Here is a 140,801-nt window from a genome sequence, read left to right on the forward strand (position 1 = left end):
GGTCCGGGGGGCAGGCCCGCGCTCGCCCCGCCCGGTGCCCCGAGCTTCGGGGCCTGCGCCCGCCCGGGAGCAATGGCGACGACGCCCAGGCTACCTCGCTGATCCAGCCCCCAGGCAGTGCCCTCACGGGGTGCCGGGTTCCCGCGGGCTGCGGCGGCCTTAGCTCCGATATAGGCGTCCCCGCTCCCTCGCCCGCCCGCCCGCCCGGCGATTCCATCAGCTCCGGCCGCAGCCATTTTGGAGCAAGCGGAGACAAAGAGCCAGTCATTGCTGCCGCCCCCACCAGGCCCCAGCGGCGGTCCCCGCCCGTCTTGTCCTCCGGGTCGTCAGCCTCTGGCCCGTCCGGCAACCTGCACCCCACCATCCCCGCCAGACCAAGGACTCCCGGGCCCCCAGCCCACTAGCCCGCAAACCCCCGGCCGCCCGCCCGCGCCTCGGCTTCTGCCGCTCGCAGCCATTGGCCGCGCCTTTTAGGTGCACCGTACGGCCAATCACGGGACGCCGGGCAGCCGGGCGGGGGGGCGCCGCGGCCAATGGTGAGGCGCCGGGCGGCGGGCGGGGGCGGGCACGCCGCCGCGCCTGCGCACCGCGTTGCCACCGCCCTCCCCCCGCCCGGCCGCCCGCGCCCCCCGCCCGGCCGCCGCCCCCGCCCCGCCCGGCGCGCGCCGCCCCCCGCCCGCCCCCGCGGCCGCCCTCCCGCCCGCCCGCCCGCCCGCCCGGAGCCTCCTCCCCGCCCAGCGCCGGCCGAGCGGCGGCGGCGGCGGGCCGAGGAGGAAAGATGGCGGCGGGCTCGGATCTGCTGGACGAGGTCTTCTTCAACAGCGAGGTGGACGAGAAAGTGGTGAGCGACCTGGTGGGCTCGCTCGAGTCGCAGCTGGCGGCCAGCGCGGCCCACCACCACCACCTCGCGCCCCGCGCGCCCGAGGCGCGGGCCGCGGCCGCCGGCGCGCTCGGGAACCATGTCGGAGCCGGAGCCGTGCCGGCCGAGGGCGCGCCCGCAGCGGCGCCGGAGCCGCCCCCCGCAGGTAGAGCGCGGCGCGGCCTGAGCGCGGGCGGCCGCCGGCCGGGCCCGCGTCCTCACTGCGCCGCCCCGCTTGTCTCCGCAGGGCCCGCCGCGAAGCTGAGCGCGCTCGAGGCCGGCGCGGGCGCCGGGGCCGGAGCCGGAGCGGGCGCCGCGGCCGGGGCCTGCCCGCCGGGGGCAGCGGCCGCGCCCGAGCCCGCCGCCAAGCCTGCCGCCCGCAACGGCCCGCCCGGCGGCCCCGGCGCCGCGCAAACTTTGAATGGGAGCGCCGCGCTGGGGAACTCGCTCCGCGCCGCCGCCGCACCTGCTGTCAGCCTGCTCCACAACGGGCCCGCGCCCGCGCCGCCGCCGCCCAAGCCCGCCGCCGCCACTGTCATCCAGACGCCGCCCTTCCTCGGCGCCCCCGCCGCGCCCGCGCCCCGCGTCCCCTCGCCCCCCGCGGCCCCTGCGCCCGCCGCGCCCCCTGCGCCCCCCGCGCCCGCCGCCGCCGCCCCGCCGCCGCCGCCGCCCGCGGCCGCCAGCCTGGCCCGGCCGCCCGGGCCCCCGGCCGGACCCCCGGCGGCCGCGCAGAACGGGGGCAGCGCCGCGCCCGCGCCCGCCCCCACGCCCGCCCCCGCGCCCGCCCCGGCCCCCGCGCCCGCGCCCGCCCCGGCGCCCGCCGCCAACAGTCAGCCCGGGCCCGCCGCCGCGCCCGCGCAGGTGGCCAAGGCCGACTCGCCCAAGACCGCGCTGCAGCCGGCGCCCCCGCCGCCGCAGACCCTGGCGACCAGCTGCCCGGCCGGCGCGGGGTCCGGCATGATCCTCGGGCCAACTATGCAAGGGGCACTGCCCGCCGCCGCCGCCGCCGGCCTCCCGCCGCCGGCCCCGGGCACCCCCACCGGGCTGCCCAAGGGCTCGGCCAGCGCGGTGACCCAGAGCCTGCCCAGGACGCCCTCGGCCACCACCGGCGGGATCCGGGCCACGCTGACGCCCACGGTCCTCGCCCCACGCTTGCCGCAGCCGCCGCAGAACCCCACCAACATCCAGAACTTCCAGCTGCCCCCAGGTGAGTGGCCGCGCCGCCGAGCGGCTGTGTGTGTGCTCCCCAGCCGGGAGTCCAGGAAGTTGTCTGGCTGGCAGGACGGGGAGGTCATGAGCCCTGCCGGTGCGTCTCTGCCCCGGTCCGGGCCGGTCCCGGGCCTGTATGTGCTCTAGTGTTGCGTGATGTGGCTGCGGGGGCCTCTTAGCTGTGCGGGGCTTGGCTTCTTCTCTCCACTTTGCGTTGGGGAACTTTCTCTGTCGGGACTTCCGCCTAGTGGACCCTCTTCTCTCCTCTTGGCCTTGTGTGTCCCTGCCCGGTGCCCCCACAGTGGAAAGCAGTAGCAGCTGGCGCTCTCGGGACAACTTGCTGGGTTATTCAGTCTGGGCCGGTGACTTCCCCACGCTTGGCTGTTCTCTCCCTGGTTTCTGGGATCAGGCATATGGTTTGTGTCCTCACTGAACTCTTCTGCTCTGTTACTGGGCTGGTCTGTGATTGGTGTCCCCTTCTGGTGGTCTAGGGACCCCCTTTCCCGGTGAGGTCAGGGGGAGTGACGCCCCCTCCGTGAGGCTGGGCAAGCCTGCGTGGAAAGCTTTTGCTCCCCTGCTGACACCAGGATGGCAGAGTTCCCAGGTGAGCTTGTAGGGATCCCGGGGCACACACCCTTCCTGGTCACAGCCCTTGCCTCACGCGGCTCCTGCAGTCGTTTTTCAGCACTTCCCGTAGTGGCCGTGTGGTTCTGCACGGAGTCCTCACTTGGAGGACGCCCGGTTACTTTGATTGTTACCAATGCAGTCAGCGGTGGGCTGGGGCTCCCCGGTCAGTGAGTCCTTTGGAGGTACAGATGGTGTAGGAGGACAGGCAGTGTCTCCAAACCTACACTCCATCTTCTGTCGTCTGGGCAGCTTTTTAAGGCTTTCTAGGTCCCCGTGGCATTAAGTGTGTCCCGCTGCTTTCTTTCGGGCTTCCTGGGCAGAGAGAAACCCTAGCACTGGAGGCTCCCAGTCTCTGCTTCCATCCCTGGCCTCGCCTGCGTGGACGCAGAGCGCTCCTCCCCTGCCGTGTAGTAACATGTGCTGGCGGCAGGAGTAGTGGAAACAGCACCGCCTGTGTGTGCGTCCCCTCGTGCTTTCTGAAGCAGCCGTTGGTCACCTTGAGAGGATTTCAGCGTCTTAGAAGGAAGGTCTTGTTGTCACAGTGCCGTGAGGTTTGGAGCGGTGGCGGCACCTGGCAGGGATCTGATTTCACACCACAGAAGGGAGGAGGCAAGGTTCCAGCCAAGAGTGCTGTTTCGGGGTGGTCGTGAGGGCTACCCTGATCCCAGGAGTAGGTGATGTGAAATAAGTACCTGAGAGGTGCAGGGTGCCTCTTACAACATGCTTTGTTTTTGAGTTTGTAGGAGGTTTTCATTAAAGGTTCTGTTTTGCACATTATGTGTATTTTGACCTTTTAGTGGAAAATATGTTTGATGTCTAGTGACGCTTAAAAAAGAGAAGTCATGGTGGTAACAGGTTATGTAAAACGTCAAAATACTTTTTAGTTACTCGTTAAAGTATCCCCTCAGTGGTCCTCAGCCCCTGCCCCACTCCTGGCCAGGACAGTTCCCTGCATGACGCTTTTGTTCTGAAAACTGTCAGTGAAGTTTGTGAGTCAGTGGAGCTGGTGAGGCTGGCGCTGTGCCCGGGGAGGAGGCCCCCCGGGGCACTCGTGTGATGCCTGTAGGTGTGGCGGTTTGGGGCTGACTGGATCCCCTCGCCTCTGCATAGGTGCAGCCTTCACTGCCTGCCGCCTTCTGGGGGAGGAAGCTGTGGTTCTGAAAGGGCGCCTCTGTCAGCTTTGTCATGATTGACCCTGGACGCACTTTCATCTCCTGTTCTACCGGCGGTGTTAAGGATGTCTGCATGTGACAAGTAGGCGACTCCTTGAAGAAAACTGTAAAAGTGCTGACTCTTTGCATGAGTTCTCATGAGTCTTTGCGGTAGTCGTGTGTGTGTGTGCGTGTGTGTGTGTGCGCGTGTGCGTGTGTGTGTGTGTGTGTGTGTATGAGAACAGCTCATGTTGACATTTGGGTGACAAATGTGGAGAGCTGTGCTTTAAAGGGGCCAAATGCTTTCTAGAAAATAAACTCACATCCATCTCTTCATGCTTCCCCTACCCCCACAGTCGATCCGCTCATTTGGAGCTCTGATTAATTCTGTTTCATCATTTTAATAAAAGCAGGAGCAGAAAAAGCATAGTTAAAACTACTACCAGTTCCCCACAACAAAGTACTTTCTTTTAAATAGTACAAATTAATTTTATAAATAAAAGTGACAGATTATGAATATTCTGGTTACCTCATGTAATTGATCGATTGGAAGACACTAAGTTCTACTTGAGGTCTCCTGTTCATTGAAAGCTCTCATCATAAAAATGTATAAAGCGGAGGTGGAATTAACTTGTGAAAATAGCTATCGCCTGGCTGATAATGCACTCTGGTTAGTACTCAGGGGTTAGGGCTGGGCAGGGTTTTCAAAGCTACACATAGGTGTCAAGTGAAATAACAGACTGTTGGCAATTGGAGTACCGGTGAGAGAGGCCTGCCCCACTGTCGGTGGGTGGTGGTGATGGAAACAGAGGGACAGAGGCTTCACTGAGTCCCTGAGGGCCGGCAGGCCTTGCGTATTTCATCCTCCCAGCCCACTGTGAGCTCCTGTTGAATTTGGTTTCAGTAGATTCAGTTTTGATGTCTTTGTCAGGATGGTTTTGTAAAGAGACGTTGATGTTATTGTGATTAATTTACTTGTTTGAAGGAACCAGAGTCTCAGTTTTAATCTGCTGTGGGGAATATTGAGAACACGTGAGTCTTCAGAGAGATTGTTGCAGCAAAGGCGGTGGTCCCAAGAACAGTGAAGAGCACTAGTTAGTTCTATACAGCTTAGAGTAGTCATAACATAAAAGTAATATTATGATTATAGTTGAAAGGAGAGAAAAGTGATATGACACAAAAATTAGCATGTGCGCAAATGGTTTTAAGAGATCTTTTCAGATAGGTGTTAACGTTAGAGATGCTCATTTCTAAAGGTTATCTTTTGTTGGCAAGTTTGCATTTTCAGTAGTGTGTGTGTCTGTCTGTTCTGCTTTCATGGAGAATTTGTCCTCCTGTGATGCTCAGGTTTGGCTGAAGTACAGTTCTCATTCCAGGAGAGAATGCCTTTCCTCCATATCCTGGCTTCAGGACTGACTTGGCATGGGGCTGACTTAAGATGAATAGTCTTAAGGTGGCTGTGCTTGGAAAGACGTGGTCTAGGGTGGGGTTCCCATCCTCGGTGAATGGAACTGTTGGATGGTGGCGAAAGAGGAAGAAGAACCTGGGGGCCAACTTCTGTGTAGACCGGGTTGAGTTCTGGGATGGTGGACCCTGAGCAGGATGGCAGGGCTTGGGGCTCAGGATGTTCTGGTGGCCGACTTCTGCAGAAGTGTTTGGCACAAGGGATAGCCTTAGGGGTTTATATGTTGTCACTTGAGGGCACTCTTCACCTGGGACAGAAGACATGGTTCCTGGGGCCTCAGTTTCCCTAGGTAGAGAGTGGGCTTGACCCTGTTGTGAAGGCTGTGAAACTGCATTGGGATGAACCGTGCACGACTGTCAAGTAGTATTTATTCACATGCTGTCTCAGCTCCCTGGCCTTTGTCATCAGCTTCAAGCAGTACGTCCTATGGATGTAGCCGAGTCTACAGGATGGCGTTATTCCCATCAAAACTGCGCCCAGATTGGATAGGTTCTCAGCACCTTGGGGAGCCTGGTTCTGTAGGTGAGAAAGTTGCTGAGGTTTCACAAGTGGGCTGCAGATCTGGGGGATGAGTAGACCTGGGTAGGGGCTCACTTTAGGCCAAAGGCCTTGGCCAAGTTTTCCTCTTGATGTACTTAGATAACAGTGGGATTTGAAAAGAAGGAAGAAAAATAACTTTGGGGCAGCTCTGCTCAGCGACAGATGAGGTGATGTCTCTGAGGTCACTTCTCCACTGTCAGCTTGGGGGAGGCCCTCAGTGGACAAGCAGGGGGTCCCTCCTCCTCACTTTCTGCCCCACCTTCTGTCCTGACTGTCCCCATCTCTTTAGTGTGGACGTAGCTATCTTGGTGATGTGGCCTGGGATGATGTCCCATGCCCACGTAGGTGTCTTTGGGACTGATGATCCTCACGTTTTAGCAGCAACCAGGAAAGGCACCCCCAGGCCGTTTGGGGATGTCTCTTCTCACTGCTCACGATGCTCCAGGGCAGTGAACCCTGCCCTAGTGGTGGAGTCACCGGAGTTTGAGACGTTTGAGAACAGTCAGTCCTGCTGCAGGAGGGGTCAGTCCTTATCTGTTAGGGCTCTGGAAGGAAGCAGTTAGGAAGATGGTCTTCTGGCTGGTGAGTGGCCATCCTGTCTCCCTGGATGGTGGGGATGGAGCCTGGACTCCTCAGATACCTTCAAAGTTGCTGACTGGTGGGCGCTGGGCCCCCAGCGGTGGGGTGGGATCAGAACAGGACTGGCCCAGTTCTGTCCTGCCCTAGCTTGGGAGGTGGCAGTGGGAAAGAGCAGTAGGGGCAGGCGCACCTGTTTGTTTCTTTGAAATCGTAATGAGATGACGGTGGTTCTGACATGCTTCTTGAGCCCATTGCAGTGTGTAAATGTAAGCTTTCCTCGTCATAAGTGATACGTCTGAAGAAAGCTTTTTTATAAATCACTAGTTGTGTGTGAGTTGATCAAAACATAATTAAAACTGTTTTTGAAAATCTTGAAGCAGAGATTTGAAAGGACTCTGGAGAAACTTGCCTGAGCTTTGAGGTAATTTGCATCTTTCTCAAAAGCACTTTTCCTTGTCTTCAAGTTGATAACAAGCAGGAGACTCAGGTTTTCAGATTGTCTTGATTGACTGTCGCTGCTTGGGGCTCTCACCTCTGAGATTTGTCTTTGGCTGGAGGTTGGCAGCCTATTGTTTAATCAGGCTTTTGATAGTAACAGGACAAACTGAGAAAGAAAAACAAGGGAGAGGGGAGCTGCACAGGACCCTCCGTCCTGGGTGTTGTGTGCCTGGCAGGTGACTGCATTGTGCTGTTTCCTCGGGCCTAAGGGGTCATGGCCCCTGGTCTGTAAATTACAAACACTGCACTTCAGACCATCTTAGAATAATTGCTCTTTAACGCCGAGTGAAGTAGATTAAGTGCTATAAAATCATGTTTGAAAATTGGAAACTTTATATTTCTAGGATAGGGCCATGCAAGCTTTAAATTAACAGTTTTGAATTTTACATATTCTCAAATAGCCACACCAAGAAATTAAAACCTTCAGAAGACAAACTTGTCCACAATTTAGATTCCTCCCTTGCTCCCAGTTTGAGAAGCGCATGGATGGCACACCTGTTTCTTGTCTGGCTGTCCGCCTGGCTGCGCTGCTGCTCGGGGGTGGGTGGAGGCTGTGTGTGGGTGGAGGGGGGAGCCCCCCACCCTCCCAGCGTGGGCTTCCTGATGGACGTGACGCAGGCCTGTGAGCGCAGAGCCCCTCTGCAGCCCTGTGAAGCTGGGTCGGATGTTTGTCCTTCCCTCCCCAAGTTAGAGCCTGGATGGGACCTTTCTGTGTTTTCCATGTGGCCTGGGAGGACACGACATGCCTGCTGATGTTGAGCCCCAAACTTGGGAGGTACGTGACCAGGTGAAGAGGAGGGTGCAGGGGGTCGGTGCTGATGCTGGGGAACTTGTGTCCTGGAGGGCTTGGTATTGTCTGAGTATCGTCCCGGTCCAGAGATGGGGAAATCCTAATACAGTTCTTCAAATTGGATGTTGGATTTCAGAACTCAGGGGCAAGTGGTAAGAAGGTTCTACCTCGTGAGTGACTTGTTCTGGGGGTCAGTGGCCTGAGTGAACACTAAATGGACAGGGCAGGACTCAGAGACCTCAGTCCCCTCCCCAGTGCTGGGCATGGCCGGCCTGCTGGTTAGGCAGAAAGGGCCTGGTGGGATCAGCAAGGAGGCCACGGGCTTTGGAGAGGAAGTGTATACTGTGCTTACACCTGAGTCTCGGGGTCAGGGGGAGAAGGCAGCTTTTCTGCTGTTTGTGCTGAAGTACGTGGACAGCCACTCAGGAAAGGTGTACAAAGGCGTTTGTACAGCTCTCACAGGGGGGCTTGTCTTCATGAAGTTTGTTCAGATGGACGCCAGGCGTTAGTGAGCTCAGCACAGAAGAGACAGGCCTGTGTCGCGCCTGTTTGATCTTGTAAAAATGCTGTAAAATAATAGCATCTTAGTATCACGGTGACTATTCAAAGAGTTAGAAAGGAATATGTTCTTGATTTTTTAAAAATAAAACTGTGTTATACAAATTGTTGGTCACTTGAAAATGATTTCTTTGCCCACTTGTTTTTTCTGATCATAAAATTAGTTTTATTCATTATAGCAAGTTTGGAAAGAGAGGAAAAGTGTAAGGAGGGAAAAGACATCACTTGTAACCTGACTTTGTCGGCCAGGTCTCATTTTGGCGATGTCATCTCAGCCCATGTCGGGTGCAGAAGTGTTTCTAACTTTTACGGAGTCGGGGCCACCCCATAAGGGCCGCCTTCTCCTAAGTTTTGGGTGTGGCTCCCACCCCTCAGTGGTCTTTGAAGTTCCCTTTGGTGCCCCTCTGCCTCGGGCCAGCACTTCATCTCAGCACCGTGACACCCTGCAGTGCTCACGTCCACTGGTCTGGCGTGGCCGTCCCGTGTCCACTCTCTGTGCGCCTGCTGTGCTGAACGTTTTCAAGTCTTTGATACTGGTGTCTTTTGAAGGACTCGACTGTTTACGCTTTTAAAACCGTGGTGTTTAGAAACATGGCCAAAATGTGACTTTTTAGAAACCAGCAGTGTTCTAAAGATTTCCTTTAGCAACTCGTATCTGGTTTTGCGTCTGGATTCTTAAACCTTGTGAGGGTAATTAGGCCCTTGGTTGATGGAGGTGTTGGTGGAGACCGTGTCCTGTTTTCCAGGTGTGGACTGAGCCAGTGAGCCAGGCTGCTGTGGATGCCAGCGTCCAGGCTGGGGCCCCAGACCCACAGAGCCCCTGCTGTTGGGGGCTTGGTTTTGCGGGTTTCTTACCCCAGGTTGGTGAAGGAGTGGACAGGGGACCAGAAGCCCTTCCGAGCAGGCAGTTGAGGCCTGGGTGGTGAGAAGGGAGCTGCATGCTGCTGGGGACCTGGGTTCAGGAGAGAAAGGGGCCAGTGCGGGGACTTGAGAGCAGGTCAGGGAGGAGAGCCCAAGTTGGGGGAGCCGCGGGGCTGGCTGGGGGCCGGCTGGTCACAGAGCTGTGCCTTCAGAAGTGCTGGGGGTTGAGTTTATTCCAGGGTTCTCAGCAGGGGAGTGGTCAGATCTGAGCTGTGTTATGAGAGCACTTTGTGTGTGTGGAATACAGGGGTGAGGTAGGTAGAGGCAGGTTGGCCAGCAGGGGTTGGTGGTGGCCAGGGAAGCATCCAGGCGTAGGCAGGCAGCCGGGCCTGGATGCCAGTGTTGACATGGAGCATGGTGGGCCTACGGATAGGTTGGAGGTCAGGGGTAAGGAGAGGGCCTCCTGGGGGGAGTGAGGTTGGGGACTGGGGTGACATGAAAGAAGGTGGAACATTCCCTGGAGGCCAGTGGGGGTGGGCACAAGTGTGCTTGTTTGGCCATGTTAAATTTGAGATACCTGTTTGTGGAGGAAATGGAGGGAGTTGAATATAAGCAGAAGATTGAGGGAGAGGTCGGAAGAGGTCAGAATTTGGGAGTCGTGGTGTTTGATGGAATTTTTCGTCGCGGGGTCACCCCCACGGGAGCCTCAGTGCAGATCCAGAGAGAGAAAGCTGCCTTCTGGGACAAGGTGGAGAGGGGCGGACCCTGCTGGGCAGAGGGTAAGGAGGAAGGGGGGAGTCTGAATGCTGCCAGTCCTTCTGGGTAGAGTATTTTGTGATGTTGGACGTTGTCACTGGGGAAGTGCTGTCCGCTGGCCTCTCTGCCTTGTTATGAAGACCCCCTAGAATGAATGTCAGTACTCTCCTTGTGGGGCTCGAAGTCAGCGAGCCCAGGTGTGTGCAGTCCTTGACTCCTGCCATGTGCCAGTGGGTAGGCATCTGTAGGTCTTCAGGGGCCTGTTGGTTTCTGGAGCTGATGGTTCCCTGCAGATGACCTCCTTTGAAGATGCTGAGCCTGGAGGTGAGTCGCTTTTCAAGGACCTAATGGCCACTTACCAAGGGGCTGGGATGGGTGCCGCCCTCCTTCTGGTTTGCCCTCTGGGCTGTGCCCACTGGAGCAGCTGGTGTTCAGGGACCAGGCTCTGCACAAGGAAAGTCCGCATGTGGAGAGACTGTCCCAGGGAGCATGCTTGCTTCCTGTCCGGAGAGCAGGCTTGGCAGGGCTTGGAGTGCCCGGCTGTGGGCTTCTCCTGGCGGCAGGACCTGTGCTCTGTGGTCCTGGCTTTGAAAGGCCCCTCATGGCCCCTGCAAGCGCTCCGGTAGAGGCCACCCTGCTGACTGGGAGGGTGAGCTGTCAGGAGGCACCCTGGCCTTGAAGGGCAGAGGCCACGGCTCCTCCAGCTGGGCCCTGAAGGCACAGAGCTGTTTCGGTGGACAGTCAGTGGCCCTATTCGTGGCCCCACAGGCCAGGGCGGTGATTCCAGACCTTGGCTGCTCGTTGATCAGCAAGCATGAACTGAGCACCAAGTTCAAGTCCGACCTGGTGCTGAAGCAGGACTGTCCTGCCCTCAGGGAGTGCCCTTCTGATGGGCGGGGCATGGCTGAACCTCTGCGGGTCAGTGGGGGTGGGGCTAGTGGAATGTCATTTCTGAGTTGCCCTGTCATTAGTCTCTCCCTCCCTTGGTGTAATTTCTCAAAATAGGCTTTCTGCCTGTTCTGTTCAGTTCTGGATGCTCCGCAGTTTCCTCTGCTGCTTTGGACTGATTAGATAACAAGTCAGGTTTCATGCCGCTTAGTGACGTGTTTTGCAGTTAAACTCAGTTCAGAATGTCCACCTTGAAAGTCCTCGGGTGATGAAGACAGCCTCCAGCTGGGCCATGGGGATGATGGGCGAAGAGCTCATTAGGGATCGTGTGGGTCCAGGCAAGGCTCCCAATCTCTGTGTGCCTTGGCAGCCTGGCCTGGGCCCTCGTGGGCCGACTCTGCTTTCCTTCCACGCTGAGCAGTTGGGAAACCACATGCCTCTGAGTGTCTCTGAGGCTGCGCTTGGGGGTAGTGTTGGCTTGGTGACCTGGGGGGCTGACAGCCTGCTGGGGACCTGCCACCCTAGAGAGAAGTGTCTTGTTCCGGCCTAGCCACAGCAAGGTGGGGCAGGCCATGCGGGGACGCGTGGGCACAGGCAGAGCTGACAGATCATCTGAGCTCCATTCCCTGGGTCAGCACGGCTGGCCAGCAGGAGTACCCTGTGTGCAGGGAGGGGGGGCCCAGGGTGAGCCCACTTCCATGGCTGTGCAGGGACACTGCTGGGATCAGTGTGTTCCCACCTGTTTTGTGTCGTGTGTTCCTTCACTTGAGGGCAGTTGTCCAGAGGATGGGCTTGAACCCTCTGAAGGTGTGGCTTCAGAACCCGTGGCCCCCAGCAGAGCAGGCCCTTCCTGAGGACAATGGGTCTCTCCCTGAGGCTTGGCTCCAGGAGCTCCAGACAGCAGGGCAGGTGTTCTGAGTCTGTGTAGGTGGGACTTTCCGGGAATTACCCGTTGGTCTCGATGGTGGTCTCATCAGTGAAGCAGGGCACCTGGGCCTTGCTCTGCCTTGACTTCCGCCTTGGCATGGCGCTCAGGTGGGGAGTCCCGGAGACCTGGGGGTGTTTGTGGACAGTCCATCGTTTAGCATACTGGCCGAAACTTCAGGAAGCATTGATTGAGACGGAGGCCAGTGGAGGGCACGGTGTGTGTTTGGATGTGAGGTGTGTAGAGTTGAATGAGTCACGGTCTCTGGTCATTTACCAGTTAAATAATCACCTGTGACACCCCTGGCAGGAGACCCGGGTCCCTGCCTGCCTCCCGTGTAACTGTTGGACCCTACCTCCCCAGCTGCAGCAGCCCGTGTCCCCACTTGTGGTCACCACACCCTCGTTTTCCGCTCCTACCTGCTCGGGGCATCTTACTATACGTAGCCGAACCATGTGTTGGATTTTGTTGTCCCTCTATAGAGAGAGCTGTGCTGTGGGCCATATTCTGGGCCTTCGGTGTTATGGTGCAGGGGTGCCCCTCCTGTAGGGTGGGTGGTGTTTTGTTGTGTGGGGATCCTTGCCCCAGTCTCCAGTGGGGGAGCAGGGGGCACAGACCTGTTGTGGGAGGAATTGTCATCCAGGAAGCGTTGCCACTTCCCAGCAGCGTGTGGGACATCCTGCGAGCAGGCCAGTGACTCCCTTAGGAAAGTCACATGCTTGGTTCTAGAAGTTTGAGTTTGGGTCGTCTACCCACATGAGTGTGAGTCAGGAAGTGGGTTCAGGGCTGGGACCTAGAAAGGGGTTCTTAAAAGGGGGATTGCTCTTCACACCACAGGGACGGTGTGCTCATCTGGTTTGGGGGAGGGTAGGACAGCTGGGAGAATAGAAGCTGCCAGAGATGGGTTCTGGGTGTTGTGACCCCCTAGAAGGTGGAACAGGTGGAGCCCGCGAAGGATGCTGTGGAGGAGAGAGGGCGGCATGCGTCCCAGCCACCGGACTGCCAAGGGATTCCTGCAACCTCCTGTCCATCTACTCTCTCCTCCTCTTGCGAGCTTAGTACCTCTTAGGTTCCTTTACTCTTGGTTTAGAGGGTCTTGGAGTGGGAGGAGATTGTTCCACTATCAGCCAGTCACTCAGAGGCTGTTTCTCAGGTGGGGTTTGGGGCTCTACCCTGGACTGTCCAGTTCAGTTCAGTCGCTCAGTCATGTCCGACTCTTTGCGACCCCATGAATCACAGCACGCCAGGCCTCCCTGTCCGTCACCAACACCTGGAGTTTACTCAAACTCACGTCCATCAAGTCAGTGATGCCATCCAGCCATCTCATCCTTTGTCGTCCCCTTCTCCTCCTGCCCCCAGTCCCTCCCAGCATCAGAGTCTTTTCCAGTGAGTCAACTCTGCATGAGGTGGCCAAAGTATTGGAGTTTCAGCTTTAATACCAGTCCTTCCAATGAACACCCAGGACTGATCTCCTTTAGAATGGACTGGTTGGATCTCCTTGCAGTCCAAGGGACTCTCAAGAGTCTTCTCCAACACCACAGTTCAAAAGCATCAATTCTTTGGCGCTCAGCCTTCTTCACGGTCCAGTTCTCACATCCATACATGACCACTGGAAAAACCATAGCCTTTTTTTTTTTTTTTTTTATTAAATTTTAAAATCTTTAATTCTTACATGTGTTCCCAAACATGAAACCCCCTCCCACCTCCCTCCCCATAACATCTCTGTAAAACCATAGCCTTGACTAGGCGGACCTTTTTTGGCAAAGTAATGTCTCTGCTTTTGAATATACTGTCTAGGTTGGTCAAAACTTTTCTTTCAGGGAGTAAGTGTCTTTTAATTTCATGGCTGCAGTCACCATCTGCAGTGATTTTGGAGCCCAAAAAAATAAAGTCTGACACTGTTTCCACTGTTGCCCCATCTATTTCCCATGAAGTAATGGGAGCAGATGCCATGATCTTCATTTTCTGAATGTTGAGCTTTAAACCAACTTTTTCACTCTCCTCTTTCACGTTCATCAAGAGGCTTTTTAGTTCCTCTTCACTTTCTGCCATAAGGGTGGTGTCATCTGCATATCTGAGGTTATTGATATTTCTCCCGGCAATCTTGATTCCTTCTTGTGCTTCTTCCAGCCCAGCGTTTCTCATGATGTACTCTGCATATAAGTTAAATAACCAGGGTGACAATATACAGCCTTGACAGACTCCTTTTCCTTTTTGGAACCAGTCTGTTGTTCCATGTCCAGTTCTAACTGTTACTTCCTGACCTGCATACAGATTTCTCAAGAGGCAGGTCAGGTGGTCTGGTATTCCCATCTCTGTCAGAATTTTCCACAGTTTATTGTGATCCACACAGTCAAAGGCTTTGGCATAGTCAATAAAGCAGAAATAGATGTTTTTCTGGAACTCTCTTGCTTTTTTGATTATCCAGCGGATGTTGGCATTTGGATCTCTGGTTCCTCTGCCTTTTCTAAAACCAGCTTGAACATCTGGAAGTTCACGGTTCACGTATTGCTAAAGCCTGGCTTGGAGAATTTTGAGCATTACTTTACTAGTGTGTGAGATGAGTGCAGTTGTGCGGTAGTTTGAGCATTCTTTGGCATTGCCTTTCTTGGGTTTGGAATGAAAACTGACCTTTTCCAGTCCTGTGGCCACTGCTGGGTTTTCCAAATTTGCTGGCATATTGAGTGCAGCACTTACACAGCATCATATTTCAGGATTTGAAAGGGCTCAACTGGAATTCCATACTAGCAAAAGTAGATTAAAAAATAATTTTTTAAATAGCATTTTTAGTTTCACAACAATTTAAGAGGAAAATCTAGCGATTTTCTATACACCCCTGCCCCCAACACACACAACCTCCCTCAGCATCCACAACCCCCACCAGAAGATGCATTTGTTACAGCTGGTGAGCCTGCATTGGCACATCGCCCACAGTTTCTAGCCGGGCTCGCTGCCGTGCTGTGCCTTCTGTGGGTCTGGACGAACGTGTCATGCTGCGTCTCCATCATGACAGCGTCACACAGTGCTTTACTGCCCGCACAGTGCTTGGTGCTCCATCTTGTTGTCCCTCTTCTTCAACCCCTGGCAACCACTCATCTTTTCACTCTCTCCATAGTTTTGTCTTTTCCAGAATGGCATATGCTACTGCTGCAGGTCACTTCAGTCGTGTCCGACTCTGTGCGACCCCATAGACGGCAGCCCACCAGGCTCCCCCGTCTCTGGGATTCTCCAGGCAAGAACACTGGAGTGGGTTGCCATTTCCGTCTCCAATGCATGAAGTGAAAAGTGAAAGGGAAGTCGCTCAGTCATATCCGACTCTTAGCGACCCCATGGACTGCAGCCTACCAGGCTCCTTCGTCCATAGGATTTTTCAGGCAAGAGTACTGGAGTGGGGTGCCATTGCCTTCTCTGAGAATGGCATATAGTTGGAACCATACGCTATTGCTGTTTTCTCTGATTGGCTTCTTTCTTTGGTAATATGCACTTAGGGTTTCACCGTGTTTGTCGCGGCTTGATGGTTCGTTTCTTTTTATCACTCTGTGACGCTCCACCATCCGGGCGCTCTACTGTTTGTTTATCCATCACCTAGTGAAGGGCATCTTGGTTTCTTCCAAGTTTTGACACTTCCCCATACGGCTGCTGTAACGTCCACGTGCGGGTTATCGTGTGGATGTAAGTTTCAGCTCCTTCGGGTAAATAGGAGCAAGAGTTGCTGCATTGTATGGTAAGAAACTGCCAAACTGTCTTCCCAAGTGACCGCATCGTTTCACATCCCCGCCAGCAGTGAACGAGTGTTCCTGTTGCCCCACACCCTCACCAGCACTCCGTGTTGTCAGTGTTCTGGGTTTCGGCCTTTCTATTTGGAGTGTGGTAGCATCTCGTTGCTTTCGGAGAAGGCAATGGCACCCCACTCCAGTACTCTTGCCTGGAAAATCCCATGGACAGAGGAGCCTGGTAGGCTGCAGTCCATGGGGTCGCAAAGAGTCGGACATGACTCAGCGACTTCCCTTTCACTTTTCACTTTCATGCATTGGAGAAGGAAATGGCAACCCACTCCAGTGTTCTTGCCTGGAGAGTCCCAGGGATGGGGGAGCCTGGTGGGCTGCTGTCTATGGGGTCGCACAGAGTCGGACACGACTGAAGTGACTTAGCAGCAGTAGTAGCAGCAGCAGCGGCATCTTGTTGCTTGAATTCGGGTTTCCCTGATGACATACTATGTGGAGCATCTCTCCGTGTGCTTGTTTGCCTTCTGTACTTTGCTGAGATACCTGTTTAGGTCTTTGGCCTATTTCCAATTAGGTTGTTTGTTTTCTTGATGAGTTTTAAGAGTCCTTTGCATATTTTGGATTACAGTTTATCGATGTGTCTTTTGCAAGTATTTTCTTCTCCCAGTCTATAACTTGTCTTCTCGTTCTCTTGATATTGTCTTTTGTAGAACAGATGTTTTCAGTTTTGATGAAATTCAGCCTATCAGTTTTCTCTTTTATGGACTGTGCCTTTGGTGGTGTATCTGAAAAGGCATCACTGTGCCTGCATCACCTAGGTTTTTTTTCTGTTATCTTCTAGGAGTTTCATAGTTTGCACCTTACATTTAGGTCTGTGATACATTTGAGTTCATTCCTGTGATGGGTATAAGGTCTGTGTCTAGATTCATCTTTTGCTGGTGGAGGGGTGTCCAGTGGTTCCAGGACCATTTGTTGAAGAGACTGTCTTTGCTCTGTTGTGTTGTTTTGCTCCTTTGTCCAAGATCGGTTGACTGTATTTATGGGGGTCTGTTTCTGGGCTCTCTGCTTTGTTCCATTGATCTGTTTGTTCTTTCCTGAACCACTCTGTCTCCACCACTGTAGCATTTTAGTAAGTGCTGAAGCCGGGTGCTCACTCCTCCAGCTCTGTTCTCCTTCAGTGCTCTGGGGCCCGTTCTGGGTCTTTGGCCTCCTCTCCATGTGAACTTCAGAATCTGCTTGTTGATACTCATGAAACAACGCACTGGGATTTTGACTGGGAATGTGTTGAGTCTACAGATCAAGTTGGGAAGAACTAACATCTAGACAGTATCGAGCCTTTCTCTACATAAATGTGGAATATCCATTTCTTCGTTGATTTAGTTCTCCTTTGACTTAATTCATCATTGTAGGCATTATGTTAGATTTATAACAAATCCTGAAAGATGATGCTGTGAAAGTGCTGCACTCAGTATGCCAGCAAGTTTGGAAAACTCAGCAGTGGCCACAGGACTGGAAAAGGTCAGTTTTCATTCCAATCCCAAAGAAAGGCAATGCCAAGAATGCTCAAACTACCGCACAGTTGCACTCATCTCACACACTAGTAAAGTAATGCTCAAAATTCTCCAAGCCAGTCTTCAGCAATACGTGAACCGTGAACTTCTTGATGCTCAAGCTGGTTTTAGAAAAGGCAGAGGAACCAGACACCAAACTGCCAACATCTGCTGGATCATGGAAAAAGCAAGAGAGTTCCAGAAAAACATCTATTTCTGCTTTATTGACTATGCCAAAGCCTTTGACTGTGTGGATCACAATAAACTGTGGAAAATTCTGACAGAGATGGGAATACCAGACCACCTGACCTGCCTCTTGAGAAATCTGTATGCAGGTCAGGAAGTAACAGTTAGAACTGGACATGGAACAACAGACTGGTTCCAAATAGGAAAAGGAGTCTGTCAAGGCTGTATATTGTCACCCTGGTTATTTAACTTATATGCAGAGTACATCATGAGAAACGCTGGGCTGGAAGAAACACAAGCTGGAATCAAGATTGCTGGGAAAAATATCAATAACCTCAGGTATGCAGATGACACCACCCTTATGGCAGGAAGTGAAGAGGAACTAAAAAGCCTCTTGATGAACGTGAAAGAGGAGAGTGAAAAAGTTGGTTTAAAGCTCAACATTCAGAAAACGAAGATCATGGCATCTAGTCCCACCACTTCATGGGAAATAGATGGGGCAACAGTGGAAACAGTGTCAGACTTTATTTTTTTGGGCTCCAAAATCACTGCAGATGGTGACTGCAGCCATGAAATTAAAAGACACTTACTCCTTGGAAGAAAAGTTTTGACCAACCTAGATAGTATATTCAAAAGCAAAGACATTACTTTGCCAACTAAGGTCCGTCTAGACAAGGCTATGGTTTTTCCAGTGGTCATGTATGGATGTGAGAATTGGACTGTGAAGAAGGCTGAGTGCCGAAGAATTGATGCTTTTGAACTGTGGTGTTGGAGAAGACTCTTGAGAGTCCCTTGGACTGCAAGGAGATCCAACCAGTCCATTCTGAAGGAGATCAACCCTGGGATTTCTTTGGAAGGAATGATGCTAAAGCTGAAACTCCAATACTTTGGCCACCTCATGTGAAGAGTTGACTCATTGGAAAAGACTTTGATGCTGGGAGGGATTGGGGGAAGGAGGAGAAGGGGACGACAGAGGATGAGATGGCTGGATGGCATCACTGACTCGATGGACACGAGTCTGAGTGAACTCTTGAAGTTGGTGATGGAGGGGGAGGCCTGGTGTGCTGTGATTCATGGGGTCGCAAAGAGTCAGACACGACTGAGCGACTGAACTGAACTGATTTCATTTGTTTGATGCTAACATAAATGATATTGTGTTTTTAATTTCAAATTCCATTTATTCATTGTTGGTTTATAGGAAAGCAATTGGATTTTACGTCTTACCTTCGTATCCTGCAACCTTGCTATAACCGTTTATTAGTTCCAAGGAGTTGTTTGTTTTTTGGTCAGTTCTTCTGGATTTTCTGCATAGATGATCATATGATATGTGAATGAAGGCAGTTTTATTTTTTCTTTTCCAATCTGTATACTCTTTATTTCCTTTTATTGCCCTGGCCAGACTTCCGGTTTTAAGTAGTGGTGAGAGGGGGGCATTTTTGCCTGCACCAGATCTTAGTGGAAAAGCTTTGAGTATTCAGTATGATGTTAGCTGTCGACTGTTTGTAGATTATCAAGTTGAGGTAATTGATCTTTTTTCCTGTATTGAGACTTTTTACTATGAATGGGGATATTTGGGGAGCCTCCATGGGACGCTAGGGGCACACACTTGGCAGGGGAGGGCTGAGGGAGACCCCCTATCCTGTCCGGGTCTCTGTCCCTGAGCGAATCCAGGGTTCTGAGAAGGGCATTTCTGGAATGCGCGTCCCTTCCTTGTCTGGGGTTCTGGTGACAAGGGCCAGTGTTGCAGCCCAAGGGACCTGGCCCCACCTGAGCCCCCAAGGGCTTTTGGGACTTTCAAGGGTGAATTGGGTGTTTGTGTTAGAAAGTGACCCTCCCCACCCGGGGTGTCCTGCTCTGGGTTGGGGGTGGGCTGGTTCCCATACCCCATGGATAGTGAGGAGGGAGGTGGCTGCTGGGTGGCTGGGGGATGGGGGTGGGGGCCAGCCTTGGTGAAGGGCTGTGAGGTAGGTGGAAGAGTGAGTCTGGGGGATCCCAGGAAATAGTGGCGTGGGTGCTGCTTGTCTGTCAGGCAGCCACATCTGAGTGTCCTCGTAAGGGAGTCCGGGCGCTGTGTTGAGACGATAAATCTCTGGTCCCCTTGACGTGTCATTTTCCACAGGACTAGATTTGATGGCGGATGTTTGTGTTCCCCACACACTTGGTGTGGAGACCAGGGGTCACTTTTCTTATGGCAGAGCCCTGCTTGTGCACATTAAGCACTTTGCGGTTGCGCGGTGTGAGCACTCCCTTTACAGCAGAGAGAAGGGCTTGTTTTCTCAGTGTCTTGTGAGATGTCACCACCTCCACTTGTGAGTCAGGTTCTTTACAACCAGGCTGTGCCTCTGGAGGTCTCCCTGAGGGCAGCTTCACCAAGGATCCACCGTCGACAGTGTCCTTTTTCTTTTGGGTAGGGTCTTCTCTACTTGTGCCTGAGTTTACAGTTTCCTGTTCACGTCTAGGGTTCCTGTTTTAGGGAATGTCAAGTTCCCTTGCTGGGAACGAGTGTGAATGCTCGTTATCTTTAGGAGAAGTCCTGCTCTCAGTGCCTGCTGGCTTCACTCTGAGAAGGTGGTGCCTCAGGGCTGAGGACAGCAGTAAGGAGACAGCTCTGTTCAGAACGGCAGGAGTTTGCAATAGACAGAAGACAGATCTTGAAAATGGCTGGCAAACACATGAACAGTCATCAGAGGAACTCTGATGAAGGCCCCTGTGGGGTCCCCCCACTCCGTCCACTCCCACTGAGGCCGGTAGAGTGAAAAGGACTGAGCACACCTCCAGTGGGCGGATGTGTGGGGGTCATTTCAGAAGTGGCCTTGGTAAGGTACACGTTTCCTCATCTTACAAACAAACCAGGTAAGATCTGGTCTCTCAGTTTATTTCCATTGTAGAAAATTTGATGAACAGGGAAAAAGTGTGGGAAAAGAATGATTATTATTAATGTGTACTGTTATCTCTGTCACCAAGAGGTCATTATAATAATCTCTGACCCATTGTTTCTTGATGTCCAGGATTTCCCAGGTCCTTAACTATGCTCTGGTTAACATGATCTTAATGGGTGTGCATGTAAGTGACCCGTCATTCACTCTTCAGTACTAGTCTAGTGCCAGCTCTGGGCCAGGCCTGTTGTACATGATGGGACCCTGCAGAGAGGGAAGATGTGCTGTGGCGGGCAGGAGCGTGCGTGGGGTGAGTGGTGGAGGGTGGGTTCCTCATGTGCCTGTGTGGGCGGGCTCTTGCTCTGGGAATGACCCAGATGCTTACTGTGTCTTCTCGTGTGTGTTTCCTCATGGTCTTGGCTGTGTCTGGGATTGGTCTGTGTGTTGTAAGGCGAGTGGCTCACACCGCGTTTCTGGAGATGCCTCCTTCTTGTTGTCCCCTGTCTCTGCACTGGGGGCCAGATCAGGTGGGGATGGCTCTTCATTCTGTCCTGCTGGGCTGTGAGTGCTCACTGTGTCCTGTGCTCTCGGGGTCCCAGGCCTGGAGATGAACTTTTCCCAGTGAGATGGGGAATGGTCTTTAGAGGAAAATGGCTCTGGAAAAGCCAGGGGCTGGGCCTGGTCTCTGAGGGGAGGGGCTCCTCTTGGTGTTTCTAACACGGGTTACCCGCCAATTCTTTGACACTGTGTGTGTATTTATAGTGTTAAGATTTCATTTATTTATGTCTGCTCTGGGTCTTCACTGATGCACAGAGGCTACGCTAGTTGCGGTGGCTTCTCGTGGAGTGTGGCCTCAGTGGTCGTGACGCATGGGCTGCAGAGCGGATTCTTATCCACTGTGCCACCAGGAAAGCCCTTCTTTGCAGTTGTTTATATGTTCAAGACTCCATTAAAATAATCTTTTCTTTTGTTCTGTGCTGCCAATTTGATACATGGTTTACTTTTTTTCTATTTTTGTTTTACTTTGTTTTAAACTTTAGTTCCTATTTTTTTGTTTGTTGTAATTTTGTATTTTGAATGTGTGAAACATTTTCAGACATTTCCATTGTATGAATGCTGAGCTTTTTAGAAGGACTTTCAACTCTAGTCCCACTTTCTTCCGTTCCCCTAGAGGGATATATATTAGTCTGTGGGCCCTCTTTTCAAATATGTCTTTTTGTAAAAATAAATATGTGCACACAGAGATAATATTCTTTCTCCTCTTTTTTCTATAAGTGGCATATACATCGACTTGAATCTTAATTTTCTTTTTTTAGCAGTGTAACCTGGAGATCATCATCTAGTGACGTTTTGATTGAAAAACTACATTTTATATCTAGGATACTCTGAGAAGAAATCATTTTTTATAGTGATACCTTTCTGCATGTTCATACACTAAAACTTAAAAGTAGGTTTGGAGGGGGATAATTGAAAATGACGTTTTTCATTTTTGAATGAAATGAATGATTGAAGGTACCCATCAGCATGGGTCTGCCGGCAAGTGTTGGGCTGGAGGTGGAGGGCAGTCCTGCCTGTGGAGGGCAAAAGCCCGGTGGTTCTGGTCCAGTCTGCTGTGCACTGGGAGTGGGGCCTCAGCTTCTAGGGTGACTTGGAAGTCTGGTCTGTGATGTTTTAGGGTTGACAGGGCTCGTCTCGAAACACTCATCAGTACACGTTAAAGTCTTTTTGGGGGTATTTGCATGCAACAGAGCGGATCTGTTTTGAGAACACAGATGGAATTTTGAGAAGTGGATGCCCTGTCTGTCCCCCATCACAAGACGCAGGATTCTTGTTTACCCTAGGTCACCCTGGGCCCATGCAAATGTCCTTTTTGCTTTTCTGTCACTGCCGTCTGGTTTTGCCTTTCTAAAATTTCCTGTGTATAAAGTCATGTGCCATGCGCTTTCTGGTGTCGATCGCTCTTCCCTCCATGCATGGTTTGAGTTCACCCATGTGGCTGTGTGTGCCAGTGATGCGTTGATCGTGCTGAGCAGCATTGCACGTTTGGACGTTCGTGGTGGGTCACTTCCTGCTTTTGACTGTGACGATCTACACTCTGTAACATCAGTGCCCTGGCTTCATGTGGACATGTGCGTGGACATGCTCTCCTCCTGCATGAATGTTAGGAGTGGGATTGCTGAGTTGTATGGAAGCGCACGTTCAGTCTCATCAGAGGCTACCTCACTGCTTTCCTGAGTGGTTGTGTGAATTTCCGAGAGTTCCTGTTGCTCTGTGTCCCAGCCAGGGCTTGGCATGGGAAGGCTGCTTCATCTAGCTGTTCCAGTGGATGTGCGGTGGTCTCTCACTGTGTTTATTTTTTAAAGTCTCTTTTATTGAGGCATAGTTTTCATACAGTAAAATTTACCCTTCTCAAGATATAGTTTTGTGAGTTTCGGCAAACATAAATTATGTAACCATCACCACAATCAAGATAGAGAATTGTTCCAAAGGCTGAAAAAGTTTTTCCTTTTGCCCCTTGCCTCGGTGGTTAGCTGGTCATCTGCCCCGTCTCTATGATTTTCCCTTTTCTAGAATTTTATATAAATGAACTTACACAGTGATAGTCTTTTCTGTCCGGCTTCTACTTAGCAGAATACTTGTGAAAATTTCCAAGCTGTTGTGTATATCGGTATATGGCTTTTTGTTGTAAAGCAGTGTTCCGTGCAGTGGATGGATATGGAATTTTATTTGTCTAGTCACTATTTGGTGGGTATTTGGGTTTCCCGCTTTTGACTATTAAGGATAGTGCTTCTGTGAAGCTGAATAACTGAAACTAGCACAGTATTGTCAATTTGACACACATAAGAAAAAAATAATATGGCTTCTGTAAACTTTCTTGTCAGTCTCTGTATGGACGTGAGTTTTAACTTCTGCTGGGCAGATGCATAGGACTGTTGGATATTGTAAGTGAACGTTAACTTTTTAATCTGCCAAGCTCTTTTCCAGAGTGGCTGTCCTATTTTACATTACCACCAGCAATGTGTGATGGTTGTTTCAAATCATTTCTGTTAGTATAGTATTTTAAATTTTGGCTGGTTTCTTGGGTATGTGATGCTATCTCATTATGGTTTTAATTTGCATTTCCCTAATGACTAATGTCGTTGAGCATCTTTTCGTGTGCTTATTTTTCATTTTCCTGTCTTTCCTGAAGTGAGTATTCAGTTATTTCACCTATATTTTTTAATTGTGTTGTTTGTTTTGTTATTATTGGTTTGGTAAGAGTTTTAAAAACATAGATACAGTTGCTCTTTTATCAGAATTGTTTTATAAATGTTTTTTCTTAATCTGTGTTTGCCTTTTCATTTAACTGTATATTCCAAAGAGCAAGTTTTTAGTTTTAATGAAGTCCAGCTTATCAGTTTCTTTCAGTGTTCACATTCAGTTCAGTTCAGTTGCTCAGTTGTGTCCAACTCTTTGTGATTGCATGGACTGTAGCACGCCAGACTTCCCTGTCTGTCCATCACCAACTCCCAAAGCTTGCTCAGTCTCATGTCCATCGAGTCAGTGATGCCATCCAACCATCTCATCCTCTCTTGTCCCCTTCTCCTCCTTCCTTCAATCATTCCCAGCATTAGGGTCTTTTCCAGTGAGTCAGTTCTTTGCATCAGCTGGCCAAAGTGTTGGAGCTCCAACTTCATCATCAGTCCTTCCAATGAATATTCAGTACTGATTTCCTTTAGGATTGACTGGTTTGATCTCCTTGCAGTCCAAGGGACTCTCAAGAGTCTTCTCCAACACCCCAGTTCAAAAGCATCATTTCTGCGCTCAGCTTTCTTTATGGTCCAACTCTCACATCCATACATGACTACTGAAAAAACCATAGCTTTGACTAGACGGACCTTTATCGGCAAAGTAATGTCTCTGCTTTTTAATATACTGTCTAGGTTGCTCATAGCTTTTCTTCCAAGGAGCAAGCGTTTTTTAATTTCATGGCTGCAGTCACCATCTGCAGTGATTTGGGAGCCCAAGAAAATAGTCTTTCACTGTTTTCATTGTTTCCCCATCTGTCTGCCTTGAAGTGATGGGACTGGATGCCATGATCTTCGTTTTCTGAATGTTGAGTTTTAAGCCTACTTTTTCACTCTACTCTTTCACTTTCATCAAGAGGCTCTTTAGTTCTTCTTTGCTTTCTGCCATAAGGGTGATATTATCTGTGTATCTGAGGTTATTGATACATCTCCCAGCAATCTTGATTCCAGCTTGTGCTTCATCCAGCTCAGCGTTTCTCATGATGTAGTCTGCATATAAGTTAAATAAGCACAATGACAATATACAGCCTTGACGTACTTCTTTCCCAGTTTGGTACCAGTCTGTTGTTCCATGTCCGGTTTTAACTGTTGCTTTTTGACCTGCATACAGATTTCTCAAGAGGCAGGTCAGGTGGTCTGGTAGTCCCATCTCTAAGAATTTTCCAGTTTGTTGTGATCCACATAGTTAAAGGCTTTGGCATAGTCAATAAAGCAGGAGTAGATGTTTTTCTGGAACTCTCTCACTTTTTCCATGATCCAGCAGATGTTGGCAATTTGATCTCTGGTTCTTCTGCCTTTTCTAAATCCAGCTTGAACATCTGGAAGTTCTTGGTTCACATACTGCTGAAGCCTCGATTGGAGAATTTTGAGCATTATTTTGCTAGCGTGTGAGATGAGTGCAATTGTGTGGTAGTTTGAACATTCTCTGGCATTGCCTTACTTTGGGATTGGAATGAAAACTGACCTTTTCCAGTCCTGTGGCCACTGCTGAGTTTTCCAAATTTGCTGGCATAATGAGTGCAGCACTTTAACAGCATCATCTTTTAGGACTTGAAATAGCTCATGTGGGAATTTACATTATGTCTTATCAAAGAAGTTTTTGCCTGACCCAGGGCACAAAGGTTTTCTCCCATGTATAGGATTTTTTTGTTTTTAGCTTTTACTCAGTCCAGTTCAAGTTCACTTTGGGATGTTGGTAAGGTAGGGGGTTGAGATTAATTTTCTCCCCATAGAATATTCAGTGGTACCTATTTGATGTCTTTGTTTATGGATTGTATTCTGATCCCATTTGTTTATCCCTGTCTACAGTTCTTGATTAGCACAGCTCCTTCATAGTAAGCCCTTAACTCAGGTAGCATCAATACTCTGAGTGCTCTCCTTTTTCAAAAATGTTTGGAGCTACTTGTTGTTGTTCAGTGGCTAAGTTGTGTCCGCCTCTTTGTGACCCCATGGACTGCAGCATGCCAGGGTCCTCTGTGTCCTTGGAGCTACTTGAATTTCTTGTAGTTCCATATAAGTTTTAAAATCAGCTTATCCATTTCCACAGATAAGTCTTCTGATATCTTGCCTGGGATTGTATTGAATCTGTGAACCAGATTTATGATAATTGACATCTGAAAGACATTGATTTCTGATCTGTGAACATAGAATACCTCTCCATTGGTTTTCAGTGTTTACGTCTCAAACATACTTTGTTAAATAAGCATATCTTTAAGCATTCATGTTTTTAAGCTACATAAATGGTACTTAAAAATTGCAGTTTCCAGTTACTTGTTGCTAGTATTCAGAAATAAAATTGCTCATTTATTGACCTGTATCCTGTGGCTGTGCCTAACTCATATATTAGTTCTTCTGGCAATTTTATGGATTCTTTAGAGTTTTCTACAGAGACAACTGTTTCGTCTGTAACAGAGAGAGGTTTCCTTCTTTCTGATCTTCATACCTTTATTTTTCTTCTTGCTATATTGCACCAGCTGGGACCTCTGGTGTAATGTTGAATAGAAGCAATGGAAAGGGACATTTTTGCCTTGTTTCTGATTTGGGGGGGGTTGTATTAGACTTCTTCCCTTTAAATGTATGATATTAGCTGTAGGATTTTCATAGGTGTCCTTTAGTGGGTTGAGGGAATTCCCTTCTCTTCCTTGTTTGGTGAGAATTTTTGAATGGATGTTTAATTGGTAAATGCCTTCCATGTTCATGTATTGAGATGTGTGTGTGTGTGTGTGTGGGGGGGGAGGTTTGGTCTGTTAATAAGGTGTTACATGGATTTAGTTTTGAATGTTAAGCCATGGTGCATCCCTAGGATAAACCCCACTTGGCCGTGAAGCAGTATCATTTTGTGTGCTGTTATATTTGATTTGCTGGGGCTTTTGTGTGAGTTTGTGAGGGCTGCTGGTGTTGCTTTCCTGCAGCAGCGCTGTCTGGCGCTGGTACCTGAGGGATGCTGGTGACTCCGGTCTGCCTGCAACCACACAGAGCTCCTGTGGGTCTTCATCCCTGACAGCACTTGGTGTTGTCAGGCTTTTCAGTTCTTCAAACTTAGTGTGTGTGAAGTGCTGCCACGCTATTGTTTTAGTTTTCATTTCCTTTTCCTCCAGGATTGGGGAAGTGGACATTATGTTGTACACTGCTGTTTGTGGGTATCCTTCTGTGAACGTCTGTTTATGTCTTTTTGCCCAGTTTTCTTTTGAATTTTTCTGTTAATCTGTAGGACTTCTGTCTGTATCGTGCTTACGATTCCTCTGTAGGTCATGTAAGTGACCAGTTGTCCTTTCAGTTTACGGCTGGTCTTTTCCCTTTCTTTATGGTATCTTCTGATGAACTGGAGTTCTTGATTTACTGTAGTGGAGTCTGTTTTTTTCCTTTATGTCAAATACCTTTTCCAGTCATATTTAAGAAGTTGTTTCTAACCCCAAGGTCATAGGTGTGGTCTCCTGTGTTTTCTTCTAAAACTTTAGTGTTTACTTCCGCTTTTATGTCTGTAAACCTCCTGGAATCCGGTGTGCATATGGCACGTGAGAGTCAGTTGTCCTGGCACTGTTTGTTTGCAGTGACCTTCCCTGTCTTGGTGATCTGCATGTCCCTTCTGTAGTATTTCTGTTTTTATGTTATGCAGGGGTCTGTCTCTGGACTGCCAGGATTTTCTCTTCATTTGTTTTTTCATCAGTGCCATCATGTCCATAAATCATGTGGCTCGTGCCAACTCTTGGTGTCCAGTGGAGCCAGTGTCTCACCAGGTTCTTCTGAGAACTGTCTGTGCTTGTCTTGGTATTTTGATCTTGCTTATACATTTCTGAATCAACTCTTCGAGGCCCAGGTTATTTTGATCAGAATTGTATTAATCTGGCTATGGTTTTTCCTGTGGTCATGTATGGATGTGAGAGTCGGACGGTGAAGAAAGCTGAGCACCGAAGAATTGATGTTTTTGAACTGTGGTGTTGGAGAAGACTCTTGAGAGTCCCTTGGACTGCAAGGAGATCCAACCAGTCCATTCTGAAGGAGATCAGCCCTGGGATTTCTTTGGAAGGAATGATGCTAAAGCTGAAACTCCAATACTTTGGCCACCTCATGTGAAGAGTTGACTCATTAGAAAAGACTCTGATGCTGGGAGGGATTGGGGGCAGGGGGAGAAGGGGATGAGATGGCTGGATGGCATCACTGACTCGATGGACGTGAGTCTGGGTGAACTCCGGGAGATTGTGATGGACAGGGAGGCCTGGCGTGCTGCGATTGATGGGGTCACAAAGAGTCGGACACGACTGAACGACTGAACTGAACTGACTGTGGGTCAATTTGGGGAGGATTGCCATCCACAAATAGTACATATGTATTCATGAATATGGCATATCACTCTACTTAGTTCTATATCTTTCAATCAAATTTTATCACTTTTTTCCTATTATAGGTCTGGTGCATGTTTGGTTGGATTCATTCTAGGATACACTAAAGTTTATTCTGTTATTGTAAATAGTAGTTTTTAAAATTGCGTTTTTCTAATCCTTTATTGATGAAATGTTGAACTGCAGTTGAGTTTCGGATACTGGTTTTAAATAAAGCAGTGGCACTGAGCCGTTTCTTCTAACCTGTATGTGCAGTGGCTTCCCTGGTGGTCCAGTGGCTAAGACTCCCGCTCCCAGTGCAGGGGGCCCGGGTTCAATCCCTGGTCAGGGGACTAAGTCCCACTTGCTGCAACTAAGACTCAGCTCAATCAAATAAAATGAGCAAATATTTCAAAAAATGCATATGCAGGTTTTGGGGTAGGGGTGTTATATGTAGAGAATACTGTTGTATGCAGTTATGACAGGTTTATTTCATTCTCGTCCTCATGTTCCCGCTTCTCGACCCGTTCTCTGGTCTGTGGGGTTTGCTGGGATCGCTGGTATGGTGTTGGGTAGATGGGTACTGCTTCTACCCTTGAATTGTTCCTGATACCAAAGGAAATGCTCCTGAGGATTTACCACTGGGGGTGGGAGTTTGGAGGCTCATTTCAGAGAGTTAGCGAGGTTCCTTGTCTTCTAAGACTGTTTGTTTGCTTTTCCTGGCGGAGGATATTTATTTTCTAGTCCAGTGGATTTTATCAGATGCCTCTTCTCCTACTGTGGGGTTCCTCGTCAGCTCCTCACCTTCCTGGTCCTCTGGCTTCTCCTGTAGACCCATGACCCTCGCCTGGGCCCAGGGCCCTCCTGACGGGTGGCCGCAGGTCTTGGACCTCAGCCCTCAGTCCCCTTGGCTCTCTTCTTGGCGTGCCCCTGGGTGGTCTTACCCTGCCATGCTGCACTGTGGGGTGCCCTGCCTTACCCCTCTTGACACTGACTCCCTCTCCTCCCTCCCGGGTCGTTTTGGGGCCCTTCAGTTTAGACCAGGAGTGTGCCCTGGTCCCACCGAGCACTGGACACCTTCCCCCTGTAGCATGGCCCTGGCATCGACGGATCAGTCACATTAATCGATAGATGGTTGTGTTGATGGGAGGCGGTGGGTTGTGGCTAGTGCCTGCCTCACCCCCTGTGTGGGAAGCCCCTGGCCAGTGTGCGTTTCTGGTTTTTCTCCAGGGCCCCACACAGTCCAGCATGACTGGATCCTCCATGAGTGTGGCGGCAGTGAATGAACGAAGGTGGTTCAGTCTCTGGTTTTGATTCTTCCTCTCGGGCCTTCTGATGAGTGAGGGCAGGTGGCTAAAGTTTGCTGTGAATCCTGGACCGTGCACATTGTCTGCCACCTGACCTTGGTTCCCTGGAAACCGTGCCTGGTTCGCACTGTCCAGATGTCTCAGAGCACGCAGACCCACCCTGGGCTTCAGTTGGCTGCCACAGATCCAGGCCCTGCGCCGGCCCTTGGCCTGGATGCTGGAGCCCAGGGTGGGGTAGGGTCGGGGCAGTGGGCCACGCGTCCCGCCGTCGGCTCTCAGATCAGAGCAGCCCCTCTGCTCTGGCCTCTTTGGCTGAAGGCTGACTTACTGAGCCCTTGAACATGTGAGAGGGTGGAGATGGACACATCTGTGGCTTTCAGGCTGGAGAAGCTGGTACTGACGCGTCCTCAGAGTCAGAGCCTGCTGAGCACACTGTCTGGAAGAGGGGTTCTCATCCCTTTGCTTATTGACCTTGAGAAGGGCCTGAAGGTTCCTCCAGAGCGTCTTGTGTGTTCCTCTCCTGCCCTGTCTCTGGAGTGGCTGTAGACATGCACAGCTTTGTGAAGAGAAGGGGGTGCTTCAGGTCCCTGCCTCCTGGCTGCACCCCCTCTCCTGTTCTGGGAGGAGCATCTGCTGGTTCTTTTACTTATTTACACACGTTCTTACCCCCAAGAAGGAACAGAAAGTGAATAATAAAAACAGAAGATAAAGTTAAGGGAAAGTTTGAGGAAAGGGAAGATAAAGGAAAGATAGGGTGGAGTGGGTTGAGTGGAGAAGTGCCCACCTGGGGTCTCTTGGTGCTGTGTGGCGGGGGCTGGGGGCACAGACTTGCTGCTGCCAGTCAAAGCGAAGGGAACAGAGATCTGCAGGCAAGAGGGATTGCGTTGAGTCACGCGTGGATGCAAGTTGTCTGCTAGCACGGAGTGTTCAGAACTCGGGACGTGGGTAGCAGTGAAGCATGTTCTGGCTTTCTTCCAGAAGTTCGGGGAGGCTGCAGGCAGGGGCCCCAGGCCCTCGGGATGCTGACTGACCTCTCATCATGGCCGCCCTGGCAGCTGATGGGCGCAGGCTTTGGGCACCAGCTCCAGGGTGCGGAGGGAGGTTCAGGGCCTCCAGAAGAGCTTGGGGAAGCCTCTGAGACCTGTGGGTTGCAGGACTCTTGAAAACCTGAGGGGCTGGGAACCGCTCTGGGCTGACTAAGGTGTGGACAGCAGAGAGGCAGAGGGGGATCTGGGCCAGCGGCACACTGCACAGAGGCGTCCTCCGCAGGTGCGTGGAGAGGCCCGCCGGTCACACGGTGGTTTCCCGTTTGCTGTGCGTGGACGTGCGGGGGTGAGGGCACTGGGCCAAGGCACCTCGTCGGGCAGATGCGTGGATGCGTGCCATCGTGTCGGGTGAGGCCTGTGTCAAGTTGGAGGGAGACCTTCCCTCCGTCGTGCTGTGCCCTTAGGGGCACACGCCATGTCCTTCTGTGGCATTGTGTTCCTTCTGTCACCCAGAAAGGAGTGAGGTGACAGGCACTTGGAGCCACAGAGCCAGCCCAGGACACAGGAGGCGAGTGCAGCGTCCGAGACGGGGCGGGGCAGCGCTGGCTGCTGAGGCTCGCGGGTGGCGTCCTCGGTGGTGGACCTCGGGGAGGATGGCCTTGGGGAGGAGGGAAGTGGAGGCCGCCCCAAGGGTTGAGAGGACCTCAGGGCTGGGGGGCTCTGGCACCCCGGCACTTCTTGGTGTTGTCTTCCTTTCTGGGGTGTCACTGAAGTGACAGGGCGGTCCCAGTGCTAGTTTAAACAACGGTGAACCTGGGTCTTTCCCTGGAGGACAATACCCTGACGTGTGTCTAGACCGGGTTTTTATCTCTCAGGCACATAACTGAGTGCGCACACGTGACTTTTCTGTGAGCCAGTCACGTGTGTTGTGGTGCCATTGTCTTCTCACATCCCGTCCCATCGCACGTCCAAGGCACGCATCCCTGCTGGCGCACAGGTGGGCTGCGTGTGGGCACGTGCAGCAGGGGTGCAGCTGCCTGAGCCCTGAAGGCGGGTGCTGCCGCACAGGGACCCCGCACTGCAGTGGCCGGGTCCAGGGGCACACACCACGGTGTTGGTGCGTGCCCCACGCTCCTGCCCGTGCCAGGACTGAAGGTAGAAAGGACACTGAGCTGCGTCTGGGGGACGGTCCTTGCCTGAAACCTGCGAGGTTAAGCATCTGCTCTTTGGCCCTTTGTGTTGTTTTTGGGAATTGCTTGATGGACATTTTTATGGTCAATTTTTAAAGTAGGTAAGACAGTTGTGGTTACTGACTACTTAGTCAAGTTTGGGGTAAAATTGTGTTTTCAGAAATTGTACTCTAAGCAGGTCCATTTCTGAATTTCAGCCTGTGTGGACGTGCTTGGTGTGGGAAAGACCCCCTCCAGCCCTGACCCCCCACTGCCCACCTTGTCCTGGTACTCATTCTCCAGCCTGTCCTGTGGGGACAGCTCTGCTGCCGTGTGTGTGCACAGCAGTCAGCTTCTTTTCTTTCCTTATTTTTAATTGCAGGGTAGTTGCTTTACAGTGTCGTTTGCTTTCTGTTGTATAGCATGAATCAGCCATAAGTACATGTATGTCCATCCTGGGAGTGAGGTCCTGAGGCGCAGCCTCTGAGGCCCAGTGATGCCTTACCTTACTTAGAGCCGATGCTTGGTTTCATCAAAACTTTGAAAGTCACTGTGTGATGTGAAGTGAAAATCAGGTGTGGAGTCCTGAGTCTCCAGCCGTGCTCTGCCATGACCCTGAGCCATGTTTGTGTGGGGGAAACCTGACTTGGAGCTGGAAGAAGTGGGTGGGGTCTGCCTGCCCAGGGCTTTTCTTGTCGTTGTTTTTAAATTGTTTCATTTGCGCATTTACTTGTGGCTGTGCCGACTCATTGCCGCCTGGGCTTCGCGCTGGTTGCAGCGAGCGGGGGCTCCTCTCTAGTTCGGTGCGCAGGCTTCTCGTGGTGGGGCTTCTCGTTGCAGAGCACGGGCGCTGAGGCACGGGGGCTTCGGGAGTTGCGGTTCCCCGGCTCTGTAGCACAAGCCCAGTAGCTGTGCTGCATAGGCGTAGTTGCTCCCAGGCACGTGGAATCTTCCAGACCAGGGATCGAACCCGTGTCTCCTGCATTGGCAGGCGGATTCTTTGGCACTGAGCCACCAGAGAAGCCCTGTTGTTGTTTGTTTTGGTCAAAGGTTTCCTCACCTTCAGCTTTGAAAGCACTGACAGTGCAGGCAGGCAAACACTTCTTTACGTTTGCAGCAGTCTTGCTCCGCCCTCAGTGCTCAGGTCCTGTGAGGCTGAGGTGAGGCCAGGACACAGGAGCCCCGCCTCCCACACGTCTGACCCGACCACCAGCCTTCCTGGAGTCACAGCTCTGTGGGTTTAGGCACTTTCTTTTAGGTGGTTTAAAAGGCAAGCAGCCCTAAGAGTGAAAGAATGTTTAGGCTGTAATTAAGTCAGCGTCACTGGTATCTGTGCTGGTGTCTGGCTGAGTTTGCTTCCGGTAGAGTAGTTGGGGGACCCCGTCCCACAGGCACGTGGTGGAGGGGCCCCGGCAGGACTGCGGGTGGTGTGACAGGAGGTCCCCGTCACACCCTGGCCGGTGGCTATTCTCTTGGGCATGGGTCTCAGAGATGCCCCACGAGGCCGGGCTCCTCTGCTGCTGCTGCGGGCTGGGGTCTGGATGGTCCAGACCTGAAGTCCCTCCCTGGTTCCCTGCATGACGCTCTTGTTCTCCGGCTGTGTCACGCCTCTCTGCATTCCTCTGCTCCTGGTCCCATTCTGGCTTCTTCAGCGTCCGTGTCAGGGTTCAGGGGCAGTTTTATTTTGCGTCTTGATCGTGGAGGGTCTGCTATTCATCGCACTGTCTCTGCAGACTCTCCGAGCCATCTGGCCAGTGATGGTGCTAGCAGTGCTTGTTGGGGGTGGGTGGGAGGGCAGGGAAGGGTCTGGCCCCTCCAACCAAACTGCTGTTCCCTGCTTGTGCCAGTGCAGCTGGGCCGTTCGCCAGGCCTGGGAGCCCCCAGCTGAGGCCGAAGGACATGCCTGTGTCCTGGGGGCAAGGGCGGGGCTGAGCACTGAAGGCCATGCTAAGAATGTCTCTCCAGAAGTGGTGACTTCCAGGTGGAGGATCCCAGGTGGAGTGGAAAATGCCTGTTTGTCGTGTAGCTCTGGCTGACCTACATTTTGGTTAAAAATACAGTGGAAAATGTTGGTATGAAAGGGATCAGAGAAACTGTAACCTTGGGTACAAATGCTGGAGTTGATCTTGAACTCTGGTTCTTGGAGGAGGGTGGGGCTCGTTTAGTCCTAAGGACTGTTGTTGTGCTCGGGCTGTGACAGGGATGTGCCCCACCCCCACCCCACACCACAGAGCTCCCTGCATTCTGTGCCCGTGGGTGCCCAGCCTCCCAAACAGGTGGTGTTGTGTCAGTCTTAGGTATGAGTACACGCAGCGCGGCCTTAACACGGGTGCTGTGGGTTTATGCTGCGTGTCTTTCTGTAAAATCTTGAGCTCTCACAATGACAAAAAGTAGAAAATTGCCTGCCTTCATCAATAAAGAAATTATAAATACATTTTGGATGAAATACGTAGCCACTGAAAATTATGGTTTTGAAAAGAAAACACCAAGCTGAATATCAACAGAATTACCCCAATTTTCTTTACGGTTATCAAAACACATATGTTGTACACGTGCTCATAGAACAGAGGGTGGAAAGAAACTCAAAGTCTTGTAGCCAGAGGGGGCGGGCTCCTGAGAGTTCCGTCTTCCGGGTTCGTCTCTGCGTTTCTCAAGTCTGCTCTCATGAACGCTTGTCTCTGCCCTAAGAAGGATGTTAGCATTATCTAACATGGAAGTTTGAGTGGCTTTCTGCTGTGTGAACTCGCCGTGTCATGCTTGTCGCTTGTGCACACTGGCTGGTTTTGGTTCCAGAGCACTCTGAGTTGGGGGTGAGGGGTGCAGGGAGGGGCCTGGTGGGGTCCATGGTGCAGCCAGGCTGCCAGGGTGTGTGTGCGGGGGACCTGGGGGCTGTGTGTCTGTAGGGCGGGAGGGTGGCGCCTACAGGGGCCCTTCCCTGACCGCTCCCAGAGCTGGCTTGGCGCCGGTAGAGGGATGACGGCTCAGATGGCCTCCTGGTCCTCTCTGGGGCCGGGGTGCTGGGAGTCCCAGACCGGGTGCTGCTGTTGTGAACACAGATGGTTGCTTTTCTGTGATGTTTTATCTAAAGTTTGTTTAAGTTACATTTTGAGACAGTTGTGTTTCTTTGCCTTTGAGTGGTACTGCAGAGTCATCTGTTAGAAATGAGCATTATAACCAGAGTTTATGAGGTCTAGAGAGTGTGATGATGTCATAACTGTGTGGCAGATTCTCCCAGGTGTCATAGGCATGCCTGACTCCACTTCTTTCGGAGTCAGTGGCTGTATGCGTGGTACCCAGGGAAGCTGTCACACCGTCTGGAGCTGCCACCCATAGAGCTGCTGGCTGGTTCCACCCGTGGCCCTCATGCCCGGAACAGCTGTCCTGGTTCTCTCTTTCCCGGGTCTGTTCCCACTGGAGACGTTGCTGATGCTGCCGAGAGGTCTCGTCACTGCGCGAGTCCCACGTCACTCCTTGGCAGGAGCTTTGCCTCTGTCCTCAGCTTTCACTCTCGCTATTGGCACACTGCATGGCCCAGTCTGTTTTTTTAGACTTTTGTGTCCACAAGACCGCTGTCACTTGATTGGCCTATTAATCGCATTGCTTTTCTTGAATGTTATTTAAATATTCCTTTGAATTTCTGCGAACATGATTTTTTAAGCAAATAAGCAAGTATTCGATAAAGTGTAGGCATCAGTTTGAAATTGGGGTGTCCAGCTGTGGAAACTGTGGGTCCTGCTGGGCTGCCCTGTTCCCTTGAGTCCCTGTGATGAAGGACTGGGGTCTCTGCATGGTGCCTGAGTGAACTGGTGAGTGAGTGGCTGGGAGTGTCACCAGGTCCCCTCTTTTGGGGCCCTCAGCACAAGCATGGGCCAGGGTTGATGACCGTGTAACCCCCTTGAGCTGCCCTGTGGCCTGAGCCTGTCCTGGGCATGGTGCAGACTTCTCAGGGCGTGGAGATCAGTTCCGGCTGCCAGCCTGCCAGGCCTTTCTCTCCTCAGTGCTTTCAGAAGCTCCCAGGTTTTAGAGATTTCAAAACAGTGAGTTATTTGCAGCAGCTGTGTTTTGTTTTGTTTTGAAAATATGGCTTATTGTCTTTCAGTTCAGTTTAGTCGCTTGGTTGTGTCTGACTCTTTGTGATCCCATGGACTGCAGCACGCCAGGCTTCCCTGTCCATCACCAACTCCCGAAGCTTGCTCACACTCATGTCCATCGAGTTGGTGATGCCATCCAACCATCTCATCCTCTGTCGTCCCCTTCTCCTCCTGCCTTCAGTCTTTCCCAGCATCAGGGTCTTTTCCAGTGAGTCAGTTCTTTGCATCAGGTAGCCAAAGTATTGGAGTTTCAGCTTCATCATCCGTCCTTCCAATGAATATTCAGGACTGATTTCCTTTAGGATTGACTGGTTTGATCTCCTTGCAGTCCAGGGGACTCTCAAGAGTCTTCTCTAACACCACAGTTAAGAAGCATCAGTTCTTCAGCTCTCAGCTTTCTTTATAGTCCAACTCTCACATCCATACATGACTACTGAATAGCTTTGACTAGACGGACCTTTGTTGGCAAAGTAATGTCTCTGTTGTCTAGGTTGGTCATAGCTTTTCTTCCAAGGAGCAAGTGTCTTTTAATTTCATGGCTGCAGTCACCATCTGCAGTGATTTGGGAGCCCAAGAAAATAAAGTCTCACTCTTTTCATTGTTTCCCTATCTGTTTGCCATGAAGTGGTGGGACTGGAAACCATGATTTTAGTTTTCTGAATGTTGTGTTTTAAGCCAGTTTTTTCACTCTTCTCTTTTACTTTCATCAAGAGGTCTTGAGTTCTTCTTCGCTTTCTGCCATAAGGCTATTGTCATCTACATATCTGAGTTTATTGATATTTTTCCCAGCAATCTTGATTCCAGCTTGTGTTTCATCCAGCCTGGTATTTTGCATGATATACTCTGCATATAAATTAAATATGCATTATTGTCTTTATTTTAGTTTTATTTTAAAATTTATTACAAGTTTTAAAGTTTTATTTTGGAGTATAGCTGATTTACAATATTGTGTTGGTTTTGAGTATACAGCAGGGTGGTTCAGTTATGCACATATTCATTTGTCTAGGTTATCACAGAATATTGAGCAGGGTTCCCTGCACTGTACCGTAGATCCTCGGCACATTGTCTGTTTGAAAAGATTCATTCATTTATCTGGCTGCTCCAGGTCTTAGTTGTAGCATTTGGATTCTTTGGGCTTCGCCAGTGTCTCCGTGGTAAAGAACTTGCCTGGCAATGCAGGAGACACAGGTTCGATTCCTGGGTCAGGAAGATCCCCTGGAGGAGGAAATGGCAACCCACCCAGTATTCTTGCTTGGAGAATCCCCTGGACAGAGGAGCCTGGCTGGCGTGCTACGGTCCTTGGGGTTGCAGAGTCAGACACAACGGAGCACATTTATGTACACTGTAGAATTCTGTGGTTTTGGCATACAGACTCTTCAGCTGTGGCATGTGGGGTCTAGTTCCCCGACCAGAGGTTGAACCCGGGCCCCCTGCATTGGGAGCAGAGATCTCTTAGCCACTGGACCACCAGGGAGGTCCCAGTTATCTATTTTTTGTGTAGCTGTGTGTATATGTTAAACCCAGTCTCCTAAATTACCTTTCCCCGCTCCCACCTTCCCCCTTGGTAACGGTAAATTTACTTTCTAAGTCTCTGAGTCTGTTTCTGTTTTGTCAATAAGTTCATTTGTATCAGTTCTTTAGATTCCATATACAAGTGATATGATATTTGTCTTTCTCTGACCTACTTCGCTTAGTGTGATCATCTCTAGGTCCACCCATGTTGCTGCATATGGCGTTACTTTATTCTCTTTCATGGCTGAGTAATACCCCATTGTACATATGTACCACGTCATCTTTATCCACTCATCTGTCAGTGGATACTGAGGTTGCTTCCTCGTCTTGCCTGTTGTAAATAGTTCTGCAGTGAGCATTGGGCTGTGTGTATCTTTTCAAAATACAGTTTTCTCCAGATATGTGCTCAGGAGTGGGATAGCAATCCCTAGATCATATGATAAATTTGTTTTTAGTTGTTTAAGGATCTCTGCTTAGATCTGCCCATTTTTAAATTTTTTGTTTTTTTGATATTGAGCTGCATGAGCTGTTTGTATATTTTAGAGATTAATCCCTCGTAGGCTGCATCATTAGGAAATATTTTCTCCCGTTCTGTGGGTTGTCTTTTTCTTTTGCTTTTTCTTTTGCTGCAGCATGGCTCATTTGAAAGGGTTGTCTTGGAGGGTGCGCTCATAACGGGCACACATACAAGTGGTTCTTCTGGATTGAGAGTTGCAGATGTGACCCTGGGGAAAGGCTGTATTTCCTGATGTGATGATGGGTGTTGAAGGAGCCGGGACCAGCAGCTCCAAAGACTTCTCAGATGTGTACATTGGATGGAGCTCCCATCTGGCTCAGCAGGGAACACCTGTTGTTGTGATGGCTGGCAGAAGGTTCTTGGCCTTGAGGTTTTCAGCTGTCCCTGTGGGGCTTCCCACTCAGCGGGCTCCTTGGGCCACACCCCTGCCCGGCTGAGTCCTTCTTCTGTGGGGTGCCTTATGCCCACCCTCTGCGAGCCTGGCTTTGGGGCGAGGTGTTCATAGGATTCCCTTTCAGCCCCATCGCTAATCCGTCATGGGAAATTGTGTGAAAGTTGTGTTACTGTTTCTAGTGGAATCTAGGGTGTAATTGGTGCTGGTTTTAGAAGCTAGAATTAATGTCACACTGCCTGCTAGGATTTGGTTTCCAGTGATGTAACTGGAGCCCCATGAAGGGTGAGTGGTCCTCCGTGTCTTGTGTCTCTGTTGGGGAGGGGGGTCTCAGGTCACAATGGACACACGAGGGGTCCTGTTCCTGGAAGGAGTGTCTGGGCTTCGGGCACTCCAGGCATGGCCCCAGGCATGAGAGTGGTGGGCAATGCTGTCTTGAGGTCCAGCCTAGTACCCAGGGATGGGGACCTGATGGGAGAAGAGGTCAGGCTGCCTCCCCCAGAGCCAGTGGCGGGCTTGGGATGTGACGTGCTCCTGGGCAGGACTCGGGTCTGAGGCTCCAGCTGCGACCTCTCCTGAGACACCTGGTGCCTTGTGCACTTGGCCCTCAGGCAGCCCATGTGGGGAGCACACTTGGCCATGGGGTTTCTTGCCAGGTCCTGGCCTCCTGACCTGCAGGCCGGTGCGGGGTGCTGTGGGGTGGACGAGGTGTGAGGAGCTCCGCTTGCCTGGGTGATGGCTACTCCTTGAATCGGTGAAAACTCCTCTCGTGTCTCTGTCGTCCTGTGCGCCATCTCTGCTGGCAGGTGTGCTCAGAGCCCAGGGATGGGGTTCATAGCAGCTCTCTCTCCTCCTCAGGGCTGTTGGCTCCCCGTGGAGTCGGGCCCTGGGGCGCATTCCTGACACCAGCCCCCTCCCCCGCCCCCTAGGTATGGTCCTCGTGCGGAGCGAGAATGGGCAGCTGCTCATGATCCCTCAGCAGGCCCTGGCTCAGATGCAGGCCCAGGCCCATGCCCAGGCACAGCCACAGACCACCATGGCGCCGCGCCCGGCCACCCCCACAAGTGCCCCTCCCGTGCAGATCTCCACCGTGCAGGTGAGCACGCGCCCAGCCTGCGGGGGTTGGGGGTGGGACAGCTCGGCTGCCCTGGGAGGAGCTCGGGTCTCCACCTGCACCCCTCCGCTGCACCCCGTCCTGTGACACCCCTCCTGCACCTCCATTTCCTCCTCTGCAAAGTGCAGATCCTGCCGCCTTGTAGGTCCATGACGGATGGTTAGGACACTTGAGCAGGGGACCCAGTGAGTCCTGAGCCTCGTTAGCTGTTGTGACCAGGGGGGCGCAGAGGAGCTTTGCAGAACTATGTTAAACAGCGCCCCCCCACCACACATAGATGTGTGAGCCTTGGGGGCTACTCCCCCCACCCCCAGGCTGTGCCCCCTCACCGAGGCTGTGACAGGAGGACAGGTTCAGTGCCTGGGACTCTCCCCTCCCCCAGGTTCTGCCTCCTGGTGCCTTTCTGTCCCTTCTGAGCTGGTTGACTGGGCAGAGACTAACATGGAGACTAGAGGAGTCCTGACGGCTCTGTCGTCCTGTGACTACAGCCGCATCCCCTGGAGTTGGTGTCCTGCGCTGTAGACAGAGGGGCCCCTCCCTGAGCATCTGAAACAGCCCTGAGCAGCTCGCAGGGTCTGTGGAGGTCCGTTCCATCAGATGTTTATAAGATGTTCACTTTGACTGTTGTGTGATTACAGGAAATCAAAGTGTTGATTTCCCAGACACACGCTTCCCTCGAAGACCATGTGGGAGGCTCTGCTAAGGAGTGTGTTACAGTTATATGGTGACAGTTAGGGGGCTTCACTGACACTGGTGCCTACCCTGGGGGCCCAGGTGTGCTCTCTGTGCTGAAGAAAGGACCGTGTGGTGTGCCGCCTCTCACTTTCCTGCTTTTAGGCGACAACTCCTTGTTTTTCAGGCGCCCGGGACCCCCATTATTGCACGGCAGGTGACCCCAACGACCATAATCAAGCAGGTGTCTCAGGCCCAGACGACGGTACAGCCCAGCACCGCACTGCAGCGCTCGCCCGGGGTTCAGGTGAGCTGGGGGCTGGGTGATGCCCTTGATGCTGGGGTCAGGGGTCGGGCCTCACGAGTTTGGGTGCTGCCAGGGTTCGGGATTTGGGGCAGGAGATGCTTTGGAATAAAGTGCCTTTTCTCTGCCCACCAGTGCAGGAGAGGCCAGGCTTCTCTAAAACTACACAGAGTTTAGCACCAGCCGCACTTTCAGAAGCCTCTCACTGTGCTGGAAGTGCAATTAAAAAACGTCACCTGCTGACGTTTGATGGTGCAGTGTCTCTGGAGCAGAAACAGTCTACATAGTGTGTGTGTGTTGCACCGAGGAGGCTGTGTCCTTGCTGTGTGTGTGTTACTGTGTGTAGCTATCACAACACCCTCCCTGGTGGGTGCCGGCAACGTGGTGTGGGGGCTTCTGGCCCTGATCCTGAGTGCAGCCAGCTTGGCCTCCTCACTCGCCTTGGTCTCCCCGCTTGGCCTGGTGTTGTCCTCATCTGTCTCTTGGTGCCTGCAACCGTGACACTGCTTTCAGAGCAGCTGGAGGGGCAGTTGGTCCCAAGTAGACGAGCTCGGTGGTCTCTTCCTGCGACAGGAGCTGCATGGCAATGGTGCTTCCTGGGGTTGGGAGTCGTCTGGCCGAGTTCAGCCTGGTTGGAGTGTCTGGGGCTTCAGTTGTAGAGAGAGGAGCCTTTTCTGAGAAGGTAGTGAAGCTCATAGTGAGCTTTTGCACCAGGCTTCTCAGAACAGGTTCTGTCTGCCATCTCAGTATTGTCCAGGTGGAAGGTGTTTTCATGGGGCTAGTGGGAGCATGTGTGAGGGGAGCATCTTGACAGAAATGAAATGAAAACCTCCAAGAACGGGATGTGCCCTGGCTGTTTCTGATTGTCCAGAAGCAGCTCTGCTGTGCCTGCTGGTCGGTTCTCTCCCTTTTCTTTCTCTGAAGTTTTTTATTTGCCATTTTCTTGTTACAAAAGTAGTAAGTGCTTAATGTTACAAGTGAAAGACAACATCAGTGATAAAGAAAGCCCACCATCTCTTCTGACTGACATTCCTCCTGGGAAACCAGTGTTTACAGCCTGAGGTTGCAGACAGCTGCCTGCCCAGGGCCCCCCTGTCCCTTTGCCCGCCATGAGCAGCACCATCTGAGCACCTGCTTTGCTGAGAGCAGCCGCACGTGAGTCATGCTCAGGGTTGTACTGCCCCCTACCTTCCAAAGTCATAAGAAAGTTTGAAAAATTGGAGAAGTCTAGATTTTTACATTGGAAGAGTGCTAATTTACAATAAAGAAGCAGTGAACTTGTGCACGATTGCTCACATAGGGTTAGAAATCGCGAGAGTTTGACGAGCCCAGTTGTTGTTTGGTGTCTAGTTGTTCGTTTGTTTAAATGTATTTGTTTAGCAAAGTCACCCCTCCGTCTCAGCACCAACTACATTGAGCCCCTGCCTGGTCGAAAACCATTTCCAGAGTGTTTCTGGATGTGACTCGCTTTGGGGGAGCAGAGAAGGGTGTTGTGGCAGCAGAGGGGAGCCTGGGACCCCAGTGAGTCCCGGTGCTGCCCCGTGGGGGGGCCTGCCTGTGTGACACACTGGATTTCTTGTCGCCAGCCTCCCTGCACGAGCCAGGAGATGGGCTTTTCAGTCTGTGTCTCTGTTTTCTTTTTTTCCTTTTAATTTCTGAAATGTGATCTGGGTGGCTATGAAAAGGTTACTTGTCCTGGCCTCCCTGTGACACTCCGGATTGACTCCTGATAGCCAGGTTCCTTCTGGCCGTTGGCTTTGCTTCTGTCAGTTTTTGCTGCAGGTGCAAAGCGCTGCTTCCTTGGTGCTCAGGGTGGCAGCTCTTGGGGACACAGCCGTGGGGCTGAAATGGTCCCTCGAGGTCTCAGGTCCTGCGGGGCCTGCCCGCTGCGGGGAGTCTCACGAAGGCCGTCTTTTTACCTCATGCTTTGGATTCTTGTAGCCTCAGCTTGTTTTGGGTGGCGCTGCTCAGACAACCTCACTTGGGACGGCGACAGCTGTTCAGACGGTGACACCTCAGCGGACGGTCCCAGGGGCCACCACCACCTCGACAGCTGCCACGGTGAGAGCCGCCTCGGGAGCCACGGGGCTGTGTGTGGTGGTCATGCTGCCCCAGCCTGCACGTGGGGAGCCATTGGGGTTTCCATGGCCCCGTACATGACGGGGTCTGAGGGCAGTGGCCTCTGCAGGGCCGCAGCGGGGCTCCAGCATCCTGCATCAGGCTTTCGGACTGTGGGAACGTCTGTGTAATGAAGCCCAGACCAGCTGCATTCAGGGACGACGGGGCCTGCACAGCAATTGTAGCCTGTCAGAGCAGTGGCGTCATCCTCTTCAAGTTTATTTCCAGCAGTTTTCCTACATGTGGATGAGTGTTTAAACCAGTGGGATTGTGCTCTCTTTGTGATTTAAAACTTTTTCGTGTTTCTTTGCTAAGTGTTTTTCAGCATCTTTTTTAGTAGCTGTGTCACGATTCTGTTCCTTTTATTGTGCACTTAGGTATCGGTTTTTCTTTATGATAAGCAACATCACAGTGAACGTCTTGTAGATTGTCTTTTTGCATTTATCAGTTACATTTCTGAAAGAATTGCTGGGCTAAGTGAGCTGTGAATTTGATCTGTGCCTTGGGAGCACATGTTTTGGCTTATACTCCCATCATCAGGCGATGAGAGTAACTGCATCTTTCTGAAAGACATTTTAGAGAAGAAATATACATTTCTTGTATGATACACAGCAACCTAGTTAAACCAAAGGCTATGATAATAGTCTGCTTTGTAAGAGTTTTTCACTTATACCTTCTTAATTTCTATCCAGGAAACTATGGAAAACGTGAAGAAATGTAAAAATTTTTTATCTACGTTAATAAAACTGGCTTCGTCTGGTAAACAGTCTACAGAGACGGCCGCTAATGTGAAAGAACTGGTACAGAATCTGCTGGTAAGAGCCCACATGCCGGCCCCTTCCTTAGAGTGCAGTACTTGGCTACTGGCGGGGGTGGCGGTGGCCGTAGTCTGGGCCCCTCTCCCCTTGTCCCGACACTTTCACCCCTGGCTTCTCGGAGCCTCGCACCTGGACAGCTCTCCTAGCATCTCCTTTTCCATGTCAGTCGCTTGGCATGCTGGCCACACAGGAGTGATGTGAATTCACCAAAGAGATGGTGGGTGTTTTAAGGGCTTTCCCTCTCACTCCTCCACGTCTTCTACGGAGGGTTTTGAGTGACTCGGAAGCGGAAGGCAGAGTGACGAGCCCTTGCGGGCCAGCTGAAGGCTTCGCGGGTCCTGAGTTCTTACCTGGCTTTGCATCTGCTGTGCCGTGTTGCTGCCCACAGCCCCTCCCCAGTCTCATAGGTATTTAGTCCCGATTCCTGGACATAGCCTGGGAACTTCGGGACCCTCGCAGCCCCCAGGCTCCTGGAAGCTGAGTCCAGTGTCACCTGCAGGGCTTGGGCAGTCGTCAGGCTCACTTCTGGCTGCTGCCTCCGTGTCGCTGTTAACCTGGGGTCCCCTCCTTCCCCCTTTCCTTGCTCTCGGTTTCTTTGTCCAGGAAGCCTGGTGGTTTAGCACACGGGCTGATGGCCATTTCTGTCCTGCTGCTGCTGGGTTTGTCAGCGCTGACCCTCCGCTTGCAGCCTCCTTTCCGTGCCACGGGCTCTAGCTGGAGGGGAGCCGCCCCTGTGCTGGACACGGGGGTTTGGGGCTGGAAAGGAGTGAAGTTGCGCTCTCACAGCAGAAATGATCACTTCAGACACGCCTTACATATTTTCAAGAAACTAAGAGATTGAAAAACAGTCTCACCTCCTGAGAGGAACAAGAACTCCCAGCTTTTTGTTTCAGTTACAGTTTACCTTCTAATGAACCTTTGTAGTTAAAACATGCTGTTCGTTCTTCCCACGGCCCCTTGTCTGAAGCCCCTCCGGGGACTGGAAGCACGGGCTCATCTCACGTCTCTCTCACTTCCCAAAAGAGCCCAGCGCTGTCCCCCTGTGCTGTGCCTTTCTCAGGGTTCTGGGACCCCCGTCCTGCCCTCTTTGCAGCCCTGACTGCTCCCTCCTTGACTTGGGCCCAGTCAGCCCCGGGCTTGGAGGCTGCTGGGAGGTGACCCTGCGTGAGAGGGTGCAGGTAGGCACCTTGTCTCATAGGACTCCTGGGTGTGGGCAGAGCCAGCTGGGTCGGTGCTCACGCCTCCAGGGCACCTGTGCTGCCCCGTCCCTGCCCACCTCTGGTCCTCCCGGGCTCATGCCCGCTTGCTGTGGCCCTTCTCATCTGGGCACGCGCTTCTCTCTCTGGCGCCCCAGCTACTCTGGGGTCTCAGTGTAGGTGTGGTCTCTCCAGGGAAGGGTGTCGCTGGCCTGCCTTACCTTCTGACTTGGTCTCGGGGGTACCTTTAGGTTTGTCTGTCTCCTGGCAGAATGCCTGATGTGTGGTGGTAGTAAGAAAGTTGAGGAATGGCACAGTTGAGCCCACAGCCAGGAGGGAGGAATAACTGTTTGTAAAACTCGAGACCTGGAGAAATACTGAATAAAGATACATGCGTGCAAACTTGTATTCACAGAAGAATTTTAATGTGAATTTTGTCTTTAAGGATGGAAAAATCGAAGCAGAAGATTTCACTAGTCGGTTATACCGAGAACTTAATTCTTCACCTCAACCTTACCTTGTGCCTTTCCTGAAGGTAATCCGAAGCCCGCTGCGCGCGCCCAGTGTTGGGTGGGGGCGGGGGGCTCCTCTGGGGAGGGGTGGACTTGCACGGTTGTCACCCGTGCATTTGCAGTTTTCAAGCCCCTGAGGCAGACTGTCAGGTTTTCTTTCTGGAGGCTTTCCTGTATGTTTCGAGACCCCCACTGCTGCTACCACAATGTCGTGTTGCACCTGAGGATCCAGAAGGGCCCTGTCCCCTTAGAGGGCGGCCCCTGTGCCCGAGGCTGAAGGGGGCCGCACTGCTGGGAGGCAGGTGTCGCTCAGACGCCTCTGCTGCCCTAAATGTGCTTTAACCGCCTGTCAGAAATGCCGCTTCTGATTGGTGTTGAAACGTTTCCAGCTAGTCCTCACTGAGGGTGGCCCTGCCCAGCGGCAGTGACAGTGTGGGGTGCTGACCCTGGGCCCCTTGAAGCCCCACACCGACGCTGGGGCCTATTCTCCGGGTCCTGCTTTTTTGGGTCAGAGGAAGGGGTCGTGCTGCCAGCCGACCCCATGTCTGTCTTTCCGCCCAGAGGAGCTTGCCCGCCTTGAGACAGCTGACCCCCGACTCCGCAGCCTTCATCCAGCAGAGCCAGCAGCAGCCACCAGCCTCACAGGCCACCACCGCGCTCACCGCCGTGGTGCTCAGTGGCTCGGTCCAGCGCACGGCCGGGAAGACGGCGGCCACCGTGACCAGCGCCCTCCAGCCCCCTGTCATCAGCCTCACGCAGCCCACACAGGTGGGCGTCGGCAAGCAGGGGCAGCCCACTCCGCTGGTATGAAGGCCGAGCTTTGCCCTGCTCCCCACCCGCCCACCTGCCCACAGCCCAGAGAAACTGGCAGGGGGAGTTTGGGGTGTTAAATCCTGAGCAGGGAACTGTCAGGTTGAGATGAGGGCCCTGCAGGTTCGTAGTTTATTTCTCAGTAAAGCAAAGTAAGCCTGTCTGTTTCTACCCTCTGGCATGTCCATTATCTGTACGACGGTTCAGGGTGTCCTGGGTTAAGTGGACACAGCGTGTGTGTGGTGCATCTCAGCCGGGCGTTGTCTTCAAACAGGAGCCATGGCCCAAACACACGGAACCGACACAAGTGCTGAGTGTTGGGCATGTCAATTTTCATGGCTTAGGACCCAGCTCTGCAGCCGTGGTTTGGGGCCTGGAGATTCCCAGGTTTGCAGCTGCTGATGGTGGATTGGTGTGTGGTTCTGATCCAGGTTCTGGCTGTGCAGCTGTGGAGAAGCCGTCTCTGCTGGAAAGAGTGAGGTTTGAACCTGCTCCGGCAGGCAGGTGGAGTTCGCCAAGCATAGAAAGGCAGTTGCTGGTTTTTTTTTCTCTCTCCAATTTCAAAGGGGTTTTGTTCCTAAGTTGCGTGTGTTTGCTCAGTCGTTGTGACCCCATGGACTGTAGCCCTCCAGGCTGCTCTGTCGATGGGGATTTCTGGGCAAGAATACTGGAGTGGCTTGCCATTACTCCTCTAGGGGATCTTCCTGACCCAGGGATCGAACCTGTGTCTCCTGGACTGAAGACAGATTCTTCACCTGGGAAGGTCCTTTGTTCCTACTGTTGTTTATCAGTTGCTCAGTGGTATCCAACTCTTTGCCACTCCATGCACTGCTGCATGCCAGGCTTCTCTGTCCTTCAGCATCTCCTAGAACTTTCTCAAATTCATGTCCATTAAGTCAGTGATGCCATTCAACCATCTTGTCCTCTGTTGTCCCCTTCTCCTTCTGCCTTCAGTCTTTCCCAGCATCAGGGTCTTTTCCAGCGAGTCGTCTCTTCACATCAGGTGGCCATAGTGTTGGAGCTTCAGCTTCAGCATCAGTCCTTCCAATAAATATTCAAGGTTGATTTCCTTTAGGATTGACTGATTTGATCTCCTTGCAGTCCAGGGAACTCTCAAGAGTCTTCTCCAACACCACAGTTCAAAAGCATCAATTCTTCAGCTCTCAGCCTTCTTTATGGTCCAGCTCTCACATCTGTACATGACTCCTGGAAAAACTAGCTTTGACTATATGGACCTTTGTTGGCAAAGTGTGATGTCTTTGTTTTTTAATACATTGTCTAGGTTTGTTATAGCTTTTTTCCCGAGGAGCAAGTGTCTTTTCATTTCATGGCTGTAATCATTGTCTTCAGTGATTTTGGAGCCCAAGAAAAGAAAATATGGTGCTGTTTCCACTTTTTCCCCATCTGTTGGCCATGAAGTGATGGGACCACATGCCATGATCTTAGATTTTTTTGAATGTTCCTATAGACAGTTAAAATCTTTAATGAAACAATGGAGGTCTTTGTGTTACTTTCGTAGGTTGTAGAGTGTGTATTTTATGATAACGCCCAACTGATACTCAGGTGGGTGATCAGAGTCATGAGCGGAGTCCTGGTTTCTCACCTGCTCAAATTGAAATCTGTGTTACTTTCTGCCTTCGTTGATGGTGAGGGAGATGGGCTCCACAGAGATGGAGAAGTGTGTGCTGGCCACGGCTGGAGCCAGTGTGCCTTGGGCCAGTGTAAGGGCAGGGCTCCCTGAGCCCCTCCTCCAGAGTGGAGGGCTCTGCTTTGATCATGCTTCATTGCAGCAGAAAGATGAGACACAGCAGAGTTAGGCACTGCGATCATCACCTGCTGCCCTTGAAGCCTGTGGGGACAGGAAACCCTGAGGTTTTCCCTGAGCTTCTGCCAAAACGTGGCCTGCACCTCTGGGGGCCATCGTGCATCTGTTCTTCCGGATGTTGTGAATTTCCACAGGATTTATTGCAGAGTTAATGTGGTCCAGGGCACCCCCCGCCCAGCCCCCTCCTCGAGTGCTTGTAGCACAGGGCAAGCCCCCAGGTGACTTTTGTAAAACTCAGAAGCTGGGTTTTGAGCATCTGGCCTGAGGCTGTGGTGGGTCTCAGGCGGCCCTGGCACCCGTGCTGGCATCTGGGGAGAAGCTGCTTGTTCCCGCTGGTTCAGAAGCTCTCGGGACCGTGTCCCCTGGGCGCTGACCTCAGGGCCCCACATGCAGCTCTGCTCCAGGAGCTCGAGGTGGTGTGGAGGCACTAGACCTGGGGTACCATCCAACCTGCCCGGTCCCTTTGGACGGCCGGGACCCTGGGCTGGGGACGGGTGCCGGCAGCCCCCTTGGGGGTGGGGGTGTGTGCTCACGTGCCCCGCGGGCTCTCTCCAGGTGATCCAGCCGCCACCCAAGCCTGGAGCGCTGATCCGGCCGCCGCAGGTGACACTGACGCAGACGCCCATGGTCGCGCTCCGGCAGCCCCACAACCGCATCGTGCTCACCACGCCCCAGCAGATCCAGCTGAACCAGCTGCAGCCAGGTGAGCGCCTGACCCTGTCCGCCTGGTCCTCATCACTGTGGGATTCATAGCTCAAGCTTGGCTGCTTCACATGTGCCCTTCAGTCCCCACCCTGGCAGCATGGCTTTTAGAGGACGGGATTCCTTACCAGCAGTCATTCTTACACCTCGGAAAGTTTGATGAAGTGCAGGAAAATAAGTGCTTGAGAGAGTCTCCCTGCATTTTTACTCTAGTTTAGAGTTAGTAACGGTGTTTCTTACGGTTTAGGAATCTTCCTTGTGGCGGGTTGGGGGTAATGGCCTCCCTCGGCCCACTCAGGCCTGGCGCGAGTCTGTGCAGGGGGTACACTCTTGTGTCTTGCTCTGCAGTCCCTGTGGTGAAACCTGCTGTGTTACCTGGAACCAAAGCTCTTTCTACTGTCTCCGCACAAGCTGCTGCTGCACAGAAAAATAAACTCAAGGAGCCCGGGGGAGGCTCATTTCGGTAAGGAGTGTGCACAAGAGGCGCCAGAGGGAAGGCCACGTGGGTGCCGGCCTGTGCCTAGGAGCGACTGCTCTGTGGCACCTTTTGAAGCTGTGTTACCTCCACACTCAGCTCTGATCTCCATGCGTGTATTTTCCCACTAAGCAACTCGGGGAGGTTTGTTGCAGACACAGGGTGGGAAGGCAAGCCAGCTGACTCTGTGCAAGCTGGCAGGAGGTTTGTTTCTGAGATACGATGGCTCAGCCTTCTGAGTGCATCTTGGTCCTCATAGAGGACGCATCCTGTGACCTTCCATCAGTTTCAGAGCCTTTAGAGGTTCTGTGCTCTGGTTTCTTGACGGGCAGCTGGTCTGAGTGTTGCCCTAGGAATGGCTGTGGTATCTCCTCTGGTTTCAGTCCAGAGGTGGTGAAGTGGGCACATGTTGGGGGCCCGTTGGTCCTTCCCTTCACGGACGCTCCGGCCCCAAAACGGTTAGGGAGCAGGCCTGGTGTTGGCAGCACTGGGAGCCTTCGGGGCCCACATTAGAGCTGGGCTCCAGACAGGGCGAGGAGGTGGGGGCCAGGCACGGTGGGAAGGATGCTCATGAGGGTGAGGGAGGTTGTGGAGGTGGGAGACACGTCTACTGGCAGGTCAGAGAGGAAAGAAACGAGGGCTCCCAGAGGCCATGCTTCCTTCTGCAGGTGAGGGAGCCAGCTATGCAGAGCAGGTTAATCAGATGGGCCTGGTGGGGTTGGGTCCCTGCTGAACACTCAGGTGACAGTTCTGGGAAAGCCACGGCTGGGGCTGCCCACCTGCCCTGGGGCCTGGGGCCAGTGATACACAATAGCAGCAGCACACCCAGCGCCCAGGTCTTGTTGTCTAGAACCGATTCTTCCACAGTGACCAGGCGCTTCGCGAGGCTGCAGGTTCCAGGCGGGGGTCAGGAGGATGCAGGATAAGTTAGTGCCTTTCCAGTGGTTAGAAAGCAGTGCTCGAGGGTCAGAGTTTCGCAGAGTTCTACCCCTCATTGAGTTAGAGTCGCTGCCTCTTGTTTCCTGAAGGGACGATGATGACATCAATGACGTAGCGTCCATGGCTGGAGTGAACCTGTCAGAAGAAAGCGCGAGGATATTGGCCACAAACTCTGAGTTGGTGGGCACCCTGACGAGGTCCTGCAAAGACGAGACCTTCCTACTCCCGGCACCTCTGCAGAGAAGGATATTAGAAATAGGTACAGCCCTGGGATGTCGGCCCCCCCCGTGTGGGCTTGGCGAGGACCACAACTGCATGCTCAGTGTGGCGCTGTCCTGGGCTGGGGGGACACACCTTGTTCCTGGTCACCTGTTTTGCCAGGGCTGTGCTTTCCATGGGGTTGACAGTGGTGGTCTCAGGGAAGCAGGTGTAGACCCCCTCCCCTGCAGGCCTGCCTGGGGTGCCCTCGGGTTGCATAAAGCCGTAACCAGTGAATAAGAGGAAGACAGTGAAGGGAAGAACAGAGCTCCAGTGATGGTAAAGTGCTGCCTGTCCCCAGGGAAGAAACATGGCATCACGGAGTTGCACCCAGACGTGGTGAGTTATGTGTCGCATGCCACGCAGCAGAGGCTGCAGAACCTGGTGGAGAAGATATCGGAGACGGCCCAGCAGAAGAACTTCTCTTACAAGGTAACTGCCGTTTCCCTGGGGGACACTCCCTGTTGTTAGGCAGCCAAGTGTCCAGCCTGTTTCGAGTTTTCCCAGAACTGGATTTGGGGAAGAGGCTACTGCTTTCAGCCTCATGGCGCCCTTGGGTGCCATCCGCCTGGCTGGGGAGGAGGATCCCGAGGGGACTTGGCCTCTGGGTTAAAGAGCTGATCTGCTGGTCCAGGCAGGGGCCTCTTCAGCTCTGCAGTGGGTGGAGTCTTCCACCCATTCTCCCCACTCCCCCGGAATCCTTGCACCTGAGGCCCCAGCTGTCCCTGTAGACCCGAGGGGATCCCGCCCACCTGTGACTTGGAACAGCACTCCGTTTTGTTCTGTGGAGGTCCACTTTCAGGGCACCGTGGAGCAGCCAGGTGCCTGCTGAGCCCTACCAGGCACTGCCTTCAGAGCAGCATTTGGAATAAAAGCATGTAGCCGTTTGCTTTAAAAAAAATTTTTTTTATGTTACTATAAAAATTTTAGCTGTCACTTAAAAAAAAAAATCAAGTGATGTTCGGTCCTGGATTGCGGCACCAAAAAAAAAAAAGTGATGGCCAAAGTGTGTAAAATGAAAACTTCCCTGTGAGCCCCAAGGAGACTCACCTGTGATGGCATGTGAGCGTCCAGAGCACTTATCAGATGTGGAGCTGGGAGGTGGAGGGGGGACGTTGGAGTCTGTGCACCAGCCTGGGGATTGGGCCAAGGGAGGCCGGAAGCGGTACGCCGACTGTCTGGCTGGGCTCCCAAGTTTATGACAAACAGTGTTTTCACTTTTTTGTAGGATGATGAGAGATACGAACAGGCAAGTGATGTCCGGGCTCAGCTCAAATTTTTTGAACAGCTTGATCAAATTGAAAAACAGAGAAAAGACGAACAGGAAAGAGAGATCTTAATGCGGGCAGCAAAGGCAAGTGCTTGCGGCTCACTCAGTTTTCCCATCTCCATGCTGAGTGCTCACACACACGCTCGGGGTGTCCAGTAGCAGGAGCACTCACACACACGCTCGGGGTGTCCGGTAGCCCGAGCGCTCACACACACGTTCGGGGTGTCCCAGAGCCTGAGCGCTCACGCACACACTTGGGGTGTCCGGAAGCCGGAGCACTCACACACACGCTCAGGGTGTCTGGGAGCTGGAGCACTCACACACACGCTCGGGGTGTCCAGTAGCCCAAGTGCTCACACACACGTTCGGGGTGTCCCAGAGCCTGAGCCCTCACACACACGCTTGGGGTATCCGGGAGCCGGAGTGCTCACACACGTTTGGGGTGTCCGGGAGCCCGTGCGCTCACATACACGCCTGGGGTGTCCGGGAGCTGGAGCGCTCACACACACGCTTGGGGTGTCCAGTAGCCCGAGCGCTCACATACACGTTCGGGGTGTCTGGGAGCCAGAGTGCTCACACACACGCTCGGGGTGTCTGGGAGCCAGAGCACTCACACACACGCTCAGGGTGTCTGGGAGCCGGAGCACTCACACACACGCTCGGGGTGTCTAGTAGCCTGCGCGCTCACACACACGCTTGGGGTGTCTGGGAGCCATGCGCTCACACACACACTTGGGGTGTCAGGGAGCCCGAGTGCTCACACACACACTAGGGGTGTCTGGGAGTCTGCGCGCTCACACACATGCTCGGGGTGTCCCGGAACCCGAGTGCTGATACACACGCTTGGGGTGTCCAGTAGCCCGCACGCTCACACACACACTCGGGGTGTCTGGGAGCCCACGTACTCACACACATGCTCAGGGTGTCCCAGAACCCGAGTGCTCATACACACGCTTGGGGTGTCCAGTAGCCTGCGCGCTCACACGCACAGTCGGGGTGTCTGGGAGCCCATGCGCTCACACACATGCTCGGGGTATCCCGGAGTCCGAGCACTCACACACACGCTCGGGGTGTCTGGGAGCCCGTGCACTCACACACACACGTTCGGGGTGTCTGGGAGCCCGAGCGCTCACACACACGCTCGGGGTGTCTGGGAGCCCAAGCGCTCACACACGCTCGGGGTGTCCCGGAGCCCGAGTGCTCACACACACGCTCGGGGTGTCCCGGAGCCCGAGTGCTCATACACGTACTTGGGGTGTCCAGGAGCCCGAGCAGTATTTGAGGGTGACCTCATGACATGGTGCATGGGACAGGGAGCATTCCAACAGCAGCGGCCACTCACTGTGTGGGCAGGTCCCCTAGCTGAGCGGAGCCCTGCAGCCACCATCCTCATGCCATATCACATCAGATTCTGCAGTTGGCAGACCTGCCACAGGCCACATGATGGTTCTTCTGTCCAAGTGGTATTGATTTTCTCAAAAATGTTTTTTTTTTGTGATGATAAATTTTTATCTTTTGGCCAGAAGCATTTAAAAAATTTGACATTTTCTGTTGTAAGACTTAGATTTTGTTATGCACGAATAAGATAACATGTTTGTCAGATGAGAAATGTTTAGGTCATAACTTATTTTTCTTTTTTACCTGTTTGAAAAAATAGTCTCGATCCAGACAAGAAGATCCAGAACAGTTAAGGTTGAAACAGAAGGCAAAGGAGGTAAGCTTTTCTAGTCCAGGAACCTGAATGGCACACTGGAAAGTGTGTTTGTATTCAGCCTGAGCGCTGATGGGTGAGAGAGGGGCTGAGGAAGTGATGGCATACCTGCAGTGGGCCTCCACGTAGCGACTGACACCTCTCCAGGTGTTTGCCTGTGCAAACCGTTTGTGTCCTGGTTTTACATTTCATGGTAATTTCTCATTCAGGGTATCCGATCTCTATACTCTCAAAATTTGCTCACGTTTTCTGAGCTTTAAAAAAATTTTTTTATTATTGCTTTACTACTTTTGTGATTGTAAAATATGCTTACTGTTTAAAAAAAAGTCAAACTAAAAGTTTAATTTAGAAAAATATGGAAAACCCTTTGGTGTCTGTAAGAAAGACAGACTTACTACTTTCTTGTAGTAAGAAAAAGGTTCATGAAATGACAGTCTCTTGTTTGCTTTTCAAAACAAAGATGCAGCAACAAGAACTGGCACAGATGAGGCAGCGAGATGCCAACCTCACAGCACTAGCCGCCATCGGGCCCCGGAAAAAGAGGAAAGTGGACTCCCCGGGACCGGGATCGGGACCAGAGGTACCGCTCGGATGCAGGGACAGGGGCTGGAGGGCCTCGGGCATCAGCCTCCCGCTCACCCTCCAGGGAGTCAGGCTTTCGCACCATTTACATGTTGTCTCACCGCCCTCAGAATACGTTTTACATTCGATGCTTTATATCAAATCAGCCTATTTGTGGGTGTCACCTGAGCCATCCCTTTGCAGGAGGCGGTTTGAAATCTGTAGCTTATACAATGAGGTTTAGGCTGACTTTGGAGACCATGCGGGGCAGTCAGTCAGCAGAGTGACCTTCCTAGGTGGCTGTCCTCCTTGCGTGTGGACGTGAGGTGAGCCCAGATCCCAGCATGAAGGAAAGCTGTGGCCTGGTTCTGTTGGTCCACATTTTGTTTGGTCTTGTATCTTATATATAATTACAAACCCTCTTTTAAAGTATCATGATTTTTTCCTTTAAACTGCCAGTTGTGAATCTCAGGAAGAAAGAAAACATTGTCTTTTATATTTACCTGCTGACTTGCCATTTCTGATGTTTTGTGTTCCTTCCTCGAGTTCCAGGTTTCCATCAGCAGTATTTCTCTTTGGCTTGAAGGACAGCATTTAGTGTTGCTGGTAGTGCAGTCTGCTTGGTGATGGGATCTTTCAGCTTTTGTTTACTTGAAAGTGGTTGAATTTCCTCCTTAAAATTTTGAATGAAATTTTCCCTGAATAGTCACAGTTTTTTTCTTTCAACTCTATTTTTTTAAAGTTAATTTCTCTCACCTTCTTGAATAGGCCAAGCAAATCTAGATACGTATAACTAAATTTAATAGAATGACAGACGAACAGGGATAAGCAATGCTGAGAATTTTAGCTGCCTTTACATTTTCCCTATCTCCTGAGGCCTAATTTAGTGCTGGTCTCTCTCTCTTTTCCGAGGGAGCTCCTATTCTCATTTAACCGTGTTATCTTGCTCCAGCTCACCAAGAAGATGGGAGATGTCCCAGTGTGCTCTGCAGAATTACAGAGCTCTTATTCTTTCCTAGACCTGAACACAGCCATGAACGTGTGACCATCTGCATCCTGAAAGAAGTTGTTGCATAGTATTCGGGGTTCCACTGTGGTTTTCAGTCCTTGTTTCCTGTTGGTCATGAGTTTCAAGATGACGGTCTTGCTTCTTGGAAGTCTGCTGTCTTTGTTTGTTTAGACTTGGTTCCCTTGCCCTCTGCTGGGGTTTCTCTGGGCTGCTTGGGTCAGTAGCTCACTGTTTCTCCTCAAATTTGCAGCACTTTGGCCTTTAGTTCTCAAACCTATCTCTGTTTCAGTCTTTTCCTGTGGGGTTTCCCAGGTATACCTCTGTTAGTTCTCCCGATATTGCCCTGTGGGTCTCATTCTGTACCTGTTTTTCTGTAATCACTTTCTTCTCTGTTTGAGACCGGATAACCTCTGCTGATCTATCTTCAGATTCTCTGTCATCTTGCCTGTCCAGTGAAGTTTTCCTTTGTTGACGTATTTGCAGCTCTGGGATTTCTGCCTAGATCTTTTTTTTTTTTTAATCATTGCTGATTCTATGCTGAGATTTCCCTGTCTGCTCCTTATTGAGGCCAGATTTTCCCGTCATCCTTGGAACCACTTTGTAAAAGCTGCTCTGACGGTTTGTCACATGCAGCATCTGGGTCATCTTGTCTTGATCTCTGTTGACTGCCCTTCCCTGCAACTGTGGTGACAGCTTCCCGTCTCTCTGCATGTCTAGTCACTGCCACTTGCATGCTGGACGTTGTGAACGATGTATCATCATCCTCTGAAGAGTGTCAGTGCTTATTTAAGTTCAGCAACCAGCTGCTCATCTTGAACATGTGTGTTTTGTGTCTTGCTTTGTTGTTCAGTAGGGTCTGTGGGAATCCACCCAGCGGGGCTCAGTCAGCACATTTGCCTTCCCTCTGAGGTCAGGGTGGGTCTTGCATAGCGTATGATCCTTACTCCTAGGAAAGGCCTTGGCATCTTGACTGGACACCGGGAGTGAGGACGTAGGGTGGGCTGTTCTCCAGCAAGGACTGTCACTTGCGCATGTTTTGGTTACGTCACATGGCTGTTTCATGGTAATCTTAGTTCCATAAGTAACTGGATGGTTAATACTGACTAGTGTGTGTGGGTATCTGTTTAGTCATTTGGTTTTCCAAATCTTATTCTCTGTTGGATTCTTTTGGGATGTTTCCCGGGGGCTGAGTTCCCCAGATTTGTGCATGTTGACGACAGTTTTGATAGCTATAAAATTCTTGGCTCACATTTTCTTTGCTTGAGACTCTTCCTTGAGTAAGTAGTTACACTAGATATTTTCCCCTGGTGTAAAAGGTTTGCTGTCTGTCTGATGACTGTCTGATTTTATTTCTCTTGTGTTTCGTATGCTCTTCTTGCCTGAAGTTGCCCACAGAATTCTTTTCCCTCAAAAGGTGGTTGTTCTTGGGGAGAGGTTGTGTTTATTCAGCATGCAGTTCGAACGTTTTTGTATTCGGGAACATCTTCTTGAATGCCGTTTTTGTTTTTGCTTTCCTCTTCAGAGATTCCTGTTATTTTTATGTTATGTCTTTCCTATCTCCCGTCAGTATTTGCCTGTTCCCTTAGATCGTTTTAATCTCTCTCTTAAAAAGTTTAGTGCTTTTTCCAATTAAAATAAATAAATTTATATTTAAAAAACAAAATTAAAACACTTTAAATTATAAAGTTTGGTGCTTTTTATCATCCTCACTGTCTTCTTTCTTCCTTAGTGTCTTGTTTAATTTGCTCCTGGGCTCTTTTCTAGTGTAGTCTTCATTTCTCAACTGAAATTCTCTTCTGTTGCCAATTTTTCCTTGACTTTGTCAGCTCATTTCCAAGTTTTGCTGATTCGGATTTACGTTCTTCTTTCATGCATTGTATCATTTTCTCAGTGCCTCTGTTTGGAAATAGACATGACAGTTTTGATCTCTTCTTGTGTTTCTGGTGTGTTCCATTATCTCTCTGGGTGGTGGTCTGCTCCGTATTCTCATTTTTCCTTAGGGCAGCTTGTCTGGGGTTCAGCCTTTTCGTGGTTCACTTTTGTGTGAACTGTGCGGTCTTAAACCTCAGGAGGAGGCAGTTTGAAGATTTGCTGGCTTCGCCGAGCTCCTCTTCCATAGTTTCCACATGGTGACAGATGTGCTGTCTGTGATTCTTGGCTCTGCCCCTCTCGACTCTCAGCTGGACCTTTTTGTCTCCTCTGTCCTGTCCTGCTCGGCTTCAGAGGAGTACACTCCTCACAGAGTCCCCTCTGTGTGGGCCCCTGGGTGGTCACAGGCAGAGCTCCTGGTGGCAAGGCCACAGGCAGAGTACCAGCCCGGTCTCGTGGCTGCTCTCCGGTGAACCTGCCCTTCTTCTTGGTGAAGACCCCACGGGTTTGAGACTGCACGGGTGCCCGGCAGCCTTCCGCACAGTTCTGAGGTAGTCTCCAGGCTTGTGGCTGCGTGCAGCTCGTCTCCACTGGTTTTGTTCTGTGTGTTGCCTGCTGGCGTTTGGTTTTGCTTCCTAGCTGCTCTGGATTTTCTTTGGCCTTTGGGAAGATTAAAAACCTCTGATGCCGCTGGCACCATCTTTCCAGAAAGTATTGATTAACATTTTTCAATATGTTTTCTTTTAATTTATAATAGTTTCAAATCTTTAGAAAAGTGGAAAGAGCAGTGTGAGAATCTCCATATCCATATCCTCGGTTCTGAACACTTAGCACCGCTGTTTCAGCACCTCGTCTCTATACACGCCTGTGCACTTGTGTATTATACATGATGTGTACAAGGTCTTTTCCTGATGGATATCCCATCACCCCTAAATGCTGATGATGCTGGACGTTACCACTGCACCTGCGTTACTACTGCACCTACTTCGTTACTACTGCACCCCCTCCCCTCCGCAATCAGGACATCACACCCTGATGGCCCAGGGTCCCCAGACCTTCTTGGGCTTCGCCACCTGTCCAGGGCGTGTGCAGTGTCCAGCTGGCATGTGCTGTGAGCCTGTGCCTGATGCCTGCATTCCTGGCGGTGTTAGAGAGGACAGGCTTCTTGATCTGTTGGGCAAGCCTCAATGTCATCAGGCCGACAGTATTGACTTCTTGTTGCTGGTGACCTTAGCCTTGATTACGTGACTGAGTGCTTGGTTAAGAAAGCAGCCTTCCCCACTGTGTAGCTGCCTAGTCCCTTGGTGTTTATTAGTGTCATGTGAGGAGGGGTCCAGGGTCACGCACTGCTCTGTCCCTGTCACCCCTCCCCCGGCCTCAGCACCCACGCATGGCTCCCGCTGCATCAGGACCTCCAGGGTAGGGGCCACGCTGTGGCGCTGTGTGTCCATCACGCCCTCACATTTACTGGTTGCCTTCTGCTGTGAAGAAGAGCCTCCCTCCCACCCTCCTCCATCCATCCATCCACTCATCACCGTGTGTGGACACATGGATCCTGCTGTGTTCAGGGGGTGTAATCAATGCTCTCGTTGTTTCTAGATTGATCAGTGGAAGCTTCTTCGAGCTGGTTCTATATCCTTTTGAAACGTTGCCCTCAACCTGTAAGCATGAGAGGTGTCCGGGTGACTGTGCCTCCCCTGCCCTCCCCACGTGGCACCTGGGAGCTTCCCTGCAGTGGAGGGTGATATTTGGAGACGAGTGTCTGAGCTCTGTGTGTGCTGGTCGCCGCAGGGTCCCTGTCCCAGGCTCCGGAGGCCCCAGCAGTCAAGAGACTGGAACGTGTGTTTGTGCGCAGTCGTGTGCGTGTGTGCGCCTCTGTCTATCTAGAAGGACCCTACGCGTTCCAGTGGATCTTGAAATTCTAGTCTAGGACCTCAGGGCTTCTTCCAGGCTCCTCCCCTTCCTTCCTTAGGAGTCCCTTCACAGGCAGTGAGACGTCAAGTTCCCATTCTTCTCAGAATATTTGGTTCTTTTTGTTTTTGTTCAATGTAACCAGTCCCACAACCACTCTGGCCGCTGGGTCCCTGTGCTGGCAGGGGAGGGCCTAGGGGAAGGGCATATTGATTAACTTCTGTCTTAGGCATTGAAATATCTACAAAGGAGACTAGCGGGGAGGGTGTGGGTGTGGGGAGGAGAGTGGAGTTGGGAGGGATAGAGCACCTTGAGGAGACAGTGGAGACATGTCACTGAAGGCCCAGGGGGCGTGGTTTCATGTATTGTTGGTGTGCCTGATTTTGGACTTTTGGAAAAGTGAGTTTTGTGTGTGATAACGAACACAAAATCTGGAGCTTAAAAAAGTCCTTCAAGTGCTTTTCTTCATCAGAGAGAATGCTTAATTTTTTTCTTTTAGTTTAGGACTATATCCTTAAGGCTATGTCTTAAGAACGTTTATTATGAGCCAATTCTAGACTTGCAGAAAAGTTACATGAAGAGTAGTTTCCGTGTACCCCTTACTCAGCTTCATGATGTGAAGTAGTGTAGTGCTGTGATAACTGTGAACTCAAGACATTACTGGATTTTGTTTTTCAGAATCAATTTAAAGTAAGTAACTTCATACTTGAGAGCAGTTTTCGGTTCACGGTCAAATTGAATGTACAGTACAGTTCTCCCGATGCCTCTCTTCCTCCACCCACGTGCACAGCCTCCCCCATCAGCCACGCCCCCACCAGATGGTGCATTTGTTTCAGCTGACTAACCTGCATGGACGTGCCATCACCACTCAGAGTCTGCAGTTTATATCAGGGCTCACTCGTGTGTTGTACACTCTGTGCTTTTGGACAAATGTATATACTAATGTATCCACCTGCATAGTGTCACACACACAGTATTTTCACTGCCCTGAAAATCCTCTGTGCTCTGCCTGTTCATCCCTCCCTCCCCCACTCCCTGGAAACCCATGATCTTTTTACTGACTCCATAGTTCTATCTTTGCCCGTGTCATAGAGTTGAAACCAGACAGAATGTACCCTTTTCTTACTGGCATCTTTCACGTACTTGAATGTATTTAGGGTTCCTCCATGTCTTCTCATGGCTTGAAAACACACTTCATTTTGGCGCTATTTCATTGCCTAGATGCGCATTTTACTTAAACGTCACCTACCAAAGGACATCTTGGCTGCTGCTGCGTTTTGGCAGTTATGAATGCAGCTGCTGTAAACACCTGTGTACAGGTTTCTGTGGCTGTGAGTTTTGAACTTATTCAGATAAATACCAAGGGGCACAGTTTTGTGTAGTGAGTGTACATTTACTTTTGCTATAAACCGCCATACCGTCTGCCCAAGTGACTGCTCCGTTTCCCGTTCCCCGCCCAGCGCTGAATGAGCGTTGCTGCTGCTCCACACCCGCACCAGCGCTCCTGTTGTCAGTCTTCTGGGTTTCGGCCTTTCTCATGGTTGTGTGGTAGCGTCTCTGCTTTAATTTGCGTTTCTCTAATGACATACGATGTGGAGCATCTCTTCATGTGCTTATTTGCTATCTACATATCTTCTTGGTGAGGTGCCTTTTAAGATCGTTTAAAATGGGGTTGTTTGTTTTCTTGTTATTGAGGTTTTAGAGTTCTTTGTGTAGTTTGGATTTTTTAAGTCAGATGTGGCTTTTGCACATTTCCTCTGTACTTGATGGCTCCTGCTCTCCACTGATGCTGCAGGGCCCTGGCGTTCGGTCTCTGTAGCCCTCCGTGCTTCCTTGTCTTTCCTGACCTGACACTTGGAAGAGTGTGTGTCAGCTGTTTGCTGGACAGTCTCCTGTTCTGGGTGCATTGTCAGTTTCCTCTCGGTGAAATCCAGGTGATGCATCGTGGCTGGGGTGCCGCCCCGGCCATGCTGTGCCCTCAGCGCACCATCCCTGGAGCTGGGGGCATCTGGGAGCTGGGCTTGCAGGTGTCCCTGCTGGAAAATCCATCTCCTCTCTCCATGAGCGTCCTGTGGGGAGTTCTGCGGCTGTGCTTCCCCGACCACAGTTCCTTCTGGTCAGTGTCACTGCTCCCTGCTCGGGGCCGCGGGCACTCCTTGGGCCTTTGTTGGGGGAATCTGCTAGCTGCACCTCTTCCATTCCTCACATGCCTCTGTCCCGGCGGGGGCTGCAGTGGGGTCTCCTGTCCTGGCCCTGCTCAGTCACCACAGGCCCCTTGTGCTTGGCTTCTCTCTCCTCTCACTTAACCCGCCGCCCTTGGAAGGTTTCTCACCTTGCCGCAGCACAGACGTTCCAGGCTCACCTCACGTCTTCCAGGGGTCGGCCATGGTTCCTCTAGCTGGGACACGTGTGGGACCATGTGCTGGCATGCTGTTGAGTTTTGCAGGCCTGCTGGGCAGCAGGGATACTTGGTGTTTGTGAGCGCGCTGCGGGTGCTCGTTCTCAGGACAGGGTAGCGGCTCTCATAGGGTTTACAGAACGTCATGGATTATACCGGCTGTCTCGGCTTATCTTCATCCACCCGGTGTGTTTTGTGCTGGATGTGGAGCTCCACAGTTACCCTTGTCAGCACTCTGTCTTCATCTCCTCGCATCTCCTGCAGGTTCTGCTCTTCTGGGGGTGCTGTGGTATTTGATATGTACATATCCGTAAGTGTTGTATCTTCACGGTCGGTTGCGATTTTTAGCATCACAGAGTGTCTGTGCCCCGTGGGCTTGGTGTTTCCTTGTCCTCAGTCAGGCCTGTTTCCCCTGCTCTTCTGTTCCCCTTGGTCTGGAGCCTTCGTTCCCCCTGGGCCTGTGGCCCCTCCTGTAGGTGCACCTCCGTGTAGTGTGCAGTGGGGTCCTGTCTTCTGAGTCGTGCTGGCGAGTGTTTTCCTATCACAGGCAAGTTAAGCCCATCATGACGTGTGGGTTCAGACTCTGTCCCAGACTCTTAGGATTGTGATGATTATTTTTGTTCACAGTTGCTGTGTTTTGGTGTGATGTGTAGTCTTTGCTCCCTAATTGAGATAATTGTGTTTAGGAAGGTTTGTGTCTCTGCTCTGGTGGTCACTTCTGTATGTGTTTGGGTGTCTTTACCCCAGGTTTCCACGTGTGTCTCCTGTTGGGCGTCTTAGCTCATGTCTGCATTCTCCTCGGCCCCAGGCAGCCACACGGCCCCCCGGTGGGTGCTGAGACCCCTTCCGTCTCACGCTTTGTCACGTTGTTTCTGCTTCGTCATGGCACACGATGTCATATCCTGGCCACTGCCTCAGTTTTGCTGTCACGTCAGCTGTGCGTTTATATTATAAATGCTTATTTCTCCCTTCTTCTGTGGATTCTCTGCTCTTTCATTGGGATGACCCTGACCTCTGGCCGAGCTCTCACCAAGCTCAGGTGCAGAGTCCCCCGCCATATTGTGAGTTGAAACGGTTTTTCTGTGGCCTTGATGTGGAGGGCAGTCAGGTTGGATATAAAAATGTTGGTTCATGCTTGCTTTCAGTGATGTTTTTAATGCTTTTCCTTGCTTACTGTATATGGGTTTCCCTAGTGGCTTAGTTTGGAGAGAGCAACGGCACCCCATTCCTGTCCTCTTGCCTGGAAAATCCCATGGATGAAGGAGCCTGGTGGGCTGCAGTCCATGGGGTCGCGAAGAGTCAGACACGACTGAGTGACTTCACTTTCACTTTTCACTTTCATTCATTGGAGAAGGAAATGGCAACCCACTCCAGTGTTCTTGCCTGGAGAATCACAGGGTGGGCTGCCGTCTATGGGGTCGCACAGAGTTGGACATGACTGAAGTGACTTAGCAGCAGCAGCAGCAGCATGGGTTTGGGAAAGCCTGATTCCAGGTTAATTTATCTTGGAAAACTGACAGTTTTATGAGGCTTCGTCAAAGTTGATTTTATGGGTTAATTTTCCCAGGTGCCCACTTGCCTTGTCCATGTAGGTTTGGTTTTCTGGTTTCCATTTCTTGAAAGTTTCCTCAGATTATGGTTTAGTATAAACTCCTGCCCTCACGTTTGCCTCCCTCTCTGGGAGCTCCGATGGCTCAGTGCATGTCCCCCTTCCGTGTCTGTCTTTACCCTGTGTTTTCCTGGCCCTTTAATTTTTTTTTTTTCCCTTTGTCCCCTTTCTATTCTGTTTTTCTGCTTTTCTTCTGAATTCTTATGAATTTTTATTCAAGATTTTTCTCCCCTGAGCACCTTACAGTTTATATTCTTGTATGAGATAGTTTTGTCTTTTTTTCTCATTTCTTTCTTGAGTCAGTCAACTCTCGTTTCTTTCTGGCTTTTAATTCATCTTGCCCTTATATTTTGAGGTTTTGATTCAAGGTGATTTTCATACTCTCAAATGTGTAAGTACATTTTTTTGTTGAAAGCGTTGTCTTGTAGTTGCTTATTTTTCCAGATTGCATTTGGCCCTGATATGTGTGGGATTTCATTTTCTGACTTTTTGTGGTGGTTCTTGGTGGACTTGCTGATCTTCCTCTTGTTGATTTTGTGGTGTGGGTGTTGACAAGATTTGTGGTCTGATGGCGCCCTCTCCTGACTGTTGTGCAGAGCCCAGTGACTTAGCTGGTGTCTGTCTTGATGAGGAGGGCTGAGGTCCTCTGGTGGCGCCTGCAGGATCCTGCTTCCCCCCCCCCCCTCACTTCTTGGTGTGCACTTAGGCACCCCCCAGCCTGCTCTGGTGGGAGGAGGACTCTTGCTGCTGTGTCTGCGGCTTGGAGCCATGGGGGCACAACCCCCCTCCTTGGTCTTCATGTTGTGCGGATGCTGTGTTCCCTCCCTGTTCTGGGTCGCCCTGGGGGAGATGATGGAAGATAACTGGGGTGACCTTGGCTATCCTCAGCCAAGTGCCGGGGGTCCCTGCAGCCCTCCAGCTGCCTGTGCTCGGGCGTGGACAAGCTTGGGAATTGCACTGGTGTGAAGAGGACCAGAGTGAGCCAGGGGGTGTCTGTGCTCTTGGTTCTTTGACCTATGTTACTCACCACCTAGCACATGGGGCATCCCTCAGACACCCTCTCATGGGTGTGGACCTCTTGCTACTATTGTAGGGGCTCTGGGGGGAGTGGCAGTAAGGGCCCCCCACGTGAGTTCCCCCAGACAGTCCCCAAGAGGCTGGTGCTCTCTGCCACCTTGGTGAGGGCCCATGGCAGGTCCCTGCAGCTGCAGTCAGGTGCCATGGCCGGTTGTGCCTGGCTCTGGGGGCCTGAGGGAAGTGACCAGTGAGCCAGGCAGGTTGGGGCTAAGGTGATTGTTTCCACTTGGTTTCCACATTGAGTGCTTGTTGCCTGTCAAGGTGGTTGTGGCATTTTTGACAGAGTTAAGGTTACCTTCAAAGGAGACAGGAGGGGATAGCCTTTCATTGATCTCATGACAGTCTTGGAATGGGACAGGTTGAGTTCACACAGTGCTTTCAGGAGGGGAGCTGGGGTTCAAGGTTGCTGTGTTTGAACCCCACCGCCTGCAAATGCAAAACAGAACAAACCTGTCACCCTCTGTGCTTGAGCCTCTTGATGAAAGTGGATGCTGGCGTCTGCTGTGCAGTTTTCTGTCATCTGAGGTCACTGCTGACAACTCAGGGCCGCTTCCTGCAGGCTGGGCACTGGGTTTCTGTGGCCACCTTCTGTGGCCAGGACACCCCAGAGGCAGTCGGTCACAGGCTGGCACTCACCCCGTGACATCGGACTATATTTAGTGTCAGGCAGGAGGCCTCTGAGCACAGCCTTCTTGTTAAAGTCCACGAAAGAGTGACGTGTGGCCACCTTGTGACCACTGGAGCCTGAGACGTGATGAGTGTGGCCAGCACGGCCACGGAGTGGAGTCCCGCTGTGGGCTGTGCTAACGCCTGCTTGTCTTGTTTGAAGCCACTTTTGACTTCTGAAAAAGGTTTCATTAAAATGTCATTTACCTTGATTTCTGAGTTTCAGCATCCTCTACATTCTGTGCCTGAAGTGAGCCCTCACCCTTCTCCTAGGTGGTTTTGGTCGTTGAACTATTTTGAAAGTAAGAGCATCAAACATGGTCCAGAATTGTAACAAGTGTCACAGAAGACACCTGGCCCATGGTTTAGGTAGCGCTTTGTTCTCCGTGAGCCTCGAGGTCAGGTGGGGCCTCCCTGCCCTCCCAGCTGTCTCTCCAGACACTGGCCTCTGCCGGCTCCCTATGTTGAGGGTGCAGACCCACAGGGCCCCGGGCGCAGGCCAGCTCCCATTTTCCTGGTTCCTCTCGGCTGTGTGTTTTCATCATTGCCTTTTCAGGGGTGCTGTTTCTTTTGTACCCAAAATGCTCCTATAAGGCTGTTACGGAGACTCAGGGAAAACTGGCAAAAAAAGCTAAGTAGTTGTTTCAAACACAGACAAGTAGTCACCAGAGGGCTTGTCTGGAGGACGGACTGGTGATTAAGGTTCTGAAGAGGGGGGGGGGTGTAAGGAACTCGTAAATTAACAGAAGACGCATGGGATGCCTCGCCTGCCACCTGCTGGCCGCTTGCTGCACTGCGGCCTCCTCCAGCATCACAGGACTCATGGCTCCCACCTTCTTAAACTTTGAGAAAACGCTGTAAAAGCTCCATTGTAAGTTTTGCACTTGAAATACACATGAGCAACTTTAACCATCAGAATACAGACACTTCCTGTTCATTCTGAATGGAAAACCAGGACTCGTCCAGTTGGAAGTTGTGTGGTTTGTGCCCACGAGTGTCGGATGGAGACGGTGACAGACGTGCTGAAATCATGGATGCTGCTGCTGGGGGGGCGGCGACGCGGCAGGAAGGCACCCAGTACCCCAGCTCTGCAAGCAGGCAGGCACCAGAGCTCACACCTTCGGCTGGATCCCCCCGCAGGCTGACCAGACTGGGCGCCGAGCAATGCAGGCCGCTGTCAGCCCAAGGGAGTGGGGAGCATCCTCCAGGCTGCAGACTACATGGTGACCGAAAAGTCCTGCAACCCAGCTTGCTGACCGCCAGCCCGCCCAGCCCACGAGCCTGGACCTTGTGGCTTTGGGAACGTGCCTTTGTTGGCGAAGTGGGGGGTGACATGGCCACCGCAGGTGCAGTGAGTGCCAGCCCACCTGAGTCCTGGACACCAGCAATGCCAGCCACGAGCCCTGGAGCCGTTCTGCGACCCTTTGGGGCAGAGGAGCCGCCACGTTTTCCTTCTGTGCCCGGGGCCAGAGTCTGAGCTCTGTGGGGAGTCGCAGGGTTAGCATCTTCCAGTGTGTGCCTGAGCACACCAGACCTGGAGGTGGGCGTGGGGTTGTGCCCCCTGCTCTCACCCCTTCTGTTAGGCACTGGCTGAGCACCACGGCTCCAGCAGTTGGCCTAAGCCTGTCCAGGCCCGGCTTCCTCCATAGCCGGGTTCCGTGGGACACCTATAGGGAAGCGTGCGCTGCCCCCAGGCCTGAGGTCCTGGGGTAGCACCTGGCGTTGCCCCTTCCTTCCAGCGCTGAGGGCACTGCCTACCTCTGCGCTCCACTAACTCGGCTGTCTTCTCCTTTCTCGTCACCAGGGCTCGGGCCCAGGCTCGGCGGTCCCAGGCAGTTCCGGCGTCGGAACCCCCAGACAGTTCACGCGGCAAAGGATCACGCGGGTCAACCTCAGGGACCTCATATTTTGTTTAGAAAATGAACGCGAGACAAGCCATTCACTGTTGCTGTACAAAGCATTCCTTAAGTAGCACGGACGCGGCCTCTTAGCAGAGACGCCTGGGGACTTTTTATATATTTGCAGATTACGCCTTTTTGTAACGAGCAAATGGGATATTGTTTAAAAAACAGCCACCTCTTTACAATGGAACAGTTTTATATTCCTGTTTCTAAGTCAACTCTTCAGTATGGAGGAAAACATGTTTCTGTAACAGAGAACACAGAGGCCTGCGGGTACTCTTACAGGACAATTAAATCCTAACTCATCTTTGATTGAGTGGCCTTCTTGCCAAACAAGCCATATATAAAAACTGATGGAATCGTTTAGCAAATAACTAGCTGCCCTCTTGTCACCTCATAGCGGTTTCTACATCGTTTGTGCATTTGGTTTAGTTCAACCCAGCTTACTGCGTAGGTGTGTGTCTACAGCCAGTGACCTCATTTCACTTATTTTATTTTTGTATTAGTCAGTTGGCAAAGCAAACTGATTTTTTAGACTATTTATCTCCCTCCCCCCCCCCCCCGCCCCTCCGTTCAGGATCCTCGAGGAGCAGGCAGCCCACCGTCCGCCCGCGCCTCGGGGCTTGTCCCTCTCTGCTTCGTGGGGCCCCAGTGACGCGGCTCCTTCTGAATGTGTGGTCAGCATCTGTACAAATGCATTTTATTTGCTATTGTTTGTAAAGCTGTAAAGTTAAAAGAAATGAAAACCTTTTCAGCATAAATCTATTTTACTTGCACTGTGTTTTTTAGCTAAAAGTGAAAACTTAGATGAAATAAAATCAAAGTTGAGAAGAATCATCAAAAGACTGTTTCTCAGTGTGAATCAAGTGTTGAAAAATGGTTGGTGTATTTTGTCAGTAATTGTACATAATTTTTGGCACATAACATGAAGATGGCTATGTAACTATAATTATTTTGCTAAGAGACTGTATGCAAGCTGTGGGCCTACTTTACAGACGTCCAGAGCAAAAGCCCCTTCTTTGTACCTATTTTTTTATTACAAATATACTAATTGGTTCTTTATATTTTCAGAGGTTATTGTATTAAATTGTCTATTGATAGTACTTTTATGACTGTAAATACTTTGGCTTTCTCTGTGTGAATTCTCATGTTAGACTTTATTCGCGCGTGTGAACTGAATGCTGATCAGTATTTTTTATGGACACCTGAAAACTGTTACACCTTTTATTTTGTCTTTTAGGAAATCCCTGTCTTTCCATTTTTTCATGTAAATTTTGCACAGTTACTTGTTCATATGTAAATATTTTACTTTCAAAAATGAAGTTTTTAATTGCTATTGTTTTATATAGGATTGAAAGAAAATTAACTCCTTTATTAAAAACAAATTTATCTGTATCTGTTTTGCCTGTTTTTCCCAGTTTTCCGTTGTAGATTCTGCTGCCAGAGATTTAGCTCTGGCTCCGCTGAGGTGTGTCTTTATGAGCCACTTGTTAGGAGTCAGTGTCTATAACCCAGCGAGTCCGGTAGAAATAGCCTCACCTCCGAGGACAGGACCTGCCTCCAGAGTCAGACCTGGTGTCGCCTGTGAGGGCCCAGGAGCCGAGCTCAGGCCTTGCTCCCTGCCGGGCCACTCTTCCTCGGACACGGATGGACTCGTGCAGCGTGGACGCTGGGCTGTTGTCCGTGCAGAGGCCTGGGGCGCCCCTGGGAGTGGGAAGGTAAGGCGGGGGTGGGGACACGTGGGCGTCCTGGCCCCAGCCCTGATGCGGACCCACGTTTGTGGTGGTGGTGGTGGTGGTGGTGGTGGTGGTGGTGGGGTGTGGTCGCTGGAGGCCCCGCCCTGTCTGGCGGTGAGTGACAGCTTGGCCTCGATGCTCTGTGGTTCCTGAGGGGGCGAGTTCACGATAGCGCAGGTCTCGCGAGAGCCGCCGCCGGCCTCCTCTGTGTGATAGCAGTTGCCGTCCATGTCTCGTTGATTTTGACTGTTTTTTTGGGTCTCTCAAGATCCGTGGGTTTCTGTCAAGTTACAGCCTCAATCTGACCCATGTTGTGTCGGTCTCCCCAGTGACGCAGTACTGCGGTTGGTCGTCTCCGTGCTGGAGGCTGAGGTCGAGACCCGGGTGCAGGCAGTGTGGTATGGAGGGCGCGCCCAGGCCTCCCCAGCTCCTGGCGATTGTGCGCATGCCGCTGTTTCTTGGCTTGTGGAAGCGTCGCTCTTTGCCTGCTGGGCCGTTTTCTCTGTGTGCACATCTCTCTCCATGATTAAATCCCTCCCTTTCATAAGATGCCAGTCGTTTGTGTGCGGGCCTGCTCTAGTCACCTCGTTTGAGCTTTGATGGCCTCTGTGAGGACCCGGTCACGTTCCGAGGTCAAGTTCTGAGCTCCTGGGGCGTTGGGACCCCCAACGTGATCCTTTTTGGGCCGGGGAGGCAGTTCAGCCCATAACACCTGTGATGCTGGCGATGAAAGGGTAGATGTGAATTTTTAGAGCCTTTTCCTGGTGGCTCAGACGGTAAAGAATCAGCCTGAGATGCAGGAGATCTGGGTTTGATCCTTGGGTTGGGAAGATCCCCTGGAGAAGGGAATGGCAACCCACTCTGGTATTCTTGGCTGGAGAATTCCATGGACAGAGGAGCCTGGCTGGCTACAAGCCCATGCGGTTACAAAAAGTCAGACAGGACTGAGTGACTAACACTTAGCAGGAAGCACCAGGGCATGATTTCCAATCTTCCCTGTGTACCAGAATGCCAGAGGTGGTTGAGTACTGAGGTCATACTTGGACTCTCCCCCAAGACTAATACTTTGTTCTCACTAAGTTCTTGGCTGGGAAATATTGAGAGCAGGAGGTGAAGGGTGCAATGGAGGATGAGACGGTTGGATGGCATCATTGACTCAACGGACATGAGGTTGAGCAAACTCCGGGAGATAGTGAAGGACAGGGAAGCCTGGCATGCTGTAGTCAATGGGTTGCAAAGAGTCTGACATGAATGAGCAGCTGAACAATGATAAGTTCTTGGCCCTGGGATAAACTACTTTAGTCAGTGAAGGGCGGCAGTACTTGCGTTTCTGCTGGTGCAGCCTTGGTTCCAGCTTACCTGTACGTCTAATAGGGTCTGGTCATCTTGCCCAGGGCCTCACCCAGGTGCAGACTGACGCTCCCTACCTAGGAATGACTCCTGAGAGAGGTGTGGCCGGCAGCTCAGAGGCAAACGTGTGTCTGTGTTTATGCCTCTTGTGAGCACTGGGTACTGCTCGGTGTCTCAGCAGAATTGTTACCAGTTGTCTCAAGTCCGACTCTCATTCCTGTGTGGGCTTGGGATAGAAAGCTGTTGGGCTGGGCCAGGACCATGACCAGGATGTCTGTTCTGACCGTGTGCATCTCGCAGGGAACTGCAGTGGCAGCTGGGCAGAAAGGCAGAGGAGAGAAAGCATGAGGTTTGGAGATGAAGAAGGTGAAGGCAGGGCTTTAGGCAACACACTCACGGGCACAGAAATCCCTGAAGAATCTACAAACACATTGAAACTGAGCTGTGTATTTGGTAAGATATTGGAGTACAAGGTCAGTATCCAGAATAAAACGTAATTCCCATTGCACCAGAAGCAGAAAGGTAGAAAGTGCAAAAGAGAACATTACCACCACCACTGAAAATATTGGGGTAGCTCGGAATATATGCAGTTAAAGATCTTTACATTGAAATTAGATGAAAGAGGACCTAAAGGGAGAAATACACTGAGCCCTTGGAGGGGACCCAGTATTGTGAAGACAGCAGTTCTGCCCAGACTGATTCAGTGCCATCCCAGTCAGAATCCAGCAGTTCTCATAGAAACTGAAATCTGATTCCAGAAGCTTCAGAGGATAGAAGAGCCAAGACAGTTTGGAACAAAACTGGAGAATTTCCACCCCTGGATTTCGTGACTTTCTGGAGAGAGAAAATCATCAGGACAGCGCAGTATTGGTGTAAAGACAGATAGGATCCATGAACAAAATAGAGTCCAGAAATGCATCCGTGCGTTGTGGTCACTAGGCTTCTGCTGGTGTGAACCAGATCCCCGATGAGGGAGGCGCACCTTGACTCTACCCTCACACCGCATGTGTCGCTTCGAGATGGACCACAGGCCTGAAGATGGGTCTAACGCCACAAAGCTTCTGGGGAAAGATGTCACAGATCACTGTGACCTGGGCGTGGGCAGGGATTTCTAAGGGCACAGAAGGCACAAGCTGTAGAGAAAAGACTGGAAAATTGGAACTTACAGATCCACTCATCCAAAGGTGCTCTTGTGACAGAGAGAGGCCAAGCCAAGGACTTCCAGAAGACATTTGTGGTGTGTACTCCTGACAGAGGACTCGTGTCTAGAATACATTAATAGAATTTCACAACTGAGCAGTCAAAAGACAGCTCATTAAGAAATGTGCGAGACCCTTGGACAGGTGTCAAGACATGCCAGTGAGCCAATACATGAATGGAACGGTGTTCACCATTACTGGTCATCTGAGAGGAGCATGTGAAAACCACAGCAAGTTGTCACCAGGTGCCCACATTGGCTCAAACTGTAAAGATCAATGGTATCACATTGTGGGTGCCCTGGGCAGATGGAACTTCATACGTGCTGTCATTGTGTGACATGGTGGGAACACCTGAGGAACTGTGTCACTCTTTCTGTATAAACATACTCCATCAAGGTGAATGCATACAAACTGGAGGTTATTTATTCAGTGAAAAAGCTGTGCTTCGTGTGTGCTTAGTCATGGTCGAATCTTTGTGACCCATGGACTGTAGCCTCCCAGGCTCCTCGGTCCATGGACTGCTCCAGGCAAGAATACTGAAGTTGGTTGCCATTTCCTACTCCAGGGGATCTTCCCAACCCAGGGATTAAACCCATATCTCCTGCATTGGCAGGTGAATTCTTTACCACTGCACCCCCTGGGAAGCCCTCAATGCAGTACTACCCGGGAGTAAAAGGAATGAACTACAGGAAGTCCCCTACATACAAACCCTCAAGTTGTGAACTTTCAAAGATGCTAATGTGCGTTCTGTCAGTGTCAGATGTGAGTGAAACTGCAGCTTACCCTCCATCTCCTATTGTTGACAATCTTTTGGCTCCACCATTTCCCACCTCCTTTCCTTCCTCCAGTTAGTAACTCTCCCTGCTTGCTCACTCGATGCCAGCCTCTATAGGCCAGCTGTAGTACTTTCAAGGTGCTGTCCTGTCAGATTAAAAGTTTTATTTTTTGTGTTTGTTTTTTATGTGTTCTTTGTGTGAAAAGTGTTGTAAACCTATTACAGCGCAGTACTATATAGCCGATTGTATTAGTTGGGTACATAGGCTAATTTGAACAAATTGGGTTTATGAACGTGCTCTCGGAATGGGACTCATTCGTAAGTAGGGTACTTTCTATACTGATGTGGTCAGTAACCTGGGGCATTAGCTCAGGTGAATAGAGGCTGGTGCTGGGGCTGAGGTGACGAGCTGTCAGCAGAGGGAAGGCCAGGCAGGCCCACGGTGTCTGGGAGTGACGCCCAGGGCAGGGGCATGGCACAGTTTTTGTGGCTGCAGAGTCACCAGTGCCACGTGAGGGTTCAGGCCAGCACAGGGTTAATCATCAGGCCAGGGGCAAGGAGTGCCAGGAGTGGTGAGCAGCTGCCCTGCCCCCAGGGATGCCCTGCAGGTGGGATGCTGCTGAGTAGGGGGTGATGGTGGAGAGAGGATGAGTTGGGGGTCGAGCTGGGTATATAAGCTTGGGAACAGACTGTGTGGGAAGAGGGGCAGGAGCTGAAGGAGGGCCTTTTAAAGATGGGAGATGACCCCTGAGGGACTGCTGGTGCTGGCAGCAGTAGTTTCAGCCAGTGGTGGTGGGATGGAGCATGCTAAGGAAAAGAGGGTGTGAGGAGGGGGCAGATGGGGGATGTAGGGAGGGGGAGCAGAGGACGTGAGAGGAGGGGAAGGGGTGCAGAGGGAGGGCTGTGGGCAATCTACAGAAAGGAGCTGTACTTGTTCGGGGGCGAGTAGGAAGTCAGCTCTGGCTGTTGCTTCTGGAGAGCATGGCTGAAACCGAGGCCAGTACAGAGGCAAAGAGTGGTGCTCTTGGAGCACCTAGATCCAGCCATGCCTAAAGGCCCAGTAGTGAGCCTTTTTCGGAGGTGCTAGGGCAAGGTGGTGGCAAGAATTTCACTTGTCAATTCAACCAGGCCTGCAGAAGCAGCCAGGCCCTGATAACCAGCTCCTAGGAGGTTGGGGAAGGACCGAAGACCGCCCCAATGTTACAGACCCCACCCTGGAAGGAGCCTGTCTTAAGTGTTTCTCACTCCCACCCTCCTGGTCCTTCCCCTCCTTCCCTTCCCAGGGCAAACTCAGTGAGGAAGCCAGGTACAGTCCCCAAGTCTGGCTGAGCCAAGGACCCCTCCCCCGCTGAGAGGAGAGGAGGGGAGGGACTGCCCCTTGGGAGGGGGTCCTCCACCAACTGTGGGTGAGAGCCCACAGGGTTTTCTGGAAGAGATGGGCCTGAGGAAGAAGGGAGTCATGCAGGGAATGAGGTGGGGGGGGGGGGGGTGACAGCGCCAGACCCAGGCCCCTCATTTGGGCACCTGCAGAAGGGGTGGGGTCCTCAGGCCTCGCCCCACCTCATCTGCCCTTACTGGGTTCCTGGCAAGGTTGGCCTAGGGCCCCTGCTCCTGCAGCACGGAGTTGGGGCTCGTGTCCCTCCTCTGGATGCAGCTTTTTCACCTACTGGGCCTCAGTTTGTTCGTCTCTAAAGTGAAGACAGTAGTAACGCCCCCACTCCCAACTCCAGGGTGGCTGAGAGGTTAACCAAGGCAGGTGTGAAGCCCACTTATTCAGAGTGTGGTTTCCATCTTCACTTCCCTGGGGAGGGTCGGAAACCTGGCTGGCACCCTGGGTTTAGAGCCCAGAGGGCCCATTACTAAGCTGATTGCCCGAGGGGCAGCTGTGTGCCTGCCTCCCAGGTCTGTGGGAGTGGAGGACCTCTCCATTCCCCTAGAACACCTCAGTGAAGCTACCAAAATGTTATTAAAAAGCATGGGCATGCAACTGTGTGTGTGAAAACACTGGTCAAGTCTGAGAAAGAAATGGGAAGTTTTTGTGCCAATCTACGGATTATAATCTAGGAGGCAGCTTCTCAAAGGGCTCTGAGGATGTCTCAGAGATGAGGGGAGGGTCAGCATAAGTGATCTTTTAAAAACTTATCTATTTTTGGTGGCACTGAGTTTTTGTTGATGCCCGTGGGCTGGTCTTTTCTTTAGGGTGGCTTCTCATCTCGGAGCATGGGCTTTAGTAGTTGTGGCTCAATGGCTTTAGAGCACAGGCTCAGTATTTGTGGCCCACGGGCTTAGTTGCTTTGTGGCATGTGCAGTCTTCCCAGGCCAGGGATCGAACCTGTGTCCGCTGCATTAGCAGGCAGAGTCTTATCCCCTGTACTACCAGGGACGTCCATGTATGTGACTTTGTTAGTGAGGTGCAGGCGGCCAAGCACACAGCTTGGTGGGAGGTAACTGTTGTCTTTGAGTGGGTCTCTAGTTAATGGTTTTAGTGCTTTTCTCAGTATGGGAAGAGGCAAGAAACTGGGTTCCTAAGATTCTCTCCTAAAAATATCTGACTACCTGAAGCCCAGTCCTGCCAGTTTCCCCAGAGCACAAAGCGCCTTGCCCTGGTCTTTGTCGTGAATTCCTGTTGGGCTGTGCTGCAAGTCAGCAACTGTGGTGCTGGTGACTTGATTCTTGTAGGACTGGGTGGCGGGCAAGGGTCTTTGTGTACAGTCCCCTCCCTTTCGGCCTGAATTTCCATGCAGAGTTGGGAGGCATTTCATGACCAGTTTGTCCCCCTGGGCTCATTCTCTGGTCAGGTGAGGATTTTGCTGCTGGGCACTCGATGTGCTGTTACTGGACCACACCCTGTTAACAGTAGTCAAGCCTTTGGGCCACCCAAAGGTCCTTCTCACAGTCCTCCTGGGTTCCCATGTGAGAAGTCCTAGGACCCAAGCTGAGCAGGCAGAAAGCAGACACATGCCCTGAGATATGTCCTCAGGCCCTGAAATGGCCTAGTCCATCTCTGTTCACCACTTGAGGTTGACCAGCCGCCCGGGGTAACCAGGGACCCCCTTCCTGCTAACAGAATGGGGCAGGGCAGGGGCTGGCACCCACCATCCTGCAAAGGGCGTGTGAAAGACCTGCTGATTTGCTCCAGGCATAGTCACTGGGCCTTCATGTCCAGCATCCTCCCCCGACTTCCTCCATATCTGTAGCCTGGTCCCCAGCCCAGAGAGAAATCCTGTAACTTCCCAAGAGAGGCTGAGAATTCAGGTTTTCTTTCTTTCTGCAGAGTCGGAGGGGTGGGGTGTGGGTGACTGGCCCCGTGTGGCTGCAGGCCCAGCTGATCGGAGCCCAACTATGCCTTCTCCTCAGCTGCTCTTGACTGCCAGCCTCTAAGTTTCCATGGCAACCGTTCCAGAAATTTAAAATGAAGGAAAAGTCTAGGCTGCCAGCACAGACCCACTCCTGACTCCAGGTGCAGAGTACTCACCTCCTACCCCCTGCCTGGCCACTGGGGCCAGCATGCTTCTGGAAATTTCTTGCCCCCTCCCTAAGTCACCCCCAGAGTCTTCTATAGCGTTTGGTGGTGGGTGGAAGTCTCAGTCAATAGGGCCAGCATGCAGGGCCCACCAGCTGCCTGGTTGGTTGGTGAAGGGAGATGGTGCCTGTTTGGTGAGCAAACACGTGTGCACACCCTGTGCACACCCTGCTTGCGTGCTGACCATAGCACTCATCCCTGGGGGCTGGCCCTGCAGTGTGGGTCCCCTGGGTGCCTGCGCGCCCCTGGGCACTCTGAAATGCTCATGGACACTTGGATTTTATCTCCTCTCAGTTCATCTTCATCTTCCCAGCCACCCACTGGGCAGATGGTGTTGGCCCAGAGACCTTTAGGGAACTTATCCAAGGTCAGAAGCTCCAGGAGGAGCCGAGCTGGATTTTGGCCAGGCTCTGGCTACACACTCACTGCTGCCCCAGGGAGGCGGGGGGGCCTGGTTAATGAGTCTCGTCAGCTGGGATGCCAGCTCCTTTGAGTCAGGCCATGCTTGCTGCTTGGAGCACAGTGGGGATAGCCAGGGTGATCACTGCCCCGCCAAGATGTAGACAGATTGGGGGAAAACTCGCGGTAAAACCGCGAACATTCAGTAGTGAAGTTGTTGAAGGAATCCCATAAGGACGCAGACGGTGAGAACTGAAGGACCATCTTGTCTGGGGAGCTCTGTGCACAGAGGAATCCGAGGGTTGAGGACCATGAGAGCCTCCCAGGCATGCAAGGTGGCAGGCTGCTCACATGGAGCCCCAGCTGCTGAGCCCCCTCCCCACTGCCTGGCCCAGCAGGGGAGGACCAGGAGAAGTGGTGTCCCCGTGGCAGGAGCTCAGCAGGGCCAGACCTCTCTTCTCTCTGTCGCAGTTCTTGTGTTTGAGGTAAGTTCCCAAGCAGGTGATTTATTTCCAAACAGGCAGAAGTTCCCATGGGCGCTTCCTGAGGCCACACGAGGCAGGGCCAGGCAGCTGAAAGTCAGCACCGCGGACAGCGCCCTTCAGCCGGATGTGAGTCAGGACAGCTCTGTGTGTGTGTGTGTGTGTGGTGGGGCGGGGTGGGGACAGGGTTGGTGGGCATTATTTGGGGTGGGGCGGAGATAGAGCATGTGCGTTGGGAGGGAGGGCGGAGGGAGTGGACATGACAGGCTGTGGGCAAGTGACCCGACACCCGGCCATCCCCTGCCCCTTTAGTGAGTATCCAGGGTCTCCTGCTTCCTCAGGGTCAACCTTGAGGACCCTTATTTGGTGAAGCCTGATGCTGTCCAGGTGAGTCAGTGTTTAGGAGGCCCCCAGGCTTCAGAGTGTCTCCCACTCCAATCCAACCCCTGACGGCCTGGGTCAGGATGAGCTTACTGCCACTCAGGCTTCTGGGGGAGCTGCTGGCCAGGGTAGCAGGTGCAGGGAGTGTAGGGTGGTCATCAGGCCCTCTCATTCCATCTCACCTCCGAAGGGGGATGACTGAACTACTCACCCCACCTTTGCTCAGGGGCCCTTCCGTCTCTGATGAGGCTGCTTCAAGCTGCGGTGTGGAGGGTCGAGAGAGAACTCTGCTTGTGCCCATGCACTACCCCTCTTCCCCAGACTGAGGTGCCTCAGGGCTGTGCTTGAGAGGCCTGCCCTGGGTGCCATGGGGGTAGGTCCAGTGAGCGGGCAGCACCCCTGCCCTTGTGGATGGGCCTGCTGGGACAGATCTGTGGCAACTGAGCCCTCCTTCACCTCCCTCACCTGGCTCTGGGCTGTTGGGATGGGGGCAGCTCCCGGGGGCATATCCCTGAGCAGATGGGGGAGGACTGTGTGTTGAGGGAGAGGGCGATTAGGGGTTGAGAGAGGACGGGAGAGCAGGAAGGGATAGCCAGGAGAGCTTAGGAGAGCTGAGAGTGCTCTGGGCTCTTGTGAGATAGCACCCAGCCTGTGTTTATCAGTTAAAATTGGGTTCAGGGTGAAAGTTTATTTTTTTTCCTTAAGTGAAAATTTTACCGAACTCAGGTCCGGCTGCTCCCTGCTTAAAGATCAATAGTGGAGTGGCATGTATTGGCAGGAATGGAAATGGTGCTTTTAATCAGAAAACCAGCAATCTGGGGAGGAGGGACTCTGTCCCCCAAAACGGAGTCCCAAGATTCTGCTTGGCCATGAGAGTTTTAAGGGGGAAAGAGGAGGTGAGGTCAGTTAATCATGGAGACGGGGGCCGGCCCCCAATGTCTGCAGGCTTGTTGGCTCCTTGTGATCTTTCCTTAGTTGCTGTCTTGTCCACGCCCTTTGTTCATGAGATTACTGAAGGGGGAAGCTGGGATAGAGTCCCGGTTGTCTATTAATTGCTTAGTCTTCCTTTCTATGTCTTTGATCCATGGAGAGAACCAACAGGTTAGGCCAGGGATTGTGTGATCAAAGATTTGAAAGGTGTGCTTGGGCCAGAGATGAGCAGAGCATGGGGGTGCCTGGTTTGAGGTTAGTGACAATGTAGATTTCTAAAGTGACAAGGCCAAAGGGCCTCCTGCAGAGAGCTCTTTCTTGCAAAGAGCTGCTTACAAATCCCCACTTGTCGGAGAATCATTCCATTTCTGTGGGATCAGGGGTGAAGTCCATCTTGTGGAACTTCTGTATGTTGACATAGTGAAAGTGAAAGTTGCTCAGTCACGTCCCACTCTTTGCGACCCCATGGACTATACAGTCCATGGGATTCTCCAGGCCAGAATATTGGAGTGGATAGCCTTTCCCTTCTCCAGGGGATCTTTCAATCCAGGTCTCCTGCATTGCCGGTGGATTCTTTACCAGTTGAGCCACAAGGGAAGCCCAAGAATACTGGAGTGGGTATCCTATCCCTTCTCCAGCGGATCTTCCTGACCCAGGAGTTGAACCAGGGTCTCCTGCATTGCAGGTGGATTCTTTACCAACTGAGCTGTCAGGGAAGCCCTGCATGTTGACAGAGGGCGCCATACTCTCAGAGTGGAAGCTATTGACATGGGTGTGTAGTATCTCTTTGCTGACAATTTTAGTCGTGTGTCAACACTGAGTCCATGACTATGTAGTATTCATTAGCTGCTGGAGCTACTCCTTTGTGACTCTGGGAGGCCTGGGAGACTCAGCTTTTCTACAGAGAGAGGCAGGGGATGTGGAGGGGCCTTTGTCTGTGTGTGTCGGGGGAAGGAGGGGTACAGGGTTCTGCTGGGTTCCAAAAGCAGCTCGCGGGGGTGCAGTTGCCCACCAGTCTGTCCATCCATAGGCCCCGCCGGCATCAACCTGGGGTTCTCATTTAGTCCTGAGTCTCCGCTCAGTCCCTTATCACCCCCTCCTGGGACATGTGACTGCCTCCTCTCATGGTGTCTACTTTCCACTGTGCCCTGATCACCCCCCGTCCGTCCCATTTGACCTCTCCCTGAGCTCCGGACCATCTTGCTGCCGGCCCAGGGCATCCAGCCACAGGCCAGAGCTGAGTGCGGGTCCTCCCCACGCCTGGGCCGAGCTGGAACAGGGCCTTTGTGAGGGTCAGTCCACCGCCTGCCCCCCACACCCTGCCCTCACCCACACCCTGCCCTCACCCACACAGCCGTCTCCTCGTCTCTTGGCCCTGTTCTCTGTCACTCTCCGAGCCTTGGCTCCTCCTCTTCTCAGGCTCCTCTCTCGTCAAGGAAGCTTTCTCGCGGGTGGGCATCGGATTTGTGGTGGGGGGGCTGCCATGTGGCTGGGGCATATGGAGGGCCAACCTGTATCACTGCCTCCTGTGGCCTCCTGTGTGCATCCCCCAGCACGTTGGTCCCAGAGTCTGCCCCTTCCCCCAACTGCTGGCTGAACCCGGCCTCCTTGGTGGAGCAGCGGAGGCCCCAGGGGCTTTGCCAGTGCTCACCTGTGAACTGACTGCTCTGACTGCCCTCCTGGGCCTGTATCCACATGTAGGCGAGGATAGTGACCTCTCCCTGGCAAAATGACCCAAGGAGAGGCCCTGGGGTCAGAGAAGGGGCTGCCTGGCTTCCAAGAGACCCCAGCCTGGCCTTTGTGGTTGTTCGAGCCAGGCCTCTGCTTTGGGGACAGCCAGGCCTCTGCCTCCAACCCCATGGATTGGGATTTCCCAAGCAAGAATACTGGAGTGGGTTGCCATTTCCTCCTCCAGGGTATTTTCCCCACCCAGGGATCAAACCCATGTCTAACCCTCATCTCCTGCTCGGGTCTCTTGCATTGCAGACAGATTCTTTACCTGCTGAGTAAAGAATCGGCTGAGCCACTTGGGGAGCTGGGAGGAGTGACCTTAAGCAGAATGACCCCACCCTGGGCATTGCCCCAGGGGTCTGATTACAAGGAGTTTGTGCCCCACCCCTGTTTGACTGCCTATCCCAGGCCCACAGCAGTTGCCTAATTGTGAATGTCATTAGCGGCAAGTGTTAACCGTGTCTGTGATTGTCAGCTGCACCTGTGATTAGCTGTGATTTGAGCCCCAGAAAGGCCTGGTGGGGGTGGTTGGGGCTCCCTCTGCGGGTCTGACTGCATCACTTAGTTCTGGCTGAGCTGGGCACCCCTCAGCCTTTTGGAGCTGCTTTCCTGAGGCTGGCAGAGCCCCAGCGAGTCCAGCAGTGTCCCTGTGGGTCCCCTGTGTGGCTCTGTGACCAGCAAAGTGTGAGTCAGTGTAGCTCAGACTCAGGCCAGTAGTCAAGCGCAGGCTGCGCTGTGAGAGCATCTGAGGACTGGACCCACTTGCCTTAGGGTTTCTGGCCGGCATGGAGCTGGGGCTGCAGTTTGGGCCGGAATGAAGAGCCCCTGTGGTGGGGAGAAGGTGCGGGGCGCACAGAGAGTCAGAGGGGCAGGAGAATCCTAAAGCTGACCCAGGCCTTTCCTGCTGTTACGAAGGTATGTCTGCCAAGGCAGCAGGTGGGACGCACCTTGTTTAGCAGTTTGTTAGCTTGGTTTATACCTTCTAGGAACGTATATCCATCTAACCATTTTTAGATGCATGGCACTTGGGTCTTGTTTGTCCACACCCCTAGGCCTGACCCGTGTGAGGAGCCTGGTTCTGTTGAGGGCTGTGCTCGGAGCCCAGAATGGAGCCCGAGACACAGTGGGTGCTGAGATGTTTGCTGAGCTAGCAAGTCCCACTCCTGACACCAAAGCCCCTGTGTTCATCCATCTGTCGTTTACAGGGACACTCGAAGAAAAACCAGGGTGAGGCCGACTGCGTAAAAGGGGGGCTTTATTTACTCCCCTGCAGCAGTGTCCACTCCCGCACACGACGACCCTGCGGAGCCGCTGCTCAGTGTGGAACCAAGACCGCCTGGCACTAAAAACACATTGAAAACATCAACGCTCTTCCCTTTTTTTCCTTTTTTTTTTTTGGTACAAAATGATACAAACAACAATACAAAATAGTTGTGCTGTTGACAATTACAAAAAAAGTTGGAACATTTGTCTAACTGCGCGATGCTCAGTTGCAGTGAGAATACGTCATACTCCAGTATCTTTCCCCAGAACAACCACAGTCATGCGGGCTGCTACACATGTTGTCCATTGTCAAAAAGAAACATGCAAAAAAAAAAAAAAAAGATCAGAATGGGAAAAGGAGAGAGAAAGGAAAAGCGAAACGCGTTCCAATTATACACAGAGGTGGTCCCCCCACGGATCCCGGCATCGTGGGGCCTGTCGTATATACACCACGTGGCCAGGGGCTGTCTCACAGGGCGCTCTTCGTGGGGGAGACTGTGTTTGCTTTTTTGGTGTTCCTTTCAGCCATGACAAAACCCAAGACTCCCCTCCCTGACATTTCCCCTCAGAGAGAACAGAGTTGTCTTGAAGGCCCGGATGGATCAGTGGTGCTCACAGTAGGGAAGCCTGATGGCTGGCGGGTACCCTGACACTCTGGCGGTGGAAGGCCTGGCGCCTGGGTGTTCTAACACGTGAAAGGGAAGGCCGGCTGGGCCTTGGGGAAGGGCTGCCAAGGCCTGATAGGCTTGGGGCTCCGGGCTGGGGATGCCTGCTGCCCGAGACTGGAGTGTCCTTGTAGGTGAGTCCTGGTCACAAGAACAAAAATCTCTGTGGGCACAGGACTTGCCCGAGCACCTCGCCAGCGCCGAGTCCAGGCCTCCTCTGGCTGCACCCCCTGGTCTGGACCCGTCGCATCTACAAGCTACGTGAGAAACGTTTGACACTGACTGTGTAGCTAATGCTAACTGTTGGTTGGGACAGAGTTCCCGGATGCTTCTGGGAGAGGGTAGGGGTCTCCAGAGGCTGTCTGGGATGGCAGTGAGGAGGGACTGCTCTCCAGCTGCCTGGGAGCAGGGATTGGGCCTGTGTAACACAGACAGATTGCGGGGTGGGGGCCTGGCAGTGATGAGGAGGAGAGGAGCTGCAGGGAGGCTGGGGGGGCTGGTGTTCAGGACAACGAGCTGTGGGCTGGGCCTGGCACCCCATCCCTGGGGTGAGCCCAGGACCCTGGGGACCCAAAGAGGCTTCAGGAGTCCAGTGGGGAGAGTCCACAGCTGTCTGGATCCTCACCCCATATTCATACTTAGAACTTTGACTGCAAAAACAAACATGAGATTCCAGCTCACATCTCACCAACCCTGAGGACACTAGCAGTCCTCAAGTGGCCACGCCCCCAGGTGCTGGGACAGTCCTCATTGGCTGTCTGAACCCGAGCAATTTGCATAGCAGGAAGGGGGTATCCCCAACCTCGGCAGGCTACCCACTTAGGTCTATGAGATGGGCTGTCTGCCTGGGGGCATCAGCACATGACCCAAGCGGCCGCTGCCTCTGTCTACCTGTCCCTTCGTCCCTCCTTGGGCCATTGTGGACGAGGTCAGGATGGACCTGCCTTCCTCAGGCCACAAGCCGAGTTGCCTCCCCAGCTCAGCTCAGCCCTGGGAGAGTGGATGGAGTTAGCGAGGAGTTTGGTTTGGGGAAGACCCTGACGTCCAGCGGGGACACACCCACGCGGATCACACACGCACACGTGTACACTCAAGTTCATCTTCGAGGCTGAAGCTGTTTAGAAAAGAGGATGACCATGGCATTGGGGGCAGGCCACGGGTAGGGGTGTGGATCAAAGACCCTCTCCATGGAGAACATGGGGAGTATGTGCACCCCTGTCCCAGGTCCTCTGGAGGCCTGACCCCAGGAGCAGACCCAGGGTGGGGCTCCAGGGCAGGCCTGACGCCAAGTCCTGCTGGGGAGCCGAGAGCAGGTGAGGATTCCCCTGGAGGGGCCTCTCCAGCCAGCCCAGGTGCCTTCACACCAGACAGGCTATCCTTGGGTGATGCTTAGGGGAGAAGCTGCCCCAGGGCATTTTCTCACCCGTTTCCCTCTAGCTGCCCAACCCCTGCAACCCTGGCAAACACAGCAGGGGCTCTGGTGGGTCCTTGGGACGCAGTGCCTCTTGCTGTCCTGTGGAACTGAGCCTGGAGTCTGGCTTGAGAGTCACACTGCCCATCAAGAGGGCATGTCCAGGTGTGAGAGCTTGAGCAGTTAACTGGTCCAGCAGCTGCTGGGGGCTGACACTGGTCCAAAGGAAAGGAGACTCTTCGGTGGGCGTGGTGCAGACGTGTGGAATGGACCGCACGGACGATGAGACTGTCCCGGCATTGGAGCAGACTTCTGCCATCCTCGTCAGCTCCCGGGCTCCAGAGACCAGTCCAGAGGGGCAGAGCTGGGGCAGACCCCAGAATCTCCCACTGGCTGTGCTGGTTTCTGGACCCCAAGTGAGCATCAGCTGTCCCTGTGGTCGGTGCAGCCCTGCCAGTGGCCAGAGACATCCAGAGCCTTTGGGGGCTGGACTGGTGAGTGTCTGGGGCCTTTTGACATGGGGTCTCTTGGGAGTCTCATTGAGAGGGTGGAGGGCTCATGCCAGGGGTTGGTGGGATGCTGGCTGGTTTTGGTTGTGGCTTCTTGGGACACCATACTCTCTTGGACCAAAGATAGTGGGGACCTGGGTGTCTTTCAGGGTCACAGTTGGCCCTGGGGGAGGCCTAATGATTGACTGGGGGCCCTTGGGCAGCCATGGGGGACATCAGGGACGGCCCCAGCTGTTTTCCAGCTTCTGGGAGTCAGGGCAAAAGTCAGAGTGCACAGTGGGTCTTGGGTCCATGGGCTTGGCCCACACCCAGGGGACTCGCTGCTGCAGAAGCTGAAGGTAGGTCTTTGAGCTGACCTGGGGACCCCATGGGGTAGGAGACCCTAACTGGACAGCAAAGCATGAGGACTCAGAGGGGCTGATGGGGTTTGGACCCGTTGTTCTTCTTTGTCAATTGTCAAGCGAGTCACCCATTCGTTTTCTTGATAAAAGATCCAGAAAAAGAAAAAAGGACACATTCTTTCCAATTCCTTAATTGGTACCTTCAGAGCTGGGACTAGCCAGGGCTGGGGGCGCTCAGGACCGGGTTGGGGGGTCTGTCTGCTTGCTTTTAGTCGCTCCTGAGTTTGAGGGAATCTGATACATGTACCAAAAGGCACTTTCATTTTTTTTTTTAAAACAGTGCTTCTGTCCTAAGAAATTCAAGTTAAGACAGAGTGCCTCTTGCTCTCCTCAGTGCTGAGTCAGCCGCGGGTCAAGTGTTCATGCCAGACAGCTGGGGCGGGGGCAGGGCGGGGACCCCCACCACTAAGTGACATGGCCTTGGGGGTCGGGAAGGCCCGTTGCCTCCTCCAGTCCTGCTCCTCCTGTCTGTCCGTCCGTCCATCCATCCTTGCATCCAGCAGGGAGGCTCGTTAATCCTCCTCACCGCCTCCATACATGTCCGCCAGCTTCTTGAATCTGGGCCCCCAGTCATTCAGGTAGTCGTAGTCCTGGTCTCCGGAGCTGGAGGAGTCCAGGGAGCTGACGGAGCCCGCTGTGGAGCCGCTGCCCTCGTAGTCAAACACCAGCAGCGAGTCGTACGGGGGCGCCGTGGGGTCATTGTCAGCTGCGCGCAGTCCCTGGGGCCACAGAAACGGGGTTAGAGTGGGGCCGGGGGACTGGAGATGTGGGGTGGGGCCCTGCAGTAGGTGCTCAGTAAGTGCTCCCGCGTGTCCGTGAAAGGTGTCTCAGAGCTCAGAGTAGAGCAAAGTTTACAGACTGGGCTGGCAGGGGAGGCGGGGTGTGGGGAGGTGGCCACGCACTGGCTTCGCCGTCCCCCTTTCCCACAAAGGAAGATGCGGCAGAGGTGGGGCGCACCCTTGACGCCCGTGGACTTGTCAGGTAGGCACCTTGGGGTCAGTATCAAGACTGGGGGGACGAGCAAAGGCAGGGACCCTGTTGGCTGGAACTTCAAATCCCAGATGTCAGGAGGGGGACTCAAGTGTGGTCAGATGGCTGCTCTGGATGAATGCCCACCTCCTAGGCCATTCCCAGTGGGGATGCTGAGGGGAGGGGCTTGACCTGCCTGCCCCTGCCGTACCCCCAGGCAGGGCTCAGTGAACCCAGGTCTGAATCTGCCTCCTCATGCCACCCCCCCTCACAGAAAAGTGAGCTTTTCTGGTCCATGTGAGCAAGTGTGCCCACCCCGCCCCCACACCGGACCACCTACCTCATTGATGAAGTCGCCGATGTCTCCCGGGTGGGGCACCATGGGCCTGACTGGGTACTGGGGTTCGGCGCCCACGGGCCTCTCGTCCACCCGCCGCACCCCAGGGGCCTTGCTCAGCACATGCTCCATGGCCTCTGGCTGCTGTAGCTGGCTGAGGTCATAGTCCTGGGGGGGGGTGGAGTCAATGAGGGGGCCCAGGTTGGGGTGGGGGACAGCAGGCAGAGACACCAGGGAGGTCCATGGGGTGCATCCTTGCCTGGTTCTATCACCTGGTATGTCCTTTCTGAAAAGCTTGCCTTGCCTCTGTCCATCAGATCCTGTCTGTCCTCAAGGCACACGTGGGGCCTGTGCCCCCAGCCGTCTCCAATCCGGGTCCACCCCTCACCTGCTCTGTACCACGTCCCTGACCTGGGACTGGTGTTACCCCACTTCGCAAGGATCCCTGAGCTTTCTTGGGGTAAAGTGAAAGTCGCTCAGTCTGACTCTTTGTGATCCCCATGGACTATAATGTCCATGGAATTCTCCAGGACAGAATAGTGCAGTGGGTAGCCTTTTCCTTCTCCAGGGAATCTTCCCAACCCAGGGATCGAACCTAGGTCTCCCACATTTCAGGCGGATTCTTGACCAGCTCAGCCTGGTAAGACTCACCCTAAATCCCCAGTGAGGCCCGCCCAGCAGCTCCCAGGTCCCCCTCAACGAGCCCTGGGATGCAGGGTGGCACCGGCCTGGGGTCAGTGGCTGAGGGAAGTGCGGGTGGGGGCACAGGGCCCCCCGTGGGTGTGCTTGGTGGGGCCGGGAGGGTCCCCACAGCCTCACCTGGTCCTCCTCGCCACCCCCTTCCTCGTCGTACTTGAGGATGTTGTCCCGCACATCGTCCTCGGGGTCAATGAGCAGCTGCTTTGTGTGCCGCTCCTTCTCCCGCCGCTTCATCCACACAACGAAGAGCAGGACCATGGCTGCGGGGTGGGGCTGCTGTGAGCAGGTTGTGTGTGTGTGCACACTCGGGAGTGTGTGGAAGGCGGGCACGTGTGGCCACTAGGGCCCGTGTCCATTACTGCACCCCTAGTCTGGATCAGGCTTGTGGCAGACTCTGGTGGGTAGGGTGTCGCGCCCCCCACCTCCCCCTGGGACCCGTCAGCCGCACTCACTGAGGAGCATGACGATGCAGATAAGGATGGCCACGGTGGCACCTGTGCCCAGCCCGGCCGCTGCCACTGCGCCCACGGTGGTGCAGTCGCCGTTGTCATCGCACGGGCACACCTTGACTTTGATGATGGACGTGTGGGACAGCGGCGGGTTCCCCGAGTCTGTGACAGTGATGGGGACGTCGTACACCCCGGCCTCCAGGTGCAGGACGCGAAGGCTGAGCTGGGCGTAGTCACCTGGGTGGGGGCGGGGTGCGCTTTGCTCAGTGGGCAGCCAGCCCTCCCTCCTGAGCGAGACGAACACAGGCAAATAGGCAAAGGCCCGGCCTGTCTGGCTAAGACACACATAGACACACACACACATGCGCGCACACATACCACACACCATCTGTCGTCCTGTAAGGTTAAGAGACTTGGCGATTCAGGAATAGAGCGATTGCAACATGTAGGATGAAGGAATTGTTTCCTTAATAAGGAAAGAGTGATACCAAGTCAATTAGAAAAAAAAAAAAAACCATTCCAAAGAAAAATAGTGAAGGACATTGACCAGATAATTCACAGAAGCAAAAAATGGCAAATAGATGAAAAAATGTCCACTGGTAGTTATAAGATGCAAGTGGAAACAGGGATTTTGGCTAAGAAACTGGAAAAATGATTTTAAAACAATAATGCTGTGTTGGCAAGGGTTTGGGGAACGAGTAAATGCTGTCAGAACTCCAGAACTCGGAAGCCCTGTCCACCAAGGCCATGGCTAGGGAAGCGCCTCAGGGAACACGTGGTGGTGGTGGGGCCCGTTGTTTGATGACTGGCTTGGGGAGTGGTCTCCATCACGTGGAGCTCTTTAAGGGACAAGGTTGGGGCCTGCCTTTGGGCCTCCTAGGTGGCTGAGCCCTGGAGCAGGCAGGGCCCCTGCCCTGCAGAGAGGGCTGTGTGGCCCCTGTGAGACTGGCTCCTGACTCCACTGCTCCTGCTTCCCTGGAGACAGGCCGGGTGGGGCTGCCCTCCGGACTCGGTCTGACTTTCCGGACGGCCGGGCAGCCAGTGGGCGGGTGCCTCAGGCGGGCTCACCATTAAGGCGGGTGACGGTCCAGTTGTTGCGCACGCTCGCCGGGACAAAGGGCAGCTCGAAGACATAAGGCCCGATGTTGGGGTCCACGTCAGCATCAGCCGCTGTGATGTTGATGGCATTGAGGCTGGGCTTCTCACAGACCTGCGCCTCCTTGGGCAGCAGCTCGGGGGCGTTGTCGTTGATGTCGATAAGATAGATTTGGAGGGTCCCGGTACCACTGGCCGGGGGGATCCCTGTGGGTCGGACATGGGCAGTCACGCTGTCACTCCTGGGCTCCTGAGCCCAGGCCTGCCCAGGACACACCCCATGGCCCCACACACTGACTCTGCTGTGTGATATACACAGCAACTCAGTTGTAGACCACGTATGAGTGCACACGCCTGCTGACTGCTGTCATCCTGATCCTGGAGCTCCCAAGCCTAGCCCCTGCCTCAGTGTAGGCCCATGGTGTGGGTGGACTGGTGCTGGCTGGCCAGAGCTGCTCCCTCTCTCCTCTGTTTGCTGACCGTGGTCCTGCCTTTTGGTGGCATCTCCAACCTGACAGTAACAATCGTGTTTTTTGGCTGAGGTGGGCTTCGAATGGATGAGGGAGGGGCTCCGGGGCACCAGTGGCCGAGGGGACCCAGCTCACAGCCCCCTACCCAGCACATCTCCCTGCCCCCTGGCGCACCGTTGTCAGCTGCCAGGAAAGTGGCCTCGTAGACGTTGTTCTTGATGTAGAGAGACTCGCGGTCAAGCACAGCCGCCGTGCTGATCTGGCCGTTGGTGGCGTTAATGTGTAGCCAGTTCGCTGGGTCCGAAAGCTTTGAGTATCTGCAGGGAGGAGGAAGGGTGAGGCGAGGGGCTGGGGGAGCCCCTCCTGCCCGCCCGCTTGCACCCTGAGCTCACTGGGGCCTCCCACTTGGGCTGGTGACAGCAGTGGCTGGAATTCCCTGGGGAGGATGGGCTACTTAAGCTCACAAGAGCCCTGGGAGGTAGATTCTCCTGTCAACCCCCTTTACAGAGGGGAGACGGGGGAGCAGAGAGGCTGGTGACTTGCAAAGTCACAAAGCTCGGGAATGAGAGGTGGGGTCCAGACCCAGTCTGACACCAGATGTGGATGAATGTCCTTCAAGCTTTTCCCACCATCTTGTGGGAGGGCAGCCTGGCGGCTGGTGATCCAGCTGTCCCCGGACTGGGCCTCCCTGCCTGGGGGTTCCCCTAAGCACCCACCCAGGACTTTCCGGGTCTCAGGTTTCACTGGGCACTTTAGGCCTCTTCTCTGTGGAGCACAGGGCACCCCATTCCCAGAGCCTGAGGGTGCTCTGCTGGCCCACCTCACAGCCTGCTGCATGAACCGGTCGGGGTCCACTGCTGAGAACGTGGTGAGCATAGTGCCAGTGGGCACGCCCTCCTCCAGGCGGATCAGCTTGTGGTTGGAAGGGAAGTAGGGGGCCTCGTTGATGTCCATGACAGAGATGGTCACCCCCGCCGTGGACTGGAAGGACATCTGGATCCCGCTGGCCAGGGGCGCCTGGTTGGACACCATCACAGTCAGCATGAATGCTCTGTTCAGCTCGTAGTCGACTGCCTGGAATGAGAGGCACCAAGAAGGGCAGCCAGCTAGTGCCCATGGGGCTGCTTGGTCTGCACCTGCTAGCTCTGGGCCCCAGAGGCCAGTCCCCAGGAATGCCGTTCCCCTGCGTCTGTATCTGGCTTCCTTCAGGGTTAGGGCAGTGGGAGGAGAGAGAGAGTGGGGTTGAAGGACCTCATACCTCACCTTCCACCCCCATGTCACGGAGTGGCAGCAGCTGGGCTCCCTGGGGCCACAGTTTCCCCAGGTCCCCCCAAACCAGGCCTCCAGCTCTCATCCTACATTGGGAGTATGGAGCCCCCACCCTGTTCCTGATGCCCTGGGGGGTTGTTGTCTGTCCAGGCTGCCCACATGCTATGGTGGCTGCAGGGGTAGCCCCCAAGGATGTGTCCACCTGGAACCTGTGAATGTGCCCTTTGGGGACATAGGGTCTTTGCAGGTGTGATGAAAGTGAAGGTCTTGAGAGATGTTGTCCTGGATTGAGGTGGCCCCCAGTCCAAGCATTGGTGCCTGGGAGTCAGGGGAGGGAGACTTGAGATGCAGGGAGGGGCCAGGTGAAGGCAGGGAGGCGGAGGTGGGGTGGTACGGATCCAGCCAAGGACAGCACCAGGAACCGGACGAGGCTGGAGAGACCCTCCCAGAGCTGTGAGAGGACGTCCTTCAGTTGTCACCCACCGCGTCAGGGGTGAGTTATAGGACACCAGCCCCTGAGGGCTTGCGGGCCCTTCATCTCTGTGGGCTTGCGGGCCCTTCACCTCTGTGTGGGCCCCTGCGTGAACATTCTTTCCAGTTCACACACGTCTTGGGGTGTCAGGACCCTGACTGATAAGTGCTGGTGTGGTCTGCAGGGTGTGGCTGGCCTGTGGGGTCATCTTCACCTGTTGAGGAAGACGAAAGCTGCACAGAACTACCTGGGGCCCCAAGACGTGTAATTATTTGTGGCAGAGCTCGCGGCAGTCTCACTGGACAACAAGCGGCATGTCACACTGCGACTGCACTTGAATAATTCTGCTTGGATGCATGTGAGGAAGCACGTGCCCAAGAACGTTCACCACAGCACCCTCTGTATCGCTCATGGAGGATGCCGCGGTTTCCACAGCACTGGTGGGTGGAAGAGCCATGTCGACACAGTGGGGACACTTGCAGCTGTAAGAACCAGGGCAATGCACACAGAAGTGGTGAGACCTCCAGGATGGATTGGTGAGCCGGAAAGGCAGTGTCCTTCGTTTGCTGCCTCATGTGTTAAAGGGGGAGAGGAGTGTGGATTTGTGTATGCACCTGCTTGTAGAAAGAAATGCTGAAAAGAGGGGGAAAAAACCTCGTAAAAATGGTCACCCCCGAGCAGAGGGAAGGACCCGATAGAGGAGAGTCTGGGGGCATGAGTTTGCTGCATGCTTTGCCATATAGCTTTGATTTTTGGAGCCACATAAAGTCTTGTTGTTGTGGTTCAGTGGCTAGGTCGTGTTCAACTCTTTGCAGCCCCTTGGACTGCAGCATGCCAGGTTCCTCTGTCCTCCACTCTCTCCCAGAGTTTGCTCAGATTCATGTCCATTGAGTCGTGATGCTCAATGGTAATACAACTCCCAAGAAAATAATGACTTCTAGTGACTAGGACAGTATTAAGATCGTGAGTCCTTCATGGGATTTATTCTGAGGACAACAGTTATTGCAGAAAAGTCTTAAATTCATTTGGTCTTCCTGGTGTTAACAGTGATGTTTGGTTTGTTATTTTTAAAGCTTTTTATGTACAATCGGTTCTCTATATCCATGGGTTCTACATCTGTGGACTTAACCAACCACCAACTGGAAATATTTGAAAAAAATTCCAGAAATTTCCGAAAGGCAGACCCTGAATTTGCCACACACAGGCATCTATTTACACAGCGTTGGCATTGTATCAGGTATCATAAGTTAAAATATATGTGAGTGTGTGCAGGTTGTGTGCAAATACTGTGTCATTTAATATGAAAGACTTGAGCATCTGTGGATTTTGGTGTCTCCCTGAGCTGGAGGTCCTGGGACCAGTCATCCCATGGACGCTGAGGGACAACTGTGTGTTGTAGGTTCAAGTAAACTAGCAATTAACATTGTTTGGAGCCAACCAAGAGTTTCAGTGTAAGAGAGATGAGATCAAGTATAAAACTCAATGGAGTTAAGTAAAACCATCCCACGTTCAGTTTGGATGAAGTGTTCATGTGAATGAATGGGTGAAAGATTCGAGATGGTCAGGAAGCACGTGCTCTGAAATGCGGGACCAGATGTGCCATGAGGAAGCCATCGACAGAGCTGGCACCACGGACCCCGAGTCTGTGACAGGTCGGCGTTTGGGGGGGATGTTCTAGGTGTTGAGAAATTCAAGAGATGATGCAACCGAACACAGCCTTGGGACCCTTTTGGGATCCAGACTCGAAAAACGGCACAGCAAAGAGACGGTTTTAGGAAAATGGAGAGAAGTTGGGTGTGGACACATGCTGGAGACTGCAGAGGTGTGGTTGGCCGTGCCAGGGGCCGCAGCAGTACATAGTTAGGAGAGCAGAGGAGGGGATCCTGAGGTCTGGAAGCATGCATAGAGCGACACTAGTAACCAGGGAATTGCAGTGCCAGGCGCGGGCCCTCCTGTCTCTCTCACGGCTAAGAGCCCTTGGAAACGTCTGTGATAAGTACTGCAACACATCTCTGCTTAGAGGGGAATTGATGGCCTCGTGGGGCTCGTGGTCCCGTGAGACCAGTGGGTGCTGGAGGTGGGCCCCCTGCGTGCCCAGCTGAGGTGCCCCCGCCCTGTCTGGACTCCCACCGCAGCTCAGCCTTGGTTTCTGAGAGCATGTAGTCATAATGCCTGGTACATCAAACTCATGCCTTCTCAGCCTCTGTTACTAAACAAGCTATGGAGCACAGGAAGGAGTTTAAGAAGGAATCTAACTGGGTGGGCGTGGAAAGGGGGCTTAGGGTGCCTGCCCACAGGAGGGCCTAGAGGTGGCGGCAGAGATCGAGGTTCTGGGGCCGACACCCTCATCTCCTCCCTACTGTCCCCTCACCACCCCTGATGACCTTGGGGGGACCCTTATCCTCTGCAGGCGTGGTCTTATCTGCCAATAGCAGGGGTATCTCCCAGACCCCCCCACCCAGAGCCCCCAGTAAGGCATCTCATCCCTCATGGCACTAACCTCTTCATGGCTGAGGCCCCCCTGCCCCCTCCCCCAAGACCTGTGTGGCTGCCAGGTCTCCACCTCCTCCCCCAGGGCCCCCCTGAGTAAAATGGGGGCCACTCCACTTGAATACACTGTTTCATAGAATTACAGTGGTTTCGTCTGTGAGCAAGTTACTGGAGGAAGTGATCTTTCTCCCATGTGTGTGTCAGGTCGTATTCCTGGAGGACGTGAGATAATACTGCATTTGTGTTAAAACTGTGCCACCATGTGAGCGAAGAAGCCGTCCAGAGGACGGTCATGGCTGATAAAGTCCACAGGAGGGAAAGGAAAGCGTATTTGTAATGGGGAATCAATAATCAATTGTAATGGGGAAATCAATAGGTGATTTGCTCCAACCCTTCAATCAGAGCCTGACACACTCAGCTGGTCTCTGGCCGCCTCCCCCCAACATGGCCACAACCCCTTGCTCAAAGCCCAGGGCCGGTCTATGCCCCGAGAGGGAGTAGCCCGGTGTGGGTGCAGGCTCTTGGGGAGGGGGCACTAGAACCTGTGGGGTGCCCGGGAGCCACACTGCCCCCATGGTCAGGAGGCTCCAGGGGAAGCTGCTCTGGGAGCTGCAGGGGGAGGAGGGACTGCAACCCCTGAGCTGGCCTGCTCTCTGGTGTTCCCTCCTCCCTGACCCTCCTCCGGGCACCTGGGTCACAGCTTGCTCATTGCCCCTGACAAGGCTTGTTGCCTCCTGAGGGGATGCAGGAGGGGCCGATTCTCGGCTTTCGAGCTTCTGGAGCTTCAGGCCGGGTGTGGGGAGAAGATGGGGGAGTTCTCTCGTGGCGGGGCAGGGAATGGCAGGTCAGGCTGGCAGTGTCCTGGGGGTCACGTGACTGGTCCTTGTGCGGCTGCCTCTGACCCTGGCTCTTGGGGGTCATCCTTTCTGTTGCGTCTGTCTTGGGGCGGGAAGTGAGGGAGCACCCACCTTAACCACGGTGACCATGCCCTCGTTGGTGGCGGGGTCTGTGCGGATGCTGAAGTGGCCCGAGGGGTCCCCACTGATGATGCGGTAGACGGCGTTCCAGTTCGGGGAGTGCGGCTGATCTCGGTCCATCACCGTGAGGTTCGCCACCACCATCTCCACGCGGTTTTCCGGGACTTCCCCTGCGTACTGTAGGGTGTCAGAAAAGACAGTGTGAGACAGGCCGGAGAGCCCTCTGCCCACCCTGGGGGCTGCTCTCTGCCCCCAGCTGCTTCCACATGGTGATCCCCAGGGGTCGGCCCGTCCCACGTCTCTGCCGACCCAGGGGCATCCAGAGAGGCCCAGGCTTCTCTGCATACTGAGCCCCGCCTGTGACACCCCCACGCCAGGCTGTTCCCCTAAGTCCCCTCACGCTGCCCTGCTCCGTGCAGCTGGGGACCAATGCTGGTACCTGGGGCTTACAAGAGAGTAAAATGTGCTTGTGAGACGGGAAATGAACAGGAGAGGGCGGCAGCTGCAAAGGGCTTCCTGAACTGAATTCATCGCCCCTGGGTCCCTGGGGCCTGCGGTCAGCGGCTGCGGCTGGGCAGGCGACCAGTCACGGAGCCTTGGCCCTTTTTCTTTCCTGTCATAGCTCAGTTAGGGCTTCGAGCCATCCCCGTCAGTGAGTGTGGTTCACGTGGCAGCAGTGGTGATGGGCAGGCAAAGTGCATGTGAGTGTGCGTGGCTGTTGGTGCTGGTGCTGAGGTGCTGATAGAAAGCTGAGTGCCTCTCACCAGTGAGAATCACTGCTGTGCAGACATGGCCCAGCTCAAGAGAGTCCTGGGCTGGGTTTATGCTCTGCATCAGTCTTGAAATTCTTCCTAATTCGTGAATGAGGGCCCTGCATTCTTACTTTACACTGGACCTGCAAGTCACGTGACTGTCCTTTGACCACGCAGTGTGCTCTTGAGCCACAAAAGCTGGGCACAAACCTGGACAAATAGCCCTGGCTTCCTTGTGTTCACAGCAGCGCAGCCCTAACCGTGGTTACTGACTTCCAGGTGAAGTTTATTGGAAAAGGGTATTTTAATTCATGCAGGTTTAATAAAGGTTCACAAAGAAGGGCTTAAGCTGGTAAGTCTGGTTTAGGATTTTCTTGTCAGACTTCCTCTAGCCATCATGAGGTTTTAATTTAATTTCTGGGGTTTTCAGGCACAGGGAAAGCCTCCCCCATGCCCCATGGGATACTAAGGCAGATATTTGGGAAAGGAAGGATTTAAGGAGCGTTGGAATGGGATTTCTTGCCTTGCTGATTGGTAATCCAGAACCACTCACACCTACCCACCCCAGAGGCAAGTGGATTTCCTGTTCATGCCTGGGCCTTCCAGTACAGTCCCAACTCCTCTCAAGGGAGGGTCATGGTAGCAGAAGAGTTGGGGAGATGGAGATGACAGAGCCTGCCCCCCACTCCCTGGGGGACGCCAAGCCCCCGAGATGTTGCTCTGTGCCCCCTATTCAAGCCACAACTGGTCCTATCTCGGCTCAGGTCTGAGGACCTCCTCCTGCCACCTTCTCCCAGGGCCCGGGAGCCTGGTATGGCCGAGGGTGTGAACTGCAAGGGGAGTGCCCTGACCTGGCCCCTGCCTGGGGATCTGTCCTGGCAGCCCTGTCCAGCCAGGATGTGGTGGAGCCCTGCCCGCCTTGGGGCCTGAGGGGCTGAGTTCTCTTCTGTTGGGAAGTGACATTCCAATAATTTTAATATATATTTTTTCAGTTTCTTTGTTATTTGCAGTTGGGGTTTCCAATCTCTTCTCTCCTCTCCACCCTGCACTTTCAGGCTCCTCTCTCTTCTCTTCATTTTTCCACACGTGAGGCCCTGGGGGCTCCACAGGGAGTAAAGTCCCGGCTCGGGGATATGGGCCAAGGGGAATGGAGCTCTGGGTGGCTGGTGCAAGGGGTCAGAGGCGGGGGCGGCATAATGTCCTGGTGATTTTAATCTTTGAAGTTTAGTTTCCTGTCCGGTGAGACTGCAGCAATTTCTGTTGGCTGCCGAGCTTGGAATCGGGAGCTGACAGGTGGGAGCCATGGCTCATAATAACGGGGTGAGACTGGGGGGCTGACGTCCATCCTCCTCCACCCCCGGGAGGAGCCTGGGGCCAAGGACCAGGTGGGACGCTGCAGCCTCGCCCCTCCTTTCAATGCTGTGGTAGGAGCTCGTGAGTAATGCGGGGACGAGCCCGTGATGCTGGCTCAGGGGAGGACCCGACCCTCAGCCATTAAGACACCTTGAAGTCCCTCCCTGGCTTTGTGGTTCACAGGTAGGCTTGGTCACCCCCTTTCCAGAAAAGGGGGTACTGGGGCTTGTCTTCCCTTCCATCTTCAGGGAACCCTGGGATGGGAACTGCCATAAGCTCACCCTCCATTTTAAAGATACATGGTTTTTATTGGCTGTGCCAGGTCTTAGCTGCGGCACGTGGGCCCTTTTGTGTCACGTGGGATCTTTTAAGTTGTGGCATGGGAACTCTGAGTTGTGGCATGTGGGGTCTAGTTCCCTGACCAGGGATTGAACACAGGCCCCCTGCACTGGGAGTGTGGAATCTTAGTCACTGGACCACCAGGAAAGTCCCCCTTTTAAAAATATTTAACCTAAGTTTATTCACACTTGCCTTGGATGGGGAATAGTCATCCAGTCAAACACAGTGAAAACGAACCTATCACAGTCTACAGCTATGTACCTGCAGGACTCCTGGCCTCTTTTGGTATTTATATAATACAGTTTATTTACAAGGAAAGGATCGTTACACTCTTTACCTGTCCTGTCCACTGGCTTTCCAGTGATTGATCTATTTGGAGGATTTTCCACATTAGAATATGACACATCACATCCTGTTGTATTTGATTGTATCAACGTATAAGAATTTCTCTGACCACCTCCTTTACCACCCTCCTCTTTTTTTTTTTTTTTTTGACAGATGAGGAAACTGGACTTGGGATGAACGTTCTTGTGCCTCCATCCTGACCTCTCCCCTGCTGAAGGCAGAGCTGGAACCCTGTCTGTTCAACTGCCAGGTCAGGCCCCTTGTGATGGAGGTCAGGTACCACCTGGTAGCATTTTTAGGGCAGAGAACAAACTTCCCTGTAGTTCAGATGCTCCCAGCTTCACCCTGAGCTGTGTAACACTCAGGTGTAAAGAGGGGAAGACATTCCTCTGCTCATAGAGGTCTGGCCATCAGCCCAAGGTCATACAACAGGAGGGGCTCTGGGGGCAGAAGGGGTTTCCTGACTCCAGGAGACCCTCCTGTGGGCTTGTGTGTGGGTGGTGAGGAGGCTGGGTCTCGGGGCTTCGGTCCAGGACTGGGGCTTGGTGTGGGGGTGTGTTCTGGGGGCTCAGCCCTGCCTCCAGGGAGTGCTGAGGTCAGTGGCCTTCTCACAGCAGGGAAGCCATGCAGGGGCAGCAAGCGTAGAGCAGGCCCAGAGCAGGCAAAGGGAAAATGACTTTCAGTTAATGTTTAGGAATTGGATCATGCAAGTCCACCCTCCCATCTCTTCAGCTTCTGCTGATTGTTCTTGATTAAACTTGATAAAAATAGCCCAGCTGTGTGTGGGGGTGTGGCCGGCCCCCACTGAGCCCAGCAGACCGTGTCCTGGGGTCCTGCTTGCCACTGGGCCCCAGGAACATGCTCCAGGGTGCCTCCTTGGTCATATGCAGCCCCTGGCCGAGGTCTCAGTGTAATTCCTGGGCTGCCCACTCTTCACAGGTGGGTATGGACCTGGGGATATCTTGCTGGTCATCCCCCTGCCCTTGTGCAGATGCCCTGGTGCACACAGGGAGTCAGGATGGTTCTCCTCCCTCTGCTGTCCCCCTCCCCTTTGCTTCCTTGTGGGTCACCCAGGATTCAGCCTTTCTGGGGGCTCAGGGTGTTTGCAGTGTGCCTGGTGTGCAGAAGGGCAGACGAGGTTAAGATTAAAAGCATGAAGACCCACAGGAGGCCAAGCTGTCAAAGCCAGACGGGGGCTCGGGACAGTGGACAGAAGTGGTCCCCCGTGGACCCGCCCTGCAGGAGCTTGGGTGTAGGGGCCATGTCGAGGCTCCCTCTGGAGCTGCAGAAGCCGGGGTGGGCGAGGGTTGGCAGGTGCAGAGGACACGGGAGCTGGGAGGGTCTCAGAGGACAGGGGTGTGGTGAGCAGGTGGCCGGGCAAGCAGGGGACCTCGGGCAGCCCAGAAGTAACCCTCTGGGTCTCAGGTGTCTCTGGTGGGAAAAGGGTAGCAGCCATTTCCCTGACGGAAAACCCTCCTCTTAGGACGAGGTGTTGGAACACGAGGCTTCACAACGTATGGCTGATTGTCCAGCCACTTCGAGGAATTCTGTGGGCAGGTCTACGGGGAGCGGCAGGTATGGAGGATGGTGCTGGTGGGGTCACGTGAGTGGCTGTTGCTTTTAACTGAGGTCTAGTTGATTGACAGTGTCTGTTAGTTTCAGGTGTGCAGCAAAGTGATTCAGTTATATGCATATACGTGTGTATTCTCTTTCAGATTCTTTCGCCATATAGGTTAAAAACTGCTGAGTAGCATTCCCTGTGGTATACAGTAGGTCCTCATGGATTACCTATTTTATATATAGTAGTGTATATATATTTTATACTATTTATATATAGTAGTGTAGTTAATCCACAACGCCTCCCCCACTTCCCCTTTGATAACCATAAGCTTGTTTTCTAAGTCCCTTGAGTCTGTTTTCTGTTTTGTAAATAAGTTCACTTGTATCATTTTTTAGATTTGATGTATAAGTGATATCATACTGTGTTTGTCTTTCTCTGTCTGACTTCACGGACTGTGATCATCTCTGTGATCACTTACTATGGATCATCATCCATCCCTGTGCTGTGCATGGTGTTATTTCACTCTTTTTTATGGCCGAGTAATACTGAATTATACATATGTCCCACACCTTTATCCATTCCCGTGTCAGTGGACACTTAGATTGCTCCCATGTCCTGTCTGTTGTAAACAGTGCGGCAGTGAACACTGGGGTGTGTGCCTCTTCTCAAGTTATGGTTTTCTCCAGATATACATGCCCAGGAGTGGGATTGCTGGATAATATCTAGATCTGTGTTCAGTGTTTTTTAAGGAACCTCCATACTGTTCTCCATAGTGGCTGTACCAGTTTGCATTCCCACCAACAGTGTAGGAGGGCTCCCTTTCCTCCACAGCCTCTCCAGCATTTGTTTGTAGACTTTTAAATGATGGCCATTCTTACTGGTGGGAGGTGGTATCTCTTTGCAGTTTTGATTTACATTTCTCTACTAATTAGCATTGTTGACCATCTTTTCATGTGCCTTTTGGCTATTTCTGTGTCTTCTCTGGAGAAATGTCTACTTAGGTTTTCTGCCCATATTTTGATTGGGTGGTTTTTTTATATTGAGCCACATGAGCTATTTGTTAAGTCCTCGTCAGTTGCTTCATTTGCAAATATTTCCTCCCATTCCATAGGTTGTCCTTTTATTTACGGTTTTCTTTGCTGTGTAAAAACTCTAAAGTTTTATTAGGTCCCATTTTTTTAAAATTTATTTTAAATATGTATTTATTTGGCTGCTCTGGGTCTTAGTTGAGGCATGTGGGATCTAGTTCCCTAACCAGGGATTGAACCTGGGCCCCCTGCATTGAGAATGAGGAGTCTCAGCCACTGGACCACCAGGGAAGTCCCTATTTGTTTTTATTTTCAGTACTCTGGAAGATGGATCCAAAGATATATTGTTGTGATTTATGTCAAAGAGCGTCCTCCTTATGTTTTCCTCTAGAAGTTTACAGTGTCTGGTCTTCTATTTAAGTCTTTAATCCATTTTGAGGTTTTGTATGATGTTAGAGAATGTTCTAATTTCATTCTTCTCCACATAGGTGTCCAGTTTTCCCAGCACCGCTTACTGAAGAGACTGTCTTTTCTCCATTGCATATTCTTGCCTCCTTTGTCATATATTAGGTGACCATAGGTGTATGTGGGTTTCTTTCTTTCTGTCCTGCTCCACGGGTCTATATTTTTATTTTTGTCCCAGTATCACAGTGTCTTGATGACTGTAGCTTTGTAGTATGGTGTGAAGTCAGGGAGCCTGAGTCCTCCAGCTCCGTTTTTCTTTCTCATGATTTCTTTGGCTGTTTGGGGTCTTTTGTGTTTCCATACAAATTGTGAAATTTTTTGTTCTAGTTCTGTGAAGAATGTCATTGGTAATTTGATCAAGACTGCGCTGGATCTGGAGATTGTCTTGGGTGGTATAGTCATTTTGACAGTACTGATTCTTCCAGTCCACTTGGTGTCTCTCTCCATCTGTTTGTGTTGTCTTTAACTCTTTTCATCAGTGTCTCATAGTTTTCTGAGTACAGGTTTTTTGTCTCCGTAGGTAGGTTTATTCCTAGGTATTTTATTCTTTTGGTTGTGATGTTAAGTGGGATTGTTCTCTTAATTTCCCTTCTGATCTTTCATTGTAAATTTGTAGAAATGCAACAGATTTCTATACATTAATTTTTTATACTACAGCTTTACCAAATTCATTGATGAGCTCTGGTAGTTTTCTGGTAGCATCTTTAGGATTTTCATGTAGAGGATCATGTAATCTGCCAACACTGACAGTTTTACTTCTTCTTTTCCAGTTTGGATAAGTTTTATTTCTTTTTCTTTTATGATTGCCTTGGTTAGGGCTTCCAAAACTATGGCGAATAAAAGCGGCAAGAGTGGACATTCTTGTCTTGTTCTTACCTTAGAAGAAATGCTTTCACTTTCTCAAAGCTGAGTATGATGTTAACTGTGGGTTTGTCATACATGGCCTTTATTATGTTGAAGTAGGTGTCCTCTATGCCCACTTTCTGGACAGTTTTTATCATAAATGGGTGTCGAATTTTTTCAGAAGTTTTTCTGCATCTATTGAGATGATCATATGGTTTTTATTCTTCGATTTGTTAATGATTGATTTGCAGATGTTGACAAATCCTTGTATCCCTGGGATGAATTCTCCTTGTTCATGGCTGGAGGTCCCAGTCTTTTTTCAAATTGATACTTTTAATGTGTTGTTGGATTCTTTTTACTAGTGTTTTGTTGAGGATTTTTGCATCTATGTTTATCAGTGATATTGGCCTGTAATTTTCCTCTTTTGAAGCATCTGCCTGATTTTGGTATCAAGGTGATGGTAGCTTCATAGAATGAGTTGTTCCTTCATCTGAAAATTTTCAGAATAGTTTCAAAAAGATATGTGTTAACTCTTTTCTAAATGTTTGATAGAATTCACTTGTGAAGCCATCTGGTCTTGAACTTTTGTTTGTTGGGAGTTTTTAAATCACAGATTCAACTTCAGTACTTGTTATTGGTCTGGTCATATTTTCTGTTTCTTCATGGTTCAGTTTCGCGAGATGGTACCTTTCTAAGAATTTGTCCATTTTTTCTAGGTTGTCTAATTTATTGCCATATAGTTGCCTGTAGTAGTCGCAAAGAACCAATTTTTAGTTTAACTGACCTTTCCTGTGATGGGATTTGATTATATTGTGAGAGTGCTCTCCTCCCATCGTGTTGTGGTTTCTTCTTTATATCCCTGGATGTAGAAAATCTCTTTTGGCAAGTCCCAGTCTTTTTTATGGATGACTGTTCAGCCGTTGTGATTTTGAGTTTTGTGGTAGGAGATGGGCTCGAGGCCTTCTACTCCACCATCCTGCCTTCTCTCCGTGAGGCTGTTCTATTCCCCATTCCTTTCTTGCAACCTTTCTGTGAACTTGAAATTATTTCTAAACACATGTTGAAAAAATTCCAAGGCCATTTGGAATCTGGATGTGGAAATGTCTTCAGGGCACATCATAAACAGAAAACTAGAAACGATGCAAGGGACAGAATTAAAACACCAGGGCCTCTTCCCCAGGGTAAGTCATTTTGTAACTTTAAGTTGCTGTGCTGTGTGTGTGAATGACCTAACCAAAATTCAAGTTAAAAGAGAATGATTAAGTTGGGAGACAGAATGAAAATTTGTTCCTGAAAGTTTCCAAGGATCCATGCTGAGAACAGAAAAACTCGGTAAGGGTGGGGGCTGCCTTGGGGATGGGCCTGGGGTTCTTGCAGGCTGGGGGGTATGTCTCACTTATGTCCAGACTCCCTGGATGTTGCCCCCTGGCCGTGGAGAGCCCACAGAATGAAAGCTATCCCACCCTGACCCCACAGGGCGATCTGCCATCTGCCCACCAGGTGGCACTGTGCCCTCATGGCTGGGACTGCCCTCCTCCCGCCTTGGTCCACCTGGACCTAAAGCCTGGGACTCTAGGACAGAGCACTGCGAGATTGAGATTGAAGAGTGTGGGGGCCGTGGGGAAGCAGGCTGAGGGGATGCTGACGTGGGCTCACTGCGAGGGGCTTCCCTCTCCATCCCCTGAGAGCTCAGCTTCTGGGGCCCACTCCCAGCTGCTTGCCTTGTGGACTCTGTGGCTCTGGGTAAGTGACTTAGCCTCTCTGAGCCTCAGCCTCCTCTCCCATGACTGGGTCCTGAGCCTCACGGGGTTGGTGGGGACCAAAGGTTGACCAGAGGCCCAGGCTGGTGCTGGGGGAGAGGGGCCTGTTGGTGCCCCGGGAACCCTCACTGACCACCCTCCCACCACCCACCACATTTCCGGCCAGGCAGCTGCAGGGTGGGTGTAGGTTCCTGTCCTGTCAGCACCTCCACGCTAGGGTGAGTGGACTGAAGGACCAGCTCCTTGGGAACCCAGAGGAATTGGGAGCCCGTGACTCCATGATCCCATGGCTGTACCACTGGGCCATTCCTGTGGGCACTTAGGTCTGCGGGCAGCCTGGCTCGTGGCCTGGTCACAGCCCGCCGGCCGTGCCTGAAAGGGCAGGACACATTGTGTCCCCCACTGCCCTCCTGCTGATGGTGGGCTGTGGAGGGTCCTTCCAGAGGGACCTGGCATGTATGTCCCCCTGCAGCCCCCAGCCTGTCCCGCCGAGCACACCCCAAAGTGGCCGACGCTTCAGCCTACCCCTGGAGTCTGAACGCCACCGGCCCACTCCTTCAGATTCAGGAGGGGACACACACTCACTGTGCTGGCAGTGAACTCTGGCGGGTTGTCGTTCACATCCGTCACCGTGATGATGGCGGTGGCCGTGTTGGAGAGGCCGTAGTTCAGGTTCCCTTCCATGTCCGTGGCCTGAATGATGACCATGTACTGCTGGACTTTCTAGAAGGGACAAGGGGGAAGAACAGAGCAGCAGCTTGGGTGTGGCTGCTTATACTTTGTTCAAAGAAACATATTCCTTGGATGGATTGAGCTGCTGCTGGGTCCCCTTCCTGCCCAGGGTATTGGCCGCAGGAAGAACATTTTCCTCACTCACAGTGGGTGGCAAGGTCTTTGCCTTCATCCCAGCACCTGGCTTTCACAGGTGTGGATCAAACTAGAAGGAAGGAAAAGGGGGCTTGGACTGTAAGACACTGAGGTTTGTAAAATTGGGGTGGAAGTATGCAAAGAGAGGCGACCCCAGATGTGTGTCTGCAGCGACCTCATTTCTTTAGCATCTTCAGTGTCAGAAATTCAAACAGGAGAAGGAAAGTTGAGCCCCCGACCCCGTTATCTGCACACCAGCAGACTGTGTCTGCATGCTGCCTGGAAGGAGTGGTTAGTGTTCAGATACAGGTGTGGGTTTTAGGAGGCAAATAAAGCTGGATGGGGACAGTGGATTTCTGGGCACTGAAGGGGCTCCCCAACCCTTCTGCAGCCAGACCTCGCCAGGAGCCACCAGTGCAGCACCCCTGAGAGAGCAGTGCCTGGTAAGGTGTCTACACCTTCGTGGGTAGCTGCGAGTCACCAAGGGGCCTTTGAGGGTCAGTAAACTCTGGCCTGTGGGCCAAATCTGTCTGCCAGTGTCTGTTTTTTTGTAAATAAAGTTTTATTGGCACACAGCCAGATTCATTTATTTACACATTGTCTGTGGCTGATTTTGCACAACAGCTGAGCTAAGTGGCTGTGATGAGCTTACGTTACTTGCAAAGCCTAAAACATTTGCTATCTGGCCCCTTTCAGAAGATGTTTGAGTCTCTTCAGCAAGTAGTGTTGGGAAAGCTAGACAGCCGCATGTAAATGAAGTTAGAACACTCGCTGACACCATACACAAAAAGAAACTCCAAAGAGCATAAAGACTTAAATATAAGACACGACACCATAAAACTGTTACAAGAGAACATAGCAAAACATTCTCTGACATAAAACGTAGCAGTGTTTTTTTCTTAGGTCAGTCTCCTAAGGCAATAGAAATAGAAGCACAAATAAACAGAAGTTTTGCACACCAGAGTGAGAAAACCTACAGGTTGGGAAAAAATATTTGCAAATGATATAATCAACAAAGGGTTAATTTCTGAAATATACAAACAGCTCATACAAATAAATAACAAAAAATCAAATAACCCAGTCAAAAAATGGGCAGAAGACCTAAATATAAGATATACAGGTGGCCAACAGGCATATGGAAAGATGCTCAACCTCATTAATGACTGTGCGTGCTAAGTTGCTTAGTCACATCTGACTCTTTCCAACCCCTGTAGCTCGCCAGGCTCCTCCGTCCATGGAATTCTCCAGGCAAGAACACTGGAGTGGGTTGCCATTTCCTCCTCCAAGGGATCTTTCCAACTAAGGGACCAAACCCAGGTCTCCTGCATTGCTGGGGGATTTTTTTACCGACTGAATCACCAGGGAAGCCCTTACTTATAGAGAAATACAAATCAAAACCACAATGAATTATCACCTCACACTGGTCAGAATGGCCATCATCAAAAATATCTGCAAGCAATAAATGCTGGAGAGGATGTGGAAAAAGGGAACCGTCTTCCACTGTTAGTGGGAGTGTAAATTGGTACAGCCACCATGGAGAACAGTATGGAGGTTCCTTAAAAAGCTAAAAGTAGACTTACCATTTTTCTAGCAATCCCACTCCTAGGTGTATATCCAGAGAAAACTCTTAATTTGAAAAGACATATAGCCACAATGTAACAGTTGCACTACTTACGATAGCCAAGGCATTGTGTCCATCAACAGATGAATAAAGATGTACATACATAACCGTGGAATATTACTCAGCCATAAAAATAATGAAATGTCATTTTTAGCAACATGGGAGCAACTAGAGATTATCATATTAAATGAAGTCAGAGACAAATATATGATAGCACTTATATTGTGGAATCTAAAGTACAATACAAATGAGCTTAATTTATGAAAGACTCACAGAGAACAGACTTATGGTTACCAAAGGGGAAGGGGGGTGGCGAGGGAAGGATGGAGTGGGAGTTGGGATTAGCAGATACAAAGGACTACAAACAAACCGGATGAACAATAAGACCCTGCTGCAGAGCACAGGGGGCTGGATTCGATACCTGTGATAAACTGATGTTTCTCTAGCACTTCTGACCCCGACCCTCCAGGGCACTGCTGGCCTGAGGGCAGACTCAGGGCCCGATTGTCATGGCCTTGGTGTGGTTGTGGTGGGGGCTCCCCCTCTGGACACGCCGGTCACCCCCACAGTGCAGACTAACACCGTGCCCGCCCCCCCAGTTCTGTCTGCAGATTGTCCCTGACAGCAAACACATTCCTGTACTTCAGTAAGCACACTTAAAAGCAGTTTCCCAGACTCACAGACTTCAGAGAATGAACTTATGGTTGCCAGGGGGAAGAAGCGGCGGGGAAGGGATAGTTATGGAGTTTGGGATGGACATGTACACACTGCTGTATTCAAAATGGATAACCACAGGGAGCTCTGCTTAATGTTCTGTGGCAGCCTGGATGGGAGGGGAGTTTGATGGGTGTATGTATGGCTGAGTCCGTTTGCTGTGTACCTGAAACTATCACAACTGTTAATTGGCTGTACCCTCATAAAAAATAAAAAGTTAAAAAAAAAAGCAGTTTCTGCCACTGCTATAAATGGCAAACCAGCATCACCTGCCGTAAATAGAAATTAGTCCTAAACATGACAGTTTATTTCTAAAGTTCCGTCTGTGAATATCTAGGCCCAACCCACAAAGTATGGGGAAGGGGGGCCACCCAGGCCGACAGAGCCTAGAGCAGCCTCCTGTCACCTCCCATCGCACAGAGAAACGAAGGCTGAGACACACATGCAGGTGCCGAGAAGACCCTGCCCCTCTCACCTGGTGGGTCTGATTAACACAGAGCTGGGGGCTCACCTCTGCTCCGTGGGGAGGAGCCACGGGTCCCAGGAGCAGGTGGTGGCCTCAGCGGCCTCATTCTCTCCCCTCCTGCCTCGTCCACGTTGCTGTAACCACGGGGCCTCCTTGCTGCTCCTTAAACGCATGTTCCCCTCCCCCCCAGGGTCATGCAGGGCTGCTTTGCCTGCTCTGACACTGCGCCCATCAGCAAGACCTTCCCTCCTCGAATAAAATACAAGTGTACACCTGCTCCCCCTGACAGACACCCATTCTCCTGAGACCCTGCTTTTCTTCTCAGCATCAGCACGGCGGCCCTCTGCATGTTCTTGCTCCAGAGTCCAGGAGTTTGTGGTCAGAGCTCTCCCTCTGGCATCTAGAGCACACTGTCACTGGTGGAGGAGACCCTCCCCAGCATCCACGGTGACCGTCTGCGTCACAGCTTGGCTCTGCAGGCACTGGTTGGTTGCTAGTTGGTTCCAGCTGTGCTAGATGCTGGCCTGGGCTGAGGATGGTGGCCAGGCTGGGGGCACACCTCGGACAGGCCTGTCCTATAGCAGCTGGCACAGGAGGGGCATGGGCATTGGGGACGCCCCTTGAGCTGACCCCCTCCACACGCCTGGCTGCAGAGATGCTTCTGGACCTCCCACAACATAAACCACGGCAGGCAGAGTCAGGAAGGGGGCTCCTGGAGTCAGTGTTAAATGGAGACCGCCTCACGGCTGGTGACGTTATGGGGCTGAGGCATCCAGAGTCCCATTGCGGGGCACCCCCAGGGCTCTGCCAACCCAACGTGGAAGCTCTGGCCACCTGGGGTCCTGGGGGATGAGGAGCAGGAAGGAGATGTGGGGCCTCCCGTCTGACCTGCCCAGGCCCTGCTCTGCATGAGCATTGTGGGGAAGATGACATGCAAGACCCCTCAGGAGCCCACTGTCCAGTGCAGGCAACTCCTCACTAAACAGGTCACACGTGGGCCACACGGCCGGCCCGAAACAGATGGCGCTTGGCTCCTGGGCCCCAGCTGCCCACCTCTGTTCCTACCCTGCTCTCAGTGGCCAGCAGAGGTCATTCTTCAGGGACAGTAGAAAGATGATAGGACAATCTGGTGATTGGTTAAGTTGTGGTCCCAAGTCCATCATGAGCCTTTTAGATAAAGTGAAGGTCGAGATGGACCTGGGCCCTCTGGGTCAGGGCAGCCCAGTGCAACAACAGGTGTCCAGTAAGAGACGATGAGGGCAGAGGACACATGAGACGGGGCAGAGGCTGGAGCGACCACAAGCCAAGGATGCCAAGGGCTGCAGCATGACTGGAAGCCAGCAGATGCACAGACAGTGTTTCACGACCCTCCAGAAGGAGCCAGCATGGCCCAGCCTTGGTCTCGGACCCCTCCCCCCAACAGCTGTCATTTGACGGCACACAGTGTGTGGTCACCCCAGGAACCAAGGCCTCAAATTGCCCTTCCCAGGCCACTGGAGGGACCGAGGCCCCCGAAACAGCCCCATCCCCACGCTGGCCTTCCTTGAAGCAGATGGCGAGACCCTGCTGGGAGAGGCTGTGCTGCGATCCCATGGCCTCAGCATCGGGACTCTGCCCGTGTGACTGCCTGGTGGGAGGGAGGGAGGGAGACCCAGGCTGGAGGCCTGAGAGGAGGGACTTCACCCCACCTTGGCTCCTACCCCAAGCAAAGGGAGGGGCTTAACCAGAGCAGAGGAGGGAAGGTGCTCACCCCGTGACACTGCTGTCATGTGACTACAGCGAGAAGGCGCCCCTCCAGTCTTATCTTTAATTGTGGAGTCACCGCCTCTACATTGTGACCATTATGGGCTGCGGCCCTAAGACGACACTGGAGAGCCAAACCATCTCAGAGACGTGGGGGCACTTTGTGTGTGTGTGTGCATGGGTATATATGCGTGTGCAAGCTCGTGTTCCTGTGTGTATGCATGTGTATACCAGTGTGTGTGCACATACATGTATGTGTATAGGCATGTGTATATGTGTATGTTTGTGTGTATGTGCGGTGTGTCTGTGTGTGCATGCCTGGGAGTGTGTGCACGTTGGTGCCTGTGCAAGTGTGTATTGTACAGACAACCACCACTAGACGGCATACCGGTCCTGCTTTTGGGAGCCAGGTGGTGGCAGTGGTGGGGTCCTTCTAGGCTGTGTGGTGTGGGGGTGAGGGGAGTGCGGGGTGCAGAAAGAAAATCCAGAGGCCCCATGGGTGGGGCCTCTGAGATCCAGCCAGCCTTGCTGAGCTCAGACAGGTCATCGCGGGGGCACTAGGGGAATGCGGGCCAGCCTCTGCTGTGGCTTTAGCTTTAGAAAGTATACTTTACAGACTTCATAATGGTCACCTGAGGGTGGGTGGTGGGGCCCAGGTAGAACCTGGGAAACATCCCTGGACAGAAACCCTCTTGCAAATGTTCCAGCTTTACTTGTTGGGAGGGTCTAGCATGGGTAAGAGAGTTGATGTTTTTATATAAAAAGCCTTCCTTGGGCCTTGCTTCGTGGCCTTAGCATGCTTGTCACCATTTGTGTGAGGCCAGGGAGGGGCCCTGGAGTTGGTGGACTGCGTGGGGCTGTTTTCAGGGTGGTTCTAGTGCCTCCTGCTGGTGGATCCACAGACCACACGCAGTATCCCCACCTGTCCTTCAGCCAGCCCTGGGGAATAGGGTGCAATACCATCCCCACTTTGCAGGTGATCAAACTGGATTCTCAGGTCGGAACTGGTGAGCCATGTGGCGACTGGATCCTGGACTCCAGCAACCCTCTTCTTGGGCCCCGCTGGGACTCAGAGAGGACCCTGGGCCCAGCTCCGGACCAGTCAACGGCCAGCGCTCCTCCTCCACCTCTGCTCTCCCTATGACACGCCCACCCCAGCGGAGCCAGAGGGAGGTGGGGGTGTGGGCCACCCGCTGAAGGATGGTTGTTGATAGCTGCGGCCACCAGGAGGCGTACTGAGCAGGTGCCCCTGCTGGTCAGCCTGGCAGCTGCCCAGCAGTCCCCCTGCTCCTGCCAGGTGCAGAGCCCTCAGAGCTGGGCAGCAGTAGGGCTGCAGTGAATTCATTAAAACGTGATCTGACCATTTCCAAGTTCAGGAGAAGGGAAGAAAACTGCAAGCGGGAGTCTCTGGGGTTTTCACTCACCGCCCCGTAGCTCAGCATTTAAATTTTGCAGAACATCCATCAATAATGCAGCCTGCTGGCCTGCCCCAGAAAAGCATCAAAGATTCTTGCACCCTCCACTCTCGGCCCTCTCCACTTGGGGCTGCCAGGGCACGCAGCTTGGACCCTGCTGCCCCGCTGCTCCTGGGACTGGGCCAGCCTGTCCCTGGAGACAGTGCAGCCTAACCGCCTGCCTGTGTCTGGTTCTCATGTGCTCAGCCTGTGGGTGTCCTCAGGGCCTGAGAACACAACTGGGGACCCACTAGATGGGCCCTGGGTGTGGGATGAGCCACAAGGCTGATGACCTGTTCACGCAAGCGCGTTGAGACTTGTCCCAAAAGGGATGGAGAGTGTGGCCACCATGGAAAATAGGCAGTGGGTCCTGGGAATTCACACAGTCACCTTTTGACCACAAGTCCATGTCTAGGCATATGCCCAAGAGGACGAGAACAGGCATCCAAGCAGGGGCTGATCTGTGATCACAGCAGCACCTGTCATGGGGAGTGGTCTGAACACCTACCGGTTGACGATGGGACTAGCAAATGTCCCTGTCCGCAGCAGAATACGATTCAGCCATGAAAAGGGGTGAAGCACTGACCCCAGCCACAGTGTGGACAGACCTTGAAAGCTAGATGCTCAGTGAGAACGGCCAGACCTGCAAAGGCTAACGTTGTAGGAAATACTCAAAGCAGGCCGCTCCACTGGGAGGGCAGGTTAAGGGGCCTGGCCTGGGGGGCTGAGGGTGGGGCGTCACTGCTGGCACCCAGGTATCCTTCAGGGCTAGAAAGGCCCTGAGGCAGACAGTGGCCCAGGGGGTGGGGAGGGAGCACAGTGCTGCAGAGGTGCCAAACGCCGCCAACCCACCCACGTGAACACAGTGGGCTTCGCAGACCCAAATGACATTTCCAGGTGCCAACACTCCACTCCCGCCTGTGGGGTCCCCAGGCACCCACATCCCATGCTGGGCCTGCAGGCTGACCGCATGCTGAACAGCCTCACAGGGCACCCACTCCGCACCCACAGCTTCACCAGGTGGCACCACCCTGACCTGGATGGGAAGATGGCCTGTGCCTGGTGGGTCCCCAGTCCATCTTCCTGGTGGCTCCAGACTCTAGGCCCAGGTCTGCTGCTGCTTCTCTTAAAAGCCACTGTCAAGAGCGAGAATCCAGGGCTTCCCTGGTGGCTCAGTGGTAAAGAATCTACCTACCAGTGCAGGAGACACAGGTTCAAATCCTGGTGTGGGAAGATTGCACATGCCTCGGGGCAGCTAAGCCCCAGAAACAGGTATGGGCCTGAGGGCCTGAGCCACTCCCGGCATGCTCTGTGGGCGGCTGCTCTGTGGCCTTGAGGGCTCTGTCCCGCATGGAGAGAATCCATCAGAGAACTCAGCACAGACCCTGGCTTTTGTTTTGCATTTCTCATCTTTCTCTAAAGGAAGTGCTGTCATCTGCTTTCCCTGGGGTTGATTTCCCACTGTGACAACATTAAGTGGAGGGAGGTGACATCTGGAAAACCCTGGAAACCAGCTGGACTCAGTGTGGCCAGGAGTGTGGTATTGAGGGTCCCCGTGAAGACGAATGCACGGGCCGTGGGTTCTGGAGGGGTTGCCCTGCTTGCTGCCAGACCCCCACGTCTGCAGGACCATCCTGTGACTCAGCAGACTCTTGGACGGCACGGGTGAGGCCAGTCTCGGAGGCAAGCTGGAGCCCTGAGGCCCTCCTAGGATCGCTATTCTTCTTCCCTCTGTTTTTTTGGGGGTGCAATGACTTCAGGGGTGAGGACCCAATGTGAGGGGGTCAGTGGATTCAATGGGCAATTTTTTTTTCTCTGAGACCACAGAGCCACGGTGTCTTAAAAATAGTGTTTGGCAAAAATGATTCAAGGATTGCCAGTGGGATATATTGATCCCAGCCTTGTCATGATAAAGGGACTTGTGTAACTGAATGAAGCTATGGTAACTCAACGGTGCAGGGCTACACAAGACGGATGGATCATAGTGGAGAGTTCTGACAAAGCATGATCCACTGGAGGGGGAAATGGCAACCCACTCCAGTATTCTTGCCTTAAGAACCCCATGAACATATGAAAAGGCAAAAAGACACGACATTGGAAGATAAGCCCCCCAGGCTGGTAGGTGTCCAATATGCTACCGGGGAAGAGTGAAGGGCAATTACTAATAGCTCCGGAAAGAATGAAGTGGCTGGGCTAAAGCAGAAACAATGCTCAGCTGTGGATGTGTCTGGTGGTGAAAATCACGTCCAATGCTGTAAAGAACAATATTGCATAGGAACCTGAAATGTTACGTCCATGAATCAAGGTAAATTGAGGTGGCCAAGCAGGAAATGGTAAGAGTGAAGACTGACCTCTTAGGAATCAGTGGACTAAAATAGACATGAATGGGTGAATTTAACTCAGATGACCATTATATCTACTACTGTGGGCAAGAATCCCTTGGAAGAAATAGAGTAGCCCTCATAGTCAACAATGGAGAAGGCGATGGCACCCCACTCCAGTACTCTTGCCTGGAAAATCCCATGGACGGAGGAGCCTGGAAGGCTGCAGTCCATGGGGTCACTGAGGGTCGGACACGACTGAGCGACTTCACTTTCACTTTTCACTTTGATGCATTGGAGAAGGAAATGGCAACCCACTCCAGTGTTCTTGCCTGGAGAATCCCAGGGATGAGGTAGCCTGGTGGGCTGCCGTCCATGGGGTTGCACAGAGTTGGACATGACTGAAGTGACTTAGCAGCATAGTCAACAAAAGAGTCCAAAATGCGGTATTTGGGTGCAGTCTCAAAAATGAGAGAATGATCTCTGTTCGCTTCTAAGGCAAACCATTCATCATCACAGCAATCCAAGGCTATGCCCCAACCACTAATGCCAAAGAAGCTGAAGTTGACCAGTTCTATGAAGACCTACAAGACCTTCTAGAACTAACACCAAAAAAGATATCCTTTCATCACAGGGGACTGGAATGCAAAAGTAGGAAGTCAAGAGATACCTGGAGTAACAGGCAAGTTTGGCCTCGGAGTAAAAAATGAAGCAGGGCAAAGGTTAATAGAGTTTTGCCAAGAGAACACACTGGTCATAGCAAATACCCTTTTCCAACAAAAGAGGTGACTCTACACATGGACATCACCAAATGGTCAATACTGAAATCAGATTGATTATATTATTTGCAGGTGAAGATGGAGAACTTCTATATAGTCAGCAAAAACAAGACCTGGAGTTGACTGTGGCTCAGGAGCCTGGTGGGCCACAGTCCACGGGGTCACAGAGTTGGACATGACTGCGTGACTAACACACACAGGGAAAACCACTAGGCCATTCAGATGTGACCTAAATCAAATCCCTTATGATTATACAGTGGAGGTGATAAATAGATTCAAGGGATTAGATCTAAGATTATGGCATCCAGTTCCATCACTTCATGGCAAATAGAAGGGGAAAAAGTAGAAGCAGTGACAGATTTATTTTCTTGGGCTCCAAAATCACTGCGGATGGTGACTGCAGCCATGAAATTAAAAAACGTTTGCTCCTTGGAAGGAAAGCTATGACCAACCTAGACAGCATATTAAAAAGCAGAGACACTCCTTTGCCGACAAAGGTCTGTATGGTCAAATCTATGGATTTTTCAGTAGTTATGTATAGATGTGAGCTGAACCATAAAGGAGGCTGAACACCGAAGAACTGATGCTTTGAACTGTGGTGCTGGAGAAGACTCTTGCGAGTCCCTCGGACAGCAAGGAGATCCAAGCAGTCAGTCCTAAAGGAAATCAACCCTGAATATTCATTGGAAGGACTGATGCTGAAGCTCCAATACTTTGGTCACCTGATGTGAAGAGCTGACTCATTGGAAAAGACCTTGATGCTGGAAAAGATTGAGGGCAGGAGGAGAAGAGGGCAACAGAGGATGAGATGGTTGGATGGCATCACTGACTTAATGAACATGAGCTTGAGCAAACTCGGATTAGTGGACAGGGAAGCCTGGCACGCTGCAGTCCATGGGGTCACAAAGAGTCAGACACAACTTAGTGACTAAATGACACACACCAAACTGCCTGGTCCAAGACCACCGCTGACCCCACTCCCCCTGATGCCTGCTATAGTCTTACAGGGAGCTCATTTTCCAGGAAAACAAATTTTTGGAATTTCCCATGTGGCCTGTCATGATGCTTCTTGTGAGTAAGGGGGGGATGCTGGTCTTGTCACTAAGAATGTTTTCCACTTGAGCTGAGTCCCATGAGTGAATTCGTAAAGTTAGTGGAGGTCACTATCATCATTGGCCCGGGGATAAGCCATCTTTATCACTCTGTGAAATCTCATCTGATGGCCATATAGGGTGGAGACGCTTGAAAAGTATATGAACCATAATATGGTGAATTTGGCCCACCTTTGGGAGAAAGAAGTTTCAAGATGGTGAGCCACCCATGGTCAGCAGTTCAAGGATGGAGCTGGATGGGCAGATCACATAGCCCAGTGACTACCCTCCCTCCAGAGCACCACCTGCCTGGCTTATCAGGCCATAAATATTCTAATTAGGAGGGAGGCAGATGAGCAGGATTAGCGAGAGGGGCCCCTCTGATGATGGGGCTGCGAGAGACACTCAGCCGCTCCTGTGTCACCCCGGCTCTCCTGACATTTTAATCATGTAGAAATGCTCAATTTACATAGCTCTGCCTAATTAGACACAGTGGCAATTACGTTTGTGGATTTTCCTCCTTTCTAAAGACGACTTACTCTGCAAACAGGAAGCCAGTTCTGAAAGAAGTATCTGCAGTGTTTCCCCACCAAGGAGAAACCTCTGTCCACAGGAGTGGGGTTGGGGATGGTCAGCATCCTTCAAAGAGAGCAGAAAGGCCCTGCCTGTGGTCCTTTGTGCGTTTAAGCCACAGGTCGTGTTGGGAAACCACATGGGCAGGGCGTGGCAGGCTGAGTTCCCACCCAGTGTGGGTGCGCCCTCCACACACGTGCAGCCGAGGCCCTGCAAGGTCTGTTTCTAAGTGGAGACACACCGGCCACTGCCAGCCAGAGCATCCCACCCACAGAGGGCAGCTCGGGACAGAAAGCGGACAGTGTAGTGGATGGCGGCCCCAGCAACCGGGCACTGGCTGCCCCAGGGGCTTGTCTTAGTGCAGTTGTATCGGGAGTGCATGGTACACAGTAGGTGCCCAGTGAACCACCTTGCTCCCTCCCTCTCCCCACCACCCGCGTGAATGACCATCTCCCTGGGGGAGGCTCAGAGCAAGCCCCCCAACCCTGTGTGCATTCTCTGACCCACTCCCTGTGTGGCTCCAAGCCCCAGGCCACCATCCTCGTTCCCCCAGCTCCCACTGGTCCCAGGTGCCTCTGTGGCCCCAGACAGGCTGGCTGTGGGCCCTTCCTCTGGGCCACCAAGCCTCCAGCTCACCCGTCCAGCCACACTGTGTCCTTATCCTGGCCTCACATGACCTGGGCCCTGGGGATGGAGCCTTCTCTCGGCCCCTCATCAAGTCTCTCCCTGTCTCTCCCTCACTGGAGCTGGGTCACGTCTTCTTGTGGGGACACTGCCCTGATGGTGGGGTACAGGGGTGCTGGGAGAGAGGTGCATGCATATGACATGGGTCATGCAGGCCCACAGGAGGGGACCCCCAGCAAAGAAGAAAAGTCCACAGAGTATCTGCCCCACACAGCTCTGTAGGAACTGCAGGTTCAGTGAGAGAAGAGGAGTCTGGGGGGCTTCCCTAAGGAGGTGACATCTGGTGAGAACATGGGAAGAACCAGATGGAAGAGGCCAGCGAGCCCAGTGGCAGGAGAGGGGAGGGGTGGAGACAGAGCCTGCGTGGTGGTGGTGGGGCCAGGCCGTGGGATACCGGGGCCGAGGAGCTCAGGGGCGGCGGGCCTCGGGTGCTGTCCTTCTGCCCTTGTCCGGGTCCACCCTCCCCCTCCCTCTGTCTGCGGGGCTGCCCTTTCCTGGGCTGGGCCCTCCCAGGCTGCCCCCGCACACCTGAGGGCTCGCCCCACAGTGGGGAAAGCGGCGGGAGGAGTGGCCAGCAGCTGTCTCAGGATAATCGCAGTGCTGGTCCGTGGATGCACTAATTAGTGCAGACAGCTTGTGCTTAATTATTTCACTTGACCCGCTTAAGATTCAGCAACTACCTGTTCTGGGGGGAGCTAGGGGGAGGAGATTTTGGGGGGGGCAGCCAGTGAGGTGCCTATGACTGACCCAGGAGCGGTCCCAAAGGAGAGGCCGGCCTCAGGGGTGGGACTGAGCTGATCAGAGGCCAGAGGACATGGGGCCGGGCACCGCCCAGGCTGTTTCTTCCCATGTGGTTGGGTCTCTGAGAACTCGAAGCCAGGCTGGTCCCAGAACACCAGCTGGTCCATCACGTGCCGGACAGCTAGCCAGGTGCTGCGGATCCCAAGGAGGGGGCATGCAGGAGGAGGTACGCACACTGAATTCTCCAAGAGGTACTCCTGCCCCCACCTGGGCCCAGAGTGGGCAGCTGCTTCAGGGTCGGTTGCCAGAGCAAACAAAAACAGAGCCTGCTCAGTTAAAAGTGAACTTCAGACAACAATGGACAGTTTGTGGTATGGGGGCTGAGCTCTGAGACCCCATGGCCCTGGGCAGCTAAGAGCCCTGCAGCCTCGCCTTTCTCATCTGGAAAGAGACGCTGCTCCAGGAGTCTCCCCAGAGCAGTTTCAAGGACTAAGCTGTGACGATGCACGCAGTGCTTGGTCCGTGCTGAGGCCCCCGGGGCTCCCCACTGTCTGGAACAGGCTCTGCCACACATGAGCTCAGCACACGCTTGCACGAGTAGCAGGCATGCCCACACCTCCTCCTGCTTCTGGCTGACCACCCGTCCTCCGTCTGTCCCATTACACACTTGCCTGGTTATTCGTAGGTAAAGGCAAACCAGGGACAGCCCACAGGCCGCTCGCAGGGGAAAGCAGGGGCATGGTGTTCAGAGCTGCTCCGTGCCTTTGGAACCAGCAGCTTCCCCGAGCTTTCCCAGCTGGGGTCTCCCTGCTCTGCAGAAGGTCCCCTGGGTGCTGCCCTCTCTCCTTGGGACAGAGGCCCCAGAAACACCTCTTCTCTCCTCCAAGCCTGAAACTGCAGCCAGGCTCCCAGCAGGACTGCAGCGGGCTGCTCATTATCTCAAACAGGGCAGGTGATGGCTCAGCAGGCTGGGCGATCGGGGCCAAGGGCTGGTATCACCTGCTCTCGCCTCTCTGCTTCCTTCACCTGAAGTCCAGGCTCATCTAGCAATGAGCAGGGGCTCTTTAGAGGTGGTGGAGGCCCGCGAGGCTGTGCTGGGCGGGGGAGTGGGTCTGTGCCCCGGGGGAGGTGGGTGGGACTCTCTGCTCTGCCGGGCTGGAGCCCAAAGTTGCCAGGATCTTGGACTCATGGTCTCCAGCACTGTGAGAGGACACACTTTCTTTGTCAGGACAGCCCTGGGACACTCATATGCACCCTTCCCGAGACCAGGACGGGGCCTCCGTGGACACCCCCGCCCCAGTCCTTTGTGGACGGCACATGATGCCATTCCCTTATAAGCCACGCCACCACCTGGCCTCATTTATCTGGCGGGGATTGTCCCCCCTCACCCACTCCTCCCTCCTGCGAGGTCAGCCCCACACAAGCAGTCACTGCCCACTACTCTCTGGCACCCTCGGTGGTTTCCAGCACAAAGTTGGTGCTCAGTGAAAATTTTTGATTGCTCAGAACCAGTTAAACAGGTGGTGTGCAGTGTTCAGAAAAAGTGGGTCTTTCGTCCCAAAGGGGAGGAAATATAACTGATTTTATCAACCTCCAAGGCTCAGAGCAAGGCCATCTCTTCTGGGAAGCCTCCGACTTCTTCATAGTCAGCTCTACCTCATCCATTCACAGCAGCTTGTGGACACAGTCCACTGCCCATACATGCAGCCCACTGCATATACACAGGGTCTACTCTATATGCATGTGCGACTCACCCCCCCCACGTGATCTATTGCATATAGACACACGACCCACTGCACATAACGTGATCTGCATATTCACATGCAGCCCACTATATGCGAAACCGACTGCTTATACGTGTGACCCACTGACTATACACACAGTCCACTCCATATCAACGTGATCCACCTCATGTCTACACACGATCCACATAAGACACACACGTTGGAGAAGACTCTTGAGAGGCCCTTGGACTGCAAGGAGATCCACCAGTCCATTCTAAAGGAGATCAACCCTGGGTGTTCTTTGGAAGGAATGATGCTAAAGCTGAAACTCCAGTACTTTGGCCACCTCATGCGAAGAGGTGACTCATTTGAAAAGACTCTGATGCTGGGAGGGATTGGGGGCAGGAGGAGAAGGGGACGACAGAGGATGAGATATTTGGATGGCATCACGGACTCGATGGACGCGAGTCTGAGTGAACTCCGGGAGATGGTGATGGACAGGGAGGCCTGGCGTGCTGCGATTCATGGGGTCGCAAAGAGTCGGACACGACTGAGCGACTGAACTGAACTTCATATAAGCATGTGATCCAATCATATAAACATGATGCACTTTATATAAATGTGACCTACATCATATAAACACACGATCCACACCATAAACATGTCATCCACTGCATGAACACATGACCCCCCCCTCCTCCATTCCTCTGGTGGCAACAGCAGCAAACATCACCATTCCACGCAGGCCCGCAGTGAGCTCTCTGGGTCATCCTCTCCCACACAGACTGCAGTGGGGAGGTCGTGCCCCAGCCCCAGGGCGCCCACCTCACCTCTCGGTCCAGGCCAGCAGCCACTGTCACGATGTCGCCGGTCTCACTGTTGATGGTGAACATGTTCTGGGAGGGGCTCTGCGGGGTCTGGGTCACGATCCGGTAGCGCACCATCCCGTTGGCTGTGGTGGCATCATCCGCGTCGTTGGCTGTGACTGTCATCACGTAGGTGCCTGCAACAGAGATGGCAGCTCGTGTGGGACTCGCCTGCCACATCCGCCGCTGCCCCTCGCACGCACCCCAGCGGATGTCTCCCGCAGTCATATCTTCCTGGAGGCTGGATGTGGTGCATGTCACTCTTCACCTGTGGGCTGGACTGCTGCCAGGTCCTGGGGAATGTGTCTGTCCCTCCCCCCACCCCCATAACCCCCTGCAGAACCATGGGGGTGGGGCCTTCCTCCCAGGCTCAAGTCTGCTCTGAGGTTGCTGCTCTGACTTCATCAGGAGAGGGAGCCACCCAGGGTCAGCGCAGCCCACAATTCTGTCTCAAAACCCAGCACATTCCCTCCTGAGCCACACAGCCCAAGGCTCTAGCCGGCATGGAGGGGCTCAGCACATAGTAAAGAAACAGGGGTGTGTCCTGAAGGTGCCTAATAGGCACTGGACGATGCTAAGTGAGAAGAGACCCCGCAGAGGGGATGCTCTGCACACTGATGCAGAGGCAGGTGGAGTAAATTCGGGGTGTGCAAGCCCAGAGGTGGTGAGTACCTACACCCTCCCCCAGCTCAGCACCCGTTCCCCACCAGGCGCCAGGTCGAGGTCTACAGAGGACACCCTGGGAGAGTTCCCTGCCTCCTGAGAGCGGGGTGTGGCGTTCCTGTTGGTGTCTACCCTTCCCCACTGGGAGGCCCTGGCTAGATCAGCATACCCTCCACCCCTGGCCACAGTGATCAGGTCAGCCGTGGGCTGACCAGTCAGAGCTTGGGAGCAAGGGGATATGCTTTTTGGGGTTCCTAGGAATTCAGTGTGCCATCCCTGCCCCTGGACTTGGCTGGGCCAGCGTGTGAGGTTGGAGGCTGTGGTCACTTTTTGGCAACAGAGATAGAAACTGAAGGACAGGGCCATCTCAGAGGAAACAAAGCCATGCCAGGCTCAAGTGACCACCTCTCACTGGGCAGCCCCTGGGTCAAGCTGCACCTGAAGCTCTTATCTGTATACAGAAAAAAATGAAGACTTTTCTTTATTAAGCAGTTTTAGGTTCACAGCAAGACTGAGGGGAAGGTCCCTTACGGATGCTTTGTACACCTGAACCAATATTAGAACATATTCCCCTCCTTGTCTCATGCTATTTTAGGCTTCCCTGGGGGCTCAGATGGTAAAGAATCTGCCTGCAATGCAGGAGACCCAGGTTTGATCCCCAGGTCAGGAAAAAGGGAAGGGAAGGGAGAGGTCAGGAGAAGGGAATGGCAACCCACTCCAGTATTCCTGCCTGGAGAATCCCATGGACAGAGGAGCCTGGTGGGCTACAGTCCATGGGGTCACAAAGGGTCAGACACGACTGAACTAACACTATACTACCTTTGTTGCTTGCAACCTGGAGTTCTGACTGGCATGGGCTCCAGCCCTGCACCTGCCCCTGGGGCCTGGGGTACGCTGCCTTTGTCCTCATCTGCATGTTCTTGGTTCAGCTCCTTGTTCCCAGGTTGGAACAGTGTGCTGTCGAGGGCCCACAGGGGTGAGGGAGTGTGGGCACCATCCTCCACTGGGTCCTTCTTGAAGGTGCTGGCTTATGCTGAGGCTGAACTTGGCTTGGGGCTGGGGGCCTCCAGGCCTGTTGGGATCCAGGGTGGTAATGGGCAGGGGGCTTTATTCATCAGACACATGCTAGGCATTTGCTCTGGGCTGGTGCTGCACGAGGAGCTGGGTGGACAGTGGTGTAGACACTTCCATGGTCGAGGCAGGGGTCTCTCCTGGAAGCTCCTGGAGTCTCTCACTGCACGAGGTGTGTGCCCGGCAGGTCTTCTTGCGTGCCTGTCCAGCCTCTCCTACCCTCCGTGCAGGGAGGGCCTGACACAGAGTCAGCTTTGCTGTCGACTTTAACTGAATAAAAGTTTCTCAAGGCAGATGCATTTCATGGAAACAGAAAAGAAGGCAAACAGCAAGAGGAAGGCGGAAATCTGTTTTACAGGGCTCAGGTTTTTCTATCCTTATCCTCCAACCAGAGACTAATGGGCTCAGGACCCGTCTTTTCATGACTGTAAGACAGGACATCCTCGCTGGGTGGGGCTCGACGCTGTGGGAGGAAAGGCGCTCTAGGCCTGCAGCCCCTGCTGCCCACTCATAGAATCCTCAGATTTATAGTTTTTTTTAATCAACATGTAATCCACGCATCAGAAAATTCACCCTTTTAAAGTGCTCAAGTCTGTGTGTTCTGGCATCTTCAGTTGTTGTGCCATCGTCAGCAGAAAGTATAGTTCCAGAGCGTTCCGTCATCCCCCCGAGAAATCTGTGCCCATTAAGAGTTTCCCCACATCCTCCTTCCCAGCCCCCAGAAACACGCGTCCACTTTCTGTTTCTATGGATTGGCCTCTTCTGAGCATGGCTTATCAATGAAATCATATACCATGTGGCCTTTGCATCTGGTGTCTTTCTCTGAGGCTAATGATTTCAGGGTTCATTCCTCTTTAAGGCTGAATAATATTCCAGTGTATGGGGATGCTTAGCCCTCAATTTCCTGGTGGCTTAGCTCATAAAGAATCTGTCTGCAGGGCAGGAGACCCTGGTTCATTCCCTGGGTTGGGAAGATCCCTTGGAGAAGAAAACAGCTACCCAACTCCAGTACTCTTGCCTGGAGAATTCCATGGACAGAGAGCCTGGCAGGTTATAGCCCAAGGGGTCACAAAGGGTTGGACATGACTGAGTGACTTTCACTTCACTTGCCCCTCAGTTACTGAGTGAGCACTTGCTGTGTGCAGACTCCAGGCTCTGTGCTCAGTGTGCAGGGAACAACCATATGGCTGTGGTCCCACCCCTAACAGGCCGGTGAAGATGGGCAGAACGCACAGGAGACAGATCCTTGGAGCTGGGGTGAGGGCTTTGGAGGGGGTAAGAATGCTTGTGTGAACATGTAGAGTAACTAGATGGGAGGGGACTACAGAGGAAGCAGGGCAGGCCTGAGAGATGAGGGCAGTCGGGTGGAGAAGGGGGGCAGGACTGTAGGGGAGACAAAGGCCTTGGGGCAGAGAAGAGCTCTGGGTGTTTGAGGAAAAGAGAGGTGGGGGCATGTGATGGGGCTGGAGGTAGGCTGGGCTCATGGCAAGGATTTTGGACTTTGTTCTAAGATCACAGGGAGATGTTTTCATCAGGAGAGTGGGTCGAATGTATGTCTTAAAGACACACAGGGGGCTTCCCTAGTGGTCCAGTGGCTAGGAATCCACCTTGCAATGCAGGGCTGGGGACATCAGTTCAATCCCTGGTCCAGGAAGATCCCACGTGATGGAGGGCAACTAAGCCTGAGAGCCACAACTACTGAGCCCACACATTCCAACTGCTGAAGCCTGTGTGCCTAGAGCCTGTGCTTGGCAACAAGAGAAGCCACCGCCTTAGAAGCCTGGGCACCACAATGATGAGTAGCCCCCGCTCGCCACAACCAGAGAAAGCTGACATGCAGCTCCGAAGACCCACCACGGTCAAAAAATTTAAAAAGTAAATAGATCAATCTTAAAAACATATATCATTAAACAAAACAAAAGACATGCAGAGAGCAGGCTGCAGGCAGCCGGAAGTGTGTGTAGGGGGGTGGCGAGGGTGGCAGGGACGACATGAACTCATTCGCTGGATTTCAGAGGGAATTGGCTACAGTCAGACCAAGATGTTGCACACCCACTAGGATGTTTATTCCTTCATTCCACACATCTTTATCGAGTGTCTTCTAGGGGAAACATACAGAACTTCTGTGTTTTGAAAGCCATAGGAAGAAAGTCCATCAAACGCACCCACCTAGCTTCATGCAATGGCTATTCTCAAAGAATTGTGTGCAAACCCAGTTTTAATGAATTTAATTATCAGTAGAATTTCCCCAGAGACATTCAGTATTTAAAATAAATCCAGGAAGTCCTGTTTTTAGCAAATGGTGGACAATGTTTATTTTAAACCAGTCTTCCGAGGAAAATGAGAGAAGCTGGACCTCACATGCAATAAGAGCATCTCATTCAGGGCAGAGAGACACCGGAGGCACAGACTTGGAGGGGGCTGGCTGGAAAGGGGAGCCCAGGCCCGGGGCCATCTTTCCCTTCGAGATGTTTGCTGATTCCAAATCTGACAGCCGAAGAGCTATATGGATCTTTCAACAGAGTGATGGGAATGGGGTGAAAATACTGAGCTTAGGGCTTGCCGTGGGTGTGTGGGGGTGAACACCTGGAAAATGCTTGAGTCTTTGGGCTAATCTGGAAGGGCAGTGCACTTCCAGGGGTGAGGGTGAATGGGAAAGAGATGGCCTCGCAGGAGCACGGCTCTAGTTAAGGTGACTTCGGTTACCAGTGTCCCCGGCAGGAGCAAAAGCACATCCTCCACAGAGACAGGTACCGTCTCACACAGCCTCAAGTCACCACGGCAACTGTTCACATGCAGGCCTCTGCCCATGATGAATGAGGCACACAGGAAGACAAAACCTGTCTGAAAACAGCAAAAGAACTGACCAGGACCAGACCAGGGGAGACTCTGATAACTGAGTCATCAGAGGCAGATTAAAAACAAATCAGCCAGGAACTTCGCTGGTGGTCCAGTGGTTGAGAATCTGCCTTGGAATGCAGGGAACACAGGAGCCAAGATCCCACATGCTGCAGGGCAACTAAGCTCGTGTGCCGCAAGTACTGAGCCCGTGCTCTAAAGCCCGTGTGCCTCAATTAAGGTCCCATGCAGCCAAATAAAAACAAAACCCAAATCTGCCAGAAAAGATAGGATGCCCCACACTAGGCCCCTACTGCCAGTCCCCCAGCCCCCACTGGGGCATGCCCAAGGCCCTCTCCATGCCTTCTAGTCTGCCTGTGATGGTGGCTGGTGACACCCCCCCCCCACCTCCCCCCCCAGCCCCGCCACCCGGTGCTCTGAACACATAGCCTCTGCTGGTTCCCATCGGCCAGTCTTTATTTCCACATTACTGTCAGGGAAGGTGGATGTGGGTTCTGTGTGTGTTCTGTTGCACAAGTGCGTGTGCATCAACAATAGTCTCAAATAAAAGGAGAAAAATGTCCCTGACCTGTGAAGCTCACACCTAGCAGTGCAAACTGAAAGGTCAGGGCAAGGCCAGGATGAAAGGTCAGGGCGAGGTCAGGACAAAAGGTCAGGGAAAGGTCAGGCGTGCTGAGGCATGCCCGGGCATGTCGGGACATGCCCCGGCAGAGGGCACTGCAGACACACCCCAGAGACGGGCCGGCAACCAAGCCAACCAATCAGGAGCCGACACGAAGCCCTCACCGTCCAATCAGGAACCGACACGGAGCCCTTGAACACCAATCACCGCCGAGCCTGCGTTTTCTTCCTTATATGGGAGCCCTGGCCTGGGCTATAAAACCCCTTTCCCACCTCTCACACCTCGCAGACTCCACAGACTCCCTTTACCCCGGAGACTCCCTTTGGTTCGCAGACCCCCCCTTGCTTCCCTGCTTACCCGCCCCTGGGAGTTCTGCCTGAGAGCGACCGCCCAATAAAAGGCCCTGTTCAACGGTCCATAGGGGTGGTTCCTTCTTCCTGCGGCGTTTCTTACATCTGGCGCCCAACGTGGGGCTCGAGGTGAGGGCTTCTGGCACTTGCCGTAGAGGCCCCCTCGAGCTCCACTGCCGCAGTAGCCACCCGGACCCAGGCGGCTGACCAACCCCCCGGACAGCAGGATACGGGGTAAGTCCCTTCGGCTTTGGAGCCCGCTCTCCCTGGCGACCACTTCCTAGGATCCAGTAACCAGTGGCCACTTACTGGGTCCTCCCGGTCACCAGCTCGTGAAGGAGACGTCCCGAACGGCTGTGTAGACCTCCGGCTTCGGCCTCCGGCTTCGGCCTTCCTCGGTCCCCCAGTACGGGAGGAAGACATTCCGAACGGCTGTGCGGACCCCCGGCTTCCCTTGGCACCCGAAGACATTCGGGCAGCAAGGGTTAGTCTCCGTTTGGTGATCGCCATGGGATCGACGGCCTCCAAACCCGATCCCCAATATTCCACCCCCTTAGAGTGCCTGCTGGCTAACCTGTGGACCCTAAAACTAAAGGGATATATCTGCCCCAAGCAGCTCACTTTTCTGTGTTCACAAGCCTGGCCTCAGTATCCCCTAGATAATGGCTCACAATGGCCAGCCACAGGGACATTTGACTTTGACGTCCTCCGTGATTTAGATAACTACTGCCGGAGAACGGGAAAATGGTCTGAGGCCCCCTATGTTCAGGCCTTTTGGGCATTGCGCTCTCGCCCCACCCTGTGCACCACGTGCACTCCCCGCCAAATCCTGCTTACCATGGCTCCCCCTATTCCACCCTCCCGGGCCAAACCAGCTCCTCCCGTCTCTGAGTCCTCTGCTTTCTCTGTTCCCCCGGAAGATCTGGTGGCCCCTCCTCCCTATACCTCTCCCACGGCGGCCACCCCCTCCACTCCGGCCGCTCCAGCCCCCGAGACTCCACCGCCGGCCCTGGATCCTCCGGCCCTTAACCCTATCTTGTATCCTCCTCTTCCCCCCGTCACTCCCTCCCCTTCTCCGGTTAGCTCCCACACTCGCTCCCACAGCAACCCTCCGGGAGCCTCCCCTCCCCCTCCCCCAGCCACGCTATTCCCTCTCCGACAAGTAGCCGGAGCTGAGGGTCTGGCCCAAGTCCATGTCCCCTTCTCTCTCCAAGACTTAGCACAGATTGAGGCCAAACTGGGTTCTTCTCCTCCAACCCCATTCAGTACATTAAGCAGTTTACTGGTCTGACCCACTCCTACGCCTTGACATGGCAGGACATATATGTCATCCTGGGGTCTACCACCACCCCCCGAGGAGAGGCAGGCTATCTGGACGGCAGCCAAGGCTCAGGCCGACCACCGGCACTATGCCAACCCCTCCCCTGAGCGCCCCCCAGGGGCTCAGGCGGTTCCCGACACTGACCCTGACTGGAACTACCAGGAGAGGGGTGGTGGCCAGCCGCGAGTACGCTATATGATCGAGTGTATCCTCGATGGGATGGAAACGTCCTCTCATAAGGTTGTAAACCTCCTCAAACTAGATGAGGTGACCCAGGGGCCCGACGAAAACCCAGCCATGTTCCTTAATCGGCTGACCGAGGCCCTCGTCCAATACACCAGGCTGTCACCTGAGTCCCCCATCGGGGTGGCCACCTTGGCCAATCGTTTTATCTCCCAGTCTGCCCCCGATATCTGAAAAAAGTTGGCTGAGGCTGAGGACGGCCCTCAGACCCCTATCCGAGACCTGGTAAAAATGGTTTTTAAGGTCTACCATGCCCGCGAGGAAACTGCTGAGGCCAGCCGAAAGGCAAGGCTCAAGCAAAAGGCTAAATTTCAGGCAAGCCTCCTAAACCAGCAAACCCAGGCCTTGGTAGCGGCCCTGTGGCCGGCGGTGGGCTCGGGGCCCCAAAACCCCCCTCTGGGGGCCTGCTTCAAGTGTGGCCAAGAAGGGCACTGGGCCAGGATGTGCCCCAATCCGCGACCTCCTTCCAAGCCGTGCCTGTTGTGCAAACGACGAGGACACTGGGCTAGTGACTGTCCCCAGGCCTTTCGGGCCTCAACCTCTAGGGGCCGGGGACCAGAGCGCCCCAGGGAGACCTCCTGCCCTCCTTCGGCTTTGGAGCTGCTGAACTTCGACGGTGACTGACGCCGCCCAGACTCGGGGACCCCAATAACCCAAGCCGAGCCCAGGGTAATGCTCCAGGTAGCGGGTAAGTCCATCAATTTTTTGGTTGATACGGGGGCTACCTATTCGGTCCTTCCCTCTTTCGGAGGCACTCTACGTCCTTCCCAGGTTTCGGTTATGGGCATTGACGGCCAACCCTCGTGTCCGCTCCAAACCCAACCACTATCCTGTCAGTTAGATTCCTGTCTATTTACCCACTCCTTTCTGGTCATTCCCTCCTGCCCTACTCCTCTCTTGGGAAGAGACATACTTGCTAAGCTGAAGGCCACTCTTCAGTTAGCTCCAGGATCAGCTCCCACGTCAGGAGCCTTCCTAATGCTACTGGTTGACCCTCCAACCTCTTCTGTTAATCCTGAGGTCTGGGACACCCGAGTCCCGGTGGTGGCTCAACACCACCCTCCAGTCCTCATCTGGCTAAGGGACCCCACCTGTTTCCCAGCCCGGTCCCAGTTTCCTTTATCTACTCGCAACCTCAGGGGGCTAAAGCCCATCATCGACTGTCTCATGGGAAAGGGTCTCCTGATCCCCACGACCTCCCCCTGTAACACGCCTATCCTCCCTGTTCGGAAGGCTTCAGGAGACTACCGGCTAGTGCAGGATCTCCGCCTGATCAACGCGGCGGTAATCCCTGCCCATCCACTTGTCCCTAACCCCTACACCCTTCGTTCTTCCATACCTCCTCAGACTTCTCATTTCACCATTATTGACCTCAAGGATGCCTCTTTTACCATCCCACTCCACCCCGACTGCCAATTTCTCTTTGTGTTCACCTGGACTGACCCCAACACCCAGCTGACCACACAACTCACATGGACTGTACTCCCTCAGGGGTTCAGAGACAGTCCCCACCACTTCGGGCAAGCTCTGTCCCGGGACCTGGCTAGGTGCTTGCTCTGCCCTAGCACCCTCCTCCAGTACGTAGACGACTTGCTCCTTTGTAGCCCCTCAGAAGAGACCTCCCGACAACATACTGCAACCCTCCTCAATTTCCTTGGTTCCCAGGGTTACAGAGCCTCACAATCCAAAGCCCAACTGATTCAGACTTCTGTTGTCTATCTGGGTCTCCGAATCACTCCGACCACTAAAGCCCTGACAGCCGACCGGTGTAGCCTCCTCCGGTCCATTTGCCCTCCGGCCGACGGAAACCAGATATTGTCCTTCTTAGGACTGACGGGATTCTTCCGACACTGGGTCCCAAATTATGCTACCCTGGCCAAACCTCTATATGCGGCAGCCAAAGAGACTCCCACAGGGCCGCTGTCTTCCCCCACCGAAGTGATTCAGGCCTTCCACACTTTACGCTCAACTCTATTGGCTGCACCTCCTCTCTTTCTCCCAAATCCCAACTATCCGCACCATCTATACTCTGATGAAAAGGGAGGGATAGCCTTTGGAGCCTTGGTGCAACGGATTGGCCCCGAATTGCTGCCTATTGCTTACATATCCAAACAACTTAACCCCACAGCCAGGGGATGGTTCCCCTGCCTGCGGGCACTAGCGGCAGCGACAACGTTGTACGCCGATGCAAAAAAGCTGATTCATGACCAACCCCTGACCATCTTCTCGCCTCACCGTCTTGGTGACCTTTTAGCCTCTAGATTTCTTTCTGAACTCAGCGAGTCCAGGCTCCAACAATTTCACCTGGTATTTCTGGACAATCCTCAGGTTTCCGTGGGCCGCTCCCCACAATTAAACCCGCTTTCCTCGCTACCCTCACTCCCTCTCTCCTCAGAACCCCCAACCCACTCATGCTCGGAGGTCCTTGAGTCCCTTATGCAACCACCCCACAACCTGTTCTCCAAACCTCTACCAAATCCAGAGCTAACTTTGTTCGTCAATGGGAGCTCAAAGCGAGACCCCAATGGAAACCGAAGGACGGCTTATGCTGTGGTAACCACCCGGGAAGTCCTGGAGGCTCAGCCCTTGCCACCCGGGACGACTTCTCAGAAGGCTGAATTAACAGCCCTGACTAGAGCCTTACACCTAGCAGAAGGAAAAAGGGCCAATGTTTACACAGACTCCAAATATGCCTTCTTGATTGCCCATTCTCACGCGGCAATCTGGAAAGAATGGGGCTTCCTGACCACTAAAGGATCTCCCATCTGTAATGCCCCCCACATTACTCGACTATTGGATGCCTTATCCCTGCCCAAAGAGGTTGCTATCATACATTGCAAGGGACACCAAAATACTCATGACATTGTCGCTCTGGGTAACAACATGGCAGATCAAGTGGCTTGACAAATTACCTTACAACAAGCCCCCGAGCCCCTGCTGACTTTGAGATCCACCCTCCACCCAGATTATTCGAGCAAGGAAGCCAGAGCCTTGCTGGCGCAAGAAGGGGCTCAGAGGCACCCGTCGGGATGGATACTGCTCCATAATAAACCAGTGCTTCCTGAGCGCCAGGCTAAGACCATAATATCCCAAATTCACAATACCCTCCACATCGGACCAAGAGCTCTCTTTTCCTTTCTCAGCCCTGTCTTTTCTCCCCCACATCTCAGACAGACCATATATGCTGTCCACCGATCCTGCCTAACATGTGCCTCCACCTCTCCTCAAGGAGGACTCTGACCCCCACAGGAGACTCACCAGTTGAGGGGACATATGCCCGGACAGGATTGGCAGATAGACTTCACCCACATGCCCAGACATCGAGCCTACCGCTATCTGGTGGTCTTGGTGAACACCTTTTCAGGATGGGTCGAGGCCTTCCCCACAGCCCGGGAGATGGCAGCGGCAGTGGCGGAGGTCTTGACAGCCCATCTCATCCCCAGGTTTGGGTTGCCAAACTCTCTCCAGTCTGACAATGGGCCGGCATTCATCTTGCAGATCTCTCAGCAGGTAGCTGCGGCCCTAGGTATCGGCTGGCATCTCCACATCCCCTATTGGCCCCAATCGTCAGGAAAGGTAGAGCGGGTGAACGGCATCATCAAGACGCATCTGACCAAGCTAGCCTCAGAATTGCGGCTGTCTTGGGTCGACCTCCTTCCTCTGGCACTTACTCGCATTCGCACCACACCACACTCCAAAACAGGTTTGACCCCTTTTGAACTGCTCTACGGCAGGCCCTATCTCCTGACTCACCTCCCAGATGGAGAGGCTCCCCCACTCACGGGATAGCTCCCCCTCTTCTCCCTCCTACGATCCTTGCTGAGGGAACACGCAGATCGGGTCCTGCCACAACCGACAGACGACGCAGGGCCCACCCAGCCTCTGGCCCCAGGAGATCGGGTACTACTGAAAACCCTGAGTCCCGCCCACTACAGCCTCGCTGGACGGGACCCCATACTGTAATCCTCACCACTCCTACAGCAGCCAAACTCCTGGGACACGAGCCCTGGTACCACCTGACCTGCCTCAAACGAGCTCCCCCAGGTCTCCCGGAGACAGGGGTGGCCCTGGGCCCGACCCCTCCTCCTCATCACTCCTACCGCTCCACCCTCACAGGGCCGACCAAACTGACCATTACCCGAACCCCTCTGTCGCCGATTCCCGAGTGACTGAGACACCACCATCCAAATCTTTCATTAAGAGGAGAGGGAGGAACACCTTAGGGAGAGCACCAGAGGGAGAGGACAGAAGGAACAGGACAGAGAGGAGGAGACGCAGAGAAAGGAAGGAAGAGAGGGAAGGAAAGAACCAAGGGAAATGGAACCAGAGAAGGAAAGAGGAGAAAGTCAGAGAAAGCAACAGAAAGTCAGAGAAAGGAAAGAGAAGAGTTGAAGAGCGAAAAGGAGAGAAGGCAAAAGAAAGTAGGAGAGAGAGATAGAGTGGCGGAGAGAGTGAGAAAAGGAAGGAAGAAAAAGACTGAAACTGAAAGAGAGGAAAGAGAGACAGAAAGGAATTAGAGAGTGTGACAGAAGAGAAAGGAGAAAGCAAGGCAGAGAAGCAGAAAAGAGAGACAGAATCGAAGGAAAAGAGAGAGAGACGAAGGCAGAAACTGCCAGGAAGGAAGGCAAAAGGCGAGAGAGAGAGAGGCCCAGCAGGGCTGGTTCGAATCCTGGTTCCAGAGCTTCCAGAGCTCCCCTTGGCTGACAGCTTTGCTATCTTCCCTAGTGGGACCGATCATCATTCTCCTACTGCTCCTGACTTTCGGGCCCTCGTCAAACAATGGCTCAACACGGTCCAGCTGATGGTGCTGCGACAACAGTACCAAGGGCTTCCAACAAGTACTCCGTGGCAAGATTAATGGCAGACGCCCCCTGTCATCCCGACCGTACCCTACCCCATCCCGGCCGTACCCTACCCCTCGTCGCCCCCGTTTAGCAGGAAGTAGCCAGAGAGAGTCGGCGCCCCTTGTCCTATATCAAAAAGGCCGGGATGAAAGGTCAGAGCAAGGCCAGGATGAAAGGTCAGGGCGAGGTCAGGATGAAAGGTCAGGGAAAGGTCAGGCATGCTGAGGCATGCCCGGGCATGTCGGGACATGCCCCGGCAGAGGGCACTGCAGACACACCCCGGAGACGGGCCGGCAACCAAGCCGACCAATCAGGAGCCGACACGAAGCCCTCGCCGTCCAATCAGGAACGGACACGGAGCCCTTGAACACCAATCACCGCTGAGCCCGCGTCTTCTTCCTTATATGGGAGCCCTGGCCCTGGCTATAAAACCCCTTCCCCGCCTCTCACACCTCACAGACTCCCTTTGCTTTGCAGACCCCCCCTCGCTTCCCTGCTTACCCGCCCCTGGGAATTCTGCCCGAGAGCGACCGCCCAATAAAAGGCCCTGTTCAACGGTCCATAGGGGTGGTTCCTTCTTCCCGCGGCGTTTCTTACACAAACAAGGAGCACAATTAATAAGTAATTGAGAACTTCCCTGGTGGCTCAATGGTAAAGAGTCTGCCTGCCAATGCAGGGGACAAGGATTCTATCCCTGGCTGGGAAGATTCCACATGCTGCCAAGCAACTAAGCCCGTTGCTGAAGGCTGCTGTTCTAGAGCCCACCAGCTGCAACTACTGAGCCCGCATGCCCTAGAGCCCGTGCTCTGCAACAAGAGAATCCACCGCAATGAGAAACCCGCACACCACGATGGTGAGTAGCCCCTGCTTGCTGCAACTAGAGAAAGCCCATGCAAAGTGGTGAAGACCCAGCAGAGCCAAAAATAAATAAATTAAAAAAAAATAATTGATGCTGAAAGTCTGACAACTGGCTGAATAAACTGGTACATTCCCACAATGGAAATCATTTAAAGCCAGAATATTTCGACACTTGAAGTGTTCATGATATACAGCAAAATTGAGAACAATCTAGTTTCTAAACTGTGTTCTTTAATATAACAATGTGTTCATGCAGAGAGGAGACCAGAGGGATCTTTGACAGACATGCTCACGGCAATCTGCGTGGCAGGCAAGATGGGAGAAGGCGTTTTTTTCTTTGCGATTTTCTCTATATCTCCCAAGTTTCCTCCAAAGATTATTACTTGATGATCAGAAGGTAAAATGTTATTTTTGAAAAGGAAAACTGATGGGACTTTTTTTCAGCCTTAATCACAATTTGGTTTCCTTCAAAACAGATTCTGAAAATCTGGCGGATCCACGGCCACTGCTCTGTGGTCAGGTGACCCAGGCGTGCCCAAGTGCTCTGAGCCCAAAGGCCAAGGGCAGGGTTGCCATGGCAACAAACCCAGATGAAATATAAGTGTTCAGGGGCCCTGGAACTGATCTAGGGCTCAGGGTTATTTTCGCTTCCTTCCTAGAAGAAGGGGGAGTCAGAGGTGGAAGGAGCTCCTTTCTGAAACCTGGAGAGCTGCCTGGGGGAGACGGCCTCTGCTTGTGGTCTGGGCACTCGTCCTAGCCCCCAGCGCCACCCCCAGTAGGCACTCAGAGATGGTTCCTGACTTGGGGGCCAGGCCTTGACCTGGGCAGCACCCTACCTCTGCCCCTGGCCCGTGTCCCGTGACTCACTCTCCTTACACTCGAGGGTGCCCCTTCCTAAACCCTCCAGCAAGTGTTCAGCGGCTACATCGCACCTTGGGTTGTGAGCAGGGCTGGCCTCCAGTGTCTGGGAAGGCGTGACCTGGCCATCAAGTCCCCAGCTAAGCCTGACCCTTCTCCAGTGGGGCAGGTCTGGTCCATGGGCAGCCATAAGCACCCAGTAGCCCCAACGTCATGGTACACCTGCTGAGGCAGCCTGGGCCACCCATGGGAGGGAGCAGTTTGACCGTGGTACCCAGCTGTGCGCTCTGCTGGGCCTGCCTACTGCAGCAGCCTCTGTCGTAACCTGGGAGTTAAGCCTCTCCCCACCAGCTGGGCTGTGAGATCCAGGAGGGAATCACCTTCTGTGGCTTTCTCCTTGGGTCTCCCTGCCTCCCCAGCAGAAAGGCCTGACTTCATCTTAACAAATGAAACTGAACATCGCTCTGCATTTTCATCTAAGAGGGCATGCTGTCTGCTGCCTGAGATGCTGGACATCTCTTTATTAATCAGGCCAACAGGAAAAGGGGGAGAAGACAGAGGTTGGGCTCTAGCGAGGAGTTCATGTACAAACGCTGCCATGCGCCTTAAAGGATTAATTTCACAAGCCTTAAATCGCAGTTTAATTTGAAAACTAATTCAGCCCCATAATTGGCTTTCTGCTCAAATCACTGAGGCTAAAGATTTAAATTCTTAATATTCGGATGACTTTCAAGTATCCGGTGCCATCTGTGCAATAGTCCGTGGCATTAGTCTCAGGGGGACCTCCACCGGCACAGAAATAAAATAAATAAATAAACAGGGCCGACTAATAGAATAATCTATTTAAGCAAAAACTTTGCGTTATATAGATGAAGGTTTCTTTGACTTCATTTGCAGCATGTAGATTTCTCTGCTATTTAATATTTTAAAGTGACATTAATTTCAAAATTTATAATATAGGTCCTCATCCAGTTACAAGGGGTTAGGAAAAGCAGAGATTCCAACTAGAGCTTTTTTTTTTTTTAGTAAAAATAATTGATAAGGAGGCATCTTTTCTTGGGAGGCTCGAGAGACGCCATGAGACCTGTCTGGCTGCCTCCAGGCAGGAGAGCACATGGCAACTCTGATTTCCACAGGGAAATGGTATTGTAAGGACATGGACCCCCAGCTGGCGCAGAGGGGAGAGGGGGGTCCAGGCTATGAGGTTGGAGCTGTGAGGTCTGTCCTGAGCCCTGTGAGCTTATTTCCTGAAAAGTGGGGGCTGGGCAGGGTGGCAGGAAGTGTGAGACTGGAGGGTCAGCAGGATAAACCTGACCAGGGGTTGAGCCACATAGCATCAGACACCGCTGGCCGCTGGGGTACACCGCTGGCCGCTGGGGTACACCGCAGGCCTGGCCGCCTCCCTCTGCACAGGTGTGGACCCTCCAGGAGGCCTTCACAGAACTGATGTGCACCCTCCAGGGAGGGTGGGGGCCTGGGCACGGAGGTGCGGTCCCCACCCCCGAGCTGGCCCGTGACTCAGGCTGAGCTGTCACTGAATCCCACCCTTGCTCAGGCACATGGTGGTGGAGGAGGTGATGGAACAGACAGGGTCTCTGCCCCGCAAAGGGGAGAAGCAGTGATGACAACAAACTAAGAAAATGCAGTAGTGATAGGACCAGAGTGTGCAGGGAGGGGCTCCTGGTGAGAGCGGTGGGGAAGACAGCTCTGGAGAAGCGAGGAGGAGCCAGTGTGCCAGCGGTCAGGGGGAGAATGGCCAGGCTGCGCGCGCAGCCCGGGCAGAGGCCCTGGGGCAGGAAAGACTCCTCCCATCCTAATGGCCTTTGCCCACGCATGCATCAGATACCCTCTGTAGGCCCCTACCTAGCACACCTGTCTTTTGGTTCCCCAACTGGACAATGGGCTTCCTGTAGGTGGCGCTCACGCTTTCCCGCCCTGGAGAAGGGGCACCTCACACACAGCTTTTGTGTGTGCTTTTCCAGGGGGATGGTTCCCACGCTCCACACTGCCCTTCTCTCCTGATAGTGGGTGTGACGCTTGGAGGTACAGCAGCCATATTGTGACATCGTAGTGAGAAATCAGAGGGAGGCAAAGGGCACAGAGATGGGAAGCCTGCCGGCTTCATGCACTCATCTAAAACGCCACTAGTTTTAGCTGGGTTTTCTGAGACTTGCGTCCATAGTTATTCCTGACCCAGGCTGGGGAGGGGAGGCAGTTTAGCTCCATGGTTAGAACTGCAGCTCACGAGCCAGATCACCTGGTTTAACTCTTGTCCCCACCTGAACCGTAGCAGGACACTCCCGGACCTCTGCCCCTACTTCCCCGCGCTGGCCCCGCCCCCGCACTAGCCCCGCCCCGCACTAGCCCCGCCTGCATGTCCTCTGCACCAGCTCCACTCTGAAATACCCTGATAACAGCATCTGATGCTGGTCTCTTGGGTGGTTTAACAAAGGCTGAGACCACCACCCCGTGGAGCACATTAACTACTTGATGACCATGAGTTCTGAGCACGTGTGGCCCGACCTACAGGCGCCTAAGAGTTGCGACCCCGCCCCACCCCGTGACCCCGCCAAGCAGAGATTTGTGCAGGAGCTAATCATCGCTCCCCCGCTCGCCCCCCACACCCTCACCCCCACCCCTGCAAGAAGGGTTTGGATCTCTTGAGCACGAACCGCCTGTCCTGGTTTGGAGCCGTTTCAGTAAACACCACACGTTCCTTCACCACAACCACATCCCATGTGGGTGGACTGGCAGCGCCCGGCAGGGAGTGTGGTTCGGCGGCGCGTGCTCCCGCAGTGTGTCTTCTTACCTGCTCTTCGCCTCTGTTCCCTCCTGCCCACAGTGCCTGTCACGGGGCTGTACACGGTTCAGCAGGTTTCCTGTCTGGAGGCCCTAACACGGTGCCCAGCCCCCAGCGGCCCAGGCAGTGCTTTTTCCATGGTGGCCGCTAGTCAGAGCATCAGTGGCAGATGCACCGACTGCAGGGGAGCCCGAGGCCTCCAGCAGAGACGCGGGGCCTCCCCGGGCAGGTTCGGGAGCCTGGGAAGCGGTTGGGCTCAGAAGCTGCAGGTCATGGGGCCCAGAGTTTTTTTATCTGTGCTTCTTAAAGAGGGCAAGTTCCAAGGAGCCGAACTTGACCATTTAAAGATGCGCCTGAACCCGGGAGGGGCACTCGGAGGTGCAGGAGAGCGCTTGCTTCTGGTGAAGAAAACAGTTGGCCTGGCCGAGGGCCTCCTAGGGTCTCAGCCTCCGCTCTGCAGTGCCACCCCCCCAACCAACCCCATGCAACTCTGGGAACAGGACTGAGGTCGGAGGGGTGAGTAGAGGGCCCGATGGGGAAGCCTGCTCGGCTGGAAGCCGGTGCTTACAGGGGTTCCTCCAGCTTCTTCTCCTGAACGCCCTCTGCTGCGGCCCACTGGCCAAGGCCCAGCTGTGGCCTCACCAAGGAGGGCGCCTCCCCGTCCCTCTCCTGCACATCCTCCTGAAGGGGGCAGGGCCTGGAGGAGCACCTGGGCCCAATCCTCCCATCAGCTCTGGGACCAGGCCTCAACTTGGCTCCGGCTGGCCCAGCCCAGGCTGCAAAACGGCCATCGTTCAGCCGTGGCCAATGGGGAGTTTGTGATAATTCAGAACGTCTGAGGTCTAGCTTGGCCATCAGGTGACCTGAGGGATGCAGGAACGTAATGTAGAAGACAGCTGGTTTTAAGCGAGTTTAATGGTTCAATCTGAGATTCCATCTGACAATGTAACTTGCTACCAGAGTTGTGAAAATGAACTGATATTTTGAGTAAGAACATTTAACAATAGTAATAATACCCATTAATAGTAATCACACCATTAACAATAGCACAGGTGTCAGCTGCCTCAGGTGGACACCTTCAGCTGATTCCCCAAGGTCGGTGGTACTATCACCCCCATTTAACGATGAGACTGAGTGGCCGGCCGAGGCCTCGCCATGCCACATGCTGGCCACAGCTGGCCACCGGGAGTCTAAGATGAGTGGCTGAGTGCCACACGATGGCACCTGCCAAGTGCACAGTCCCACCCCGTGAGGATAAGGGTAGCTGGAGCCTGAAACAGCCTTTACCTCCGCTCCACTCAAGGTTTCCTGTGGAGCTCCCCGCATCCAGGGAGCAAGGGGCTGGCAGATCAGTGGATGGGAGCAGAAAACACAGAGCAAACCCGTAAACAAGCCACCTGACTTTTGAGAAAGGTACACAAGCAGCTCAGTGAAATAGAGAAGCCTTTCCAACAGACAGCGCAGGAACATCTGGGCATCCGTAAGCAAAAAATGAACCAGACTAAGTCTCACGCCTTCTATAAAAATCACACAGAAATTAACTCAGATAGAAAAGTCAATGTCCAAAAGTGAATTTCAACAGTCTATAGCATCCCTGAAATGTGAATATAATGGAGGGGGTGGGGGAAGCACCTTTCTTGGTTAATAGATGAAGAAATTTGAAACATTAAGAAAAAAGAAATTAACTTGGAATGGACCAAGGACAAAAAATAAAATGTGAAACTTAAAACCTTTAGAATGCAGCCTAGAACATATTCAGGATCCAGGGTTTGGGAAGAGTTCTCAGTACCCAACTCCAGTCCATCAGAGGAGAGTGAAAAATTGAACTTCATCAAAATGAAAAACTCTTGCTCCCAAAAGACCCCCTGAAGAGCATGAAAAGCATGAGTCCCAAAGTAGGAGGAATTATCTGCAGACCACACATCTGGCAAAGGGCTTGCATCTCAAATAAAGAATCCTCAAAACTCAGTGATTAAAAAAGCAACCAATTAGAAGATGGACACAAGACATGAAGAGATGTCTCAGCAAGGAGAAGATGCAGATGGCAAGCACAGGAAGGGATCTCCACCATAGTTAGCATCAGGGAAGGAGAAATAAAAACCACAGTGAGGTACCACTGTGCACCTATCAGAACAGCTAACACGACATGATGACACCACCAAATGCTGGTAAGGACATGAAGAAGCCGGACCACTCAGATGGTGGGACAGGAGATAGTACGGTCACCCCAGAAAAGTGTGTGGCACTTCCTGGCAGAGCTAAAAACCTGGTGCCGAACCACCCAGTGATTGAGTCCTCAGGCATTTGTCCCAGAGAAATGAAAATTCACATGAAAGTCCACATGTGAGTGAAAGCTCTTGGCAGCTTCATTACTGCCCCAAACTGGGACAACAAGAATGCCCTTCAAAGGGTGAATGAGGGCAGGGCATACACACTGTGGACTTCTCAGCAATGAAAAGAAATGAGCTTAGGACACACAATTTGCCAGAGAATTATACTGAGTGGAAAAACCCAGCCCCCAAAGGTAACATGGGCTTCCCAGGTGGTGCTCAGTTTAGTTCAGTCGCTCAGTCGTGTCCGACTCTTTGCGACCCCATGAACCGCAGCACGCCAGGCCTCCCTGTCCATCACCAACTCCCAGAGTTCACCCAAACCCATGTACACTGAGTTGGTGATACCATCCAACCATCTCACCCTCTGTCGTCCCCTTCTCCTCCTGCCCTCAATCTTTCCCAGCATCAGGGTCTTTTCAAATGAGTCAGCTCTTCACATCAGGTGGCCAAAGTATTGGAGTTTCAGCTTCAGCATCAGTCCTTCCAATGAATATTCAGGACTGATTTCCTTTAGGAGGGACTGGTTGTGCTAGTGGGAAAGAATCCGCCTGCCAATGCAGGAGATACAAGAGACATGAGTTTGATCCCCAGGGCAGGAAGATCCGTTGGAGGAGGGTATGGCAACCCATTCCAGTATTCTTGCCTGGAGAATCTCTCGGACAGAGGGGCCTGGCAGTCTATAGTCCATGGGGTCACAAAAGTCGGACACAACTGAGTAACTTGAGAGCACACTCAAAGGTAACATACTGCTTTGGTCACAATTATATGAAAGTATTAAAATGACAAAATCACAGATATGGAGAGCAGGTCAATTGTTGCAAGGGTAGGGATGGTGGGCAGATGGATTGGTGAGCAGGGAGATGGGTGTTAGCCTTCTTAAATGTTGCTGTCTTGACCATGGGGGTCATGCGAATCTGCACGTGTGATAAACTGCATGGACACACACACACTCACATACACACGCATGCTGAAGTCTGAGTGAGGGCCAGGGCTTGCACCAATGTTACACCCTGGTGTGACCCTGCATCTTTGAGATGTTACCACCGGGGGAAGTCAGGGGAAGGGTCTGTGGGATGTCTCTGTATTACTTCTTACAACTGCACGTGCGTCTACAATCATGTCAAAGTAAAAAGATATCTTAAAACGACATTTCTTCCAATGAGACCCTATCAGGAAGCACATTGAAGAGTTGCCTGGAGCGGTGCTTGCCTAGGAGGTTCAAGGTTGCCCAAAGCCCGGCCTTCCTGCTTCCTGCCCACCCAGGGCCAGAGATGCCTCTTTTACCCCAGGCCTCAGTAAGCACCAGGTCACAATCCTCTTGGGTTTCTTCTCGTCACATCTCAGTTGAACCTTTTTCCTGGGAAACTCTAATTTTGATTCCACTTTCTGGTGCACTTGAAATAAATGAAACTCCATTTCTTTATGGAAAACATCTATATTACAGACATAATTTTTTATAATTATTATTAATCTGAACTCCCGAGCACGGGGTCAATTTCAAAGCTAGGGAAAGAGGATTTGATGGAGAAGAGTGCTTTCCTTAAGACCGGTTTTGCTGGACAGGGATGCACACCCAGCGCCCACATGTCCTGACAGTGGGAGTGCAGAGCTGGTGAACCTGCCCGCCTGCGTGCGCTACGCGGCCTCTCCTGCAGGTGCAGCTTCTGCCAAGAGGCATGAGGTGGTCCCCTCCAGGGGTGGGCCCAGCAGATTTGGGGGACACAGACCAGGGGGGCATCAAGGCGGGCTCTGCAGAAAGGGCAGAGTTTGGCAAGGCAGAGGTGGGGTGTGTGCCTGGAAGCGGCGGGGCGCCCACCCAAGCAAAGCTCCGGTGGCGGGACATTCAGAGGGCGGCCAGCGGACGTGCCTCCCCTTCTCATCTGCAGTCTCGCATGCAGTCTCCCAGGTCTTGGTGGCTCCTGGCTAGTTCCCTCCAGGATTTGGGACCACGATCAGGAGGGGCCCGAAGGTCCCAGGCATGGGGAGGGACTGCTGCTGTGGCCCCATCTGGGTGGGGACTCAACACGGCAACCACTGCCCCCACGTGGCCATTTATATGGAATTACAATGAGAACTTCAGCTGCTCAGCTGGCTGTGAGAGTTGGACTGTGGAGAAAACTGAGCACCGAAGAACTGATGCTTTTGAACTGTGGTGTTGGAGAAGACTCTTGAGAGTCCCTTGGACTGTAAGGAGATCCAACCAGTCCATCCTAAAGGAAAGCAGTCCTGAATATTCATTGGAAGGACTGATGCTGAAGCTGAAACTCCAATATTTTGGCCACCTGATGCGAAGAACTGACTCATTGGAAAAGACCCTGATGCTGGGAAAGATTGAAGGCAGGAGGAAAAGGGGACAACAGAGGGTGAGATGGTTGGATGACATCACTGACTCTATGGACACGAGTTTGAGTAAGCTCCGGGAGTTGGTGATGGATAGGGAAGCCCGGAGTGCTGCAGTCCATGGGGTTGCAAAGAGTCGGACATGGCTGAGTGACTGAACTGAACTGAACAGCCATATGAACCAGAATTGTGTGTGAGGCCCCTGCGACTCAGCAAAACCAGAGAGGGCTTCATGACATGGAGGGGCCTGGGGGTCAGGGAGGATGTGGGGTGACCTGGGATCTGGCCCCCAGCAGCTGGCTGACGTCCCTGCCGCAACTTCCCAGACCTTAGCTGACTCCTACCCGACTGAATCAATACTGAATATATCTTTTCACTTGTTTTCCATTAGAACATGCGTCTGAAACCCTTCATTAGCCTATCATTCTAGAGAATAATGACTAATTTCTGGCGGTAGTTTTTCCTTATCCCACAAAGGCACTGTGTAAAACCTTCTATTATTGTAATTTACTGGGGTGAGAAAAGGACTTATAGAGACTGTTTCCATATCCCGGGGAGCCTCTTGTGTCGAGGAGGTGGGCCCTGCTCTGTCTGGACATGGCCTCCTCGTCCTGGACCAGGGCGTCAAGCCAGGCCCAACGAGGCACCATGCAGCTCCATCCTGGCTTTGCACAAAGGGGTTGCATCTCTGGTCCCCTCTGACGGTTTTCCGGGACCAGAAATGGAGCTGGGGGCACCCAGGGACTCAGAAAGTCACCCAACATTTAGTGCAAACAGTCTTGGAAAGGTGTTGAGTGCCCAGGGAATAAAGGGCCAGCCTTCAGCCCACCCGGGCCACGTCCAGCGATCTGAGGATGCTCCAATGTCCTGGCTTAAAGGTTTATCAGGATTTTAGGGGAAGATAAAGCAGTTTGTTGTTTTTGTTATCCTAATGGGTAAAGGCAGTCATGCGTTTGGGAAAACTGTCTCATTGATTTGTTCGAAAATAAGATGTGGGAGGCTTGATTTGAGGCACCTTCACAGAGTGTCCTGGGTCTTGGGGAGAGAGGACCTGCCGCTTCCGTTAACAAGAAAGTCCCCCCGCCCCAACCCACCAAGCCCGACAGCCACTCTCCACCCTGCTCCTTAAAGAGCTGGCTGTCAGCAGTCCTTATTTGCTTTCTTTGGTTGTTTGTAGCTAATCTGGCCACCCACCTGCCCCTCAGGGGCCTGCAGGGGCCTGAAGGGCCCAGCCGCGGAGGTTTCTGCAGAAACAATGTCACATTGCTTTCTCTTTGCTGACACTGGGCTGGCCTGAGCCTTCTGATTCTGAGGACAATCAGTTATAAATGCATTTCACCTTGTGGAAGCAGCAACCCCTGGAAACGGAGCTGTGACAGTTGCCTCCAGGGAGAAGAGATGATAAATGCTTGCTTTCCTGCCCCTCTGCCTGCTGACCCCTCCTCAGAGGCCCGGGAAGTCTTCCCAGGATGGGCACCCACCAGGGATGGGGAGGGCCAGCCTCTGTGATGTTCAGATGACAGGCAACACCTTTACTGTGCGTATGTTCCCAGTATTGCACAGGGCATCACTCATGAATCAAAATGACCCTAGTTTCTCTCAATTTCAAATGTTACCACAGTCTGAATTTTAGTGGCAGCTTCCAGCAGTCCTTAGTAGGGGCTTCAGCAGTGGTGCTTGGCTCAGCTCCACCCTGCCCCTTGCCCCTGCATGCCCCAAACTGAGTAGTTGTAATGAGGACAACTGCCCCCCACCCTCCCCCAAATCAGGAGACAGTGTGGGGCTGGGTCTCTCAAACCTTAGCAAGTGCAGAGTTACTTGGAGCTTGGCTGCCTCCTCGGGGCCCCACCTACAGAGTGAATCAGCGGGCGGCCACCAGCTATGCATTTATAACACATTCCCAGGTGAGGCTGGGAGATCTCTGAGCTGTCGTGCCAGCATCTGCTGGGGATTAGTGCCCATGTCCACACTGAGGGGTTGGGACTGCTTGCTCCACCTCCTCAGGCCTTGAATCCTGTCTGAGCTGAAGGGGGAGGGAGATGCCCACTTCTTGGTCTTTATGGGATCCAGAGATCAGACATTGTAAAGTGGTCGTTATCATTTATGCTGGACGGGAGTCCTTGGGAAGACGGGTCAGCTCTTGGGTCAGCTCTGAGGGGGACCAAGGGCTTCAGCCACACAGCTCACTTCTTCAGGCTGAGGGAGTCAGCCTTCTCAGGTGCTTCCCGCTATGCCCAAATGTGCCCAGGAGGCCTCAGATGGCCAGCCTCCTCCCTGACCGGCCCCAGGACCTTTGCACATGCTCTCCCTGCCACCAGACTCCCTCCCTGCCCTTCTGAGTGCTGCTTCTGATCACAAGTCAGCTCCTGGTCCACAGGTCACCTCTGCAGAGGAGCCTTCCCTAATCTACAGCCGTTCCCATGACTCAGCGCCCAGAGGGCTCCTGAGCCAAATCGTCACCGCAGGGGCTCTGCTCCCTTGTTTCGGCCCCTCTGTCTGTGCCTGGCCTGGACTGTGAGGTATGTGGGGCAGGGATGCCCCTCCCTAGGGCATGCAGTGGGTGCTAAAATAAACCATAGGTGATGAGTCCCAGGTGTCATCATGGCGGCGGGGGCTGCGTGTCCCCCCTCTGGAATGTCCCTCCCTTGGGCTCAGGGCTCACCTGGCTTGGAGCCTTCGTCCACGGACCCGTTGTACACCTGGTTGAGGAACTCGGGGCGGTTGTCGTTCATGTCAATGACGTAGATGTACAGGTCGATGGGGTTCTCCACCTTGTTGCCGTTCATGTCCACGGCATGTGCTCGGAGCTAGAAAGAAAGCAACACATGCTGTCAGGGCCAGCAGCTGCCCCCAGTGGGGATGCGCCTGACCCGAAGCCTTGTGAACCACCAAGAGCAGATCTCCTGTGATCTACAGCCCTGGGGTGGGGCTACAGAGCAGTTCAGGGACCCCTCAAGGCGCAGCCTGGGGAGTGTGGGGTGGGCTTGGGACATGTCATGAGTCTGGGTTCTCTCATCTGTGGAAATGGGAGGTGTCCTGGGAGGGTGAAACAGGGCGACCATGGGAGCTGGAGGCTGACACAAGGGTCCACGCTGATATCCATCCCTGCACCACTGATGCTGAGGACTCATGTCTACCTAGAGCAGCTGCAGAAAGGCCATGTGTGCTAACGGGGTGGGGGCTTAGGCCCCTTGCTGCCAGGAGGCCAGGCCTGGGGGAGACCCAGAGAGGAGACACAGTAGGTCCTTGAACTTGGGCATCCACTTCGAGTCTACCCTGTTGGCCATTCACACCCTGGCTTATCTTTCCTGGGGCAGCAGAGAGGAAATGGGTCCAGGGGCCCTGGGGTGGAAGGCCCCACTCTGATGGGGAAGGGGCTCCAGGGAGCTCCATCTGGGAACAACTCAAGGTACAAAGGGTAGGTACCCCAACTTGGGCTGAAGGGCCCACAGGGGCTGCTCAGACTCCCCTCTTCGATTTTGGATTTTTATCTTTTGTTCATTCATTCACTCATTAATTCATTTGCTCAATCAATACCTATTGAGGGCCCACCTGTGGCAGGCACTGGGTCTGCCCTAGTCCATGGCTCCATGAGATCTGGGGCTGCCCTGGGGGTTCTCACGCAGGAGATGGCCCCTGAGAAGGCACATGACTGCAGTGACCCATGGGGTGGGGAGGAGGCCAGGCAGGCCTCTCCGAGGAGGTGATGCTGGAGCTGAGCCCTGGACGAGGGGCCCAGAGGACAGCAAGCATGGGGAATGCAGAGTGACAGCCACAGGCAGCAGAGAGGGCTGGAGTGGGGCCGTGGGCGCCCTGAGACTAGACGGGAAAACCACACTTGGAGGTGGAAGGGGCCGACCTGTTTCTCCAGACCAACACTGTGACTGTCACACAGCCGTGCTTTCACCTCTCTGTGGAAACCATGTCACCCTCGAAACCAAACACACTGGACTACAGGATCCTTATGCCAAGACAGTGCCAAGTCAAGGGTGCCCAGAGGAGCCACCAGCAAGAGAGGTCTCTGAGCTGGGGGCCCCGCCCAGTTATCAGGCAATCCCCTTGGTGCCCTGTGCCCCCAGCCGCTCTGCCAGCCTTGGGGCAGGGGAGGGTGCCATCCATGACTGCAGGAGGGGCCTTGACCTATCCGCAGCCTCGGCAGACAGCCCTGTGTAGAATTTTCCCCTTGAAACCATGTGTTTGGGGGGAGCTCAAGGCGGGCT

The 140,801-nt window shown here is 53.0% G+C and overlaps 2 protein-coding genes across 3 annotated transcripts in view; one reads left to right on the top strand and one right to left on the bottom strand.

Moving 5' to 3' along the window:
• The first annotated feature begins 778 nt into the window (after nucleotides 1-778).
• On the top strand, nucleotides 779-66,621 carry TAF4 (TATA-box binding protein associated factor 4). The gene is made up of 15 exons (XM_068987416.1): nucleotides 779-2,066; nucleotides 38,552-38,718; nucleotides 39,596-39,715; nucleotides 41,654-41,773; nucleotides 42,523-42,645; nucleotides 44,290-44,379; nucleotides 44,918-45,160; nucleotides 47,547-47,694; nucleotides 48,042-48,156; nucleotides 49,197-49,366; nucleotides 49,667-49,797; nucleotides 50,594-50,719; nucleotides 52,293-52,349; nucleotides 52,807-52,926; nucleotides 65,251-66,621. Exons 1-15 carry the CDS (start codon nucleotides 779-781, stop codon nucleotides 65,416-65,418), a joined length of 3,186 nt encoding a protein of 1,061 aa, XP_068843517.1. The 3' UTR covers nucleotides 65,419-66,621.
• A 15,993-nt stretch (nucleotides 66,622-82,614) lies between these two features.
• Nucleotides 82,615-140,801, bottom strand: part of CDH4 (cadherin 4) — a 480,957-nt gene continuing 422,770 nt past the window's right edge. For both annotated transcript variants that reach the window (XM_068987048.1, XM_068987049.1), the window contains 11 exons: nucleotides 139,244-139,388; nucleotides 115,384-115,556; nucleotides 100,361-100,498; nucleotides 91,321-91,506; nucleotides 86,942-87,195; nucleotides 86,296-86,438; nucleotides 85,625-85,858; nucleotides 84,560-84,793; nucleotides 84,228-84,367; nucleotides 83,412-83,576; nucleotides 82,615-82,821 (listed from right to left, as the gene is read on the bottom strand). In XM_068987048.1, the coding sequence (XP_068843149.1) occupies nucleotides 82,615-82,821; nucleotides 83,412-83,576; nucleotides 84,228-84,367; nucleotides 84,560-84,793; nucleotides 85,625-85,858; nucleotides 86,296-86,438; nucleotides 86,942-87,195; nucleotides 91,321-91,506; nucleotides 100,361-100,498; nucleotides 115,384-115,556; nucleotides 139,244-139,388 (2,019 nt within the window). The remainder of the gene's footprint in view (nucleotides 82,822-83,411; nucleotides 83,577-84,227; nucleotides 84,368-84,559; nucleotides 84,794-85,624; nucleotides 85,859-86,295; nucleotides 86,439-86,941; nucleotides 87,196-91,320; nucleotides 91,507-100,360; nucleotides 100,499-115,383; nucleotides 115,557-139,243; nucleotides 139,389-140,801) is intronic.

The sequence above is a fragment of the Capricornis sumatraensis genome, chromosome 15, assembly GCF_032405125.1.
Source record: "Capricornis sumatraensis isolate serow.1 chromosome 15, serow.2, whole genome shotgun sequence".
NCBI classification, from domain to species: Eukaryota; Metazoa; Chordata; class Mammalia; order Artiodactyla; family Bovidae; genus Capricornis; species Capricornis sumatraensis.

Coding starts and splice junctions, on each gene's coding strand:
- TAF4 (XM_068987416.1), top strand. CDS start 779: ATGGCGGCGGGCTCGGATCTGCTGGACGAGGTCTTCTTCAACAGCGAG. Junction 42,646..44,289: donor AACTGGTACAGAATCTGCTG/GTAAGAGCCCAC, acceptor TTTGTCTTTAAG/GATGGAAAAATCGAAGCAGA. Junction 49,367..49,666: donor GAGAAGGATATTAGAAATAG/GTACAGCCCTGG, acceptor GCCTGTCCCCAG/GGAAGAAACATGGCATCACG.